This window comes from Miniopterus natalensis, chromosome 13 (genome assembly GCF_054644295.1).
Source record: "Miniopterus natalensis isolate mMinNat1 chromosome 13, mMinNat1.hap1, whole genome shotgun sequence".
NCBI classification, from domain to species: Eukaryota; Metazoa; Chordata; class Mammalia; order Chiroptera; family Miniopteridae; genus Miniopterus; species Miniopterus natalensis.
The window spans coordinates 34,857,849-35,002,027 of record NC_142093.1 but is presented as its reverse complement, the minus strand read 5'-3'; the positions used below and the strand labels follow the sequence as shown (position 1 = coordinate 35,002,027).

At 41.3% G+C, this 144,179-nt stretch overlaps 1 protein-coding gene across 2 annotated transcripts; it reads left to right on the top strand.

The window, feature by feature from the left end:
- Positions 1 to 30,771: 30,771 nt before the first annotated feature.
- On the top strand, positions 30,772 to 139,381 carry SERTAD2 (SERTA domain containing 2). Of its 2 annotated transcripts, none has more exons than XM_087823599.1 (2): positions 30,772 to 31,508; positions 138,042 to 139,381. In XM_087823599.1, exon 2 carries the CDS (start codon positions 138,046 to 138,048, stop codon positions 138,988 to 138,990), a length of 945 nt encoding a protein of 314 aa, XP_087679725.1. In that variant the 5' UTR covers positions 30,772 to 31,508; positions 138,042 to 138,045; the 3' UTR covers positions 138,991 to 139,381. The 2 variants fall into 2 exon arrangements, with proteins under 2 accessions (XP_087679725.1, XP_087679726.1); XM_087823600.1 differs by lacking the exon at positions 30,772 to 31,508 and adding an exon at positions 120,825 to 121,024.
- Positions 139,382 to 144,179: the final 4,798 nt, after the last annotated feature.

Below are 144,179 nucleotides of genomic sequence, written 5' to 3'. Positions count from 1 at the left end.
GAGAGAGACAGAGAAACATCGGTGTGAGAGCAAACATGAATTGGCTGCCTCTTGCATGCCCTGGACTGGGGATCAAGCCTGCAACCCAGGCATGTGCCCCGACCAGGAACTGAACCAGCAACCTTTTGGTGCATGGAATGATGCACAACCCATTGAGCCACACTGGCCAGGGCCAGTGCCAATCTTAAAACTGATAGAGAAACATGGTTGTAAAGTTAAAGTCAAGTCAAAACCTTTTGAAGTAAGTGACTAGGTTATTCAAGATCTGTGTGGAGATGAATTTAAAAAGAGATGCTTACAGTATAGATATGCAAAATGTCAAACTAATAAACTATACAGCACAACAGCAATTTAGTTTCTCAATCTATGATAGCAGCTAAAACAAACACCAGTACATCGCCAATGGTATCTTCTAAATTAAAGAACAGAAGAAATGATTTCATTAATTGATGCTTCAATGACTAGCTAAACATTTACGCACCCCACAAGCACTGTACTCAAAATTTACAGTAGCAAAGCAGCCTGCAGCAACCAAAATATTGATGGACTCATAAAAACTCAAGGTCATTAACCCAAATATCTTCTTGCTTTGTATAAAACTAATTGCTAGGCCAGGGAATGTAATTTCTGAGACAATTACCAGGAATTGGGGCTTTAATGACTTTGTCTTGATGTTTTGCATAAATAGATAGCATCTGCCTAATCCAGGACACAGAGTTAATCAAATGCATTTCTCACCATGAGCTCAGGTAATTCTTTACCTGATGTGAGATTGTGCATGTTCCAAATTTGAAATTTGTGTTCCTGAAGCAGTACGCATCCTTAGGCCAGCATCAGTATCGGATGATACATGATTAACTGTGAATTTGTGCGAAGGCGAACAAGTGTAAGCCATCAAACAATGAAATGTATCTCAATTACCAAAGCCTGACATAGACATTGGCTGGTTTGATACCGCAAGCAGAAACTCTAGTCAGCTTCTGGGTCAGCCCTGGCAAGGTGTTGGGGGAGATGTGGCACTTACGAGGTCTGTTTGGAGCCAGGCAACCCTTTCCCCACCTATCTCAGGACATATTAGGGGGGGCCTAGTGCAGACCAGGATGGACAAAGAGGAGTCAGGACCTAGAAGCAAATCTTCCCCCTGGACTGGACAGACTCCAGGCAGACACAGTCAGTTGAAAGGGCAGTGAACAAAGAGCCTGGAAGGTGTGGAGGCAGGCAGACTTTGGTAGTGCCAGCAGGGAGTCCGCATTAGGCAGCTCCACCCAGTTTGATCCTTCCTGACTTTTCTTTATGTGCCACTACCTGGATCTCAGTACAGTGGCACCTCGTTTTCGAACCTCTCTGTTGACAAACATTTTGGTTTACGAACGCCATAAACCTGGAAGTAAGTGCTTCGGTTTTCGAACATGCCTCGGAAGTCGAACATGCCACACGGCTTCTGCTGAGGGCAAGACCCTGTGGCCTAGCTGTCGGCTGTGGATCCCTCCGTTTTCCAACGTTTCAGAACTTGAATGGTCTTCCGGAACGAATTACATTAGAAAACCAAGGTACCACTGTATTTATTAGCATCTTTCACTATTACCTTTCTACCATAGACACCCTTGTACGTCTGGGCATGAAGCTCTTCTGCTGGGAGCCTCGTCAGTGGTTGTACCAGATAAGCTTAGCTTTTGCATCACCACCCCCTTGGACTTCTCTGGAAACTGAAGCGGTCTCCCTGGTTACTGGGCTGCGGGCTGTCTTGTAGAGCACATGGCCCCAGCTGCCCTGCTTGGCTGGTGCTGGGAGAGCCTCAATGCCATCCCAGCGGTTGCATCTGCCCTGGCCCCAACCTCTTGGCTAACTTCTCTGCCTCCGAATCCTTTCTCTTAAGCCGTAGTGGGGTTGGCCCAGCATCTGCCACCTCTGCTCAGATAAGCTGGCCTTGCCTGGCATCTTTTACCTGAAAATCTAGTCATAAATGGTGGTTTGTAACTCTTCCCTGGGATTCTGAGTGGGCACTGCTTCCCTCTGCTGCTATAGCATAAAGTCTTTGTAACTGTCAGGGTCAACGTCAGCCTTTCCTCCTGGGTCTCCCCGTAGGCCTGGGACAGGCAGGACAGACCTCTGCTCCCCTTTTGAGTGATCACCATGGAGAGAGAGGCCCCAGAGGGGCCACCGCTCCTGTCTGTTCCCATTCCCCAAATGCTCTTCTTCTAGGGGGCTCTGCTCCTCTCACTTTCCCTTTCGCCTCCCTTCCTATTAAAACCGTCTCTCGTGCCTGTGAGAGTGAAAACGGCGGATATTGTGGCCCTGAACCCATAGTCTTCAGTCTCCTTTATGGAGAACAGGACTTCAATGAGAGGGCGAGTGGGCCCCACTGATCCACCCAGACACAGATACTGATGGTTCCTAGAGGGGTAGAGGGACATTCCCTTCAGAGCACTCAAGGATGGTGGGTTCATTCCCTGACCTTTGAAAGCTAGAAGGTCTGCTCAGGGCAGAATGAATCACTCTGAGGTGCCAGGACAAAAGGCCCCATCTGCCTCTTCTCTCCCTTGGTCAGCCACCCTGGCGTGGTCACATCCTCACTGAAGCCAGCCTCCCTGGTGGGTTAGGTTGCAGCCTCCATTCCTCCACTTAGTTGCCTCAGGCCCCACCAACTAGAGGCAAGATAAAGCAAAGAAATCAAAGGGGCTCAGTGTCCAGTTTCATGCCTCTTGTGCTGAAGTCGGATTTCTCGTGGCCACAGCCTTCTAGAACTCAGACAGAGCTCCAGTGGGGGCCTGGGGCCAGGTCACGAAGGGTCTCGGAAGCCACTTCTAGAAGTCGGTATTTATCCTAATAATGATGGAGGAGCCATGAAAGGTTTTTAGGTATAGGAGTGACAGGCTCAGATTTGAACATGGGAGGCAGCTCTGGCCTCCTTGAAAAGAATAGACTGGAGTGGAGTCGTAAAGAGTGAATGCTCAGGAACCAGATGGGGATACAGGTGACAAAGAATGGAAGCTTGACTTGGGGCATTGGCTGTGGCAATGGATAGAAGTAGGCAGATTCCTGAGATCTTGAATATGGGGGGAAGAAGGAAAGAGAAGAATACATTTACATGGCACTTACTAATGTGCTAGGCACAGGTCTAGGCACTTGATATTTAAAGCATACAGCATCAACCTTATGAGGCCTGTACTATTATAACCTTTTTCAAATAAGAAAACTGAGGCACTGAGAAACTAAGTAACATGCCCAAATAGTTTCTGACTGGATGAAGGTAGGAGAGCGAGGGAGGGGAGAGAGGGTAAAGGATGCTACTGGTTTCTGACATGAGTACTGGGTGGATATTGGTGCCATTTCTTGAGATGGGGAACATGGGAGGAGAAGCAGGTTTTGGGGGGAGGGAGAGAATGAGTTCCCCCTTGGACCTGGGTATGAGAGATGGAGCTCTCTAGCTATAGCTTCTTAATGTTCCCTTTTGCCCTAGCTGGTTTGGCTCAGTGGGTAGAGCATCGGCCTTCAGACTGAAGGGTCCCGGGTTCAATTCCAGCCAGGGGCACAGACCTCGGTTGCAGGCTCGATCCCTGGCCCTGGTCGGTGCTCGAAGGGGAGGCAACCAATCGATGTGTCTCTCTTACATTGGGGTTTCTCTCTCTTCCCCTTCCACTCTCTCTGAAAAGCAATGGAAAAATATCCTCGGGTAAGGATTAAAAAAATAAAATAAAATAAGCCACTCTGATGCAATTTAAGCATTTCTATCAGAAAGAGTTATGATGAAAGAATATTCATGTTTGAAAATTTTTTTCAGGTGTGAGGAGCCGTGAGTTTCGATGATGCAGAATTACTGGTGTGGGTTAATTTTAGGGCTGTCGGGGTCAGTCTACCCTTTGGGATTATTTTCCCTGAATCATGAAAGCTAACTCTTTTGTCTTTTCACTAGTAGCCACCACCTCGGAGCTTTTACTTCTCCTGTTTTGCATGTAAAGGCACTTCTTTGAAAAAGGATTCTTCACTCTAGAGACCAGAATGAATCAAGTAAATATGTCTTTAGACAGTTTCTAAAATTCTGTAGTTTAACCCAAGAGACCAGAATGGTTCCTGTCTCCTAGGTAAACAGCAATTAAATGGTGTATTAAAATATATATTATGTACCCGATTGGTCCACGGGGTAATTATGTATTTCAGGAATATTTTTAAACATGTGTTCTGCCTCCCTCAGCACTGTTTCCATCCATCAAGTAACTGTATACTTAGAACATGTGTTCCGCATAGTGAGAGTCGTTGTAGAAAGCTCTTGTTAAAGGGAACCGAACTAACAGGCATCAGCTGCAGCCCATTTTTCAGGAGTGTTTATGCCAACCAAACGCAGACAAAGGAAAACAAAGCTTCGGAGGCATGTCGTCCACCACGGACCCTCCCTCGCTGGCTGCAGCAACTCGAGGGTGATTCTGGACCGTAAAGAGCAGATGTTGGGGCTCATTCCTACACCTTCTGGACTTAGGCTAGAAGATGTCAAAAAAGAAAGCAGGAGAAGGGTTATAGCACAGGTTATCGCCCCAAGGGAAAAATTCACACTTCCCCTGAACAGAATGAAAAGCAGGTGTTCTCTTGGCTGGTTGGTAATTGAGAAGCAGTAGGCCAAGGTCCAGCTCTGTCGGGTATGTGCTCACCAAGGGGTTGGAGTGGATGCCAGGTGTGGGCACTTGGGGGAGGTGGGGGTGGGGACACACAACAGGAGAAGGAGTGGCAGAGCCCCCTATCAAGCCAGGGGAGGGGACCACCGGGTCATCCGCACCAGCCAAGGCTTCGGGGCTCTCCTGGCCTCACCACTGTTCCCAGGCAACAGCACCAGCTTTCTTTTCCCAGGCCTTTCAGTGTCTCCTTAGTATTTGTAAAGTGCTATTTGCCTGGTGAATCTTCCAGCCTCAGAGTCTCTAAGCCCTTAGACATTAAATAGAAGGAAACAAGTCTTCAAACTTAACAGACTTGGTGGAAAAGAGAAGTAAGCAACTTTCTGAGCTAAGGTGCCATCAATGGTATCTCAAAGGCCAAATTAGCTATTACACAGGAGGGGAAAGGAGCTTAGGAATGTTCCCTCCGGGAAGGACTGTGGGTGGGGCAGGTGACAAAGCAACTCACTGGAGCAAAGAAGAGAGAGAAAAGAAAAGAAAAGAATAAGCTAGTCAGAGAAAGACACGTACCATATGCTTTCACTCATATGTGGAGTCTAATGAACAAACTGAACCAACAAGCGAAATAGAGACAGACTCATAGAGAGCAGGCTGGCAGCTCTGGCTGGGGCCTGGGGGAGTGGAGGGATTGAAAAAAAGACAAAAAGAGAGAAAGAACTCATGCACTCGGACAACAGTGTGGCTACTGTGGGGGGAGGGAATGGGGGGAATGAAGGGTGAGGGAAGAGCAGAACACAGTAGGCAAACAGGAAGGTGAAACAATAGAGAGGAGCCAAACAGAAGTACAGTAATAACTGGAGGGGAAATTGGAAACGCAAAAGGGAGGAAAGGAAAAGTAAAACCTCCAGAGGAAAAGTCAGGTCGTGTCAGAATCTGGGCTGTCGTGGGGCTGATCAATGACTTGGTTCACCGGTGGGAGAGACCACTTTTCTCCACGTGTGAAGAGAAATCACTCTGCCAGAAAGGATGGCAGCCCCTTCTTGCTTTACCGGCGGCACTGTAACAGCTCACAGCCCGGCTGTTATCTGGGAACTGGGGAATTCTTTTAACGTTATTTTTGGACCTGTTCCTAATCAGTTTTAGAGTATGACACAGACGCATTCCTCTCATGTTTAATGTCTGAAGTCATTGATGCTGCTGGATGAGGAAGGAAACGAGCTACGTGAAATGCCTGAGTGGGTCTGGCAAGGTCTTGCGGCCCTAAGAAATAACTGTGTCCTCAGAACCCGCAGCAGGTAAGGTGGCCACGTGACCTCGGGCTTTAAAATGAGTCACAAGGCCATTACTATCAACCTGTCGCTACCCTGGATGGGGTGGGGGCAGTGCTGACCCCCCTTCCTCATCTAAACTTCCTCATGTATTGGGCACCTACTAAGCCCAGGCATCACCATGAATGGGCCCCATCCATCATGCCTCATTCTTACGGTGACTTTGCAAGGGAGGCTTTATCTGCTTTATTATACAAAAGGGGAGATCTAGCATGATCCTGGCCCCATAGGCGACTTTATTCTTCAGTCCTATCTGCATAGCTACCTGGCAGTGGTGTCCTTACTGAACTGAGTTTTAGGTGCTCTTTCTTTATAGGACACCAGCTTGTCATCCATCCAGACTATATTCCTGTTAGGATGTAAGCAGGTCAGCAAGTTGTGGGCAAATAAGAGATAAAAGGAGCCATGGAGCAGACAGAGGGTGTCAGCTTCAGGATACTGGAAACATAGCCCACTCCCCAGGGTCCGCTTGGTCATCTGCCACATGTCCAGCACCTGCTAGGTGCTGCATGGGACATTAGGGGATCCTTATGTCCAAGGAGCTTATGACCTCTTCAGGAGATGAGTCATAAACAGATAGTTGATAACCACTGTTTATTGAGCATTTGTTCCACTAGGTGCTGGATAAGGCCTGTTCTAGGCCCTGGGATAGAACAGCAAACAAAACAGAAATGCCTGCCCTCATGGAGCTTATAGTCTAATAGAAAGACAGAAAAATGATTAAAATATCTAGCATGTTAGACAGCAAGAGGGAAGAGAGTAGTTTAAAGAAGGGGAGGAGGAGAGGAATTGACAGAGGTTTTTTGCACTTTTAAATAGGGTGGCCCGGAAAGGCCTCCATGAAAAGGTGGCAACTGAGTAAGGACCTGAAAGAAGTGAGGACACTAGCTAGGGAAAGAGATTCCAGGTTGAGGGAGTGGCAAGTGCAAAGGGTCTGGGGCAGGAGTGTGCCATGTGCAGCTGCAGCAGAGGAAGCCAAGGAGGCAGGGGTTGGGACCAGAGCAAGGGGGGCGCCTTACACATCATTGTAAGAACTATGGCTTTACCAGGAAAGAAATGAGAAGCCATTGGAAGTTTCAGAGTGGAAGAGGAAATGATTCTAATAATTTAATCGTCTCACTGGCTGCTGAGTTGAGAACGGTTTGTATATGGTTATATATAGCTGACTCTTGAACAATACTAGGGTTAGGAACCCTGCCCCTCTGCATAGTCAAAAATCTGCAGATAACTTTTGACTCCTCCAAAACTTAACTACTAATAGCCTACTGTTGACTGGAAACCTTACCAATTAGCAGCCAACTAACACATTTTGTATGCCATATCTATTGCATACTATATTCTTACAATAAAGTAAGCTAGAGAAAAGAAAACGTTATTCTGAAAATCATAGGGAAGAAAAAATACACTTATAGTACTTTATTTATTGATAAAAATCCACACATATGGACCTGCGTAGTACAAGCCCATGTTGTTCAAGAGTCAACTGTATTTCTTAGGAGAGCAAGAACTGATGCCAAAAGAACTGTATTTCTTAGGAGAGCAAGAACTGATGCTCTGAAGTTTCCAGAGTTTCAGTCCTCCTTCCCCCCTTCCCCACCATCTAATGCATCACTCAGTTGTAATGATTCTACCTACATTCCCTCCTTGCCATTATTTCTGCTACTGACTTCTTGTAGAACCTCATCGTCTCCCAGTGGGAGCATTGCCAAGCTCCTTGGAAGTCCCCTTGTCCCTCCTCTCTCACTCCCAGGCCTTCCTCCACATCACTGCTGGTGTAATTGGTTTAAAACAGATATTGTCACTTCTCTAGACAGCATTGATATGCCAGATGCTAGGGAGATCAAAACATGATAAAGAGATGATCCCTTCCCTCGAGGAACTCACAATCCAGTGAGAGACACACAGAAGTGATGACCTGCGACACCAGGTGATGTGTGCTACACCAGACTGGGGACCCAACCTCTGCTAATTGAGAGTGGAGCGTAGAACAAGCCCTTTAGGGAGGCCAAGGAATAAAACAGGAAGATGTTACCTGATGCCTGGGCCTTAATAGATTAGAAACAATTCCTAATCCATTGGAAAAGAAGAGCATTTGAAGCAGGGAGAACAACCTGGGTCCATTCATTTCAATTCAGGAAGACGGGCTGACTCTCCTGTAACTCTAGAAGGGGCTCCGTCTCTCAGCAGTAGCCTCACATTAGCACAACTCATAATGACTGATGTAAAGATTTCAATTTGAATTTTTTAAAAAAGACTATTTTTTAGAGCATTTTTAAATTCATAGTAAAATTAAACAGAGGGTCCAGAGTTCCCACATACCCTGTCCACCCCTGCCCCGCACCCCCCTGCTCCCAGCCGCACACACACAACCTCCCCACTATCAAAATCATTGGTATCGGGTCTCCAACAGTGCCTGGCACACAGTCGATGCGCAGGAAATACCTGCTGGATTTTATCCCGTGTTCCCTGCAAGGGGTTCTACTTTGTGATGACCTTTGACATCCCACCTTTTCCTCTTTGAACTGCCCACTCTGGGCTCTCTTAAATAATAGACTTTCCTTTTCTCATCTCTGAGAGACTTCGAGCTCTGCTCATTAAGTTACTCCATACTTCAGTGGCAATTCCATCCCATTCTTCATTCGTTTGAAATTATAAAGAGCTTACTTCATACAGAGCAATGCAGAGCTTCTCTCCCTGAAGTCTCCAAGTAACTGCTCAGAGCTGATGAGGGAAATAAAAATTAGAGAGTCTTGTTGTCCTCAGAGCGGCCTTCCCAGATCACTCTGTAAAGAGAGCCCTCCCAGACACACCATGCTCTATTTCAGCCCCTCGGTGGCTTTCTTCATAACACCTTGGAACTTGTCATTGTTTTCCCTATTTACTTCATTTTGTCTTTCTTTCTGATTAGAATAAAAACTCAGTGAGGGCAGAGACAGTGTATTTATATCTCTATCTTCCAGGACACATTACATGGCATGTCCTAGGTGCCCAGTAAGCATTAACTGATTGAATTTTTTAAATGAATGCATGAGTAATTTCTCAGACATAGTCCTCACTTTCATGATAGGTTAGGGAGCCTTCCCTGGTGGGCCTGGGACTTTCGTCTGCATGTCTGTTCTCATTGCATTAAATAGATATGCTGTGATGTCCACCTAACACCAGTCACAGTTTCCACTTTCCCTGCTCCCCTTCATCAACCTTAATGCCATTTCTCTTGGCTTTACATGTTCTTAGTTCACACCATATGATCAATCACAGTCGTTCCAATAATTCACTGTCTTTGTACTCGAAACACATCTTCAAATTCCTGATAATTTTGGCTGTGCTGTTGAAGAGATTAAAATATTTAAAGCAGGACTAAAGAAGTGAACAGTGATTACAAAGCAATGTCTCCCAGTAACTATAAAATTATCTACAGTTCCCAGGGTGGTATCATCAGTTTACTTACCTGACCTCCCACCCATCCATGTTGTAGCGTTAGATGTAACTTCTTTAGTATTTGACATATTTCCAGCAAGTTGTTCAGAGATCTATACCACATTGTAATATGCACTCATTGACTCAGGTTGTAATGATTGTATATTCATTGTAGCAAAAATACAATTTGTACACTATTCTGAATTTATCCACCTGTGCAGGGTTTGCAGCTCATCACTTGCACATCTCTGTGTTAGTCTATTGATGCTTAGCCTTCTGATGCTTGGCTTGAACCAAATGCAGTAAAGCCACTATTGATACATATTCCGCTATTAAATGTGTATCTATAAAGCGAAGGTACATAACTCTGTAGATGTGTACAGTGGTTTAGTGTCTTTATTAAGTATATCTTTGTCAGGTAGAGCTGGGTATTTCTCTCCGGCTGTGTGAAAAGAAAAGGGTGGATAAAGGGAACTGAGAGTAAGCCAAATTGGCCTTGGCCAAAGCAGGAACTGTACCAAGAACAGGCATGACTGATCCGCACCGGTGGCCATACACAATAATCAGAGTGAAAGGAGATTAAAAGCCAAGATCAGCCTTGTGTCCAGAAGAGCTCCCTGCACAGACTCCACCCACCCTCTGTCTCCTAGGAAACCGACTGTCAATAGCCCTCTAATTATAATGAGGTGGTACCAAAGCATCAGCAAAGAAATAGTCAACTGAGGCAGGAGATTCTGTAGTCAAGACCTGGTGGGTAGGAGGGCAGAGCAAGAAGGTGTCTGAGCAGGAGTGAAAAGTGGGAAAGGGCAAGGGACAAAGAAGGGTATGACAGGGTTGTAGTGTATATGGTTTAGACCACACACTGCATCACTGAATCCAGTGGGCTGTGGGTTCACAGTTCCCCAACAGGAGAGGTTATCAAGTGAAAGTGATTCCAGATACATAGCTCAGGCCTTTCACTAGGGGTGATGTTGATAGCTGGGTTCCTGCTGGGCTCCAGTTGGTGATCTCGGGAGTCAGGGCCAGTAATTAAGCCCCATGATATTCTGGGTCTATAACCAGTGTTTTGTTATGCAGATGTATTAATATCAGCAGTGGTTTATACAAGCTCCAGCCTCCACTATCTCTTCTCACTTCTTGCTTACCTATGATTTTACATCCTGTAAGGTCTTCAACTTTAAAAAAAAAAATGGGCCAAGGGAGTCTGTAAAACTCAAAATAGTTTTACTACTATACATATGAGCTCTGGTTTAAGATTTTTTTTCCGGGGAGGAGATTAAAATGACAATATTAGCAAAAAATAAGATATCATAATTTTCTATGGATTTCAATGAACACCAGAAAGCACCATCTCTTATATCATTAATTATCAAGAATTAACTATAGTAGAATGAGAAGACTAAAACAGTTACAGATATAAATATAGACATATGCATACTTTTCATATTTAATATTGAGAAGAGATCATTATAAATAGAAAGATTTATTGTTACCAGACACTGCTGAGTTATTTTACCATAAGCAAAATTATAAACTTTTATATATTGAAATATTAATGCTCAAGAAACCAAAAAAAAAAATTTATTTATTGAAAGCTAAAATGTAAGTTATTTTTAATAATATACAGACAGATGGATGGGTTAGAGTAGAAATCAGAAGTGGGAGAGACTTAGACAGCTATTTACATGATCTGTTTAAACCAAATGAAAGAAAATATTTCACTCACTCCATGCTAACTACCTAGTGTAGACAAACTAGGAAATTAGGCTAAAGTAGCCACACTGTGACCAAGTCTTTCCAAATTCTTGGTCTTCATCAAGCCAAAGTTAACTAATCTCCCTCTTGTGTTATACTGGGCCTAGGGAAATAATGGATTCCATTTCAAAACCAGGTCACCAAGTCAACAGTTTTGAAATCAATTTTTTATAATTTAATGGCTGATTTCCTCACAGTTCACCAGAATACCAGCTCTTGACCTATTTATTTCTTTCATTTAGATATAATAAAAGGTTATAAAGAATCTTGAACCTATTCTACACTTTTAAGTGTGTTAAATGAGAGTTCTCTTTTTTTTTTTAAGCTTTGATTATTCCACACAGCTATCTGAGTTTCAGGGACATAGACTTACTTGAACACCATTCATTTATTTCTTGTATAAAAGCATAGTCACTTAGAGTTAAAGGGGGGAATTTTATAAATAAACTAATCTCTATCCATCAGGGATTTGAAGTTGCAAGCGACTCAAGAAAACAAACTTGAACCAGCATAGGCAAAAAGAGAACCAGTTGGAATAAATCTGAGTGTCTCATTTAACTGCAGGAAAGACAGGGGTACACATGGGTTTCAAAGACACCTGATCCAAATGCCACCCAAATGATTGGTTTCTTATCTCTGCTTTTCATTGCATGTAAGCTTCCTAGCCTTCACCTGGTGGAAGCAGGACTGTCAAGTGGTCCTGAGCCCCACTCCATTTATTCTACCCATTGTTGCTGACTATCTTTTCCCAGTTCCAGTTCAACAACAAAAGTAAAAATCTCAAGGAAGCACTCTGATTGACCCAGTTTGAATCATATATCAATTCCCAGACCAGTCAACTATGACCAGGATGGTGGAATCATGTAAAAAATGAAGGCCGCAGTAGTTGGCTATGGGAGAGTCCCAGAAGAAAGGGGGACATGATGGGAAGACTGCCCCCAACACACACACACACACACACACACACGCACGCACGCGCGCGCACACACACAAAATCCACTCCCACTCATTTTACAGATGTGGAATTTTAGGCTCAGAGAAATTAAGTGACTTACTCAAGGTTACAACTGATACTTAAACACAACTCATCTAGCACCTAGTCAAATGCTTGGCTCACTCCCCCACAATGTTGCTTATTCTGTGGAATCATTTCAAGCTCTTTCAGTAGGAAGGCAGGGGGTGGGGGTGGAGTGGGGTGGAAGTAAGGGTCTTATTTAGACTTCTTTCCAGTCTTTTGCTGGAGATCTAACTCCACCAGTCTTTCTGTTGTCTGGTTTTGCTTCATTTTCTTATTGGGGGACTGTGCAACTATGTGGGAATCCCCCTGTTGCCTTCTACCCATCAGTCCCAGGGGGCTCACCCTGTGTCAGGTTGAATGTTTATCATAACAGCGTATACTGAGAAAAGCCTTACAATGTGCCAGAGACTGTTCTAAGTGCTTTGTATACATTCTCTCATTTAACCCTTAAAATAGCCCTTTGGGAGAAGCATTAGTACTATTATCATCCCCATTTTTCAGAAAAGAAAACAGAGGTACAGAAAAGTTAATTGACTTGTTTAAAGTCATAGTGTTGGGAAAGGATGGAGGCAGCATTTGAACCCAGGAAGTCTGGCTCCAGAGCCTTTGCTCTTAAAAGACCCTCACTCACTCCCTCCTAGGCAAACATCTCCAGCTTGCGGCTGCCTGCGCTAAGCCCTGCTAGTGGCTGGGACTCTTCCATGCCAGCTGACCTGGAGTCGGCCCATCTCTGTTGCCATCCTGTCTCTAATCAAGGCCCCTCTCACTGCAGCCCTACTGCCCTGACCCTTCCGTCTGTCCTGCTCTGCCCAGGGCCTGCCTCGTCACTGCTGATAGATGCTGCTACTGTGGCTGTTTCTGGCAATGGGTCTGCCCTCTTGCTGCTGTAAAGAGCCAATTCTTCTGTCCTCAGTCGATGGAGGTTTGTCCCCCAACCTTGATGGCAAAGGTTTAGGGTGGGGTATTTTGTCTTAAGGAAGCCTTGCACTTTCAGGTTGACAGGTTTTCCTTAGAAGAACCAGATCTATTTCCTAAGGGACAAAGGTGACTGTCATAGTGACTCTGTGCAGATGCCTATAAACTCAGACCTGGGTCCCTATGTGGCACCCAGGGAAAGACACTCCAAGTCTTCCCCCACCTCAGGATGAGTTCTCAGGTCCTCAAAGCTGAGGACAGCCTTTATCTCCTCCCCTTGTTGAGAAGGGATTATCAGCTATGCTTTGAAGCTAGGCTAGGGCTTGAGTCCTCTCTACAACTCACTAGCCTGTGACCTTGGGCAAAGAAAGCTCTTAGTCACTGCTCTGTGTCTCGGTTTTCTTATGTGTAAAATGAGGGTAGTAATATCTGCCTCAAAGTCTTGTTGTGAAGATTAAGTGAGATACAACGTTAAAGGTCATACAGAGTGCCTAGTGTAAAATAAATTTCAGTTAATGGTGATATTATTTTCGAGTCTTAACCATGGTGGCTGGACCAGACCTTGGGGGCCCAAAATCCTTAATAGGTTTTTGAAGGCTGTGAGGGTGGCTTATGCAAATAGCATTGCTCATGACCCATATCTTGCTCTCCATCTTCCTTCGATCTGAGCCCTGGCTTCAAGAAAGTGGGTTTGGTAACTCAGACAGGCAAGCAGAAGCGGGGGCAGGATGGAGGAGAGGCCCCCCAATCCACAGCTGCTGCTGAAAAAGGCAAACCTGCCGGTTACTCTCCACTCCCCTCTCCTCAGTCAGGTGACTCTTCCTCTCCTCTGGATGTTGGTTGTTTTTTCTCTGTCATGGCTGCACCAAGTTTATTTCTGATGTCACCTGCGTAGAAATGTGATTTGTGCTATGTTCAGGCCCCACCCAACCTGAGGGTCAGCCCTGGCAAAGCAAAGGCCTCCCGGAAATGTGTCATGATTGCACCCCCCCCACTCCTACCTCACCTACAGCCACTCACATTCATTCTCATCTCCAAATATTTTAGCCACAAAAAGTGTGCTTTTTGATAAAATTTTAACCACTCTTGCCTGGTTCTTTTCTTTCTTTTTTTTCTTTGGCCTGGCTTTTCTTCAAGGTCCCAAGTCTAAGAGTTATTTCTGATGTGTGTGGTTGATAAAGGGTTGTACTTTGTACTCCAGACCAGACTCAGAGGAAAGAACCAAGTGTTCAGATATTCATTCCACAGATGGGAACAAGTGCAAAGAGATGACCAAGGAGATGGCACTTCATGGGTGAATGAAAGATGCCAGTGTCCTGATTCTCAAATACTGTATGATGAAAATTTTGCTTTAAAATAAATGTGTGTTCATAAAATGCATATTCAGAGACCTAACTTGAAACTACTGCCCCCCTCCCGGCTTTTTCTGCATGCCTTTTTATCATAAGCAAGCAGCCAAGCACCCAAGACATTACAGAGCTTTGTGACTTCTTCAGCTAGGATGGCCTGACCTATGTAGAAGTATAAAACTTCCGGCTAGCCCAGACTTTCTGGATGTGGAACTGCATGACAGTTCCCCCAGATAAAATGCAATGCAATCCTCTTGTCTTTCTCCCAGAAACCCTTGAGTCTTTAAGGTGACAGAAATTTGGGCAATGGGAAGAAAACACACACAAAAAAACCCCCACACAAATATTGTTGCCTGTGAAAGAAAAACAAAGGAAAGAAGGAATTGGAGGGAGTAAATTGTGAGATAAATTGAAATGAAATCAACACATAGGAAAGGGCAGGGGAACCCAACGCAGGGGCCAATCAGAAGGGAGAAAACTGCAGCACATGCACACGCGCGCCCACACACATTAGAGAAAGTGTGCAAAGAAAACCAAATTGTGTGTGTGGAAGAGAGGGAGAGAGGGAAGAAGGGAAAGGGGGGGGAGTAGGAGGGAGATCTCCATCTAGACGAGGCAGGGTCGAGCTGGAAGAACTGGCAGAGTAAGACTGGAGCCTGGGTGGGGAATCCCAGAACAATCTGTTTACAAAAAGACAGGCCTGTGGAAATTCCACAAGTGACTTTAGAGATTCAAATCCGAAATAGAAAAGAACCCAAGTGCACGCGCCGTCTGTGCACCCTAACCAGCTGCTGATGTTCCATCTGCACCCGAGGACATTCTCCCGGGCCCTTGAACAGGCGCTTAGAGACTTTACGCTCCAACAGACCCAGAGCATCTCCCACGTGGCTTCCTCTGGCGCGGGGCGCGGGCCCGGGGCCGCCCCCTCGGAACTTCCCTCGCATTGTCCGCCCGCCCGGCGCGCTCGGGTTATTGTTCTCGGGTCGTGGGCGGGGCGGCGGGCGGCGGGCGGCGGGCGGCCTGCGGTGGGGGAAGCGGCCGGGGCGGGACGGCGGCGGCGCCCGGCTGCCACCCGAGCGGGGGCGCCTGAGTGCAGGGTGCCCCGCCTCTCCGGCGGCGGCCGCGCGCCAGGGGCTGGGTCGGATCCAGCCTGGGGCCGGGGCGCTGTGGGGGCCGCCGCCCGTCCCGCTCCCTGCCTTTCCAGCGGGCCTCCAGCTCCCGGGGAACGCGTGGCGCGGGCCGGGCCGGGCCGGGCCCGGGGACTCGCTGCGCTGCGGCTGCGGCTGCGGCGGGCGCCCGGGCGCGCGGCCCCGGGGAGGGGCGCGGTGACGCACCCTCGGGCATTAGAACGCTTCACCTTCTATTTATAGAGCGCCCGCGGCCGCAGACGGAGCGCGCCCTGGCTCGCCGCCCTCCCCGAAGGAGGGCCCGGAGGAGCCCACCTCGGCCCGAGCCCCTGAGCGCGCGCCCGGGGGAGCCCTGGTCCCTGCTTTCCTTTCTAGTTCCATCTGCTGCATTAATTGCAGGTCTGGCGGCTGTCTCTGGCACAGGGAATCCCCCAGTTTTCTAAAGCCTAAAAACCTACACTTTATTTTACATCTCCTAACCACGTCAAGTAAATTCTTAGTCTCTTGTGAGTTCATGAAATATTCGCCAAGATTTTGCTCAAACTGGGTACGATGCAAAGCCACGGAATTCAGGGAAAGGATGTTTCTAGCCGGCTTTCTGTATTTGCTAAAAACCAGCAGTTCTCGCCCTACAGTTTATTCGGGAGAGGGAGCCTACAAAGGGAAGATATGGCACATTTCAAACAAAAGCAAAGTTTGTCTTGGGGTTTTTATTTTTATTTTTTTATTGTGGCTTTTGGATACTGACTGTGCTTTTAGATGTACACTATCCATGTAATTATGGGTGATTAAAAATAATTCTTACCTAGTCACAGTAACATTTGCAGTAATTAAAACAGGGAATTTTTTTAAGCTGTAATTTATTTCTCATAATTTGGTTGCTTGTGCGGCAGTCAACGCTAAAGAGGAAGCCTTGATGGCTATCTTTCATCTTGGTTTCTATTCAGTTTCACTTTCTGAACTCCAGAGTCAATCAAAGAAGTGCTGCCCTTTATATTTATTAAGAAAAGGGATATGCATATGTAGATAGAGGCCACTTTAAAAAGACTTTAATTTTTTTAGAGTAATTTTAAGTTTATAACAAAATTGAGAGGGGTGTACAGAGATTTTCCGTATACCCTCTTCCCCACACATGCATAACCTCCCCCATTAGAAACATCATTCACCAAAATGGTACTTTAAAAAGTAAATTAAAAAACAAGCATGAGCCTCCATTGACACATCATAATCACTCAAAGTCTGTGGTTTACCTAAGGGTTCACTCTTGGTCGTGTACAGTCTGTAGATTTGGACAAATGTTTAATAATATATGTTCATCTTTATAATAACATCCAAAGTATTTTCACTGCCCTAAAAATCCTCTGAGCTTTGTATAGGCCTGTTTTGAAAGCCTAGATAAACCACAGATTGTTCACCATGCAGGTAATTCGAAGACCACAAAAGGCAGGCAGAGCAATAACCACTGGCCTATTCTTGCTAACACCTAGCCTATAAAGTGGGGGTGTCTGTGATAATAGTATTATGACATGAGTTTGCTGTGGAGAGTGCTATGCCCTAGTACTGTATAAAGACTTAGTAGAGTTAAAGAACAACCACAATAGCAATTGTTATAGTGCATTATAAAATACCCGTTTGATGCTAGGACCCCCATGGTAGACAATTTGCCAATAGTCACACATTTTTATTGATTTTTTTTTTTTCTTTGAGAGAGAGAGAGAAACATCAATTGGTTGCCTCCCTCATGTGCCCCGACTAGGGATGGAACCCACAACCTAGGCATGTGCCCTGACGGGGAATCAAACCCTCCTCTGGTGAATGAAACAATGCTCCAACCAACTGAACCACACTGGCCAGGGCACCATCACATTTTTAAATGAGGCCCTTGGACTCAGCAATTTCTCTCTTGGGAGTTTATCAGATGCAATATACACATGAAGTCATTGGTTGTCACAGTGTTTGTACTAACAAAAGGTTAGAAATAATATAAATGTCCTGCAGTTATGGTACGTCAATATGGACTATTACATAGTCTTGAAGAAGATTAAACAACCCCTCTTTGTACTGGTAGGAAAGTATCTATAAGATATAGATGTCTCTGCCCTGGCTGGTGTGGCTCAGTTGGAGAGGTTTCCGGTTCAATTCCTTCCCGGCTTGGTCCCTGGTGGGGGGCTTGCAAGAGGCAGCCAATTGATGTTTTTCTCTCGTCAATGTTTCTCTCTCTCTCCCTCTCCCTTCTTCTCTTTCTAAATAATCAATAAAAGCATACTTTGATAAAATAATATTGTTTTTAAAAAAGACATAGATACTTCTTTTCTCAGTGAAAAAAGAGAGATGCATAAACAATATAAAACATTATAGTTTATATTATAAAAATAAGTATATTAACTTTTACATATATTAAATATATATGGAAATGTTTATGAAACAGGTAACAATGTTTGCCTCCTGGGAGGTAACTGGGAGGCTAGGATGGGAAAAGAATTTATTTTCTATTATCTATTTTTTTGTATCTTTGAATTTTGTTCCACAAGCATTCATCATCTATTTAAAAATTTTAATTAAAAATACTTTTAAATTTCTTTCTAAATTTACTCACATATGATCGATCTCTCTTTAATTTGTGGAAGTTCTATATTTGGGATTATTGCCATTTTAGAGAATTTTACTGTGATGAAACAAAACTAAGCTAAGCTTTTATCCTCAGCATTCTTTTAACCTTGCTCTACCTGATCTATGAATCCTCATAGAAGTGTGTTGCCCAGAGGTTGCTAGAACTTCATTACCAGCATTTTAGAAGGCATTCTGTTGTGGATTTTTTTCTCTGTGCTTGTGACATGTTATGAATGAAAGTAGTGGCAGAGTTAAAGATCTATTGGGGCCCGGCCGGGCGTGGCTCAGTGGTTGAGCGTGGACCTAGGAGCCAGGCGATCGGGGTTCGATTCCGGGTCAGGGCACATGCCTGGGTTGCGGGCTCAATCAATGACTCATCATTGATGTTTCTATCTCTCTCTCTCCCTCTCCTTTCCTCTCTCTGAAATCAATAAAGATATATTAAAAAAAAAAATCTATTGAGTACATATTGTAAAATAATTATGCAAAAAAACTTATAACTCATCCATTTTATTTTTGCACTATTCTATCACTAAGTCTTGTTTAGCAGAGTTCATATTGCCTACAATGACTTTCTACATGAGAAATCAAGTGGATAGATTTCAAAATATTGCCGTGTGCACAAGTACTTATGCCTCCATTACAAAGTGAAAACAACAGAGGCATTGGGGTAAACAAGGGGTGTGCACTACGGGGGCAATACCAGAAGTGAGCCAAATTATTTGTATTTTCATTTCCGTTGCAGGTATTTTTTTTCTTTTCAGCTTTACTGAGATGTAATTGACATATAACATCGTGTAAGTTTAAGGCAAACAGCATGTTGATTTGATACACTTACATATTGCAAAATGATGTTGTAGGTATTTCTTACATCAGCTCATGTAAGTTTATGTTGTTACTCTTCAGTATAACAACAGGAATGAGTGCCCGATTGATGTCACCAGGGTGGTTTCCTTTGAGGACCCAGCAACCAATGCCTTGTGATGAACAAGCAAAAATGCCACGAGTTGACATGTATATGGGCTAATTTATGGAGTGCACTTTGCCAGAATCTGACAGATAAAAAGGGCTCAAAATAGAATTACTGTTGGAATGGGAGGTTTGCAATAATCGCTGGGATCACAAGTTGTGTTTGGGGTAATAGGATAGGGCTGCCCACAGCCTGTATGCCATTTTCTTAAGAACCATAAAGGCCTTGTGCCATCACTTTCATAAACCATTTTCATGAAAAGTGAACCACTTTTCATAATAGTACAGCACCAGTTATACTATTATTCATAGAGAGTTTTTAAAAAACACTAATTTAAGCTAACTTTGCTCTCTACTTTAGCTTAGCTTTGCTCTAAACAATAATCATGGCTTTTAGGTGTCAGTGATATATATATATTATATGCATTATATAATATTATATGCACTATCTATATAATATGCATATAATATATAATATTAGAATTAAAATGCATATAATATTAGAATAAAAAATGTTTGTGAACCTGCTGAAAGTATCTTATGTAGCATGTTTACTAGTTGGGATTCAGGAAAGGAGAGATCACCATGTAATTGCTTGACCTTGATGATCTTGCCACAACATGAAGAGGAGCCCGTGAGACACTTGCCAGCTACTTCTCCCCTTCAACATCTTAGATTTGGTTTGGGGGGGCTGCCCTGGAAGCTGGAAAAGCATGATATGCACCTGCTGGTCATGCTGCAAGGTGGACACGTTCAGAGCAGAAAGCTTTTCCAGCTGAGGCCACGCTCGCCCATGCATGATTAGACTTTCATGTATTCATGTGTCTGCGTGCTCATATTCTGGTGTATGCTTGCGTTGCTGCTGGTCTCAGCTCAGAAATGACACTTTCAGATAAATATACTCCAGCCAACTATTTAAGAACAAGATTAAATTACGTGCATAGTGAAGAAGCCAGGGAGGGTGGGGATGTGTGCAGGGAAGAGCCCCAGTTGGTATAACCTGTCTGGCAAAGCCTCAGGATACAGAAGCGTGAGGCTGGGGAAAACCTTATCTTTTGGCATTAGCCTAAGATATACTAGCCTATATTATATCATACAAAAGGATACATAAAGTGAAAGTGTACCATGCTAAAAAATAATAAATTGAGCTCATGTATGTCTACAACCAGCCTTAAGAAAGAGAACATCACCAGTCCCTTAGAAGCCCCTGTGTGCCATTTCTAAACACCTTCGCCTCCCTGGCCTCTCCTCAGGTACTACCTTTCTGGATTGTGTTTTACTTTACAGTTGTAATGGTTATGCACGTATTCATGAATAACACAGTGTTTCGTTTTCTCTGCCTTTTGAACTATAAATAGATGGAATCTTTGATGACTTGCTTTTTTCACTCAACATTCTATTTTGAGCTCCCTCCAGTCCCCTCCTCTCTCTCCGCAGCGCAGACCTCCAGCCCAGATCCCCTCTTGAATTCTTGCATTTACTTCCTGACCAGGCTCTCTGCTGACAGATTCTTCTCTCCAGAATTCATTGCTCAAAATACCACCAAATATTCACCTTAAAATGTGAAGTTACATTTAAAACTATTTTATAGAAGCATATTAGGTGGCATGAGAAATATTTATCATATATTGTTATACGTTTGTGAATTTTGTACACATATAGACCAAAATTTTAATAGTGGCTCTCTCTGGACAGTAAGGTTATAGATAGTTTAATTTTTTTCTTTGTGATTTTCTACATTTTCCAAGTTCTCAGCAGATGACATGAAACCTTGGAAGCGAGGTTCAGGTCTTCCCTGGTTTTATTTGCCCACCTCCCAGTGTTTTTTGGGGTGTTACCTGGTGAGGGGTGGAAGAGTGGGCAGAAGAGCAGGACACAGCCCCCTTTCTCAGAGGCACATTCATATTTAGAGTTCTGGCTCTCTCTCCTACCCCAGTTTAGAGCATCATTAACTCGTCCGTGGCAGGGCATCCTGGCCCATCATTCATCTTTTGAACAGGGTCACCCGTCCAGTTGCACAGTACCTGCAATCAGAGGGACACTCTGCTGCTGTGCTGTCTCAAGTCTTGATTTTATTTTCGACTCTATTTTTATATGTGAAATCCAATGGGACAAAGAAGCATGAGTGGAGAGAGATGCGTGTGATGTAGTTCCACTGTTCTAGCTGCCCCAGGAGCGCAGAATTCTGGTTGTCCCACGGTCTTGGGAGTTCAGCAAGATGTAAGCGTGTTTCATCTTTGATTAAGTGGGGGTGCTGACAGCCCTGAGGGGTCATGTTTTCCTTCAAACCAGGACTTGTTTGAACACAAAAAATGGGCAATGGCATTCTAGAAACATGAACAGCCCAGGAATCTTATCATATCCTTTCTTTCTTTGGGTACTTCCCTGTATTAGCCAACCATATGCTGAAATGAAGACATAGAAGGGAAGGGAAATATAGGGCACCCCACAGTTCCTTTCCCTTTTAGTCCTTTCTTACTCATCAGTAAGGTGAAAGCAGAGTATTGGTAGAATGCACATATCAAGAAGTGAAAAAGGAAAACAATTGATTTAGTTTTGTGTAACATTTCCACTGTTCCCCTGGGGTAAGAATAAAACATAATGCACGTCCAAGCTATAAAATATGAGTTGGATAATTTCAGTGATTCTGCTTAGAAGTTATATGCTGTTATATTTACATTTAAAACTAGTATTGCATGATATAAAAATGAACAATAAAATTCAGGCTAATAATTTCTATTTTTGTTTACTTAAAATGACATTAAATAACAGATTTAAAAAACCCAACACATGTTGAGAGAAAGACCGTAGAAGAAAGGGAAAACATCTATATTCTAGTATCTTTAACAGCACTTTTTTTCTGGGCCCCACAAGTTATGCTTCCAAATCTATGGTTTAATGTTGCCTTGTAGCTTGTGAAAACTCAGGCTTTTACTCTAGAGCTAGTGTCTCTGCTGTGAGTTCTTCAAGTCCATTTTGAGACCTGAAAGTCAAGAGTTGACCCTTCTTTCTTTCTAAATCTCTGCTGTGCATATATATACACCCTGAGGGAATGGACTGGGGTATAGGAAATGCAGGGAAACTACATTGGCTAGTATCTCAAAATACTACCCCCTAGATTGAAAACACACAGAACACCTAGAAACTATAATTCTCTGAAGCAAGGACTCTATTTCCCCTGTGTTTACCATAGAGGCTTTCCTATATAATAAGACTTAATAGCTATTTGTTTTTCCCCCCAATAAGTTTTTGCTCAATTAAATTTAAAACACTCTTTTCATCATGCTATTCCAGTTTTTCAAATACCTTCAAAGGCTCCCTATTGCCTTATCCTATAAATTGAAACTCTTAACCAGGCATTTAAGGTTCTATAATCTGGGCTCAATATACTTTTCCAATTACATCTCCCAAGACTGCCTAGAACTCAGTAATTGTTTAACAAATATGGAATGATGGGGTCACACAGCTCCTAGGAGTTACAGAAACTACAGATGGATAAATCTTTAGACCTTTTAGGGTTCGGGTTATGTAATAGATGCAAGCTAACATTAATGTTCCAATTCAGGGAGCTAGTGATGAGCTTTACAGACTCTAAATAAGAATCATAAGACAGGCGATGTTGAGAACAGCCATCTCTGCAGATTCCCTTTCTGGCTTCTGCAGAAATCAGGGGCCCAAAGCTATTTGGAAAGAAGTCTGCAGCTGTTGCTCAGTCTCCACGAAGGGGTGTGGGCAGCTGGTCCTCATTTGCTACCCTGCAGAGCTCCCTACCTGGGCGCAGGCAAGCTCCTGCATATGGGAGTTTGAGAGCCATGAAATGATAGCCATTACTAAGGGTCAGAATTTCATATGCTAGTAATGAGCCATTAAGAAGTGCTTTGGGTAGAGACAGGCTTTTAAGGCAGTATAATCCAGGCAGGGGCTATTCTCAGTGCACCTTTGTGGGAAACAATTGTGTGGAGATTCATAACCTGACAGGGCTGGGAGTATTTCAAGAGCCATTGCATTCATTCCCATCTTTAGGTTAGAAAACCCCTAATTCCTCTATCTATCCCAAAACCTTCTGGTAACTCCTTTACTCGTTTATCAACCCTGATTTCAGGGATCTATTTCTGATATCTAACCTAAACTTCTGCAGTTAATTATGCTTTTTTATCTGATCCCTCTCGGTCAACTTTAAAAGGCCTCAGTGTCTACTGCTTATTGACACAAAGCTAATATTACAATTACTGTTATTTCATCCTTTTGGTTATTATTAGCACTGACAACACCCGAGAAGGTATATAAAAATACATAAGCAAACGCATTTTTTAGGTCAGTCTTGAAATAAAGCTTTGTAAAATCTAGAGATGTTTGGGTGTTTCTCACTTGGAAATGGGAATGTAGGCAGATGTGAGTAGCGCAGCGGCAAGGTTGTATTTTACATTTCTGACTATGACCCACCCCTCAAGAGCCATCGCTCATGTCCCACCCAGCCTGGGAAGGAAACTTATAACCAGATAAATGTATATTCAACATATATGGGGGAGCAGGGAGGTGAGAGGGGATGCTGTGGTGGTAGAAACTGTGGGGCCTGTAGGAGTCAACATGGGATGTGGGGGAAGGGACTGCATGAAAACCCGCCACAACTTCATGTGAAATCTAGGAGGCAATATTTGAGTCAGAAGTGAGTCGTAACAGCGCCTTCCCTGTACTTCCCTCTAAGTGCCCCAGCTAAGAGCAGAAATGAAAAACACACTGATGAACCCTATAATGAAAGACATCCCGAGGCCTTGGCTTACTTGAGCTTGTTCTGTTTTTTACTTTTTTCACTTACAAAATCTTTTAAAGATTCATCCATATTGCAAGATGTACATTTAGTGTGTTACTTTCAACAGCTGTATGTTACTCCAGAGCATTCACTGTTTTATTTATCATTTTACAGGTGATGTGTACTAAGTGTGCCTACAATATGCTGCTCCCTCAAACGCTGCTATGATGAATATCCTTAATTATGTTCTCGTATGGACTTGTGCAAGAGTTTCTTAGTGGTGTAAATTCCCAGGAATGAAACTGCTGTGCCATCAGGAAAACACATGCTACATTTCATTAAGTATTCCAAGATAACTCCAAAATGACTGTACCCGGACTTAAGTTTTAAGCCAGCCAACACTGGGTGTTACCCACCTTTCACATTTTTGTCTATTTAATGAATGTAAAAAAGTGTCTTATTGTTTTAATATGCATTTATCTGATTATAAGTGAGGTTATTATATATCTCTTCATCTACTTGTTAGTTTCTCAAGTTTCCCTTCTGTAAATTTGCCTGTTCATATCCTCTGGCTATTTTTCTATTATGTTTCCTGTTTTTTTTTCTCAACAATTTGCAGAAATTCCTAGAATGTTCTAGATATTAATCTCTTGTTGGTTTTAACCTTTGGAAATATTTCTCAATCTATCAATTTTCTCTTAACTTGTCTATGATGTTCTCTGTTGAACAGAAAACTTTAATTTTAATGTAGTCAAGTTTATCATTCTTTTGGTTTTATAGTTTATGCTTTCAGAGTCTTATTTAAGAAGTCTTTTCCTATTCTAAGATTTCAAAGCTATTCTTCTGCTTTTAATTTCGATTGACCTTATAGTTTTCCCTTTGACTTTTAGGTTTTTAAAATTCACTGTGAGCTCACCTTTGCATATGGTATGAGATATAGATGCAACTTTATTTTTCTGCACAATGAACCAATTTTCCCAACATTATCCATGAAACAAAACTTCTGTGTTAGATTGGATTATGATTCCCAATCCTTCATGTCCTTCCTGCTATAGAATTACATACCCAGGCCCTTTGCTATGTGATTTTGCAGCACCTTTCACTATTAAGGTTGGACTTGGCCATGTGACTTATTTGGTCAATGGAATGTAAAAAGATGTGGTGGGAACAGGGGCTTTAAATGTGTTTGAGTGATATGGCTTCACCTCTTCAGCTTCTGTAATTGCCAGAACAAGACATGTGATGAAGACCTGAACTTAACCTGTGTCCTGGAGCCAAGCCCAGCTGAATTTGGCTGAGCCCAACCAAGTATTTTTTTTTTTTTTTAATATATCTTTATTGATTTCAGAGAGAGGAAGGGGAAGGGAGAGGGAGAGAGAGACACATTAATGATGAGAGAGTCATCATTGATTGATCGGCTGCCTCCTGCATGCCCCCGACTGGGGATCAGCCGGCAACCCAGGCATGTGCCCTGACTGGGAATCGAACCCCGATCGCCTGGATCCTAGGTCGATGCTCAACGGCTGAGCCGCGTCCAGCCGAGCATGGGATTATTTGTTATGTAGTGTTATTATTGCAGCAATAGTTAACTATCTCAGGATGATTTTATCATAGATTTGTGTGTGATGTTGCCATTGGCCCATATCAAGTTCTCATAGGTAAATGGGTTGTTTCTGAGTTCTCTGTCCTGTTCCATATGCCTGTTACTATAACTTATAATATGTCTTACTATCTGGGAGGATAAATTTCCCCTCCCTCTGATTTTCTGTTTTAAAAATGGCCAGATTATAATGGACTTAGTCTTCTGTATGCATTTCAGAATGTTTCAATTCCTCAAATCCTGCTACATGTTTGAAAGGTTTACATTGCATTTATGAATAAATTTAGAGAGCATTGAGAGTTTAATAATTTTATATCACCCTATCCACAAATATTATATACACCTATACTTAGGTCTTCTTTAAAGTGTTTAATAAAATTAACATTTTCTTCCATAAAGGTCTGTGTATTCAATCTTAGGTTAATTCTTAATTTTACAGCTTCATTGTATTTTCTAATTTGTTAGTACTGGTGTGTAGGAATAGTTTGGGTTTTCACGAATTGATTTCCTATTTAGATTTCTTACTATAGCAGTTAAGACTAGGTTTGACTATATGTAAAAACAAAGACACACAAACAGAGACACAAACTCAAACAGCAGCACAAATGAGATAGAAGTTTATTCAAGAAGTTCAAGAAAATTGGAGGTAATTTAGGGTTGGGGCTGGTACAAAAGGTGCCTTCTGACTTGTTCTACCATGTGTGACTTCCATCCTCAAGGTCAGCTCATGACCTAAGATGACTGCTGAACCTCCAGCCATATGTCTTCATTTCAGGTGGCAAGAAAGAGGAGGCGGCACACTTATTTCTTTAAAGATGTATGCACCAATTCTGCTTTTAACCTGTTGCCTGGAACATGGCAACACTTAGCTGCAAGGGAGGCTGGCAAATGTTGTCTTTATTCTGGTTGGCCATGTGTCCTGTTTAAAAAAAAAAAATCCTGGTGCTGTACTATGGAAGAAGGGGAGAACACTATCATGTCACCTTGCTGAATTCTTATTATTTCTAATAGCTTATTGTTTTTACTGAGTGTATTATATGGTTGATCATATTAGGCCAACAATCCCACTTTTATCTCTTTCCTTCTGATTCTTCTGTTTTATTTCTTCTTCCTTTTACATATTTTGTTCTGTTAGCCAGGACTTTCAGTATCATGTTAAACCATAGTGGCAACCTTTAAATAATATTTAAAGTCAATCCATTAAATAATATTCTTGCTGGATATTTGGTCCTTTATAAAGTTAATTTCTTCCTATTTCTAATTTTCTAAAAGGTTTTATTACTAACAAGTGATCTACTTTCTCAAACGCTTTTACTCTCCTACTCTTTTTGAGATGAATTACATTGATAGGTTTTCTGATGTTAAATCATATTTGAATTTCTGGAATAAACCCTACTTATCATGTTTATATGATAGATGGCTAGATAGGTAGCTAGATAGATGTATTCTAAACTAAAGATAAACACATGAACCCCCAAATTTCTCCTACTTCATTGGAGGGAGTAAGCATGTTGGATTCAGTTAGCTAATATTTTATTTAGAATTTTCATATTTATGTTCATAAGTGAAATGGGCCTATTCATTTCTTAAACTGTCTTTTTCAGATTTAGCACCTAATTCTGCTGTTTTTCTATCTTTGCTTCTTCTTGCACATGATGGCTTTTTCTTCATTTGTTTTGTAATTTGGATTGTGAATTCATGTTTGTCTAGGATCTATCTGTGAGAATTCTAGTGAGGCCTGGCTTCAAGCCTCTATCTCAACAAAGGATTTGCTCTTGCTTCCTGGTCCATGTGTGTAGTATATATTCAAGTTTGTTTATAAAGTCTTATACTCTGATTGAGAAGATTAGCTAAAACCATAAAAATAAAGAATAGTAAAAGGAAAATATTTTATTATCACATATTGCTTTTACATTTTTTTAGATTTTTAAAAAGTTATACATGTAACTCATAGTCATAACAGATTAGAAAGTACAGATAAGTAAAGGGGAAACTGATAAATAATGAACAAAATCCTGCTTATCTCTGACAAACACACTTACAGTCTTCCTAGAATTTCCCTCAGGTTCTTATTTACATATTTCGTGTGTGTACTTTTGAGCCTCTCAACTAGACTGTAAGTTCTTTGAGACAACAAAAATCTCACGCAGTACTTTTTTGGTAATCATAATAGTTCTTAGGACATCATCAGTCTCACTACACTGTTTGGAATAAAAACAATAGTAACAATTTAAATGTATTATTTGCATTTTGAAGTATTGCTCCCACATATGAAAAATTCTATCTCGGTGTACTTTGACATCATAAACTAGAAAGTTTTCTACATATTGTAGATTCATGTATCACATCAACTACAATGCTGTTTTTAAGCTCATAAAATTAATTGATTTTTTCATACTTGTAAGTATTATAGTTATAAGGTATGCTGATGGTATTTATGAAAGACAATTTTCCAGCTTCATCTTCTTTTTTAGGGATCACACTGCCAGTGTGTAACACAGGCTGTGTACAAGAAAGGTAGAAAGGGAAGTGATCACAAAAATGAGAAACAGAAAATATTTAGGAGGAAGAAAATACATGGGGCAGAAACAGATATGAGGAAAGGAAAAGAAGAACAAGAAAGGAAGGAATAAATTGGGTTCCTCAAATCCAACATTTATTTTAATATTTATTCAAGTCACCTTGGGTATTTGTTTAAAAAGCAGATATCTAGCCCTAGCTGGTTTGGCTCATTGGTTAGAGTGTCGGACTGAGGACTGAACGGTCCCGGTTCGATTCTGGCCAAGGGCACGTACCTCGGTTGCAGGTTTGGTCCCCCGGGGAAGCAACCAATCCATGTGTACCTCTCATATCCATGTTTCTCTCTGTCTCTCTGTCTCTCCTTTCCACTCTCTCTGAAAAGCAATGGGAAAAGTGTCCTAGAGTGAGGATTTAAAAAAAAAAAAAAAAAGCAGATGTCTAGCTCCAGCCTACTGAGACAATGATTCTAAGAGCAGACCCAGGAATCTGAGTGGGCCTTGGACAGCCATTAAAAAAATACTGGAATAGGGAGAATACGGAATTAGAAAAGGACACATGGTTGGGACTGGAGGTGTGCCAATAACAAATGACAAAGGGGCAACATCTGCCACAGAATGCTAACCCTGAGTATTCAGAGATCCTCTGAAAGATATCAGTCTAGACTCAAAATCTTCTGTGTTATAAGTATGTAAGATAACACTCTCACCAGCTATATTCACCTGAGCCACAACATGACCTCACAGTGGAAGAAATAAGAAAAGGGCTTTCTCTAAAATGCACCATTAGCACATTCTTAAATGCAGTACAATAGCTCATATTAGAAATGGAGGTGATTCTTCCCACATGAGGGATTTAGTTTGTCTAGATTATCACAGGGTGACCTGGCAAAGGGAGCACTCTCTACCTTCGGTGGATCACTATGCCCTGGGGTGAGAACACTGGCCTCCTGCACTGCTGACTTCCAAAGGAGTTTCAACACACAGAGGAGCAACATACACACAGCTAGGTACTATAAAAAGTTTGCAGCACAGCTCATTTTCTTAGGTGGGTTCAGGATTACAGGCTGAAATCATGGAGTAGGGCTAAAATAAGAAAGGGAAGAAGTAAAAGGTGTCAGGCTGTGTTACAATTACAGCTCAGGGGAAGAATCATACCCTAAAATGGCAACAATCAAGGAAAACTTCAATATGACCAGAGTAAGCCTTCATGTTCTCCTCTGAATTCCAGACCAATGTAGATTTTAATCTTATAATTATGAGAAGAAAAACCAAAAACCCAGAACAACAACAAACCATTATCTTGTTCACTTCAAGACCCTAAATCGACTCTAGGTCTCTCCAGTCGACCTGCCTATGGCAAATGGGCAGCGGGTATTCTAAGAAGTTTTGAAAATCATTTCTTGTAGGGATGCAAAATGATTTTTCTTTCCTTGGATAGGAAGCAGCTGTCGTCAATTTCAAGGTGCAGAAATGCAGCTTGTGGGAAAGAAGGATTTTTGCCAGTGTAACTGCTTTTGTGGGCATATCTATTCAGGTTTATTGGTAAATACAGTTACTTCCAAGTACAGGTGCGCACGCAGAAAGGGTTAAGGTCTGAAAAATGATTACTGGACAGTAGGCAAGACACTGATAAAAGCCATAGTTCCTGGGAATGAGCAGCGAGAAGATCTCATAGCGAGTGCTCCCCAGCATTGCCCCCAGGCAGTAGGTGAGCGAGGTGGGCAGAGAATGGGAGAGTGGGGCGGCGGGGGGGCTGGAGGAAGCCAAGGCACACATGTGCATTTAAAAAGCAAAGCCCATACAGCTTCGCTCTTGCCAGGTCAAGAAGTGCCTTTTCCCAGAAACTCAATTAAAAGAATGGTACGCATTCAGGAGCTGTTTCAACCTGTCCACACCCTCCCCTGACTTCCCCAGAAAACAGGCAAGCAAGGACGCAAATGCCATTGCCAAGCCTCGGTCCCTGGCTTCCAGCTTCCCCAGATCCTAGAGCACAGCCCCACAGGACGTCACGCGCAGCTGTCTCCCAGAGTAGGCGCTGCATGGACGTGGGCAAAGTTTTGATCTGATTCACTCCAAATGTGGTGGCCCCTCGGTGTGCGGGTTGGCCGCAGGGGCTCCGGCAGCGCGAGGCGGAGGCTGAGGAGCAGCGGCGGCAGCGGCGGCGGCGGCGGCGGCGGCGGCGGCGGCGGGAGCAGCCGCCTGCAGGCTGAGTAAGGAGCCAGCCTCCGCCGCCGCCTCCTCCTGCCGGCGCGGTGTGGGCAACACAGCCAGTCCCTATCGCTGTCACGCCGCCAGCAGCGCCCCCCCCGCGTGCGGCCCCAGCCCTCACACTGTTATTTGCGTGACTGACCCGAGCCGGGCGGGAGGGAGGATCTGCACACGGGAGGGAGGGGAGGGCGTCGGCCCGCCTACTTCTTCCCCTCGGTCTCGCTGCGGGCATCTTCTTCTCCTCATTGGTCATACACTTGCGTCCATCACCCCCACGCGGCCCTGGGATTGGCGGAAGGCGCGCTTCTGAAGCTAGGCGAGCGGAGTGACTCCGCGGGTCTCCGGTGCCTCATCTTTCCCTCCACCCCCACTTCAACGTCCACCCACCTCTCCCCACCCCCCACTCCACTTCCCCCGCCCCGTTCGCGGCAGTGTCCTTAGTAGACTCATAGGGCTAGGGGCGAAGCCAGCCGCCTATCGAGCCGCGCTGTCATTGGCCGGTGCTCACGCCCGTCGGAGCGGCGGGCTTCGCCATTGGGTGGGTTCGGTCCCCTCCCCGCCCCCCAACGCCTCGCCCTCTCTCAGTCGCCTCCTCCCCTCCCGGCTCCGATTCGGCCCCCTTTCCCCGCCTGTCCCCGCCGCATCTCCCCTGGCCAGCTGGGCGGGGACTGCTGTACGACTCTGTAAAGTCTGTGAGTCACTGCACAACCCATCAATCCAATTAAATGTCTTGAGCGAGCTGAGCAGGCGGTGCTGCCGCCACCGCCGCTCGCCCCGCCGCGGCCACCCCTGCTCGCAGCGCCCCTCTGATCCATGGCTGTCTGTCTGTACTTGTTACGGTGTAACCTCCTCCTCCTCCTTCTCCTCCTCCTCCTCCTCCTTCTCAGGAGCCGCTGCAACTTCCCCTCAGCCAGCCTCCTCCTCTGCTTGGGGACTGCAAAGGCATGGGATAGACCCAGAGCCACTTCTCTCTGTCTCCCCTCCAGCCCTCGCTCAGTTTCCCCCCTTTAAATTAAAGTCTGTTCCTCGCTCCTCGTCGTATTAGAGATTTATTTATCAGTCTGTTATTTCCCTGATTTTATTTTCCCTCCTGGGGCAGGGGGTCGCAGGAGCCGGGGAGTTTATTTCAGGGAGGGGGCTCTCCACCTCCCCCCGTTTCTCCTCCTCTTTCGGCCGTGACTTGGTTTCCCTGCTCCTCTGGGCTCCCACCCCTCGAACTCACCGTCCTACCCGCGAGTGACGCACCGACACCCCCCGCCCACAGCCCAGACGTCCCCTCCCTCGCTGCCACCCCGACCCGTCTCGGAGCTGGACTCGGTGGCGACTTCTTGGCGGAAGGGTGAGTACCTTGTGGGATCTTGGGGAGACAGGGGACAGTATTGTAGCCGTCCACTTTGGGGAGGGCAGGGATCACATTGTGGGAAGAAGGCTCCAGGTCCGGCGTGGATTCGAGGTGGAGACCGCCTCCCTCCTGGCTCTCTCCTCCCCCGCCCCTCGACTCCTTATTCACCAGCCCTTGCTGTATTTCTAGGTATTGCCAGACTTCCACCATCGGGGCATTATAACGCTGATAAAATGAGCGGTAATGGCATGCTTTCTGTCTCTAGGATGCTTAGTGAACTGTAATAGTCAGCAGTGTTATCTGATAGACTCTGTGACCTGCAAAAAATGGAAAATGGCTAATGGGTACATTTTCCTCCAAATCAAAGTTAAACTTTTATTTAATAAAGGCAAGACAAAAGGTATTTCTAATTTGAATGTATGGTGATAGAGCAAGGAAAGACAGGTTGCCTGGTGGTACGGCTTACTATTTTTATTTTAAAATAGTTTTATAGGTCCCCTTTTGGAAAAAAAAAATGAATTCACTATTAAGGTAAAGGTTATGAAGTCTTTGAACCTGTTGGAGGAAAGCAAGGTAAGGTGAAAACCCAGCTTCACACTTCATCTTTAGTTCACCTCTTTCCGAGCAAAAAATTACAACACAGAATTTTTTATTTCTCAGTCATTGGGCACAGTGGGGTGTGTTAAGGATAAAAATAGATATTTTTTTCATTTGCTATTCCTCTTTTGTGTTATTGATTCCTCTTAAACAATGTCATGCTACAGAATTTTGTAAAATTTTAATTTGGTTTCTTGATCGTTGATTGCTCAGAAGTACACATACTTGCCCATATATGCTTTATGAGAATCTTGCCTTATGCATCTTTAGTATTTAATAGGAGATAAAAGTGAAAATTATGAGCAGTAGTTACTCTGAATGGGCTTCAGAGGTCACTTTTGAAAATTCAGCCTATTTAAAATGCTGTTACTTTTTGCATCAAGTTCTGGTCTAGTTGTCCACAAGATTCAAATTAGGCCAAACCAAACATGTTTTGAAATATTAAAGTGCTGTACAGGAAAGGCCTCTGAGTAGTTCATTCTCTCCTTCTCTTTCAGACTAATCAGAGTTAAGTTGTTACTAAATTTAATTTTAAAGAATAGACTGTTCCTGTACTAAAATCTGCCAATTTTTATAGAAAGATTTCTTTTGAAAGAGCAGAAATGTGCCTATGATCAACCCAAAGTAGTAAAGTTGACTCAAATGTAAATGCTATCATAAAGAAATGCTTGTCATAAGCCCCCAAATCTTGCAGTGTGTTTCAGGAAGACATACAAAGCTATTTTGAATTGTTTAATAAATTTTATCCTGTGGCCTTCTTCATGAGTGTTAGACTGAATCATTGAGAGGCCTCATAGCAGAGGAGCCAGGCTGCCTGAGTTTGAATCTTGCTGCCATCCTTAGATGGCTGCTTGACCTTGGGCAAGTTTCAAACCTGGCTTTGCTGGTTTTCTCCTGTTAATTGGAAGGATTTTTCCTTAAAGGGCTGCTGTAAGGGTAAATAAGAATGCACATCACAGAGCACTTGGTGTTAGCCGTTCCATCATCATCACCACCCTTAGAGAGGATGTCTAATGTAGTGGTTAAGAGTGGGGCCTCTAGAATTAGATTCTGTAGGTTCAAGTCCCAGCATTTTCTCTTGCTGTCTATACCATAGTCAAGTTAATCTCAGATTACCTATCTGTAAAATGGGGATAATAGAAGCATTTACTTCATAGGGTTATTGTGAAGTCAGAATGGGTTAATATATGCAAAGATCTTTTAAAAAAATATTTTTATTGATTGATTTCTTTTAGAGAGAGAGGAAAGGAGAAAGATTTTGTTGTTCCACTTATTTATGCACTCATTGGTTGATTCTTTTTTTTTTAAATATGTTTTTATTGATTTTTTTTTTTTTAGAGAGAGGGAAAGGGAGAGGAATAGATAGAAACATCTATGAGAGAGAAACATCGATTGGCTGCCCCTGCACACTTTCTACAGGGATCAAGCGCACAACCCAGGCATGTACCCTGACAAGGAATCGAACTGGTGATCTCTTGGTTCATGGGTCCATGCTCAACTGCCGAGCCAATCCTGCTGGGCAGTTGATTCTTTTTTTAAAAAATGTTTTATTAAATTTATTGAGGTGACATTGGTTAATAGGATCATAGAGGTTTCAAGTGTGTATTTTTATGATACAAGATCTATACATTTACACTGTGTGCTCACCACCCAAAGTCAAACCATCTTCTGTCGCCATATATTAGGCCTCCTCCGCTTGTATGTGCCCTGAGCCAGGATGGAACCTGCAACCTTGGTGTATATGGATGATGCTCTAACCAACCAAAACTACCCGACCAGGGCCATGCAGAGATCTTGACTAATGTTTGGTATATCTTTGCTAAAATCTTGACTAGCATTTGATTCATCTTTTCAAGTTTGAGTTCCTATTATGCGCCTTGTATGTCTTGAAGCATGAGTACATTTTTTGTAAAGATAAAGAATTATTGCTGTCAAAAGAAGCAGAATCCTTATCAATATGCATGATGTTCTCTGAGATTTCTACTTTTAAACTAGTGTTTATATAAGTCTTTAGGAAATTTAGTTATTTGATGAGCTGAGTGGATCGCTCTTTCATTTGAACTTGCTTCAGAGGATATGCATTCCTCTGTGATAATGATACCTATCACACATTTGCTGTTACCTGTGACTTTTCTCCTCTACTAAGCAGAAAGCTCTTTGAGGGTAAGAGTAGTGTTTCATTCATAATTTAATCTCCAGTAGCTAACAGAGTGCCTGGTACATAAAGAAACTTAATGAATGCTGTGGAATGAATTAAATAATGTTATTCTGAAGTTGTTTATGAATAGGTGAATGACATTATAAGTGATATTGTGGATAATGCTTTTTTTTTTTTTGTATCGTTGAGTTGAATTTTTATGCTCTCAATTATTTTTGTAAATAGAGGACAAATGAGGGGAATTACAGTATAACTTATATTTTATTAAGAAACTATTTTTCATTTTGAAGATTAAACTTAAAATAGTCTGAAAAGTACATATCAGATATCTCCCTTTGACATCTGACATGTCCATTTTTTGTTGTAAGATTTTCTGACTCCCCAACTTTCCGTCTCTAAGTTGGATGTTATAATTAATACGAATTATACAAATTAAATTTTTGAATGTCCCAAATGATGCTGTGATGTTATTACCGGCTCAAAATTAATAATAATAAAGAGAATATATCAAACTAGCACCATGAAAATAAAATAGCATTAAGAACCAAAGCTTTATTTCTCTTTTCTTTTAAGAATGCAACTCTTTCTCTTGAGTAATCTTAATAAATAATTAACTTTGGAAATAGCTGTAGTAAATAGTGTAATAGGAATAATAAAGGAGGTATATATAATTAGTAAATAAAACCCTTTAAACTTCACCATACATTTATAGGCATTACACAATTAGGGAATACATATATTTAAATAAATCAAATTGATGAGGCCTACTACCTGCTTCATTTATAGAATCACTGTTTTTACTTGTCGATAAAATCCAGTTTAATTATCATGCCCCCTGAAATTATAAAATGCAAGAATATCTTTTATGAAAGAGATATCCTCAGTAACTAAATCTGAATACTAATAGACTCAGAAGCATTATAGTGTTCCATAACATCGATATTTCTCTCTCTCTGTCTTTCTCTCCCTTTTCCACTCTCTCTGAAAAGCAATGGAAAAAATATCCTCGGGCGAGGATTAGAAAAAAAATTTTTTTTATTGATTTCAGAGAGAGGAAAGGAGAAGGAGAGAGAGAGAAACATCAATGATGAGAGAGAATCATCCATTGGCTGCCTCCTGCATGCCCCCTATTGGGGTTGGAGCCCGCAACGAACCTGGGCAAGTGCCCCAACCGGGAATTCAACTGCGACCTCCTGGTTCATGGGTTGAGGCTCAACTACTGGGCAACACCAGCTGGGCTCTTCATATACTTTTTAAAAAATATATCTTTATTGATTTCAGAGAGAGGAAAGGAAAGGGATAGAGACAGAGAAACATCAATGATGAGAGAGTCATTGATCGGCTGCCTACCCCGCAGCCCGAGCATGTGCCCTGACTGGGAATCGAACCCCGATCGCCCGGATCCTAGGTCGATGCTCAACCGCTGAGCCACGCCCGGCCGGGCTCTTCATATACTTTTAAAGCAGCCAATTTAAAAATGAAATTTTAAAAAATTAATTTATAGGCACTTAGAAACTGCACGTAAGTGTCTGGTTTGCAATATGGAAGGTCACTTATTTTTCATTGACACATTTTAGTATAATATTGTTTCTGTAGCTCATCTCTCTTATCTCTTCATTTAACATTTTTGTGAAGACATTTCAGTACTGGTATTTTACAGTCATACATAATGTCTCCAGCTTTTAAAAAAGCAGTGTTTCTGATGAAGAATTGTTTGGGCAAAAGAGAAGAGCAAGGTAAATAAAAACTTTAGGGCTTGTGATTTTTGTCCCACCTTCTAACATTAGGAAAATGAATAGCTGTATACTAAGATTTCACTTAATGTCATCGATAGGTTCTGTGACTTTAAGTGAAACACCTAAACTGAAACCAGTTTCACCACAGGCTAGTTGATATAAACAATAGTTAATTTCCTACGTTAATGGTGAACCGACAATCAATGAAACTACCTTGTTTGAGGACCTGCAATACTCCGTCAGCAATCAAAAATAGTGGAAAATAATATATGCATTATCTATTGACATACACTTAGAATTAAGGCCCGTGGAGTTCTAGACTGAGCAGTGTTATTCATGGGCACGTGACCTTGAGCTTTACACTTAACCTCCACGGCTCTCAGTTCTTACCCTTTCGGTGGGAAGAGGGAAGGCGGTTACCCTGCCCTCATTCCCAGAGGAGAGTTGGAGGGGTAATTTGTATGTACTTTTTGAAAGCATTGCAGGACAAAACGCAAGCAAATACGAAGTAAACACTAGCATTTAGAAATGGATATTTGTTTATTATTATCTAAAAATTGTGACCTTTTAGATCTTTTGTCCGAAGGGCATTTTTTTCTTTTAACTTTATATTTGAAGAGACTTTTTTATCAATATGTTCACAAGAATGTATAAGGTACCTTTTGAAGAGGCAAGGAACTTTGGTTTAACTGAATGGGATTTTAAACGTTAACACTTGAGTTTTCGTACATCTTGGGTTGTAGCAGAGGTTGGTGTTGTAAGAACAAAGTTTATGTATCCAAGAGATAGTACATGTTTTTAAGTTAAAGCTTGTAAAGCTTGCTTGCCCATTGCGGGGGATGGTGGTGGTGGTGGAAATGTTAGATATATCAGACTCCATTAGAAGTATATTCAAAGAAAAAATTTATTATTTATTTACTTTTAAATTTCAAAATGATTATTTAGCTATAGGACCTCTCCTTATACTCACTTTTTTGTACCTTGAATGCAGTGAAATGTGCACATTTCAGAATATAGTGGCTTGGAGGATTTCATTTATTCCAGCTAAATTTTTATTTGAGAAGGCGAATGAAGACACGTCTGGAAAGGCTGTGTATTAAGAAACTAGTCTTTCTTCTCTTGTCCCTAAAAGTGAGTGAGCAGTCTTCAAAAATCAAAAGCCCAGAGTTAGCACATTATGTAAGCTTTTTTAAATTCAGCTTTACCTCTTTCTGGTTATTGGCAGAAGAGTTGTCACGACCTCATTGACGTTACTCACTTTTTTTAAGTGGAAGTGCAGTTCTCGTGTACTTAGCGTCAGACCTATCCTGACAAGTGGACATACAAAGAAATATTTATTTCAACTAAATATTGAGTCTAAAGAACACTTATCCTTTAATATGAAGTTGATAAGCAAAAAGCAACTTTAAAAAATATAGTGTCCTTTTTCCTTATTGTTCAATATCCGTCAGTTGGATGTTGAACATTAGAACATTAGAATGTTGAGCTTAGAATGATAGACTTTTCCTCCACTTCTGACTTTAAAGTCCACATTGATGTGTATGTTTTGTGCGGTGGTGTGTATTACTCTTTAGTATATTGAATGTTTACTTTTACCATAGTAAATAAAATGACCCAAGCAGCTCACTTTTAATTTTTTCCTGTTTTTTCACAGCCCTCTTTCCTTTGTTCTACCATTGTTTTTCAGTTTTCTTAGTATTTCCACATGAGTTTGTGATTTTGTTTTTTAAGCAGCATCTTTCTCATTTTGCTCTATCTTCTCTTCGCATTGGTGGTCTTTTTCCTTGATCACAGCAGGCTTTTTTCTTTAGCTGTCCTTTGCCTCTGCCTCCGTGTAAGCTATGAAGTGAGTAGTTTTCACTTATTTCAGTCCGCTTTTATGAGACTGAGGCCAGGCCCTTCTGTATAGGAAAGTTGCTCTACTTATCTCAAAAGATGAGCTCTCACCACCTAATCTACGCTGAACTTAAGAGGGGCCATTTTGTAACCCTAAAACCAAGTTTTAGCTTAAGTGAGTTGGGGAAAGGGAAAATGTGACATGTTTATTATTTACCGCTTTTCTATGAACCTCTTTTATGGGGGGATAACCGCCGATGGTTTTTGTCCATGTTGCCCTGAACCGTCTCCACCGTCCCAGCTTTGTTTTGGTCCACACGCGGGGCCCTGCTGTTTCAGCAGTGACCTCGCCACCTGACCGCGGGGGCGGCGGCCTGAGCACCTCGCCTTGGACATGAAGAGCTGCTCCTTTGTTTTGTTTAGAGCTCCCTCCAGCCAGACTGAACATCAGCCCAAGTCCACTGTGAGGTTTTCCAGGGTTCACCATTGTTCGGTGATTAATGGTTCCTGGTGAAGTAACCATCAGCTTTATTGTCTTCCGTGGCTGCAGCTCCAATGAAATGTATCCGTTTGAGTTAACTTTTGTTTTGATTTTAAGCGGTCTTTTCACCCAGGAAATCAAAGGGTATGAAAATGAATATGTATTAGTAAACAAAAAAGGTTTACATAAAAATCCTTTGAGTAAAAAGTTTTCCAAAGTCCATTGATTTGGAGAGAATGTTTTATAGTTTCTCAAAATACCTGACATTATTCAGACATCAGTAGTAGAAAACTTTTCAATTTGATTAAACAAAATGAATCTTCCTTTTGACTTAGAAAACAGTCCATTGTTACTTTTTTATTTAAACAATTCAAGTATAGGATTAGATAAACTGCATTTTGTAATTGATTAAACAAGAGATTTTCCAAAAATTGTACTTTATAAAATCTGTGCCTCATGGAAGAAGCTTGCTTTTTTGGGTTTTTTTTTTTGCATACATATGTCCCATTCTTGACTTCCATTTATTTATTCATTCTTTCAGTTCGTTCAACAGATATTTATTGAGCACTTACTATGTGCCAGTTACTCTTACTAGGTACATACATTACAGCAGTGAAGAAAAGAGACAACTATTCCTTTCCTTGTAGAAATTACATTCAAACAATTTGGTGTGTACAGAGCTTATTTTATCTATTATTTGGATAAGTCATAACTAAACATTGTATAATAATAATCTGGAAAACCATAGGATTTCTTTGTGTGGATTTTATGCCCTTTGACTTGGTATAAAAGAATCTTGAATCTTGAAACAAAACTCCATTTGAATGGACGATTTTCACTTGAGTTTGAGTTGAAATGTTAAAAACTGATCATGTGACTGGTTGTTTCCAACAGAAATCTGAAATCATCCTCATTTGTGAACCCTGGGAAACCTAACAGTGGGCATGGTCTGAAATTTTTCCTAGGTTGTCTTTATACTTTTAAGTTGTTTTCTCCCTTTGCTTTGTTTTCTCTGTAATAGAGCCTGAAAAAAAAAGTGTAACACTGAAAATTGCACAATGGAAATGTAGTCATCTCGGCTATATTGCACAATTAACAAGAAAATCTTAAATTTGTTTTGTCTACTGTACAGGAAGAATTAATCTTTTGTTTCTGTGATTGTAAAACTATGTAATTTCCTAAACAAACAAATAAAACTCCTGGTGTACATTTCTACCTAAAATATTAAAGTGGGTAAATCTAAGTATTTTTGTAGTAAAATAGCATTAATATGATAAAATAAAATATAATGATTTTCATTTTATTTTTATTCATAAAAATTTATTTAATACATGTCCCAAGTGCTTAGGGTGTCACAGACTAATAAGACATGGCACCTGTCCATAATGGTGTTCACAGTCCATTTGGGGAGACAAAAATATCTCCATGTGAAAATGAAATGTCTTGTATTAAGCAATATGGGATTTAGTGTGATGGGAAGTGTGGTGTAGGCCATTATAGTAAACTTAGTCCTGGATCAAATGGGCTTGCCTTCTGGAGACCCTGAGTGGCCTTCCTGTGAATCCAGCCTGCCTTTTAAGTTAGGGCAGAGATGGTTCGCAGGTATTTCTTATTTCTCAGGTACCGCAGGGAAGCTACTAGACTGCTCAGCAAGGAAGGGATGGGGAAGGGAATGGAGCACACATCCTAGCCATTTATTACATTCCCTGGCTAGCTGCCTGGTGGGAAGCAGAGAGTTTGCACCTGAGAGTACAACATACAGACATACCATGGACTGGGGCAGCTTCTGAGGACAAAAGTTACTCCATAGCTTTGGGGAGCCTGGTGCATCGGTGAGGGCCCTGTAGACAAAGGGAGTTCACTGAAAAATGGAAGAAGCGCTGAAAGGGGAGGAAAGAAGTGGAGATGGAGGCTTTGACAGTCACTAAAGACACTCTTTTTCTTCAGTTTTGCCTAGAGGAGCCCTGCCTGCCTGTGAAATGGGAGTGCCAAAGGCTTAATATTCCAGATTTAGGAAGTCTGTATATATCGTTGTAATATATAGGTATAATCTTTCTAAATTGTTTTGCTTTGGAATAGCCAAGCTCCTGATGTGAGTGTTTAAAAGTTCTCAAACATTAGGTTGTGTGACTATGGCTTTTGTTTTTATTTGCCTGGATGTTTGAAAATACTAAGAATCCCTTTGTTTTTAAAGTACCTTTGTTTGTTTATTTGGACCTAAATCTAAGATAAAATAACACGACATATGCTTGGCTCTTAAATTTCAATTAGGGGAAAAAAATCCAAAGCCTCAATGTTTGTTTTATCTGTTGATGAAAGTATTTGGACACTTCTGTGGAGAATTTTTTGGTTTTTTCTTTTTTTTTTTTTTAAGTAACAATTTCTATTAATTTTTTTCCCCTTGAAAACTATATCTATGCTATGACACATCAGTTTGATTCAAAAGGCGACCCAGAAACCCTGCTGGCTGGGTGGCTCAGTTGGCTGGAGCATTGTTCCATGCACCAAAAAGTTGCTGGTTTGATTCCTAGTCAGGGCACATACCTAGGTTGTGGGTTCAGTCACTGGTCGGGGTGCTTATGGGAGGCAACCGTTGAATGTTTCTCTCTCACATCGATGTTTCTCTCTCTCTCATTCCCCCTTCCTCTCTCTCTCTAGTCAATAAACATATCCTTGGGTGAGGATTTAAAAAAAAAAAGCCACTTAGGATAGTTATATTCATTACCTTGATTGCTGTGATGGTTTCAAAGGTGTATACCTATGTCAAAACTTAACAAATTATGCATTTATTGTATATCAATAAAACTTTTTTTTAAAGCCACATAGGTTGTAGGTATATTTTTAAGACAAAATCTCTCTTATAAGAATTATATTTTTAAAGTTTACCATTTATTCTTTATTTCTCTATTTCATTTCATCTACCATGTATTCACCTCTATCCCATACCCCAGACACACATATTTTAAGAAATACAAATAGAACCGAGGAGGCCCATGTGCAAGCTGAAATTTAGATATAGGACCTTAGAGAGCTTTTTTCCATATGTACGACTCACTGGAGTATCTTTAAGTAATTTGCACGAATTTGAATTTGGAGAATTGGAGTTGTGTGTTTTTCAAGGAATCCTCCTTTCCTTATAGTTTAACAGATTGTGACTCATCTTTGGCATGGAGTAAAAAGCATGATTTAGTAAGACTTTTGTTTCTAAAAAAGAGGTTAAATGGCTTAATGCTCCTTAAATACCCCCCCCCCCTTTTTTGGGGGGCATTTTTGTAATTTATATTTTGGCATGTTGGACCATGGACTCTATGAATAGATTTGTTCAGGGAGAAACAGTCTGCTTCATTCTTCTTGCCCTCATGGTCTTGAGCACAGCACAGGAAAAACTTAATATAGGTTTGTTAAAGCGATGGTTAATATTAATTGAATATTCCCTATGTCACCCAATGTATGTTTCAGGAAAGTTTCTTTATTGTTGGAATTAGTCCTTATGTTAAGTTTAAAACACTGGCAATTTTTCATGAATAAAAAATAGTCTATGGAAATTTTCAGCTTTGTCTTTATGGAGCTGGGACTATCAGAGTATTATTAATGAGTTGTGACTTTAAAATCTGAGTTCTTCTACCCTACCAGTGAGATACAGTAGAATTACCCATGCCCAGGCCACAACCCGGGGTGAGGCCCTGGCTTTAATATTTTTCAAAATGCTCAGGTCATCCTAATGAATAGCCACACTGTATTCCCCCACACCCAAATTTTCTATTGTAAAACTTCTCAAACATGTAGGAAACTTGAAAGACTAATTCAACAAACACCCATATGCCCTATACTTAGATTCTGTAGTTGTTAACCTTTGCTGTATTTAAATACTTCACTGTGCATCTCCTGAGAATGAGGACATTCTCCTCCACAACCACAATACCAGTATCCCACCTAAGAAAATTAACAATAACTTGGAATGCTTTTCAAGAGCTCAATTCCATTTATTAAATACATGTGAATTCATATTCTACTAAAAAATAAATGCATATGAAGTGAGAAGTTCTGCAGAATGTAAAATTCTGGGAATTTTTGCTAAAGTTACGTTTCTTCTCTGTGTTTGCAAGTAAGGCCACTACTTCATTTTTATGAGGTAAATGCATTTTGTCATTATGGTGAGGCAAGATCCTTTCTAGCTCTAACATTGCATGGTGGTAACACGAGAAAAGCGTTCATCAAAGTGCCTGCCACAGTGTGGTTTAGCGGAAAAAGCTCAGTTTCAAGCCAGAATGATGTTGGTTCGTGTGTTTGCTCTGCCGCTTACTGCAGGTGACCTTGGAGAAGTTACATTCCTGTATCAGTTAGGGTATTTTCAGAAACCACCGTCAAGCTTACTGGAATCATCGGGAAATTTATTATTTCACAAGTGCAGAGATAGCGCAGGCTTCAGGGTTGATCACACCTGTAGCTCAGGTTCTTAGCATCTGTCTGCTGTGCCAGACTCCTTGTTGGCTTCCAACTTCTGTTTTGGCTCCTTCCTCAAGCTGGTTCACATTCATATATTATGATATTCAGAGGAAGTCAGAAGTCTCTCCTCGGGGTGGACTGTCAGGCTTTCTGCCTGATTCAGCAGCTCAGCCCTGTCTGGGAATGGGCTTCTCTCAGAGAGTGGAAGGTGGGAATGGACATTACCACTAACAGTGTTCATTATTCCTCTCCAAGCCTCAGTTTTCTTCGCTGTAAAATGGGAACAGTGATATCTACCTCTGTGATTATTATCTGATAGACAATAGGTAAAGCGACAAACACAATGCTGATATTTAATAAATGCTCATTTTGATTTTTTTCTTTTCTCCTTTCCATCTTATAGAGAATTCTGTCTCCCTTTGACACTGCCACACTCGGTACTAGTAAGCATATATGTAAGTGACTCTTCCTTCGCTGTTCTTTTACCTGTCCTCTCACCTCAGTATCTAGGGCATAGCATTTTTTGTATACTTTTCAATTGGTCAGATACCCTCCATTAACCTATCTTGGCCTATCTTATTTTTTATTATGTATTTCAGCTTCACTTTATATTATTCCAAAGCCACCAAAAGAAAACTGTCAACACTGTGCACATAGCTATCACTCTCTAGATCAAATGTGAACGAAACTCTTTAACTATCTTTAAAAACAAGAGATGAAATAAATTTTCTTCTTTTATTAAAATAAATTTGCACCATGACCTGTGAAAAAGTCTGCAAAATAAAATGGTGTATTTGAAATATAGTATCTTAGTGGTCTCAGGATGCACCCGGTTTTTGATACTTTGGGAAAATCGGGGCTTATCATGGTAGTTTATCTGCTCTGGTTTCTCCAGAACTTACTTTCTGAAAAGAATTGTGTCTAATTTACCAGTGAGTCTTTTTTCTTTCTTTCTCCCGGATTGTTTGGTCTTGAACCCTCTCTCACCCGCCATGAGAAAGTCATCCTCCAAAGACATGTTTTTCAGTACATGTGAACACTCCAGGGTCTTTGTTCAGGCATGCCCTTTTCAAAATACGTAGAGGATTGTCATTTTCCCCCCTGTGGGATTTCTAAGGCACTCCTGAAACACCTGCAAAATTGTCACAATCACATGGGGAGATCTTCACATTAAAAAAAATTTTTTTTTTTTTTCACTGAAACAACAGTATCACTCTTGAAGAAGAGCAGTCGATCCTTCTTGACCCTGTAAACAGAATATTTAATTCCTGCTAACCTCTATTGCAAGAGAAAAGAAGGGTGAAAAGTCTGGTGACTCTGTTGACTTGGAAGATGCTGAACCTCGGCTTGTCCCTTTTCAGTTACAGTTCTTTTACTTTGTCTCTAATTTTTGTATTTAGTGTTGACAAGGTACCTATTGATTTATTAAGCTCCATGAATATTGAAAATACATAGATTTTGAATGGTTCCATCCATAATTCATGCTTCTGCTGCATGAATCATTTCAGCCAGAGGGATACTTTTTAAAAGAACTATTTAACTGCGTGTTAATGTGTCTTATACGTCTCAAATGAAGGTTCTTCAAACGTTAAATTATAAAGGAGCACAATGAAAGCAGAACTCTGAAATAAATAGTAATTTTATTAAAGAAGCCAGAGGAGGGACACTGGGGCTATAATTTCTGTTAAAAATGCTAGAGTTTTGGAAAAAAAAAAAAGTTTGCAATTTGTGTTGTGTTTCCCTGAAGTGCTATTGGTTACTTTAAAAAAAATGGCAACATATGATTTGGGCAAATTTTTAATTTTAGAATCTTTCAGAAAAGTTTTGTGGACAAACTTCCCTTTGCTCTGTAACAAATGCTTTTACTGTTTAGCTAAGGTTTGCTACCAGTGGCTCAGAGGCTGCAATGAAAAGTGAAATGGCTGTTGTTTCCCATCTAATACCAGATTTTATTTTTATTTCCACTACCCAATGTTAAAAAAAGAAATGAAAAGAAAACAAAGATCAAGACCCAAAAGCTGAAACTAAAATTTAATTTCCTAACTAGAATAAGGCTGGCTTTGCCATGATGTGAAAAGTCATGCATAGGAAACATTTGTTCATGGCTATACAGTTGGTCATACTGATTGCTGGGATTAGCAGTTGAATCGGAAATGCATTTCTGTCCTCAGACACTCAATCAGGCAGGTAAAAAACCCATCAAGGCTAAGCAGTTGGGACTGACTCAAATTCTTTTTTACCTTTCTACCAAGAAATGTTTCGTCTGTGCTCCTTGCCCCTACTTTTTAGTCTCCTTGAGAGCAATGGAACAAAAGTCCAAGTGAATAGCTTGGAGAGCAGTGCATTATCTGCCTCTCATTACCCAGGACTTAATACTATAATGATAGAGTAATTGCCAGAGCTTTGTCTTCTTCCTTGATTCTATCATTTCTGTGTTCTATCTTGGAGCTGCTAGTGGGCAGGAACTAAAGTTGTGTGGAGTGGATCCTAAGGGCAAACTGGTTTTGTCCCACATCACTTACTGTCTTCATTTTTCATAAGGAGTTCTTATTTTGACTGAAAATTGCAGTGCAACCAATGAACAGTAATATGTTCACAGTAGCTTTTAAAGAATTATTTGGAAAAGTGATTTTACTTGGAGAATGATTTTGGTTGTTTCTGAAAGACCCAAATACCATGGGGAAGTTTTAGAGCCAAGAGCCCCATTTTGCCATATTAAGCATTATGCCACTCAATTTGTACATCTTTAATGCTATATGACTGAGTCAAAGCATTTGGGGACACTTACTAGTGAACTTGAGTTCTGAGAAATAATTTTTAAAAATTGCAGTTGGACAAAAACAAAGCTTCTTTTGAGGGTATTATTAGAATTGCATTATGGTGGAAAATTTTGATTGTCAGAAAAATTTGTCTATAATTAGCCATAAATTTAGTTTGCTTGTGGACCAAATCATGGACTCTGCTAGTGATGACGTTCGTTTTTTCCTGACTTAGCAACACAACCTTGTGGTACAGGGACGCTCGTCTTCTCAGCACTATTGTCAAGTTCCATTGCCACTCATGTCGCATGTTATCACTAACATAGTGACTGTTAAGTGGTAAGTGCACTAGGTTGACGGGTCATGAATTTTTGGCTTTGTTTTTTGTAGTAGTTATGCATTGTAAGAACAATGTGATGAAAATGGAAACATTTTCTATTTGGGCTAATTTAGGATCACTGAATAGAGACACAAAGGCATTTGACTAGTATTTATTTATTTTGCTTTTCCATGATGACTGGACAGGGAGATGGGTAAAGAATCTACGTTGGGAGGGGGGAGAAAGAACAGGTGCTTATTGCCACCACTTCTTGTTCATTTGTGTAATCTACCAAGCACTTCACATGTTCTCTGGTGTGAGTGTGTGGTGACTTAGGTCTTACTTCTTTTGGAGAAACTGACTCTTATTTTTGAATAATTATATGAATAAGAAAGTTTTTTTACATAAAATTTTAATTTCCTAAAATAAAGTGGAGGCCTTTTTTTGGGTTCTTATTTCATCGTATATTAGCCATTTGTATGCTTAAAGGCATTGCTGGTATGAGAATTACTCTTTTGAAAGCTATTAAGTTGTTTTTCGGTCCAAGTTGTTAACATTCCAGCTAATGGTGTCCCTACTTCTTACCTTAGAAATACAAAGTGAGATGCACTTTGGAATGTGTATCTTTTAACTTTTGAATACTGGATGCAGGTATTAGTGCAAACGCAACACACCATTACGTGATGAGAAGACAAAGAAAGACATGTTTATGAGTAGGAAAAAGTTCTTTGCAAAAAGAAGTTTTGTCCTGTTAGTCAGTTACGGAACTGAGTTTTCTTTTATTAAGTATGTCTTTGAAGTTGAGATGATTCAGTATTCACCTATGAGCATTAGTGTCGTGAGTCCTTGGAGCCCTTTGTGCTCCCAGGGAGGCCGTGTGTGAAGTAAACGCAGGGCATACCACAGAGCAGATGATGTTTCGGTATGTTGGAGTGCGGCAGTTAAGCCATGATGTGTTAAGTGGAAATTCAGGCACTTGGTCAATCCAGTTATGAATTTCTGTTCTTCACTCGCCCTCATTTTCATGGTGTGCATTTGTAGTTGCTTTACAGTGATCCTGTCAGTTTGACAGCCAGGAAAGTAACAAAAATAAAGTCCAAGTAGTTGATTTTAGAATTTTAAGTAAGTTTGTTAGGGGAGCATATTAAGTATAAGGGTGACCATCATTTGGTTTTTCTTACTATTTCTCTTACTGATTGCCATGATTGACAAGTTGACTGCTTTACTTTATGTAAATTTTCATTTCCTTTAAATTAAAAATAAAGTTTATGGACTTTGAATTTTATTTATTGATTGATTTTGAGAGAGAGAGAGAAACATCAGTTCGTTGTCGTACTTACTTGTGCACTCACTGGTTGATTCGTGTATGTGCCCTGACTGAGGACCAAATCCTCAGCCTTGGCGTATTGGGACAACGTTCTAACCCACTGAGCTACCAGGGCCAAGTTCATGAGCTTTGTACTGACTCAGGATATGTGGGATTTTGCTCTAATCATTGCTGTCTTTAGTCAGTTAAATTCCTGCACTTTTAACACATCCCTGACTATGAGATTATGAGCGTTAGCATTATTTTGCATCATCAGTGACTTCTGTGTGCAGGTGTCCTTCGCTACATGAAGGGATGAAGCTGGCAACAGCCATTTTCAAGTATAATCTAGAATTACTTCCTTATTTTTCTACAAGGTTTTCTGGTGTCCATTTTTAGTATTCATGTGAAGGAGGAGCCCAGGTATGGCCCTTCCGGTTTCTTGATGTGTTTAAGAAGATGTGGCCTGTCCTGGCCCATGTGGTTCAGCGGTTAGAGCATCAGCCCATGGACCAAAGGGTTTGGTTCCTCGTCAAGGGCACCTGGGTTGCAGGTTGGCTCCCCCAACCAGCCCGGACATATACAGGAGGCAACCAATTGATGTGTTTCTCTCACGTCAAAGTTTTTGTCTCTCTCTCTCTCCCTCTCCCCCCTCCCCCGCTCCCTCTACCTCCATCCCCTTTCCTCCTTCCAGTCTCTCTGAAAATCAATGGAAAACATATCCTCGGGTGGGGATTAACAACAACAAATAATAATAATAAAATCCTAAGAAGATATGGCCAATGTTACTTGCTGGAACTGGCCCTGGAAAAGTTGAACTGGTGCCATATTTTTCATGCTACTTTTATGTCTCACTATAAAATGAAGGAAGTGTTAATAACACTTCCTACTTATTTAGCACATTTTCCTCCCCAGCTCTCAAAGAGTTGGCCAATATCGGGCTGGATTCCTAGCCCATATTTCTATTATTTTCTAATGCCTGTAGTGTAATGTAATGTTGCATAAAGATTCTTCACTAATTATCTTTTTTTCTTATGTTCTCCTAAAAATGGAAAAATAATATTTGCTATCAACACCCCCATTTCTCAGATACTAAGCATAAGGCACATCTTGACTAAGCATTTGACCTAGGATTGTGCTGTAATCAGCCACAGAGCCAAACACAGAACACGGGATTCTTCCTCAACTTCATTTTATTACTGAGCCATAGTTTCTCCCTTTTCAGATATACTTATGACAGGACCAAAGAAAATACATTTCCAGGTACCAAAAATATTTCCCATGTCTCTTCTTCAGTGTTCCAGTGCTAGGATTTACACTAGATTTATTGTCTGAAGTAAAGTTTCAGTGCCAGTTATAAACATGATCTGTTCCCATATTATTCCTGATTTGACTTGTCTCCCAGAAGGTGATGGATAGTTTGAAGAAAAAGTATAATGAATGCAGCCCCTATTTTCTTTTTGCCCTTCTAAATTTGATTTAATATAAGATTGCTTTCTGCCAGGAAATTTCATGAATGGGCAAATGTTAATAAACCAGGCTTTTTTTTCCTTTTTCTTTATAGTCATAAACTTAGCAAAATATCTCCCCAAAGTGGACTCAGTTAGAGTATGTTAATACTTGAGTGAGTACTTCCTGAACTTATAGGAGGAAGCAACTCCAACCACCCCGAAAATGAAGCCGTTCCTGTGAAACTCGGCTACTGCAGCCTGAATCTATTTTCTGCTTTGAAACACATCTTCCCTAATTCTTTTTGTTAGTGAATGTTTGTAAAACTTACGGAAGAGTCTGTAAAAACTAGAAGAACTGACCGTTCTGCTTTAGAAATGCTTTCAGAAGCTCAAACTGAGGGTGAAGTTTCTGAGCGGCAGTTTTTTTACTTTTTCCGTCAGAGTGACAAAAGTGAAAGTTGCATTTTGATCAATTTTCATTAGTCGTCTTCATGCAAACGTAAGCCCGGGAGCGTGGGCTGGTGCGTGTGCACGGAGCAGTTTCGTTGTCCAGGTGCCCCTGCGCGTGAACAGTTGCGTGTCCGCACACGCCGCACAGAAAGAGCCCGTTCTTGCTCGCACGCAGCCCCAGGAGGCTGGCCACTGCCGTCTTCTGCTCGGTGGAAGCTGGCAGCCTTTCTTCTGTAAACAACAGCCTGACGTCACCACGCGGCAGATAGCAGACCCACTTTAGAGATTCTTGCCGAGCTGCTGAAGGCCTGTCATTGGCTTTAATCATGGTCAGTCGCACTCGAGTAAATGCAGCGCAGAGAAATCCGTTCATGTCAGGAATACTGGGGCGGCCCTTTTAAGATGTGTGTGAAGTACCTATCCTTGAATTTTCACACATAATCCTGGCAAGAATGGTAGCTCTTCCTAATAGAAATGAGTATTAGAAAGTTACCAAGTGGAGGAATGACTGAAATTCAGGCCTTCTAAACCCTGTTTTGTCCCTCTTTTCATTATATTAAATAACTTTTTCAGTCATTGTTAATTGACCCATTCTGTTACTTCCTCTGCCACCTAAATTGTGTGGGACGATGATTTATGAATTTCTTTTCCAGTCAAGACGTCTGTACGTTAAAATCAGATCCAGTCTTGCCGCGTTCGGGAACTCCTAGACAATAAGGTCACCCACTCCCTTGTCTCAGAGAGAACCTTTTGAAAAATCTAGCCTAAGTCTACACTCACAAGCTCAATGGGAAAGATTTATTAACAAGGTGATCCTGTTCTTCATTTAGCCTCTGAAAGCTACATAAAACTGAGAGGCTGAATGATCGTAATTCTTTTGTGTTGTTAAATGGAAGAGAAAAAACCAACGTGAAAGAAAGGATGTTCTATTAGTTAGAAATTGGAATTTTACTGGGAATTGAGGGGGAGTTGAGCCACTGGTTAAAATATAACTTGTTATATAAAATAGTTGTCTTTTGTCACTTGCCTACTTCTAGCTTATTTTCAGGCAGTTATAAACAGTGGAAAAGCAAAATCACTTTCCATCACTTACAGTTGCATATATGTGTGACCATCCACAGTAAGTTACTCACACCTTAACTTTCTGTTCGCCGCCCTGCTTGAGCTAGCCCCCCTGATTTTGAGGTGTATGTTTAGGGAATGCAAATTAATGCTGATGTTAGCTTATCCCTGATGGAAAATGTATTAAAACCCTAAATATTAAAAAGGGCAAATATAATAAACTGCTTCCTTAAACTGCACTTTGGCACATAGTGGGCATTAAAAAATAAATGAAGCTGTGATCATCAGAAGTTAGCTATATTAGCAGCCTCGACAAGTGAGCGTCACACAGTAGTTGACTAAATTATACCCAAGGAAAATAGTCATTCGGGGTGAAAGAAATGGATTCTACTGTGTAACTTCAAATGAACCAAAAGAGCTAGCTGTTTCTTTTGTATTTTATTTCATTAATTGGAATAAAATGCCTTTGCCTTTAAAAGACGATACTTCTGGTTTTTAAAATTACAACAGGAATAGAGGTGAAGTACATGAAATCTGCTTTAACAAAGGAAACGAGCCCCGACCTTCCGACCGCCCCGCGCTTCTTCCCGTGAGTGACAGAGTAAGGAGCCGCTGGCTTTGTTGTGCAGGGAGGTCTCTAAGCCCCGACCTGCAGCCTTCGCAGTGAGTGAGTGGCCTGTGCAGGCGCTCGCCCGTGGGGGCTTCCCCGGCACTGCCCTCGGGGGAAGCCCGCACCCACATCTTACAGGAATGGCCACAGGGGTCTGCCCAACCCTACTTTAAGTTAAAAAACACCTGAGGCCTAAAGTGTCCCAGTTTGTCATTTAACAGCGGTGGGATTTCTCATCATTGCGAGAGGCTCTAATTCTCATTGTAAACAAACAGTAGTGAGGGCAGAGGACAGATGGTAGATGACTGAGGTCCGTTGTGGAGCAGTGGGAGAGCCAAGTGGGCTTAGAGTTCAACTGAAGCATCGTGCCGTCCCACAGTGGGTATATGAGTGGGAAACAACGTAGAATTTTCATTTTCGCCCTTCATTCAAGCATCCCATTTTAATTTTAATTCTGCAGTTTGTTGACCAACCCCATTTGGGCCGACGTGTTGCAGGCAGCCGTACCTCCTGGGCTTGTGTGGTTGGTGCATGTAGTGTACAGGCATTCTCATGACCATTATTTTAATGCTGCAGCTGCGGCCACCTGGGAGGCATTGCCCTTCCCCTTTATAAATGAGGAAACAGAACTCTGAGAGTTTATGACTTATGGAGGGGCACACGGCTAGTGAGCAGGAGAGCCGTGACTGGAATCCTTGTCTTTGGGCTTCTGCTCCACTTTTCCCTTCACTGAGCCAGGAGCAAGCTCTTTGGTAACATCCCGCTTTGCGATCTTCCGTGTCTCTCACTTTCACATCTGCACAGAAAACCACAGCCAGCGAAGCCAGCTTAGTGACCGGTCATGTTGCTCATAGAAAGAACATACATATCATCAAAAGGCAACTTCTTGATTGACTTTGACGTTAATAAACCAATAAGAAGTAGGAGCCTTGTTATTTCTTACTTTGATTCAGAATGGCAGTGCACAATGAACCTTAAGGATCATTCCGCTTTAATATGCAGTGGTGTGTTGTTGTTTTTTAAATCTAGAGTAAAGCCCTTCATAAGGAAAGTGAAACTCTAGTCAGTGAAGAGACTAAGGCCCATTTCCCCAGACCCAGACCAGTGTGCTCTTTCTTTTAAAAAGGACACCTCCTTAAACAGAGGTTATGGTTCTCGTCCTAGGAGCCTTTCCTGAGCATCTACTGTTTGCAAAGCCCTGTGCTGGAACCGGCCCTGCAGGAGTTTAGGATCTAGTAGGGGAGACTTAATCCAGGGTAAAATGTACCCAGTGCTAAGTGATCAGCCATTTAAAAGACTCAGAATGTCACAGATAGATTCATGGATAGCCCAGATTTGGTCTCAGTCTTCTGGAAGCATTTATGAAGAAGCTCTTTTTCATATGACCTATTTGTATGAAAAATGACAACTGTGGTCACTTTGGAACCTTCCAGAATGATGCTGCTTGTCCCTGAGAAGCTGAAGTATAAAGATCAAAAGCAAATCCAATTGTGATTGTTAGCACCAGATTTCTCTTTAGGCATTGTCCCTAGTGTTTTTTGTTGTGTTGTGTGGGTTTTTATGTTAATCCTCACCCGAGGATATTTTTTCCATTGATTTTTAGAGAGTGGAAGGGGGAGAGAAAGAAAGTAAGAAAGAGACAGAGACAGAGAGAGACATCGATGTGAGAGAGAGAGACATTTACTGACTGCCGCCTGCACGCTCCCCAACCAGGGCTGGGGATTGAACCTGCACCCAGAGACGTGTCCTTGACTGGGAATCAAACCCACAACCCTTTGGTGCGAGGGCTGATGTTCTAACCACTGAGCAACACCAGCCAGGGCTACCCCTAGACGTTTTGATTGAGAAAAATCTTATGTTACTTATGCCTTGTTATAAAAGCTCTGCTAATAACGTTTAACTCTTTGACATATATTTTCGGAGAGCTGATGGTGAGCAAGTCACAGCTGAGAACCTGGGGAGCCTTTTTGAAACCCCTGATAAATAAGTTGGGTAGTCTCCATGTCCAGCTGAATTGATAGGGAATGCAGAATTGATCAGAATAATTATAAGTTCCATTCTATAAAAGAGATGACTTTACCAGAAACAAACAAACAACAGAAAAAAACCAACACATACAAAAAACCACTCATGCATGGAATGCCTTTATAGACCTAACTTGAACCAGAATTAAATTTGTCTTTCTCGGTAGTTACTTCCAAAGCTGAGCAGGCTACATTGTGTAAGTGGGTCAGTTTCTGCAGTGCTCTGTATGAAACGTCCAGGTGTACACAAGGGCAGTTGGATTATAAATTTCAAGGGCAAACTAGCCTCCAGTCAAGCAGATATAGGAAGAGCTATATTTATATTCTTAGAAGAGGAGGAGTTACTCTTAAACTTAAAAGCTGCGTTCAAGCTTCCCTACTGTCTTAGTGTGGATTGTACTCCCCTTTATCAGCTCCAGGTTTTGCTCTCAGCCAACCTCTCTTCATTCTCTCAATTTCTGTGTTTAAGCCCTTGAGTCATACTTAGCATATAGTTGTTTATATACTCAGGTGATCTTGCTCCCACTCCATTCTCCAGGGCTTAAGAACGTGATGGAATGATTTTGGGTTAGCTTTAAAAAGTAAATAGGTACCCTATTGACTAGTGTATGCAGTACCTTCTGCCATAATGTGTCTCACTGGTTACATTTCAGGCCAACGACAGAGACGAAATATTATAAATACGTGACCTTTGCTGAAGAGGCTTGAGGGTCCTACCTCCACTTACCATGTTTACCTCAAAGTGTCCTTCATTTCATTTCATTTTGGTGAAGACAGAAGTTGAATTTCAATAACAGTCTTTTTATATTTGTAGCTTTTTATGAGTTGTACCAATTTTCTCTCTTAAATGATAAATGGTGGAAAGGGAGTTTAGGGCAAAAACCCGATTCATTATTCATTGGGATTTAAATTTTCAGTTCATCACTTTAGCCCCCAAGACTTTAGGAGAAATGCAGGCATTGCATGTCTATCTATATGACTGAAAGTATCAGAAACCTATCAAACTAACTTAGCAAACAGAGACTTACTGACTTACAGAATCTAAGAAAGGCTTGGGCCACCAAACTATGGGAAGGGCATTATCGCAATTGGCCTGAACATGGCCAGAACTTTCTCCATCTTTCATCTCCACCTTTCTGTATGTTTGCTTCATCCCTTCTGTGGCAGACCATGGCTGGAAACATGACCACCAACAGTTTATGTTGTAGCTTCTGCCGGTGAAAAGTTCTCTGGATGTCAAATTTTTAAAAATTGCAGGCAAGGAACTCATCAGATCAATACTGATCATGTGTCACTGAGTAGGGGTCATGGAGGTGAGGGTCATGTAGATACATGGTGACACTTGTGTGTTTACCCATACGACTATCAGTGGGTGGGTATTTCCCAGGATAAGAGATGGTTGTTGGGAAGAAAATTCCTCAGCATGTATGCTCACTACAACGTATCATATCTTTTAAATGTATTGACAGAAGCCCGTAGTAAAAAATACATTTTACATTGAGACACACATATACACACACATTTAATTGGAAAAAAATTTCATAGAACAATACTCATCCTCACTATGTACAGGCATTCTGATATTTTCTGTTACATTCTGTTGTAGTTCATTTTAAAAAACCCTGATTATAATTCACCTAATCGATTTCATGACTCATTAATGGTACTGATCTATAGCTGGAAAAATCTGTGCTAGACATTAAAAGTAGCAGGTTGGAGCTAAGATCTGGAAACAGCCCAAGTGCTCAAGTAGATGAGTAGATAAAAAAGCTGTGGTACATCTACACTATGGAATACTATGCAGCTGTAAAGAAGGAGGATCTCATACTGTTTGGGACAGTATGGATGGACCTGGAGAGTATTATGCTTGTCAGAGAAAAACAAGTACCACATGATCTCATTCATATGTGGAATATAGTGAACAAAATAAACTGATGAACAAAATAGATCCAGGGACATAGAAGCATGGAACAGACTGAGGATCTCAGAGGGAAGGCAGGGGTGGGGGAGTGGGTGGGGAGAGGTTAATCAAAGAACTTTTTTATATGCTTATATGCATAACCTATGGACAGACATTGGCATGGGGAAGGAAGTCCTGGGGGTGGGATGGATGTGGGATAGAGGGGATCAGTGGGGAAAAAAGGGACATCTGTAATACTTTCAACAATAAAGATTATTTTTAAAATATATATATATAGATTTCAGAGAGGAAAGGAGAGGGAGGGGGAGAGAGAGAGAGAGAGAGAGAGAAACATCAATGACGAGAGAGTCAGTGATCGAGCCCGCAACTGGGGCATGTGCCCTGACTGGGAATCGAACCCTGATCGCCTGGATCCTAGGTCGATGCTCAACCACTGAGCCATGCCCAGCCGGGCAGATTAATTTTTTAAAAAGTAGCAGGTAGGTTAAAAAAAAAGTTCATGGATAAACAGAGATTTGGGCATGGAAATATTCACTTGCTTAGTCTTGTTGAAGAAATAACTTGCATTCTAGAAAGATGCTGGGGTCTCAGAGGGTGACAGATATGTGAAAGGAGTGCCCTTCCCAGTTCCCACGGTGGATAGGACATTGCTTTTCCTACTGAGGAATATTCTGGGGCTACTCCCCAGCCCTTTGCTAAGTAAGGAAGACAGATGCATCCAGCTGCACTCCACTCTGTTTGGACTTACCTTTTGCTGAGAAATACTGAAATCTTGTAGACCTAGAAAATTCCCCAGGGTGCTTTCAGTTCTGTCTTAAAACAAAACATCAACACAAAAACTTTGTTGTGGCGGCATGAAGCGCAGCTGCCCTGTTCATCGTAACGTTATAAAGGGATAGGTGATAGCTGTACTTACCCAAGAGTCAGTTGAAAAACTAAAGCCTCTTATTTTTGATCTTCTATTGAAACATTTGAGTCCCCACCTTCTATCTCTTAAGCTGAATCGAGAGATTCGGATGGAAACTCAACGGCAGTACAGGATGACTCCTGAAGGAGACATATAAAGACACACAGAAGAGTTGAGTTTCTGGTTGAGTTTCCTACTGCAAACAGAAGCCCACAGAGACCCTAAGTAACTGATAAGCCTGCAGTGCCATGGATCTCACTGTCAAAAAGCAAAGCGATAAAACGTTGGGAAGAATTGGAGAATATAGAGTTAGGAATATGGAGAGATTTCACGAATGAGACATAAAGTACTGACTATGATGGAAAAGACTGATAAATTTGGCTACTCTTGATGAACTTCTATTCATTAAAAAGATTGGAAAAAATAGACTGGGAAAGGTATTTAGGACACATATAACAGACAAAGGACTTATAGTCAGAATATATAAAGAACTATTGGTGGGAGTATAAATTGGTATAACCATTGCAGGAAAAAGTTGGGCAGTATCCGGTGAAGCTGAAGACAAGATACTCTGTGATCCGGTAGTTTCACTCCTAGATTTATACCTTAGGGTAGCAGTTCCTCACATCTTTGGATCTCACTGAGCGCTTTTAGAAACTATTGAGCACCTCAAAGAATTTTTATTTATATGGACCATATCTATTGATAGCTAACATATTAAAAATAGAGACATTTAAAAATGTTTATTCATGAAAAATGCATTACGTGTTAACTTATTTTTTATGAAAAGTAACTTAAAAAATTAGTGGGAGGAGCGGCATTGTTTTACAGTTTTGCAAGTCTCTTTGCCTTTATGGAAGACAGGTGGAGTCTCCTATCTACTTTTTCATTCATCTGTTGTGGTATGTTGTTTTGGTTGAAGCATACAAAGAAATGTGACCTCACACAGATATGTAGTTGGAAAAAGGAGGAGTATTTTAATAACCTTCTCAAACACTTAGAGATACTCTTCTTTGATACTCAACTAAAACTACAAATGGTAGTTTCTTAAAGGTAGGTGGCAATGTGAAATCTGAAACCATATCAATAAACTTCTAATTATTTTATTACATTAAAATCTTTTAGTTTATCTTGCACATTGAATAGATTTTTACTCATGTGTGATTTTTGTAATATCATACATTGATAATTTGCAAAATACTAGTTTACTCAGTTGTGCAGGTCTTTACATTGACATATTTCATTATATAATATTAAAATGTTACGTTCTTTAACTTCACTACTGACCTCATCAGAAAAGTGTTTAAGTAATGGGAAGCAATCAGGCACACAGTGGCAGATACAAGTTTTCTAAAATTATAATTTTCACTTGAAAGCCCAAATTTTTTCACTGGCACCAAAACTGTCAGTAGTTTTTCTCAAAGTGATAGGCTGACTTGCCTGAAAGATACTCAAGTCTGAATAACCATGGTTTGTCTGACTGTCACTGCTTCAGAAAAAAGCTGCTGTGGTCACCCAGCTCAAAGGCAAACAATTGCCCAAGTATCTTTCTCCAGGCAACCTTTGTACCTGGTGTGTGACAGAAGTGCTTTAAGTGTACTCGCCCATATTGTCACACAGAATATTAAAAAGATGTGTATTCAAGGGAAGAGATTAAAATTTTTTTTAATTTTTCAATTACAGTTTACATATATTAGTTTTAGGTGTACAACATAGTGATTATACATATGTGTAACTTACAAAGTGATCACCCCAGTAATTCTAGTACCTACCTGACACCATACATAGTTATTACAATATTATTGACTATATTGTCCATGCTGTATCTTACATCCCCATGACTGTTTTTATAACTGGCAATTTGTACATCCTAAAGAAGAAGAGATTTAATAGAATTAATACTTTTACTGCTTCACCAAGAACATTTTAACTTGAAGCTGGTATATTTTCTTTAGAGTGTGGAGGTGAGGAATACAGTGACTTCTGGTACAATTTGATGCTATTGCCTTTGTCATGTCGTCTTGAACCCACCCAAAGTTTTCACTTTTTTTCAACAGTGAAATAGGCAAATAATATCTTAGAGCTATTATGAAAATAGTTTTGACTCTGTGGACTTTCTGAAGGGATCTAGAGATTCCCAGGGGTCCTGGACCCTTCCTACCTCCAAGAGTTCAACCACACTTGAGAACTGCTGCCCTAGAGAATGCACAGCTCTTGCGCCCCAGGATACATCAAGGACAATACATGGGGGGGGGGGGCATATGATCGAGGAGGACCTGGTGGGGAGGGTGCTTCTGGAATGCTGACAATGTTCAATTTCTTGACCTGAGTGGGGACATCTGTTCTATAATATGTGAATCTGTCCATTTACATTTATGTACTTTTCTCTATCTGTTTTTTAAAAGTGTGATTCTCTTATTTTTATTAGCATTGTTAGTTTCTGGTTTAGAGATATAAAGGGTGTTGAGAAGCTTCTCTCTTTGTAGTGTATGTGGGATGTAATTTGTCCAAGCTTTTTTTTGAGCCGTGGTTCCTTTGGTTATATTATAGTTGGGGAAATTCACGTGCTTTTAGTGCATTTTCCCCTCATAGTCAGTGACATGACTAAGGCAGTGAAAATTATTAGGAGGAAACTTTTTAATTTAAAACTTTATGTAGTGCTTAGTTATTTGAGACTTAGAAACCTTACCATAGAAGCTGTTTCCCATATCCTAATTTTCTGGAAGGGGAACAAAATGAAAAGTGACTTGAGTAAGAATACAAGTGGAAAATAAAACCATTTGTAACTTCTTTTGCTTTTATTAAATCACAAAAGCATGGTGACTATAAATGAAATAATAAGATTTTGGCATTACTGGATTATCTTCTGGTCATGTTCTTAGAATACTTATCAGTTTAGCTGTCTAATTTTTATCTCCATAACATTGAATTGAGACAGCAGATACTAATACTTCCATTTCATAGGTAAGAAAACTGAGGAACAGAAAAGATCAGTAATTAATTCAGTAGCAAAGCCAGGACTCATAGAACTTGCTTTTCCTACCAAGCTAGTTTAATTGTAAGGAATTCAAGATAGTCATCAAAGTCCAGACATTTTTGTCTGCCTCGTGGTCCTCTTGCTGCAAGCTGAGCTCTCCCACTTTCGGTCAGAAACACCAATCACTGGTCCGTGTGGACATCAGCACCATCTGCTGTGCTTCCTGATGCTCTGAGACTTGGAATGAGAATGTTTAGAAAACCACCAAGACTCAATTCCATTTCAGTTTTGTCTGTTAGAAACGGAATCCATTGAGGTGTGCATTCAATGCTACTAATCATACCCTTCAACTTGAACCCACGTGCCATAAGCTAGAGGAGTGTTTATACTCCACTTATTAGCTGTCAGGATGACTGGAAAGTGGTGGAACTGGACTGCAGGTAAAACTGATTAACTTTCAGATGTACCTGATCTCCCAGCAGGACTATCCTCTTGTTCCTTGGCAGAGGTTCAGACACTCGGGATTTGTGTGTGCACAAGAGACTAAGAGAAAAGAATTATCCCAGCTTGGTTGCGACACATCAGGCAAAGATCGCCTGGCCTCTGGAGGATGTGTGGAATGGCATGCCCACAGAATGAGCTCGGATTTAAATGGACACGCGAAGGCTTCATGAGAATGGCTGAGAATCTGGCAACAGAGTGACATAATTAGAAATAAATTAAGGCTCTTTTTATAGTTTGTCCAGGCTAATCTTCTTCTTTTTTTCTAAAGTAATATTTACCTTTATTAAATGTTTGTGTCCCTGAATAAATAAAAACATTTTTGGATATTATAAGCCTTGTATTTCACGACCAGGATCCAATTCAGTAAATATTTTTCTCATTAGTTCCTACCAGGATATCATTTCTAAGATTTGGGTCTCAATCCAAGTCTTTTCACAAGCGAAATGTAACAGAGATCTAAGAAATTAGTCTACTAATTACACTTCTCCTGATGCATTTCAAATAGGGCAGTCTAATTATAAGCAACCCCTACACACAACTGGCTGCTACTCTTGCCCCAGTTTTCCCCTCCTAACCAGGCCCAGATGCTGCTGCCAGGGAAGGCGCTGTCAGTGCTCACAGAGAATCTGAGGGTCAGAGTGGGGGAAGGACCAGGGAAGTGGACCCCAGCAAGAGGGCCCATCTGGTCACACTGGTGGTTTCCTGTCCTCTCGCCCACTGCCGGAGCTCTTTTTCTTATTTATCCATTTCAAGGGCCATTGAACAGAGTAACAAGTGCAGGAGAGCAAGAGTCTTCTTTAACATATAGCAAGGAGGCTAAGAACACGATTTTGGAGTCAGACACTTAAGACTTGATGTTGGGTGTTGCCACCTCCTAGCTGTGTAACCTTGGGGCAGGTTGCTTTACCTCGCCTGTCAAGTCTATTTGGTCTTTTGTGAAAGAGGATAATTGTACCTACCTCCCAGGGTTACTCGGGATTAAATTAAGACCTGTATTCATACAGCGTACATGACCGCGTGCCTAGGACATAGTAAGTTCTCAGTAGACGGTAGCTCTTACCGCATATGCAGGCAACTAAAAGGTTCACTCATGAATTATTTTTATGACAGTGCTTGGTATCCCAAATATCTAATTGAACTACTCTCTAGAGAAGGTAATGTTTTGAGAGGGTTAGGACAGTAGGGAACTTTTAGCAGGGAGATGCTAGGGGAAAGGGCAGGTCAAGGTGAGAAACTCAGGAGTATTAGAGCATCATAAGGTCCCGAGGAAATGAGGAGAGGAAGACTAAAAAGTAGGACTGGGTATATTCTTTCCCCTGAAAAGGGGGAGAAATCTTCCCCTTCCTCTTTCCTGTTGAACTATGTGCACATTGTCGCTATGACCCCAAACTCAGGCCGGCGTTGTTAATGCTGTATCTGCCCTCTGGCTGCACATTCAATCACCTGCAGAACTTCAAAAAAAGTACCCATGCTTGCGCCCTGCCCCGGCCTCTCAAATCTGAATCTCTTAGGGGGTGAGTCCCAACTGCATGTAGGCTAAGTGTACTTGGGAAGGCTCGCCTGGAAACCTGCCCATTCCGACTTCTAAACAAGTGGGGACTTTTTATATGAATGCACCTGCACACACACATGTGCGTGTGCAGCCTTAAGTTCACCAAAACTTGGCCCTTCCTTGACTCAGTAGTCATGAGGGGTGTAGCATAGATGTCACTGTCAGTGCTTTTAAGGCGGAGAAGTAAGCTTTATTCACAAATAACTACAAAATTCCCAAGACATCAGGAATGTCATCACAGAGGCATGAATTGGGCTGGTGGTTCAGAGGAAGGACAAAGCTGCTCATTCGTGCCAGCAGGGGAGGCTTTCGGGAGGAAGTGCAATTTGGACTGAATCGTCAAGGGTGGCTAATGAGGGTGAAGAGGGAGGGAAAGGCGTTTCAGAGAGGGAATGCTGCGAGCAAAGACTTGGAGATGGAACGCCCAAGGTGTATCTAGGAACAATAGGTGGCCCAACTCGAGAGAGTTGGAGTCCATGCTAGGGACGGTGGCAAGTCAGCGCAGGCTTTGTAGAGGAGGGCGGCGTGGACAGGGCTGTCTTTTAGGAAGCCGAGCCTGATGGTGCGCTGAGGAGAGAGGACTGGAGGCGGACGTGTTTTCATAGGTGTCCTCTGAAGAAAGGCGGCTGTGTGAAGGCGCGAGGGGATGGTGCGCGCTGACAATGAGAGTGGCGGTGCGGGGCACGGAGAGAATGGGCAATGGCAGGGGAAGGGCCCACCAGGGGAGGGGAGGCTCGTTCTTAACTGGGCCCGCTGTCGCCCAGGGTCTGCCTGTTGTTCTACAAGATCTGTGGCGGCCCATTTCAAACCACTTTTTTGCCTGAGATTTTTTTCCCCCCAGAAATTGAGTACAGAATACTGGAAAAATTAAGATAAGGTATTTCTGTTGCAACCTATTTATAACTGCTGATTCCTCCCAAATTATTTCCAAAAACCTGGCAGTAGAAAGACTTCTCTGGAAAACCATCTGCAGTTCTTACTTCCATGAATCTCTGTCTCTTTTTGTCAGGCGCTCTTTATCTAATGGCCCAGGTAAAATGAACTTTTTGGGAGGTTCTGAGTGCATTTTCACTTATGAGCACAGAGGAATATTTTATTTAGAAGTAGGAAGGGTTTTGTCATAAGTCAATCAATGTAGCTACAGGAACTCTTCTATCCAAAAGTTAAGGAAGGAGTGTGGGTGTGTGAACAGCTCTCTTGAATTTGCCTGGGTTAGCCCTGGCCTCAGAATCTTGAGAACGGATAGTGATTTATGTTATTTTTTAGTTAATATAAATATTAAGAATGAAAAATATTATGCAGTTATGCCTTAAGAATGAGACTAATTAGACAAAATCATACCCGGGAGAAGTTGTATGTAATCAGTGAGATTAGGGATGAGAGGTGGCTTTCCCTTAGGAAGTTTCCTCTACTTTAAAGAAATTGAAAAATTGATATGGAGAGGAAGATGATAAAAAGACAATATTTAAAGTCTTTATTTTAAGAAAGATACCTAATTACAACCCTCTAACTACTGTTTTGACTATTGACAGTCTCTTATTCCATATATGTGTGTTTTTACATAGGTATAAATAATATCCACACAATGATGTATTCTGGAATATGGACTTAAAATATAACAAACATTTTCTTGTATTTCTATATATATAATTTTTATAATTGAAATGTATTTAGTATTATAAATATTCTCTTATCTTTATAAATCATTATTATCAAGCAATTCTCTAATTCTGGATAATTAGATTGTTTCTTTAGTCCTCACGCAAGGATATATTTTATTGATTTTAGAGACAGAGGAAGGAGGAGAGAGAGAGAGAAACATCAATGTGAGAGAAGCATCGATCGGTTGCCTACCATACATACATGCCCAACTGGGCATCAACCCGAAACCTAGGTATGTGCCCTGACCCGGAATCGAACCCCAAACCTTTTGGTGAATAGGACAACATTCCAATCCACGGAGCCACCTGGCCAGGGCAGATTGTGTCTTGATTTTAGGTACTAAAGACACTCTGTATTGTGTACCTCTACAGATGCCTTTTTCTTTTTATTCAGTTATTTCCCTAGAATAGTTTCCTAGGAATAGATTTATTTAGCTGAAGGGCATAGTATCTTTGTGGGTCTTGTCTTACTTCCTTTCAGAAAAAACCGACTTTCTGTATTTGCTCAATACTCTAATGATAATAAACCTAGAAACTATAAAGCTTTCCTATTTTACCACAATTTTGATTTTAATTTTTTAAAAAATTTATCTTTATTGTTGAAAGTATTACAGGTGTCCCATTTTTCCCCCCCAATTGACCCCCTCCACCTTGCTCCCCTCCCCTCCCCAGGTCTTCACCCCATTATTGACTGTGTCCATGGGTTATGCATATATGCATGTAACTTCTTTGGTTAATCTTTTTCCACCCTCCACCCCCCTTCCCTCTTTCCTCTGAAATATGATCGTCTTTGCATGCGTCAATGTTTCTGGATCTATTTAGTTCGTCAGATTGTTTTGTTCATTAGCTTCTTCTTAAAGAAGACCCTTCAACATTTCCTGTAGTGCTGGTCTGTTGGTGATGAACTCCTTTAGCTTTTTCTTACCTGTGAAGCTCTTTATTTGACCTTCAGTTCTAAATGATAGCTTTGCTGGGTAGAGCAATCTTGGTTGTAGTTCCATGTTTTTCATCACTTTGAATATTTCTTGCCACTTCCTTCAGGCCTGCAAAGTTTCTGTTGAGAAATCGGCTGACAGTGGTATGAGTACTCCCTTGTAGGTAACTAACTGCTTTTCTCTTGCTGCTTTTAAGATTCTCTCTTTGTGTTTAACCTTTGGCATTTTCATTATGATGTGTCTTGCTGTGGACCTCTTTGGGTTCCTCTTGTTTGGGACCCTCTGTGCTTCCTGGACTTGTAAGTATATTCCTTTCTCCAGGTAGGGGAAGTTTTCTGTAATTATTTTTTCAAATAGGTTTTCAATTTCTTGCTCTCTTTCTTCCCCTTCTGATACCCCAATAATACGAATGTTGGGCCTCTTGAAGTCCCAGAGGCTCCTTATACTATCTTATTTCTGGATTCTTTTTTCTTTTTGCTCTTCCGGTTGGGTGTTTTTTGTTTCCTCATGTTTCAAATTGTTGATTTGATTCTCAGCATCCTCTACTGTTGATTCTCTGTAAATTATTCTTCATTTCAGTTCCTGTAGCCTTCATTTCAAATTGGTACTTTATTATGTCATCGATTTTCTCAGTTATTTTTGTAATTCTTACTAATATGGTTGAGCATCCTTATAAACAAAATTCTGAATTCTGTGTCTGTTAGCTTGCTTGGATCTATTTCATTTAGTTCCTCTTCTAGAGATTTCTTCTGTTCTTTTCTTTGTGACATGTTTCTTTGCCTCCGCATTTTGGCTGCTTCCTGGTGTTTGTTTCTATGTATTAGGTAGAGCTGCCATGTCTCCTGGAATTTGTAGAGTGCTTTGTGTAGTAAGTGTCCTGTAGGATCCAGTGGCTCAGCCTCCCCAGTCACCTGAGCTGGGCCTTCTAGGTGCTCCCCTGTGTGGGCCGTGTGCACTGTCCTATTGTAGTTGAGCCTTGGTTGCTGTAGGTGTCACCGGGAGGAATTGACCCCCAGACCAATCAGCTGTGAGGATCAGCTACAACTACAGCCAAAGAGCTGCTGTGCTGGAGACACCCCTATGGAAAAGGATTTACTTCAGTGGAGCTTTGGTGTTCACCAGGTGCGCCCCTTGAGTGTGTCACTTGTGGATGTGGTAGGGTTGTAATCCAGCATGGTCCAGTCTGACCACCAGGTGCACTGTCTCTGGGGCCTCCCGGGAGGTGCAAAGTCAGCCTCTGCCTGTGCCTTGCCCAGGGCCACCCAGCATGAGCTACTCAGCAAACCATAGTTGGCTGCTACTTGTGCTGGGCTTGGAGGTGTCCAGGAGAGGCCAAGCTATGAACCAATGCAGGCTGCTGCTAGTGCCAGGCCTGGGGCTGCTTATCAAGATGTATGGGGCCTGCTGCTGCTTGTTTGAGAGATTTTAGGAAAGTCCTAAGCATGAGGCTCGAGAGGCCACTTGCACAGGAAAGCCCCTGGAAAGGGCCTGGATGAGCTGCAGGTGGGGAGGGGCGGGGCCTCCGGGAATCACTGGCGGAGCCAAAGGTGTGAGTCAGGTGCTGGCGATTCAAACATGGCGCCTGCCTGCCAGCTCTGTGGGCGGAGGGTTTGCCAAAGGAGCAATGGCCTCTGCCAGCTCTTCTGCCTGGGAGAAAGTTGCCCCTCCACCTCTCGCCCGGATTTCAGGCAGGTTAGTTCCCCCCGAGTGTCCCGGGTCCTTTCCGGCTGCTGCCCGGCGCTGGGCTCAGAGGGAGCTCGTCCGAGTGAGTCCGTGCCGGGCCCTTTAGGAGGAGCTGCTGGGGCTCCCTCAGGCTCTGCGACCCTCAGCCACAGTCCCCGCTGGTTTCACAGCCCGGAGTTGTGGGGACGTCTCTTCCAGGCCCTGGAGCCCTGGGCTGGGGGCCTGCTGTGGGGCTGGGACCCCTCCCGCCTCCGGGAAACCTCTGCCGCTGAGATGCCCTCCTGGGTTTAACCCGCGGCACCGGGGGTGGGCCCGCGGCCGTGTCTGTGAAATTCAGCCCCTATCCGCCCGCGTCTCTGCCCCTCCTGCCGCTCTCGGTGCTTCCTCAGCTCCCTGGCTGTGGGGCTTCTGTTCAGCCCGATCTCAGGAGGCTCTGAGTGACGGTGGTTCTGTATTTTAGTTGTAATTTTGATGTGGTTGAGGGAGGCGGCAGGTATAGCTGCTACCTACGCTGCCGTCTTGTTTCCTCAAGTGATTTTAGTTTTTTAATCTCGAATTGACAAAAACTATTATTCCCTTAAATTTAGCATCTTGTATGCACATTTACATCTGTCATATAAATTGAAAATAAATTCCATATCTGAATTTATAAATATCTAAATAAGGTATACCCTTTATTATGTAAAATAAACCCCACAGAGTATCTTCTTTTTCCTTTACTATTTCCAGAAAGTTTATATCACTAGTTTTTTAAAACTGTAAATCCCTATAAAAATCCTAATTTTTCTTTTCTTCATATATGCCAGGTTAATTTGATCATATTTACATATCTAGTGTGTCTCATAGTTTACTTAAAAAAATGATGTTTGTGCATATTTCTTTTGTTAATTTAAGAAAGGAAAAACCCAACTTTTATTCGAGCTGTTATATATAGATCTGGAATATTAAAATGCAGTTTTCTGCAGGCTGCAAGTCATTTTGTGCTCAGGTGGGTCTTTTTCCAAGGACTTATTTTCTGTGTCTGACATATAGCTATGTTAAAACTAAAATAAGCTTTGTGGCTTAGAATAGTCTCCTTGCCAGTCGGTCTCTGCCACACTTTTCTTTCCCCTCCAGCCCATCCTATTCATTATTCCCAGATTAATTTTCCTAAAACACCGCTTACTGAAAAACCTCACTGAAAACTTAACTGACTCCCATTTCTAGATGAACTGAGTATAAACTTTTCACCTTGGCATTTAAGACCTATGACAAAACCTGCCTTTGCAGGCTCATGAGAACCACCGGTGAGGATGTTGGCATGCTACCATGCTTCCCTACCTCAGATTTCAGCAGAACCCCCTAGGGGTAGGACCCTCGGAAAACTCTCGCTCTCTCCTTGAAGCTCCCCAGTTGAAGCACCACTGGGTAGGGTGACGCACTCTGGCCTGGAAAAGGGCAGACACAGTCTGACACCGTGATGTTGCCACTTACCAGCTCAGTGACTTCCAGCGCGGTGCAGGCCTCTCTGCACTGAGGTGTTCTTCCTTCTGTAAAATGGGGTCAAATAGTATCTTGTGAGAATAATTGCAATTATGCATGCAATAATTGGCACAGGGTAAGTGGCTGCCGGTGTTATATAGTAATAGCAGTAAGAATAAATGTCGTAAGCTTTGCATTCAGGCAGATGTGGGCTCGGCTCACAACTCTGTTCCTCCTCTCTCTGGTTCTTATCCAGAGTACCCAATTCTCTGACCTCAGTTTCTTCATCTACAGACAGGGCTAATGATGCCTCCCCTTATTTAATATAAGATCTAAAATATTAGCACGTTGCTACATAGAAGACACAAAATTAGAGCGAATGTCTTGTTATGTGCCAGGTACTGTTCTAAACTGCGTTATAGCCACTCTTCCCATGAATGCTCTGAGGTGAGACCACCATTCTCCTTATTTTACAGATGAATAAACTAAGACATAAAGAAGTTAAGTGACTTGCCCAAGGTCACACAGCTGGGGAGCCAGGGGTTCGGATTCAGTCCTCTGACTTCAGAACCCACTCTCGGCCACCAAGCAGATTCCCTTCTCATTATTGTATTGCATAATTCTTCACTCACCTTGTTTATCTATCACCACCTCTGCCAACACTAGCTCCCTTAGGGAAGTGAGTAATTTTCCTTTATATCCCCTATAGCACCTCGCAGGTACCTCATCTGTAGAAGATACTTCACAAGTGTGTGTTTGATTGAGCATAATAAACATACCCGTATCTCACGAGTTTCCTCTGGTCATGAGGAAACTACTCTTGGCTATAGGCAGCTGTCTTCTGGCAGACCGGCTTCCAGCCTCAAATCAGAAGACTTTAATTTGTCCACTTAGCTGCTTTCCCAGCCTCTTCCCTCTGAGCTTTAAGAGTCTGGGTCCTGAGGCTGGGAGGGTGGGGGGACAGGTGATAGGATTTGGTAGGGGCTCTTGGGAAGGACCAGGCACCTGGATGGTGGCCTGATCTGGGGTGCTGGGAGGTTCGAGGCCAGTCCAGGAAACAGCTGTCTCAGGGAAGGCAGGTTTAGCCGCCAGCCACCGCGTTGCCCTTTTCCCGTGACTGCACCAGGAAGAGCTCCCTCCCGTAGTTAACCCTGTACTCCTCATGTGTTGCAGAGATGTTGCATTCATTTCCCAAAAGCATGATTCTGTTCGACTCGCTGTTCTAAAGGGGTCATTTCTGAGGTGATTGTCTGCTCTAACCTCTTTCCCATTCTACCAGCATAATGTGAGGATCAGTTACATTCCCTATCATGCTGCTACACTTCTGTGGATTTCCCACTTATTCCTTAAAAGACTCTTTTATTTTAACTTTCTCCAAAGGAGAAATTTAGGTATATATTCTCCTTTATTTGTTACTTATATTCTAAAATTTGGAGATTTAATCAGAATTCCTGTTTCCCTGAGCGATCTGAAATTCTGTATTACAGTTGTGATTGTTTTTCTTTGATATTAAAATTTTATCCAGACCTTTGATTTCTGTTATTTATAACACCTACTGTTTTATTTTTTCCTATTATAAAATCAATATATATTCATTGTAGAAAACCGTAAAAACACAGAAAATAATCAGAAGCTAAGCTACATTCTGGTATTTAGTGATACTGACTTTTAACAATTTGACAATAATAGACACAAATAATGTGAACATACATATATAATGTATACACACAAATACCTTTCTTTTATAAAGTTAGGAATTGGATGTACATACTACATCTTAATTTTATTGTATGATTTACAGGTATCATTTTTTGACTTGTTTAAAAAATAATGGAAATGAATGAAAAGGGGACTTCGTGTATATTCCTGACAGTCAACATTAGGCATTAATTACTAACACATTTCTTAGGACCTAGGTGGCGTTTTCTCTGAGCTCCATTTAGAAGTCTGTCTCAGCAGTAAGAGTTGCTAAAAGAAAGTGAGCTTGACAGGGACTTTTGAGTCGGTTGCCTCTGCGGATCACAGACACTGGCTTCCACCCTGCCATTTGAGTCCCGTAACTGAAAACAAAGCTGGCTTTGGACTGCTCACTACTGTACGTGGTACTTGATTCTGTATGCCTTGGTTTTCCACATGCCTTGCCAAATTGGTTTCCTGACTATGACCTTGTAGTTCAGCATTTCCCCTTCCCTCCACCCGTTTCCTGCCTTTACTTTTGATCATCGGGACTTTTTTTCACATGAATCCCACGGTAGTAATGTAGTAGTCAGACCTACAGTTAGGAGACCCCACCCTTAGTCTCCTGAAATTCTTCTGGAAAAGTACATTGTACAAGTCAATACTCAATAGTTATAATATGAAACCACCACACAGTTAAAACAGTGTCTTTTTAAATTGTATTTTTAATAGCAAATTTTGGAATAGACAAACATTTTTTCATCATTCCTGGTACTGACATTGCCATTAAGGACTGTTTTCAACTCTTCCCTGGATGCGCATGACTCCGTTTTGTTCAGCCCTCCCCTCTCCCCTCTGCTCCAGTTCTGTATTTCTGTATATTTTTAGGACATCTCCAGGTAAGTATAACATTGTCACTTTCAACTTAAGCTGCCTTATGTGGACCTCATTATCTTGCATACAACCTGCTTCAACTCCCTGTCTTTTTTCTTTCCTGTGGAACCTAATACTCTTGCTGCCCCGGAGAACTATTAGAACTGGTGGCTGGATGCAAAGTAATTATGCAGAATTTAGTAACTTTCCTACACATCATCAGTGATCACTTTCAAAATATAATGAAATAAAGCCCCAATCACCATAGCAATTAAAACGATACAGTACCTAGAAAATTTTCTATAATAATTCTGTAAGACATAGATTATAAAAAAATTCTTTTTGCTGATGGACTAAAGATGTAGAGAAACATATTCCTAGATGAAAAGGTGGCAGTTCTGCCCAAAGTGATCTATAAATTGAATGCAATTACAACCAAAAGTCCTAATGGGTTTTTTAATAGAATTTGATAAACTGGTTCCAGTGTTTCTTAAAATTTGAATAAAGAAGAATGAAAAGAATAATCCTCACAGGTACACACTTCTGCCTACAATCTAAGATATTTAAAATATCATGTCATTGGCACAGGAGAAGACTAACAAATCAATGCAACAGAATCGAATCCGGGGGGGGGGGGGGGAGAGACATAGAGCGAAATTTAATATATGAAAAATAGAGCGTGGTGCCTCTCCCGGGGCAAGCACTTCCCGTGACTGGAGAGGAGCAGTAGGGGCCCCAGAGAGAGCCGGTCTTAAGGAATTTAAGCAGGGCCCTCTAAATGGCCTTCGGAGGCCTTTGGACCTTTTATAAAAGTGCCTTATTCATCCCCAGATTAGTAACAAAATATATTGTCTTCTGTGTTCTTTTATGGTTTCTTTTGTTATATCTAAATCTTTAATTTATCTGGAATTTATACCCATTCATTATATGAGATAAGGATACATCTTTCATTTTTTCCTAACTAAATAGCCAATTATCCCAACTTCATTAATCGAATCCTCTTCCACTGGTTTTAAATGCTGCTTTAAATGTTATCATGTAAGAAATTACTTTTCTCAGTTTGTTTCTGAACTCTGTTGCATCCCCTAAATCTATCTGACTATTCCTGTGCCTTTATAAAATGCACCATCTTGAATAGTCTTAAGCAGCGGATTTGCATTTGTAGAGAGGTCACACTCACCAGTTAGGATTCTGCTGCAGGGAAATTCAAGCAAGAGAGAGTCTCAGCCTGAACTGAACTGAAGCAGTTGGGGTGGAAAGGGCAGAACTTGGTGCTTGCTGGAATGTGCTGGGTTCAGAAAGAGGAAATGAGGATGATTCCCAGGTTTCTGGCATGGGAAACTGAATGGATGATGGCGATGCCTTTCACTGAGAGACAGGGAGAGCAGCAGGTTTGAGGAGAGGCATGAAAAGGGAATGAGTATAGTACTGGACATGTCGAATTTAAAATATCCATAAAACTTCTCGGAGGAAAAGTAGAGTTAGGCATTTGAATTTGTAACTCAATCTCATTGAAGATCTGGGTGGACACATACTTCTGTGGCAGCAGCATTACGCACAGTTGATGTGGGACAGATGAGCGTGTGCAGGGAGAGAGGTGAGGGAGCAGGTGAGGACAGCATCGTCAGGAATGCCCTGAAGGAGAACCTCTGAGAGCCACTGAGACTGAGTGGCCCCGAGAAGCAGGGGGGACTCGACAGTGAAGTGTTTGGGAAGCTGGGGGAGGAAGAGAGCATTACAAAGGATAGTATGGTTGGTAGTGTACAGTGCTGCAAAGAGTTCAGGAAAGCTAAGTTCTGAAAGGTTTCCACTGAGTAACAAGGAAGCCCTTGCTGACTATGACAAGAACCAGTTGGTTGGAGTGGTGGCATGGACACTTGTAGTGAGTTGAGCAGTGAATGGGCAGGTCAACAAGTGAATGCAGACAACTTGTTAAGAATTTTGACAGCAAAGGAAGAGGGGTGGTGGTATCTAAGAGACTTTGTACAGTTGATCAGTTTTCTGAGTTTCTCTTTTGAAAATGGGAAGGATTTCAATATACTTAGATGCTGATGGGAAGAATCCAGAAAGGGCAAGGAAATAATGGATAGGTCCTAGTCTCCAGGGTGGCTGAAAGCAAGAGCCCCAGCGGGGTTGGGGTGCAGAGAAAGAGTGCATGTGTAGGTGACTTTGTCAGGTTGGGTCAAGATTGAGTGTAAAGGCTTGTGTTTTCTCTGTGAAATAAGAGCAAGATTTTCTGCTATGAACAAGAAGCGATGTGGTAGAATGAAGGGTTTGAGACAAATGCAGGAAGTTTGAAATAGCTGCTATGTAGAAAGGATTGAGAGGCAGCTAGCGCAGTGTGATGATTTTGGACATGTGGGGTTTGAATTCAGAAGGGCGTCATCCCTGTGAGGGGAGGGTCTAGAGCTGAGGCATGAGTTCAAGATTAGATATGGAGATTTGGGATTGTTAGAAACTTTAAATTTAGGGTTGAGAGGAAAATGAACAATTGGCAGAGCAAATAGAATCAGAGAAGGAGACTCCAGACAAGGATATTGAAGAGGAACAATAGGAGAAATAGAAATAGTAAGTATGATACCATGGTGACCAAGAGTTTCAAGTGGAAGAGCTGAGCTAGTGAGTAGAGTCAGTGTTATAGAGCTGTGGTGCTTGACCCTGGCTGGACATTAGGATCACCTGAGGAGCTTTAAGCTAGTAGCCAGCCCTCTGCCAACCCAAAACCAATTAAATTGGCCCCAGGGTGGGGCCCTGGCATCAGTATTTTCTTTGTACTTCTAAGTTGTAGCTAGGCTTGAGAATCACTGCTATAGAGAGAGAGTGATGAAGACTAGGATGTGATTGGACTTGGCAACCAAGTCATCAGTGGCTTTTGAGAGAGAAGTTTTGGTAAAGTGGTGAGACTAGATTTCAGTTTGTAGCAGGAGGACTGGATGATATCTTTTTGTGGTGAAAGTAGACTAACTGGAGAGAATTGATGCTGAATGGTCCCCATCTTCTTATAAAGTAGATGTTGTTGTCAGCTACTAACTAAGTGGATGTGGACCTATCTGAGACTTTGTGGAGAGTGGGGGGAAAACTGAACAGATGCTGTGAGGAATGTAAGAGACTGCAAAGCCACAGTAGTGGCCTATATGAGCATGAGTCGCATTCTGGAATTATCTGGCCTCTGTTGTTCACTTGTTACTGAAGTAATGCATCAGCCATAATGGATATAGTGGAGTTGCATGTAAGGCAGGAGGTAAGTCTCGAAGTTGCAAAGGTTGTATTTGGTCAGAATTGCTCTTGTTATCCCTTAGGATGGTGCACAGTGGAGACTGACTTTCCATCTCCCCAGAGCACCTGGATTTTCCAGCAGCAGTGGAACAATCACTGTTTCTTCCATTGAGTACCAGATGAAATAGTTGACTTGCGTATAACTAATGTTACATGAAAAATGTCTCTTTACACTAAAACCACATTCAACTTAATTAAATACCCTCATTAAGGAGAAGTACTTGGGTCATTAAGAATGGGTACTTAAATACCGAAATGAACTAAGAATACAAAAGAATTCGTTTCCCGTCTCTGGCCTTCTGGGTATACAATGAGTAAAACGGGCAATTGTCTATATTACCTAAACTGTTCTCTTTCTAGTTGAGCACATATAGTTGAATTTGAGTAAATTAAATGCATGGTGATGCAGTCACACCACAGTATTTTTATTTCTTGCTTGCCCAAAATTATCTTTGGGAGAATATAGCACAGTGGTTAAGAGCATGGGCCCTGGCCCAGGCCACCTGGGTTCAAATTATGTCACCATCACTCAATATGTGTGACTTTGGTCATGTTACTTCATCTCTCTTTTCCTCATATTTTCCATCTATAAAGCCAGCATGAAAGTAATATCTACCTCGTAGGTTTATTGTGAGGACTAAGTAAGTTGATACATGGAAAACACTCAATACTGTTAGAAATTATTATTGTTAGTTGTAGTCACAATGGCGTGTGCTGTGATTCATAAGTGTGATTTCACTACAACTTACATCACAAGGTCAGATTTTTACTAGAGTTTAAGCTGTGACCCAATAGACCATCTTTGCCTTTCAAATCGAGGACCAGGTGAAAGAGCTGCTGGCAAAGTTCAGATGTTTTATGACCAGAAAGGGTGCTGTATTTATGACCTTTAAATAATCAAAACTGCCCCAGCCAGTGTGGCTTAGTGGTTGAGCATCAGCCCAGGAACCAGGAGGCCACCAGTTCAATTCCCGGTCAGGCACATGCCGGTGGTGTGGGCTCAGTGCAGGAGGCAGCCGATTGATGTTTCTCTCTCATCGATGTTTCTCTCTATCCCTCTCCCTCTCTCTCTCTCAAGTCAATAAAAACATTTTAAAAATAAATAAAGAATCAAAACTTTCACAAAGGAGTTTCTCTCAAACCTCAGAACAAAACAGATACACCAATCCAGACACAAAATCGTGGTCTTTGCACTACTAAGATCAATGGTAAACACATCAGGATGTAGTAGTTTCTAGTAATATAAGTTACAGGTTATCTCTACCAAAACCAGCGCTGCTGTGTGTTAAAGGCAGACTCTTTGAGGTGAAATGATCTGATGAGTTGCCAGTATTTAGGTCTTAAGATTTTTACAAAAATGGAGAGACATTTATTTTAACAGAGCATTCCTATTGAGAAGGGACAATGAAATGAAGTCTAATGATGTGTTAATGAAATTAAGGGATGGTTAAAAAAGTGGAGCGATAAAGAAGTAAGAAGAAAGAAGCTTCATTTTGTTAGAATGGAGGGAAAGTTCATCTAGGATTAGAGCATTTTTTAGTGCTAGGCTTTTCATATAGTTGGATTTTGCAATGGTTCCTTTCACATTTATAGTAATTACTGGCATAAACTTCTCATTACCATTTCTTTGAAGTGTATGTGTCATGTTTGGAAAGTTTTTTTGTTCTTCGGAATAAAACCTGTAACCAATAAACATATTCACATTTAGAAATTGTCTATTTGGAAAAAAAATTATCACAGTTTGGATCAGAAAATAAACAATTAGGTTAACCCTCTGGGCTCTTTGAAACAATTGTACTATATAATCTTGTGAATAACATTTAGTTAATGCAGAGTTTTAAAGCACCTCAAAGAATTAAAATAGGTTATTCACTACCTATTAAAAAGTCAGAACCATAATGAATTGAATTACAAAATGCCTTACAACTTAAATTTAGTTTGGTTAGTTCCATGGCTATCCCACAGCATTAGAACCCTAGAATCATTTTTATCCCCCACAATCATGACAGCTAATATTTGGGGTCGGGCATTCTACCAGGAACTATTGTAAGTGCTCTGTATGTATTAACTCAGTTAATTGTTACAGCTCTGAAGCGGGTCTTATTTTGCCCAGGATTTCCTAGCTCGTATGTGGCAGAATTAAGACTTGTACTCAGACCATTTGCCTCAGAGCCGCAACCACTATGCTGGACTTCCCATACTTGAATATGTAAATTCTGGGATGGAGTTTAACATGCTTGAACTCCCCATGTATTTTAATTTTAAAGAAGTGGAGAGCATTCACAATATTAACTTGGGTTGGTTCCACAAGTTCCGGTACCCTGCCGAGAGGTTTCTGTTTCAAGGGTATGATTCTGGAGAATTTAAGTGCTTCAGAATATTACAGGCCTTGGAAACAAGACTTTTCAGATGCACTGGTTGTACTATTTACTGTACAAGGCTGACAGCTTGTATTACATTACCTCTTCCTGGTATCAATCTTGCCTTTCATATTACATGCCAAGCATTTTACTTACTACTTTTAAAATTGATTATATGTCTCAGAACTTTGGGATAAGTAGTGGGTGAGTCTGTTTGAGTTTGCAGTAAAATAAGTGACATTCTGGTAGGGCTGGACAAAAGAATTCCATTGCATTTTGGATGTTGTGAAATGTAGTTTTCTGACTGGTCAGAGGTGATGCAATGCGTATCTGAGCAACTGGTGGCTTTGGTTGGTTCCCTTTTAGTTCCTCAGATTGTTTGCTTTTTGTGTTAATTCAGAAGAGTATCATTTATAAGATTTGAATAAGTTCTTTTCTCGGGATGCTTTACCTGGGTAGCTGCTCTAGCTCCATCTTTCCCTTGGGTGTTATACCTCTGGAATGAAAAGGGGGAAATAATTCCCTATTAGGCCAGTTTGGTAAATTTTTAGGCCTACATTGCCATAATGAGAGATTAATATTCTCTCATGTCTTATCTGAGTATATATTATATGTAGTGCCTTTTGAAATTGCACTAATTTTGTGTATGTGCATGTATGTGTCATTTTAATTATTATTTGGTACATTTATAAAGATAAAATGTTCAAAAGATTCAAACCATAAAAGTATAACCTCCTAGCCCTGTACTCAGAATCCACTGGCATCATTTCAATGAATAAGCTTCTCGACCCTCCCCCAGGGGATATATAAGAAATAACTTTATTAAATAAAGTCATACTATAGATGCTGTTTTGCTTTTTGTTCTTTTCAGCCATGGAACTCTTTCCATGTCAATATAGATTATCTTTTTAAATAGCAGCATAGTATTCCAGTGTGAATGGATGCAAAATAATTTATTCAATAAACCATTATTGCCAGACAATTGTATTGTTTTTCATTTGTCCTCTTGGAAGCAATCTACTGCTGGAAATATCACTTATACTTACTTCTTGCACACTTTTTCATTTTTCTCAGTAAGATAAATTTGTAGGTATGGGCTTGCTGAGTCTAGCAGAATGTACATTAAAACATTTTACAATATTGCCGACTTGCTCTCCTATGTCTGTACCAGTGTGTGCTCCTACTAACGGAACATGAGAAGGTCTGTTATATTGCTTCTTTCCTGAACTGATTTATTCATTTACTTAATAAATATCTGAGTGTGTATTATGTGCCAGGGTATGTTGGGGTTTCAATAATAAACAACACGGAAATGGTTTTTGCCTTCCCAGGATTTGTTGTTTTGGGAGACTAGTTTTTTTTGTTTTAATCTTCATTTATTTTCTTCTCATTAATTTGAATATTTTTAATGTATGTGTTGACCAGTATTCTTCTTTTGTGAATTGCATATTCACATACTTATTTTTCTGTAATTTATTTTTTCTTATTTTATTACAATTCTTAGATTGTTATGTAGTCAGCTCTGTCTCTCTAGGCAGGCATTTTCCACCCTAAGATCATAAAATTGTTTGCCCACTGTGCTAGCAGGGTTCTTGGTTGCAAACACAGAAACTGACTCTGTTCTATTTAAGCCAAAAATGGTATCAGGTGTCCACAGAATTGCCAGGAAGACTGGAAACAGGGAGTCAAGAGGAGCTGGGTGGCCTGCAGCAGAGTGAGACCACAGGACAGGGATCGGCCGGTAAGATCAATCTTCCTATCCCGAACCTGCTACTGCTCACATAATAGTATCAGGAATATGTAGTCTTACTTTTCGTCATTGTTTCCCCTGTGGTGTCTTCATTCTTAGATATATTGTTCCTATGTGGTAGTAAAGACAACCAGAAGCAACAGTCTCTTTAGCTTCCTTAGCAGGAAGAGAGCACTTCTTTCTCAGTAGTTTGTAGAAAGTCTTGGCACTGAATCTCATTGGCCTGTCTTGGGACATGTATGCATCTGTGAGCGAATCACTGTGGCAAGGGGGATGAAATGCTTCGATCAGCCAGGCCAAGGTCATGTGTCCATCCCTGGTAAAGAGAGTAGAATCAGCTGGAGGATTGAGAAAAAAGAGGGGGGAGGGTTCTTAAAGGTGGGGTGCTATTATGGGAGAAGAGAAATGGATATAACAGATGTCCTCTGTAATCTTGGTATTTGACATTTTTAATAATACTGGATTCTGCATTCTTTCAGTAGGGCAAAATGCCACTTTGCAATTTATTGTTTCAGAAAATTAAAATCTCTTTTTATTAAGTTAGTCCTTTCTCACTCTACATCAGTCACTAGATAGAGGAAATATTAAAATCCTAATGAGGAAAGTAAGTTTCATCCTTCATTTTTGAATCAATTATACTGAATGAAAGGTAGCTGTATAAAAGAGTAAGAATTGCTGCTTTTTCATTGTATACATGGAACGTGGGTTCTTAAAGGTGCAAGATTTATACGTGGTGGAGGTGTTCATTTTACTAAAAGCCCATGTACTACTGAAATCTGATATAGTGTTATAAACATGCTTAGAGGCCCAGATAGTAGCATATACCAGGAATGCCAAAAATAAAAAACTGAAAAGAGGAAAAATATATATATGCCTTTAATCACGTGGCATGAAAAGTCACTGCAGTGTTTTACAACACATTTCTGCGGTCATTCAAAACTGTTTCCCCATTTGAGTCAGCACTTGCTCAGTGTATTTTCTCCCATAAGTGTGGGTGGCAGACAGAAAACTATCAAGAAACAGTGAAGTGTAGTGAAACAAACATAGGTTTTGGACTCAGCCAGTCTTGGGTTTTAGTCTGACCTTGACAGTGTCACCTTGAGCATGCATCCCCATCTGAAAAGGGATGTGACACTATCTCATCAGGTAAAGGATTAAACCATGTTGTTTATATAACAACGGTAACTACTGGTGTTACAACTTGGAATTATTATTTGGAGGAAACGTAACATTCTTTTGGAAAATCATTTGTGCCGATTCAGAGACAGTTGTGTATGTGAAGGAAATAGAATGCATTTCCAAATGTGTCCCGGGATTTTCTTTTGATTTCTGCAGTTTGGTTATAGCTGTGGTAAGCCTTTGGGGTGAAAAGGCTGATTTACCAAAGATAGGCTGTGATGTGCTGACTTGAATTATTGTGGCGTTTGGGGATCTGTGAGAAACTTCCTGTACATTTTCAGGTGCAGGAAAGAACAGCAGCGGCCCACAGTGCCTGGTCCCCATGCACTGGTCCAGCTCCCGAGGAACTGAAAGGATTGTCTGTGGAGCCAGCCCAGTCTGGCTCAGCAGCATTTGTCACCTGGGCCACACTTTTAATTTGATTAACACTTTCACTTATTGATGGTCTTGTTGCCTTGGCACTTTATCCTTTGGGCAGAGTGAGTATTTGTTGTCTAACTACAGAGTTTAGCATCAGATGCTTTTATGACAGACCACATTTGGCATGCCTCGTTATTCAGGGAATTTTCAAAGAACTGTAGTGGGACTTTTTAGTCACACATCCTCTCTGTTCTTAGTCACCCGTTCCTTTTATGGCAGTCATTAGCAAATATCTCTCAGCCTCTTCTATAATGGTTAACCGTGTAAGCTCTCCTCCGTCGCGTTGGCTGTTTTGAGCTCTGTGTACTTAATTATGAGACAGTCAGTATATACTTGTGAAAACATAAACTAAGTGTTGCTGTGTTCTCCTCATGGTTTCTTTTTACGGAACTACAGTTGTTAATACACACATTAAACTCCTCCAAAATCACTAATTAAAAGATGTTTCTCATATATACTTTTTGGGGGTATTTTCTCTCCTCCAGTTGTACCACTTATCTAAGTGTGATTGATTACTTCCAGAATTCAGGAAAAAAAGAACGGAAAGTCAGGGTGATTGGAAGTTTTGTTTTAATGCATAGGAAAATAGACACTGTTGCATTCCAGGCAATCAGAAGCACCTCCTACACTGAACTACTTGACCCTAATGGCCTGGTCAAATTCCAGTGTTGCACAATTGCATTCTACCTTCCCTAATACCTAGCAAATCTAATTGTTTGGCTACCGCCTGTTCCTGTAAGTTTTAAAAACTGTTTGTAGGGTGTACTAGAAGCTGTACTTGTCACCTTTCCTAAAAATTGGATAATTTTTCCGCCAGCTCCTTCCAGCCCTTCTGTTTCCTCCCCAAACTCATAGACATATTTCTTCAAACATGTTCAATAGTGTTCTTTTTCATACATCCAAAAGACATTGGACATGTGGTCTGAAAACATCAGGGTAATAATTAATTAAGGTAAGAAAAGGAGATAATGGGTAGGAACTTCCTCCTGATCTCCAGGAAGATATTACAAAGGGTTTTTCTAAATGTCTTGCAGGCCCCTGACTCAGCATATTCTGAGTTAAAGTTTCTCTCCCCGGCCTCCAGCTTACCTTCCTAAATGCTCTATCTCCTGTTATGGCATCTGTCTCCACCCTTTTGTCACCTCAACTGGAACCCCAGCTCTCTTCCTCACAACCCGTATCTAATCCCCTCAGCTCTTGGTGGGGGATAGGGGCGGCCCTGGGCAGCCCAGTAGAATCTTCTAGCAGGTATGTGCAATCCCTGTAGCATGATGTACAAATGCCATTTTCTTTGTCTTGGTGTGAAAAAGTTTGGGAAGTCTTGCTCTACAGAATAAAATATACACTCCCATAAAGACTGCCGAAAATGACCCCAACAGGCTTCGGCTCCTCCCATCCTCTGCCCCCCAGCCACGTGCATTTGATGTTCAATCTCATCAAGTGAGTCTCAGTACCTAAATACACTTTCCTATTTCATTCCCCTGTCTAGTTAGCTAATTTTGTGGTTGCCTTTCCCTGTTTCTGCCAGGTGAAATTTTATTTATCCTTTAAGCACAACCCAAATGTTGTCTCCTCCCTGGCCCCGCTAAGCAGAATTAGTGGTCTTTTCTTTTGTGACTGCAGACCTTATGCTTTTAACCTCCATGCTATGGTGAGCCAATAAGTCTCTTTTGTTCTGGAGTTAGGCTACCAGGTTCAAATCCCAGCTGTATAGCAGCTTTATAATCTTGTGTAATGATGTAAACCTTTACATACTTAGTTTCCTTCTTTCTAAAATAGACATAATAATGTAGTCTCTACCTCATGGGGCTGCTATGAGGATTAAGTGACTGATAGAGCTATTTAGTGCTCAGTAAGTGTTATAACTCCTGAAATGCTACTGCATTACTTCTTATTGTGTGCCCTTTCCTGAGTTGTAAACTTACTCTTTGGAGGAAAGGGTCTATGTCTTACTCACCTTTGTTCAACATCTATGATAATACTTCACACTGTTATTGGTATTATTATTATTGTTAGTAGTAGTAGTAGTAGTAAATGCTCCATGGATCTTCCTGTGTACCAGGTACTGTTCTAAGAACTTTATTAATAGTATCTTCTCATAGGGTTGTTGAGAGGATCATATGCCCTCAAAACAACACTTTGAAGGAGATACTGTTGTATCTGTTTAACTTATGGGGAAACTGAGGCTCATAAAGGTTAAGTGCCTTGTTCAAAGCTACAGAGCTAGTAAGAGGAGGAGCCAGAACTTGAACCCAGGCTGCCTGGTTACAAACTCCATGCTCTAGGCTCCCTTATAGTAGGTGCTTAATATCTATTGGAACAAATAAATGCATAAGATTCAGATAAATAGGCATGTGGGACAGAGTGCTAGGAGATGGTCTTAGTCAATGAAATGTGGGTAAGAAACAAAAATATCTTCAAGTGATAGACTAAATGACTGAAGGAAACATTGGTAACTAGTGGTAACATAGGAGAATTTTCAGTGTTAGTTACTAAGGTGGCTAGTCCTTTGCAGATGTGTAATTGTTCAACGGACAGTGTAGGACTGTGATCTCAGAGAGAGGGAAATGGGGTAAGCCCTGAGATCATCACAGGTATTGGCCTGTAGGCACTGTTTGTACATGTAGCTGAGCTGAGGAGAGAGAGAAATTGGAGTTCAGTGAGGCTGAAGGGACTGGAATTTGTGAGTCTGTGTACCAGAGAGGGGGCAGCTATACAGGCATCTGCACAGGGGTCCCTTGAGTCTGTTGCTGAATGCTGAGCTATGGATGTCTGTGGTTAAACTCCATGAGGCTAGGTGTGTTGGTAGTCCCCAGATATGTGATTAAACTCCACAAGGCTGGGTATGTTGGTGGTCCCCAAGTCATCATCAGTTTGAAGATCCACAAGGAGGACTTACAGGAATTGGCATATAGTCATACTCCTGTGAAAGGATACAGAGCAAAAGTCAGCAAAGGGAAAAGGTGCATGGCGTGAAGCCACTTCATGAAAAGTGTAAAAAGGTTCATATGGTGAGGAACTGAGGCCTCCAATCAAGCGCTATGTGAGAAATCAACTTGAGAGCAGATCCTCCAGCCCCAGTCAAGCCCTCAGATGACTGCAGCCCCAGCCAACATCTTATCTGCCACCGCTTGAAAGACCCTGAGTCAGAACCACCAAGCTAAGCTGCCCCTGGATTTCTGAGTTTTAGAATCTGTATGAGATAATGTTTATTGTTTTAAGCTGCTAAATTTGAGGGTAATTTGCTACACAATAATATATCTAATAGAATGATAAAAAGGGTCGATTTATCAAGAAGACATTCAAATCTGTATGCTCTCAGTAACAGAGCTTTGAAATACGTGATATAAAACCTGACAGAGCTAAAAGCAGAAATAGATAAATCCACAATTACGTTGGAGATTTCAACACTCCCCACTCAATAATTGATAGAATAAATAGACAAAAAATTAGAAAAGAATTGGAAGACTTGAAAAACACCATTAACCAACCTAACTTGATTTTTATAGAATACTCCACTTAGTAGCAGAATACACATTCTTTTCAAGTGCATATAGAACATTCACCAAGATAGACCATATTCTTCGTTATAGAAAAAGTCTCAGTAAATTTTAAAAGATTGAAATTATGGAGAATATGATCCATGACAACAGTGGAGTCAAACTAGAAATCAGTAACAGAAATATATCTGGAAACATTTCCAAATATTTGGAAATTAAGCATCTTCACATTTTTAAAATAATATAATTTAAAGAAGAAATCACAAGGGAAAATAGAAAATATTTTGAACTGAATGAAAATGAAATCTCAACATATCAAAATTTGTGAGATGCAGTTAAAGCAGTGCTTGAGGGAAATTTATTCCTTATACTAGCGGGGAAAAGGTCCAAAATCAATGACGTAAGCTTCTACCTGGATACACCAGGAAAAAAAAGAACAAATGAAGCCCAAAGTGAGTAGAAGGAAGGAAATAATAGAGAAATCAATAAAATAGAAAAAGGCCAAAGAACAGTTTTTAAAAACCTGTGAAATAAAAATTGGCTCTTTGCAAAGAACAATAAATTGATTAACTATTGTGAGTCTGATTCATTTTTGCATGCTTAAAACACAATATAGTACACTGTTAAAATGAAATTTTGAAAACTAAAAAGGGAATTTCTTAATTGTCCTTCATTTGAGATAACTGGCCGTATTTTGAGATCTAGGTATTGAGCTGCAACAAAACTTATTTAAATATGTGTCAGTTACAAGTTTAGTCATGATCAATTGTATTTATTTCAGAAAGATTTCTTTGAAAGATAATTAGTTATACTTTTATACTTCAGGAGAAATAGTATTTGGAAGAAGAAAAAAAACTCCACAGTTTCTCTGTTAAAATCTGTGTTTTGTTTTCAGTTTTGAACAAAAAAGATATATTACACTGGCAATGGAAAATTTGAGATCAAGAGCAATAATATAAAGTTCCAGGAAAATTCAGTTAGAGATGTTGAAAAACACACATTGGGCATTTGTAGAATTCATTTGTAAGAAACAAGTTTTCATAGTACATAATTACTGTGAAGTGTTATTCAGTACCAGAGGTTTTAAACAAATACCTGCCACAGTAAATAAAACTGTACAGAGACCAAACCACCAACCTAGCAAATAATGGTGTACAATTTTAATAGTTATCAAGCCCATTGATAAATAATTTGTGCTACTATTTATAGTGTTATTTAATGGAAATTTGATGGAAATGATGAAGAAAGGTAAAAGTGTATAAGGAATAATTTTGTCCTAAATATTTGATTTTATCTGAATTATAAGATAATAAACTACTTAATTGTACTTTTCACCTAGTACTGAATACCTTGGAGATACTGTGGGTTTGGTTCCAGGCCACTGCAATAAAGCAAGTATCACAATAAAGCAAGTTGCACAATTTTTTTGATTTCTCAGTGCGTATAAAACTTACATTTACAGTATACTGTAGTCTATTACGTGTGTAATAGCATTATGTTTTTAAAAACAATGTATATACCTTAAAAAATATTTTATTGCTAAAAATTCTAACTAACCATCATCTGAGCCTAGAGTGAGTCGTAATCTTTTTGCCGATGGAGGGTGTTGCCTCAGTGTTGCCACTGGCTAATCAGGGTGGTGATTGCTGAAGGTTGGGGGTGGTTATGGCAATTTCTTAAAACAAGTAAACAGTGAAGTTTGTCACATTAATTGATCTTTCTTTCACAAAAGAGTTCTCTGTGGCATGCGATACTGTTTGATAGCATTTTACCCACAGTAGACATTCTTTCAAAATTGAAGTCATTCCTCTTAATTCTGCTGCTGCTTTATCAACTAAGTTTATGTAATATTCTAAACCATTTGTTATCATTTCCATAATCTTCACAGCATCTTTAACAAGAGTAGATTCCATCTCAAGAAACAATTTTCTCATCTATAAGAAACAACTTCTCATCCGTTCAAATTTTATCATGAGATGCAGTAATTCAGTCACATCTCCAGGGTGACTTCTAAGTCTAGTTCTCTAGCCGTTTCCTCCACATCTGCAGTTCCTTCCTCCACTGAAGTCTTGAACCTCTCAAGGTCATTCCTGAGGGCTAGAATCAACTTCTTCAAACTCCTGTTAATGCTGATATTTTTACCTCTTCCCATGAATGACAGCTGTTCTTAATGGCATCTGGAATGGTGAATTACTATCTATGACAGCTATAGCCTTTTGAAATGTATTTCTTAAATAATAAGACCCAAAAGTCAAAATTACTCCTTGAGCCATGGGCTGAAGAATGGAAGTTGTGTTATCGGGCATGGAAGTTGTGTTATCATCTCATTGCAAATCTTCATCAATAAAACAAGGCGTGCCTGTCCTTAGATGCCTTTTCCCCACCCTGGAAGGGGCTGTCTTTTCATTTGTTGCCTCGGCACCCGGCAGAATGATGGAACATGGTTGGTGTCAAGATATGTTTGTTCACTGATTCAGTCAAGCTAGAACAATGCTTCACAACCTTTTTTGTGCTATGACACAGAAAATACTGAACAGGGTGAGGCCTGTAGAGGCTCTGGCTTAAGAGGTTCCGTTGCTGTGGGCCCTCTGTGGCTGCCCCGCACACTGAGGGATCAGCATCTCAGTTCAGGGATCTGCACTTTGCACACTGTGCGGAAACGGCACTACCGAGCACCACGTGCTGTTGGAGATCCCTGGATCTGGAGGTTACAACTAGAGGGAGGGGGAAAGAGCAGCGTCCAAGAGCAAGCATAGGACTGTAGGCACGGAGGGCAGAGCCGTTTAAGAATGAAGACTGAAACGGAATCTGGAATTTTAGCCAGTTGTTTGCAGGAGAATAAGCTTTGAAGAAATTCCTGCAGGTTAGCTTTGGAAGATGGGACTTGGGCCTTTGAAAAGGTGGCGGTTTCCATGAAAGCCCCTTTCTTTCACTGTGATTCGGAAGTGATGTATTTATGGAACGAGGTTGTATATTGAACTGGCTTTTTTATTGAAAAAATAAAAGGTTCAATTTGTGTTGATAAGGATTGTATTTATATTTAATGATACTTGCGTTACCTCTGGCCACACCATTTTGAGAATTAACCAGAGTACCTCTACTCTTAACGAACCCTGTAGTTTATCACAGGTTTTTAAACTATTTAAAACACACCTATGCAGTTCTAAGGAGAAAGATAAATGAGATGTGACTTAAGAGTAGTATTGAGAAAATGTTCATATTTAACATAAAAGGGTTTAGAATAGCCTGTGCAACCTCTCTGGTTAAGTATGGATAAATGTCTTAAGCCTAAATTTGACTAGCTAACTGTCATTCTCTAAATAAAACTACATTCTTAGAGTGAAAAGAGCAAAATAGAACAATTGCAAATGGTAATCCTAAAAATAATATTGTGGCATCTCTTGAAAATATCAGTGATACTTAAAGATGTAATAGATAAAGACTGGGAACAGTACCCTGGAACTGTTATCATATCACTTTCTGTCTTATTGCTCCAGTATCCCTGGAGCATTGCTTTTGTCCAGGATAGCTCAACACCCAGTAGAGCAGCCACTGCAAAGGGGAATCAAAGTGGGGGGTTGAGGGGTGGGAGGGTAGATGGTCGCCACCCGGCAGTTGTAGCTGTCATTTTAGCTCATATCCCACATGCTAGAACTTACTCATATGGCCACACTCAGCTACTCAAGAGGCTAGGAAACTTAGTTTTTGGTTGGGTACCCATGGGATCAACTAAAAATTATTACTGAAAAAAAAGGGGGATATATATTTGGGGAAAGCTAGAAGCCTCTTCCCAAAGCTTTCGGCAGCATTAAAATCACTATCACATGGCCACACACTAATGCATTTTACTCAGAGGTGAGTCGAATCATGTCCTCCCTTAGAACCTATTACTCTTAAGTTAGACAGAATTCTTACTGACTTAGATGTAGGGCTTCCCAACCTACTGCAGATTAGGAGGAAGCGTGAGAAGCAGGCATCTTGACAGTTGCAAAAATTAAGAACAGAATGTCCAGTGACAAACATGGACACATAAAAGGCCGAGGCAAAAACTAAGCTGGCATTTCAGAGGAATTTGATATAGGGGGCAACCAGTCCTGTGAACTTCAGTAGCCCTGAGGCATCGCTCATTTAACAACATTGCCACATAGTAAAATACTTAGATTTAGTAACAACGACCCAGAGTTTTCCCTTGTGGTTAAAAGAGAAAACATGATGGCAGTCTGAAAGAGGTAACCTTCATCAGTTATCTGGGAAATTGGTTTAAGTAGAACAGCCTATAAAAATGATCATGTCCAATAAAGGAGAGGCCCCTCTGCTGACAATACTCTTCACCTTTACCTGATCACCGCCACATTACTTGTGTAGGAAAATTCTTTCTGAGTTCCATTTCTGGTACCTAGAATTATATATTGTCTCAGAGTGGTTGGCATTAGGAAGTTCTTTGTTTTTAAAAAAAGTGTCTGGGCGGTGGGGGATATTTGTAATACTTTCAACAATAAAGATCAATTAAAATATTTTTTTTAAATGTAAAAAGAAAAAGTGTCTGGGCCCTGGCTGAGTAACTCAGTTAGTTAGAGCATTGTCCCCATATACCAAAGTTGCTGGTTGAATCCCTGTGAGGGCACATACAAGAATCAACCAATGAATGCATAAATAAATGGAACAACAAATCTCTGTCTCCCTCTCTGCCCCTTCCTCTCTCTGTCTTTAAAAATCAGTTTTGAAAAAAGTCTCTGTATTAGCCAATCCCCAAATGCTTGAAATTGTAAACATAGAGCAATTACTCCCCATCCTCACCATACTGTAAAGAGTACAGAACCTTCTGATTAGAGACACTAGAGTTTTGCTGAAGTATAGGATTGTCAAAAGGGTTCTCCAGTTCTCATATTTTTAAGCCAGCTGGTGTCATAGTTAGCTAGTGTTGTCATTCTGATTCATTATCCTTGAATGTTCTTTCCCATTTCCCAATCTGGCAAACTCTTACTCATTTAAGACTCAGGTCTGTTACAAAATAAATTGTATTGCACATGTAAAAAGCATGGTGCATAAAAGGAAGAGTTGACAAATTAGACCATCAAAGTTAAGTTTGTTCTTTGAAAGATTATGTTGAAAAGATGAAAAGACAAGCTACAGATCTGGAGAAAATATTTGCAAGCCACATATTGACAAAGGGCTAGTACCTAGAACAGCAATTTTTAGCTGGTGTACCGCAAGATTTTTTAAAACATGTAATACCTGCCCCGGCTGGGTGGCTCAGTTGGTTGGAGCATCATCCCATACACCAAAAGGTTGAGGGTTTGATTCCTGGTTAGGGCACATACCTAGGTTTTGGGTTCGATCCCCGGTCGAGGCATGTACGGGAGGCAACCCATCAATGTTTCTCTCTTTCCCTTTCTCTCTTTCCCTTCCTCTCTAAAAAATCAGTATCCTTGGGTGAAGGTTAAAAAACACAACAAAAAGTATGCAATACCTATTTAGTGAGGGGCACTGACCTCTTTCCCCTTAGATTGTACGATTAAAAAAAAATGACAACAGCCAACACAACAATAGCTGTCCAGTGTGAGTGAATCAAAATTACACCTCTTTTTGGTCAGATCAGCAAAAAAATATAATACATTTTTTGGTGTGCCACAGAATTAGTAATTAGTTTATGTGTGCCATGAAATGAAGAAGGTTGAAAATCAATGATCTAGAATATATAAAGAACTCTCAAAAGTAAACAGTAAAAAAAGTCCAATTAAAAAACGAGCAAAAGACATAAAGAGACATTTCACCAAAGAGATACAGACGGCAAAAAGATGTTCAACATCATTAGATTAGGGAAATGCAAATGAAAGGCACAGTGAGAAACACACACCTATCAGTGCGGCTAAATAAAAAATAGTGACGACACCAAATGCTGACAAGGGTGCTGAGAAACTGGGTCACAGATACGTTGCTGGTAGGAATGTAAAACTTTGCAGACACTTTGCAAAACAGCTTGGCAGATTCTTTAGTAATTGCATATCTGAGCATTTACCCCAGAAAAATGAAAGCTTAAGCTCATACAAAGACCTGTAGATGAATGTTTATAGAGCTTGATTCATAACAGCCCCAAACTGGGAACAACTCAGATCCTTCAACGAGTGAATGGTAAAACTAACTACGGGATGTTCAGCACTAGTCAGCAATGAAAAGGAACTAACTAGTGGTACATGCCACAACCTGGATGAATTATGCTGAGTGGAAAACAACAGTCCCAAAAGGTTGCGTACTGTATGATTCCAAGCATATAACATTCTTGAAGCGACAAAATTATAGCAATTGAGAAGAAATGAATGGTTTCCAGGGGTTCAGGAAGGGGAAGGCACTGGGAGGGAAGTGGGCATGAGGATAAAAAGGCAACACAGGGATCTGTGTGGTGATGGGAAAGTTCTGTACCTTGACTATGTCAATGTCAATAACCTGTGCCATAGTTTTGTAAAACGTCACCCTTGGGGGAGGTTGAGTAAAGGGTACATGGTATCTCTCAATATTGTTTTTGACAACTGCATGTGAAAAATACAATGATCTGAAAATGAAAAGTTTAAAAAATTGTGAACTCCTTAGAACTCTATTGTACTGTGAACTTCCTGAGGGAAGGGATATCTGTATTTCACTTGCAGCTAGTACAGTGCCCGACTCATAGAAAGTGCTTTAAAAATGTTTATGAGTGGCCATAAGTGAGAGAGGCTGCACATTTGAATGTAACCCTGTTAAGCACCGGTAACTGATATCCCAAAATGAAGGGTATTTTTCTGCTGAGCAATTCATTTAAAAACCATCTATTGAGCATCTACCTTAAGGTAGGCATTCTTCTAAGTGCTGGAAATACAACAGTGAACAAAATCAGGAGGGGGAGGTAATTCCCTGCTTCTCATGGAGCTTAACAGTATAACTGGCGCAGAAGACAATAAACATAATGCATAAATTATAGAATTAATGTTAAGTCCTACGGAAAAAATGTTAAAGCAGTGCTTAGGGTGTGAGGATATGGAAAAGGCTGCAGGAGTGGGTGGGTTGTAATTTGCAATTTTAAACACGGTTTAAAAACAAAGAGACAGTGTTATTTGAGCAAAGTCTTGAAGGAAGCAGGAGAAAACCTATGTAGGTATATGGAGGAAGAGAGCTCCAGGCCGAAGGAGCAGCCAGTGTAAAGGCTTTGCGGCTGAACGGTGTCTAGCATGTTCAAGGACCAGCAAGGAAGTGAAGCTAGTTTGGGGGGAGAGCAGTTTGGTGATGAAGTTAAAAAAGACGAGAATCCAGAACTTGTAGAGCCTTTTAGGGTGTTTGGGTCCTGCTTTGAGTGAAATGGGGAGGCATTGGAGGATTTTAAGTGGAGGAGGGACATGACCTGACTTATTTTAAAAAGAGTCACTCTGGCTGCTGTGTTAAGAGTAGACGATAGAAGCACGGAGTAAAAGCAAGGAGGAGTACTTTAGAAGCCATTTCAGTATTCCAGGCAAGAAGTGATGGCAATTTGGATTGGGGTAGTAGCAGTCATGAGAAATGATCGATTTGTATTTAGATTTTAAAAACAGCCAACAGGATTTGCTGCCAGATTGGATGTTGGGTATGAAGGAAAGAGGAATCAATGATGACTCCAAGGCTTTGGAGTTGAGGACTTGAATAAATGGTGTTGTCATTTAACTGAGCTGGAAAAAAACTGCAAGGGGAAGTTGAGGAGTGCAAGTTGAATTTGAGACATCTGAGTGGAGATGTTGAATAGGCAGCTGGATGTTCCAGTCTGGAGGTCAGAGGAGAGGTAAACAGACTGGAGATATAAATTTGCAAGTTGTCAACATTTATATGATATTTAAAGCCATGAAACTAGATGAGATGACCACGGGAGGAGTACATATACTGAAGAAGTCCAGATACTGAGCCCCAGAGACTTTTTAGAGGTCAGGGAGGAACCAGCTGAGAGAGGCTGGGAAGGTGTGGCCAGTGGGAGAGGAAGAAAACCAGGAATGTAGCGTCCTGGATGCAAAGTGAACAGTGTTTCTTGGAGGAAGAGGGAGTGACCCAGCTGGTCAACTTTGTAGGTCAGGTAAGAGAAGGACTGAGGTTGACCATTGAATTTAGCAATATGGAGGGAGCTGATGATCCCCATACATCAGAGAGGAACTTTAGTCATTAAACTAACCTGTGTCTCATTACAAGGGCAAAATTAAGCTTTAGAAGATTTGTTTTAAAAAGCTACTCCTCAGTTCCTCAAAAGTTCTAGAATTACCATATGATCCAGGAATTCCACTTCTAGGTATATACCCAAAATAATTGAAAGCAGCAACTCAAATAGGTATCTGTATGCCAATGTTCACAGCAACACCATTCGCAGTAGCTAAAAGGCAACCCAAATGTCCATCAGCATGCAAATGGATAAAGAAAATGTGGTGTATACATACAATAGGGTATTATTCATTATTAAAAAGATACGTAATTTTAATACATGCTACAGCATAGGTAAACCTGGAAAATATACTCAGTGAAATAATCCAGAGACAACAGAACAAATATTGTATGACTCTACCTATATAAAGCACCTAAAAAGTCTAATTCATAAATACAGAATGTAGAGGTTATCATACGCTGGGGGCAGGAAGGAATGGAGAGTCATTGTTTAATGGGTGCAGAAGTTCCTGTTTGGGGTGATGAAAAAGTCCTGGACATTGATAGTGGTGGTGATTATACCACAATATGAATGTACTTAATGCCACTGAATTTTACACTCTAAAAAGGCTGGAATAGTAAATGTAAATTCCACAATAAAAAGAAAGTATAAGATGCAGGTAAAACACTGTCTAAAGTGAAATTAAGTATATATATCTAAATAAAATAAATTAATGAGCTGCACCCCCCCACACACTTATTTCTGATCTAAGAACAAAGTTTGCTTTAGGCATCATCTGTGGCTTGACTTTCGTTGTGGATTCTTTAGTACTTATTTGTTATACTCCTTAATGGCTCAAGCCTTAGCCATTACAGTGAAAAATATATATATATCCCTCTTCCAAAGGTCATTATCATCAGAAGGGCAGGAGAAGAGTATCAGTTGTTACAGAGTAACCCAACTAATTGTAATTTTTGGAAAAAGTTCATCTTTTAAAAAAATCTATCATCTATTCTCCCCCCCCCCCTTCAGAAAAACCTTCCTCATATAATGGCTCTTCAAAATAATGTTCCTTGAATGCACATGTAAATAATTTTCCTGCTACAGCCAGCATTTTTGATAATTTAGCAGAGCTGATCTGGAGAAAACTGTGAGTGCTGGAAGGTTTTGTGGCACAGCATATTTAATAACCGTGACAACTTAAGAATTTTAAGCAGACTCGCCTCCTTGTCTAGGATCCTTCGGCACCAGTGTGTCTCTCCTGGCAAGCCCTTAAATGTACTATTTCAGCCAGAACTGTGCTAATGATGGTCTACCAAATTTTAACAGGATATTTTTAAGACTTGATAGTCTCATGATTAAAAAAACAACAACTTTTCCCCATTCCTTTCAAAAGCTGCCACTTTAAAATATGTGGCAAATTAAAAAAAAAAAAAAAAGTCTAAAATTGCTTTATAGCCCTGATGAAACAAAGACTGGTGTGTTGGTGTGGCTGCGGGGAGCTCTGCGCTGCTTTTGTATGATTTCAGAGGTGAATTTAGATGGCTGCAAGATAGATGGCTGCCAGATGCAGTTTGACATAGATTCAGGCAGCTGCTCCTGGGCTAGGTTTCATTAGCTGGTAAGTGCGCCAGCAGAAGCAGCAGAGCGAGGCCCCAAATGCCAAAATGACAGTGAGAACAGTGGAACAATACAATATTCACTAAGTGATTTTAATCTCAGAGATTAAATGTCACCCAATCAGTTTGCAGGTTTTAAAAACCAACTCGTATGAAGCCATTAGACGGCCTAACTCTTTGTCCATTGGCGGGGGGAGTTTTACTTCAAAAAATTTTTTTAATTAGTTTAAAAACAAACAAAAAGTGTTATGAACCCATTTTGGTAATATACAACTAAAAATCATGTCAACCTCCTCAATATACACACCACAGTAAAACAAATATATTCATTATTGCAACCAGACAGAAACTCCTCAGTAATATTGTTGGCTTGTTTATTTATCTGTCTTAAAATGCAAGGCTTCTGTGAGCTTCCTTGCATTAAAGGAGGGGCCCACCTTTAAGGCCCTCACCACCACTACCGGAGCCATTCTTCTGCATGGAAAGACCCAGGTCTCAAAACAAAAATTTGCTTTTGGGACCTTACGATCTGCATAGCTATTAGTGAATATGTACCCAACCACATAATTGTGAATTTTTAAAAAAAATTTTAATAAAGAATTTTTGCTCTAACTACTTGTGGGGTCATAAGTAATTACGAAACTGACTGTAGAACTCCTCATACTTGATTTCAACTCACGTGTTTTCTCGGCTGAGAAAGGGAACCTTTATTTAGTATATTATTTAAACTTACTAAACTTAACTTTGCTTTTCTGAAAGAGTGTTATGATCTAATCCATCAGTGATGCAATTTCCTATGGGGTAATTTTTTAAATTAAAATTAACACAAAATAAATAATTGATTGGACATGTACATATTTGAAAACTGTAAATCTAACAATCTCTGCTTTTCTTATTTAGCCTTAGGAAGCTAATGTACCACTTATAATAGTTCTGAGGCATTACAGTGTATTTCTCTTTTTTCTCCAAATGAGTGTGTGCTAAGCTTTCTTAAGGACAATGGGAGTTGTATACATGTGCTCAGAGAAGAATAGCTTTCATTGTGTCCTAGTATTTTTAGTATTTTGCTTAGTACTAATGTTGTAATACTACTTTGTTTTTTAGTCTACTGAATGGTTAAAGATTTAGAAGAAAGCTCTAATCGAGTTACAAACTCTGTGTGTTCAGGACCAAATTATAATGTTAATTAATGGCTATATGATACCCTACTGAATTTGAATATATTCTGGGCTTGAACATGTTGCATACATGTTCTCTGAAAGTCTAATTTCCTTGGGACAAAGCTACCCATCTGTGAACTTATACTTGAATTAGAGGGAATGATCTTAGGTGACATGGTTTTAGTTCATCTAAATGTTTGGGAGTTGTTTCACAGGGATCAAAGCTCTGCCTCTCATCCCCTTCCCTCTTTTTTGCCTCCCTTCCTCTTTTGGTCTGACTCTAACAACTTGACCTAAACACTGAGACCTTTTTTGTTTCATTGTGCATACTACTCACAAGGGCTACTCTTGCTAACCTGTTTGATAAGGGGTGAGTATTGGATTAATGAAGAGTCTGTTTGGTAAAGCACACTCAGTTTTGCTGAACCTAACTAGGCTCAGATTGCATTTCTCATGGACAGCCTTTAAAAGCCTACCTAACCTTTCCGAATCCCTCATAGGGTCTCTGGGAGGAGAAAATGAGGGAGCATATATTAACACAAGGGGTTATTCTATAGTTTTATATTCTGTATTTCTTTCCCTTACCTTATGCAAATATTCTCTGGGAAATTTCTCATTTAACTTTGTGAAAAAAGTTAACAGGTGTAGAAAACTGATGGAAATCTGTTGGAAAACTGATAGAAAAAAGTGCTATATGACTAAGTCCAAGATGCCATTATGGTTATTATTATTAATTACCAATCTATATAAAACTATTTCAATTGTTAATAATCATTTGACTTTTTAATTCATTTTCTCCCACAATGAATCATAAATTTTGACTGCAGCCTCTTATCACTCATGTCAAATTCCATTAATATAGCCATATATTTAGGCTATATCTATTTCTCCTATTCCCTCATTCTGGTTATTGTTTGTTTGTTTTTGTGTTATTTTGGTGGTAAGATACATATAACATACCATTTAATATCTCAACCATTTTTAAGTGCATAGTTAAGTGGTGTTAAATACATTCATATTGTTGTGCAACTATCACTACCATCCAGCCTCATAATTCTTTTCATCTTGTAAAACTGAAACTCTGCTATTAAGCAACAACTCCCTGTTCTCCCCTGCCCCAGCCCCTGGAGGCCACCATTCTACTTTCTTTCTTTATGATTTTGACTAAGTACTTCTATAATTGGAAGCATACAGTGTTTGTCTCTTTGTGATTGCCTTACTTAGCATAATGTCTCCATCCGTGGAGGAGGTTCATGCGTTGTAGCATACTGCAGAATTTCCTCCCTTTTTAAGGATGAGTAATATTCCATTGTATGTATATGTATGTGCTTATTCAGTCATCTGTTGACGGGCACTTGGGTTGCTTCCACATGTTAGCTGTTGTGAATAGCGCCACTATGAGCAGGCGTGTACAAATATCTCTTTGAGAACCTGCTTTCATTTTGAGGGGTGGGATATATACCCAGAAGTGAAATTGTTGGCTCGTATGGTATTTCTATTTTTAATTTTTAATTTATTTCTATTTTTAATGTTTTCTTCAGTGGCTGCACCATTTTGCATTCCCACCAGTAGAGCACAAGGGTTCCGATATCTCCACACACTTTTCTCTTGTTGTTTGTTTGCTTTAATATGTTTTTATTGATTTTAGAGAGAGGGGGAGGGAGAGGGAAAGAGAGACAGAAACATCTATGAGAGAGAAACATTGTCGATCAGCTCCCTCCTGCACGCCCCCCACTGGAGATTGAGCCTGCAACCCGGGCATGTGCCCTGCCCCGGGGTCAAGTTGGCGACCTCTCGGTTCACGGGCTGGTGCTCACCCAGCTAAGCCGCCCCTGCCAGGCGTTTACTGCTGTTTTGATAGGAGCCATCCTAATGGGTGTAAGATGGTATCTCCTTGTAGTTTTGCCTTGGATTACCCTAATGATTAGTGATGTTGAGCATCGTTTTATGTGCTTATTGGTTATTCCTATAGCTTTTTTGGAGTAATGTCTGTTCAAATCCTTTGTCCATTTTTTGAATCAGGTTGTTTTTGTTGTTGAGTTTTAGGAGTTCTCCATATATTCTGGTTATCAATCCTTTATCACATATATGATTTGCAAATATTTCTTCCATTCTATGGGTTGCCTTTTCAGTCTGTTGGTGGTATCTTTAGATGCACAAAATTTTAAACTTTTCATAAAGTCCAATTTGCCTATTTTTTTTCTTTTGTTACCTCTGCCTTTGGTGTCATATTTAAGAAATCAATGCCAAATTCAATGTTGTGAAGCTTTTGTCCTATGTTTTTATCTAAGAGTTTTATTGTTTTAGGTCTTACATTTAGGTCCTTGACCATGTTGAGTTAATTCTTGTATATGGTGTTTGGTTAGTGTTCAGCTTCATTTTTTTTGCACGTGGACATCCAGTTTTCCTGGCACCATTTGTTGAGTAGACTTCTTTCGCCATTGAAAGATTTTGGCACTCTTGTCAAAGATCGTTTGACCATATATGCAAAGGTTTATTTCTGGGCTCTCTATTCTGTCCATTGGTCTATGTGTCTGTCTTTATGCCAGTAGTACACTATATTGATCACTGTAGCTTTGTAGTAAGTTCTTAAATTAGGAAGTATAAGTCTTTCAGTTTTGTTCTTTTTCAAGATTACTTTGGCTATTCAGAGTCCCTTGAGATTCCATGTGAATTTTAGGATGGTTTTTCTCTTTCTGCAAGAAGCATTATTGTGATTTTGATAGGAATTGTGTTGATTCTGTAGATCACTTTGAGTAATACTGACATTTTAACAATATTAAGTCTTCCTATCCCTGAATATGAGAAGTATTTCCATTTATTTATGTCCTCTCTGATTTCTACCGGCAATGTTTTATAGTTTCCATTGTGCAAGTATTTTACCTCCTTGATTAAATTAATTCCTAAGTTTTTTATTCTTTTTGATGCTATTGTAAATGGAATTGTTTTTGTAATGTTTTCAGATTATGCATTGTTCATGTATAGAAATGCAACTGATTTAAAGTAATTACTGATAAAAAGGGACTTACTTCTGCCATTGTAATATTTGTTTTCTAAATATCACTTACAGAGATTTTTGTCCCTCATTACCTGTATTACTGTCTTTCTTTGTGTTGAATTGATTTTTCATAGTGAAATGTTTAGATTCCCTTCTCATTTCTTTTTGTGTATATTCTATAGCTGTTTTCTTTGTCGTTACCATAGGGATTTACATTTAACCTCCTAAAGTTATAACACTCTAATTTGAATGTATACCAGCCTAATTTCAATAACATACAAAAATTCTGCTCCTTTATACCTCCATCCCAGCTCCTTTTAGTTGCTGATGTTACAAAATTACATATTTATACACTGTGTGTTCCAAAACATAAACTAATAATCTTTTTAAATGCATTAGTCTCTTAAATTGTAAGAAAACAAGATTTGGAGTTACAAACCAAAATTACAATAATTCCAGCTTTTACACCAATAATTGTTTTTTTCCTTTAAATCTATGTCTCTTAAATCATGTAGAAAACAAAAAGTGCAGTTAAAAACATTTTTATAATAGTATTTGCTTTTATAATTGTCTATGTGTTTACCTTTATTGAAATCTTGATTTCTCCATATGGCTTTAAGTTTCTTTTTAGTGTCTTTCTATTTCACCTTGTGGGACTCTCTTGAGCATTTCTTGCAGGACAGGCCAAGTGGTCATGAACTTCTTCAGCTTTTGTTTATTTGGGAATTATAATTTCTCCTCATTTTCGAAGGACAATTTTGCCAGATATAGAATTCTTGGTTGACAGTTTCTTTCTTGTAGTACTTTGAATATATCAGCCTACTGTCTTCTGTCCTCCAAAGTTTCTGATGAGAAATCTACTGATAATTTTATTGAGGATTTCTTGTTCTTGACAATTTACTTCTCTCTTGCTGCCTTCAAGATTTTCTCTTGTTTCTGTCTTTGAGTTCATCATACATGGAATTTGTTGAGCTTCTAGGATGTTCATGCTTTCATCAAATTTGGAGAGCTTTCAACCATTATTTCTCCAAATATTCTCACAGATCCCTTTCCCTTCTTCTGAGACTCCCCTGAAGGGCGTCTTGGTTCACTTGTCCCACAGGTCCCTTGGACTTTGTTTGCTTTTCTTCAATCCTTCCCCTTTCTGTTCCTTAGACTTAGTAATATCCATTGCCCTGTCTGCAAGTTTGCCAATTCTTTCTTCTGTTCAAATATGCCATTGAATCTAACGAAATTTTCATTTTAGTTATTATACTTTTCAGCTCCAGAACTTCTTTTTGGTTTCTTTTTAGGTTTTTTCTCTCTTTATTGATATTTCCATTTTGTTCACACCTTAAGTCTCTCCGTCTGTTATATTTTCATTAGGTCTTTTTCAAGGACCGTTTCTATTGATTTATTTTTTTTCCTTTGAATGGGCTGTGCTTAACTGTTTCTTTGTATGTCTTGTGATTTGTTGTTGTTAAACACTGGACATTTGAATCTTAATAATGTGGTAGCTCTGGAAATCAGATTCTCCCCCTTCCTGTTTTTTGTATTATTTTTGGTTTTTTGATTGTTGTAGCCTGTGTCTCAGCTTGAGGTGTAAGCTTAAAGCCTTCTCAGGTCTTTTCTGAGCCTTTCTCTGAGTGTGCATGGTCACTTTCTTATTTTCTCTGTCTATTGCAGTTAGTTTTTAATGTTCTAGTCTTTGATGTCTGGCTCCCAAAGGAGGGGTGAGTGAAAAATGAAAGGGGAAGGAGGGTGCTGGCTGTTACTTCAGGTGGAAGAGAAGGGTCTTGCTCCAGGAGCAAGGGTGCAGCTGGGAATGAGGGATGAGTAGCTGCTATTGTACTAAGAGCTAAAATTTACTGCAGTATACCATACAACTCCCCCACCCCAAGTTGCAAGCCTTCAAAAGACTCCATAGTTCCAAAACAGTTATATTAGACATATTCTGCTGGTGTAATTGTTGTTTAGGTGGAAAGACAGATTCCTGGTACTTTGTACTGTCACCTACCCAGAATCCTCTCTCATTCAGTTTTAAGGGAACCCTCATCTTACTTGGGCAGCTCTGCACTAAGCTAAAATACTTGATGTTCTGACACCCTTATAGATGAGGTGGCTATATTCCAACTGTGTTCTGGCCTGTGAGATGTCCCTGGGGAGGATATTTCTTCTTGAATAAAAGGGGAAAGCCTCATGAAGACAAGGCTTTTGACTTAACTCTTACGTGGAATGTGGATGAAATCGCTGGTAGGTAGGAACCTTCTTATGACCATGAGGACCACGAGGATGGTGGAACAGGTACCTTTCAAACATCTTTCCAGTCCTGGGTGACCTAATCTCAAACATCTAATTTGTGAGAAAAAAAAACCTCATAGTCACTCAGCCACAATTAGTATCTCTTTACTCACAACCAAATATAAATCCTGTTATACAATTCAAGCCCATAATCCATCAAGCTGGGTAGAAGCATGGGCAAATGGAGGTATTTGTGTTTGTGATGACCACCAGTATTTTTCAGAGCTTTCTGCCTTTTTGTGTACGGTCTCCATTTCTTTGGGTTCACTTGCCAAGCATTGCTAACATTTTTTTTAGGTGGAAAAAGAATGTATTGTAGCCCAGTTATAGTAGTGAAAGTAGGAAGATGCGTGCTGGTTGCTCCTGTTACTTATATTTTAAAGCCATTGAAGAAAGTAGCTGATCATTCCTGGTCTTTATTATATTTTTGTTATGCACATATTCCCATCAGAATGTAATTCGAGCAAAGAGACAAGAAGGAGGGGATCACAAATAATTAAGAATCCAGAGTTCTGACACTCTCAGTTATTTGGGAGAGAATTCTTTCTTAAGCTTAGACTAGGGCACACTAGACAGTTAGTAGATGTTTGTTGGGCAAAGAAAAAAAGGAGGGGGGTTGGCTTTATATTGAATTGTAGAGCCAGAGGTACCTTTTGAATACTAATCAGATGGTGAAATTTATTCACTAAAAACACCTTTTTCCTGTACTCCAGCCTGACCTAATAAAAGCTTTAAGTGAGCTCCATCTAATCTCTAGCGGGCTGTAATGTACATCCCAAACCATACGTAAGATTCATCATAATTGGCAGCAATGACCAGGCCTGCTCAGGCCTGCTGGGGATGAGCACGGGGGCTCTCCTTCCAACACCAGTGACCACCAGCACAGTATTGAACTTCATGAGTATGATACAATTAAGTAATTATTAATAACAAAAGTGGTTACCCTGGTCTATCATTTTCAGAGACTGTGCTAACTCCTTTACATACATAATATCATTTCGCCTTCACAATGGCACCATGCCTCAGGTCCTGGTTCTGTCCCCTTTTTACAGTTGAGGAAACTGAAGTTTAAGCAAGTTGTCTAAGGTCGGATAGCCAACACACGGTCAAGCTGGCACTTGAAACCCTGTTTGTCCCAGGAATATTTGACTCCAAAGTTAGTGTTCTTAGGCATGTCAGAAAATGTTGACTGTAGTTTGCTTAATTACATGTTAAATAATCTCAAAATACCCTGTATTTTGTACTTTGGTTTCTCTGCCAAGGGCCAAAAAGGTAATGGTATAAAAATGGCCTAACTCATAGTGAAGACTTTTTCACTGTTAATGTAGAAAAGGTGATTTCTGACTAAGGGTGCCTTTTTATCTAATCCTTTTTTATTTACCTCAGCTTCACGGCACGTGCTCTTCCTCAGGCGGGAGGGTGGGTGGGAGGTGCATGGATATGCTTTGCTGGAGTCACGCACCGTGAGCGGCGGGGTCAGAGGAGTGAGCGTGTGCGTTAGGCAGAGTGAGCTTCCCCCGTGATGGGTGCATCACTGAGCAGCCCGACTGGCAGCCTTGGTGAATCATGGCATTTTCAGCTCCGTATGTGTCATCAATATATGTGGGTTGAAACTGCACAGAAACATAGTAGTCCACTAGAAGTGTAAATACAAGTAAAATATACCAACCGGATAGCTGTACCATTTCATAGAGCAACCCAGTACTTGTGAAATCTGTACATTCTGAGCTTTCTGTTTTTAGAGCTAATGATTTTGTTTACTAGCTTTTATCTAAGCCTTTTCTATTTACTTAATGTTTAAGATTCAGTCATAAAATTTCACTCTGAGCTCTTTATAGAAACTTAGCCTGTGTTTGGGCAAATTAAAAAGAAAAATATAAGATATATTTTTAAAAGATAGGTTAAAATTTTTCCTATTTATGCTGTTGGATAGGCAGGCAGATAGATAAGTAGGTAGGCAGATATAGATAGATGATGATGATGATGATGAAGATAGATAGATAGATAGATAGATAGATAGATAGATAGATAGATAGATGATAGATATAGATCACCACACTGAACAATCCCATCTGAGTTTGTTTTCAGAAATTTATTTTGGCAAAGAGTCTTGATTAGATGGTTAAGTGAAGTGTGATATTTATAATACTGTAAATTTGACAGTGGAAACTGGATCTTGAAACTGGGCTTTACTGCTTGGTTATTGAGGCATCTTGAAAAAGTTTTCTCTGAACCTCAGTTCCTCAAGTGTGAAACAGAATAGTGGTAGCTGGTTCTTGAGGCACAGGGAGTGGGGAGCAAATAAGATGATGATGTCAACCTGCTTTATGATGTGTAAATAAGTAATGATACAGACTTAAAGGTGTGATATTATTGTTATAGTCCACAGCCAGCATATGGACCGATCTAACACCATCCTTCATCCATACAGGTGACAACGTCAATTTCTGTCTCTCAAACAACACAGATTTATTGAGCTCTTATGATGTGCGAGGACTTCCTTCCCAGCAGCAGAACTCAAGCATAGATTTACAACAGCTATCGTTTACACAGTGATATATTATTTATATATTATACAGGCATGATGTACATGTGCATCTTAAACATATGTGAAGTTTCTCTTTAAGCACTCAAATTTATTTTATGTAAGCTTGTTCCATAAAAATCTTTTCCTATTTAATTATTGTTGTTGTTGGTATTACATTTTCCCCACAGAGAGCATTGAGCATAATGCTACCTTTTCTTCATGATTCAGGACCATTTAAGTTGCTAAGGTATTCTGTTGGAACACAGAGTCTTAGGACATGGTGACTGAGGGGCATGGTGCTATTTGCTCCTACTTTAAATGATCTCACATCACTAAAGTTTTTGGTTTCTCATACCAACATTTTTTAATCTCTCCCCCTTTTCTAGCTGTTAGCTTATTTTTCTAGCATCATGTGCTTGCCTTTTTAATCCATTCTCCCCTCTAATTTCCACTTACAACTTATGTTTTGGGTCAAAAGAAATTAAAATCATCTTTAAGATAAACACTCAGGGAATATATGATAATGCCTGAAGTTTGGTGCATGGGCTTTGTAATTTCTTCTTTTTTCTCAAGGACTTATTTTTGTTTACTTTTTCAGTTCTGAGTAACTGGATGACTTATTTTACCCAACACCACCATTTACTGTCTGCATCAATTTCCTCTAATAATCACTAGTGGTAATTAAATAGCTTGTTACCAATTATAAAATGCTTCCACATACATTGCCTCCCTTGATCCTCACATAATCATAAGAGATAGGCTGGACATACATTATTTTTATACTTTACAGATAAGAAAACTAATGCATAGTTTGAGGTTAATCAGTGAATTTTAGCCAGGGGTTGCGGCTGAATCTCCTGGGGAGATTTGTTCACGCATAAATGCCTGGTGCCTATACCTGGATATCCCAATTCCATAGGTCTTGGGCAGGACCCAGGTATATATATTTTGGAAAAAGATCCCCCCAAATACTAATGTGCATAGCTTTTCCGCATTCTGCACCCCCTCCCCCAACCCCCGTTCCTACTGTGAATCACTGGCTTAAGTGTTTATGACCAGTAAGTGACTTATTAAGATGCTTTCACTTGCAGGTTGCAGAAAAACCAACAGTAGTTTAAACCCTTTTTTATTACTGGTCCCATAATCAACTGATGTAGTGCTGGTGGTCAGAATAGTGCCCTCCCTCTAGCCATGTTACTTTACATGGTAAAAGAGACTTTGCAAACATGATTAAGGATCCTAAGATGGGGAGGTTATCCTAAATTATTATTGTGGGCTCCATGTAAATCATAAGGATCCTTACAAGAGGGAGGTAAGAAGGTCAAAGGCTGGAGGAAATGGAACGACAGAAGCAGAGGTTGGAATGAGATGCTTTGAAGATAAAAGAAGGGGCCGCAAGCCAAGGAGTGCAGATGTCCTCTAGAAGCTTGAAAAGACAAGGAAACAGATTCTCCCCCGGAAGCCTCAGAGGAATGCAGCCCTGTCAACACTGCGATTTTAGACTCCTGACCTCTAGAACTGTAAAAGAATAAATTGGTGTTATTCTCAGCCACCGAATATTTGGGGATTAGTTACAGCAGCCATAGGAAACCAGTTACATCAGAGAAATATAAAATGCAGATTTTTAAAATATATATATATTTTTTTATTGATTTCAGAGAGAGGAAAGGAGAGGGAGAGAGAGAGATAGAAACATCAATGATGAGAGTCATTGATCGGCTGCCTCCTGCACGCCCCTGACCGGAGATCGAGCCCGCAGCCCGGGCATGTGCCCTGCCCAGGAATCGAACCCCGATCACCTGGATCCTAGGTCGACACTCAACCGCTGAGCCATGCCCTGCCGGGCTAAAATGCAGATTTCTAAGACCGTCCCACAGAGATAATGTTTTAGCAGAGCTGGATGGGGTCCAGGAATGTGAGGTTAAACCAGTCCCTTGGTGATTCAGTCGCCTGTGGTCCTTGGGCCTCACCTATAGTTACAAACATACTCATAGGCCATTTACTTTTTTCTCCTGGAAGTCCATAGAGGAGGGTAGTCCTAGTATCAGTTGTTCTCATCAGCCCATCAGTTCGGTGATGTCATTGAGGACCCAGGCTTCACCTCATTCTGTTCCCCACCACCCTCAGCATGTTAGACCTCTGTCCTTAGCCTTCTTACGTCATGCACAAAAGATGGCTCCCACAGCTCACGCCTCCACATACTCAGCCTCACGGAGCCGGGGAGGAGAGAGCTCCCCTGCATGTCTGTGTGTCCCTCACTTTTTAATCAGGCAGGAAAATTTCTTTTCCAGGCTTCCAGCAGGCTTCCCACACCCAGTTAGCCAGAACTGCATTGCCTAGCTACCCTACAGCAACATAGGAGGCTAGACAGCAACAAACCTCATGTTAATGTCTCAAAACATTATCCTGCTCTCCTCCTACTTCCAGGAAACTTTTGCGTCCCCTCAAACAGCACGGACCCCTCATCTAGCTATTGCCTCCCTCCTCCAAGATGATCCTTTAGCGCTGGGTCCTTGTACCTTTTAAAATCGCCTCAAGTACCACCAGTGGCACCCTTCACTTTGAAGGAAAAAAAGCATTATCTTATTTAATCCATATGACACCATGAGATGGGTAGTATTTCCTCCTTTCTACAGTTAAGAATCAGGGATTGAAAGGCATTCCCAAAGTTTATAAGTGGAAAGCTACAAGTGGCAGATCTGCCTTAACTGCGAAGCTCAACCTCTTACCCGTTACACCCACCCAGGGGAGCTCAGATGTTTAGCATTAGGAGCACATTTTCAAATAGTCTTAGAATTTTTGACACACTTGAAGAGATTAAAAGCTCAAAGCAACACTAAACAAATCAATCATTACAACCCAGTTGCCGTCTTTGTAGGGTTTTGAGAGAGGGGTGACATGATCTTACTTTTGTTTAAAAAGGATCACTGGCCGCTGTCTTGAGAATATACACTCAAGTCAAGAATATTGTAATAATCACTCCCCATCTGACTCAGTGTAAAAGCCAAAATCATGGCATCAGCTTATAAAGCCCGGCACAGCCTGCCCGGCCCTCCTGGTACTCCCTCTCCTTCCACTCTCCCTCACCCACTGCTCCCCTCGCAGACACTTTGAGCCCTCAGGCATGCTCCCTACTCAGGGCCTCCTTGCATTTTCTGTTTCCTCTGCCATGAAAACTCTTATGCTTGGCCTGAGTCCTGATGAACGTCAGGTCTTTTCTCAAATGTCATCTTCTCAGTAAGGCTTTTCCTACCACCCCTTCAAAATTGCACCCCACCCCACACAACACACTGAAGCACACATTCCCCATCTTTCTTCCCTCTTTTAATTTCCCAAAAGCACTTAATTGCTAATATATCATATAATTTACTAATCCTATTTCCTCCCTTTCCCCTTACCTAGGACATAACGGACATGGCGACAGGGATTTTTGTATGTTTTGTGTGCTGCCACATTCCCAGCTCCTAGAACCTAGGACACAATAGGCATTCAGTTAACATTTGTTGAATGATTTTTTTAAAAAAAATCATAGCTCTGATTCGTCCTACAGGGTAAATTCCTAGAAATGAAATGACCACATTGCAGGCTATGGACATTTTAAAAGGTTTTTGATACATGTGCCCAGACCCTGCCTTCCCAAGTTTGAATCCATTTACAGTTGACCCATGAATCATGCAGGGGTTAGGGGTGCCATCCCCTACCGCACACACAGCTGAAAACTGCATATAACTTTTGACTCCCCTTATCTGTGGTGCAAATTTTTCCTAGTTTGTCATTTTTGCTTATGTTGTTTCTTGAGATTTTCCCTTTGAAATAGTAAACTATTGCACATACCTTCTTTTTGCACTAACAAGAATGCCATCTTAAGAATATACTAAATTTTTATACTATATAAAAATTTATATACTGTTTCAAATTTTCCAGTGCAGATACATTTATATTTTTCTTTTGTCGGAATCCAACTCTTAATTATCACAGCTTTTTAATACCTTCTTTTAAATTTATTTTATTTTTTTCTTCATTTGTCGTTTAGTCTAAATAAATTTTAGGATCACTCTGTCAGGTTATGTCCCTAAAATAAAAATCACATCATGTCACTCCTCCATGGAAAATGGCTTAGTGTACCTCTTTACCACCTTCAGAATATGAAGCCCAGACCCCTTAACGTGGAGTCCAAGGCCTTCTTGGATGTGCCCAGCCAAACTCCCCAGTCTTGTGTACTGCTCCTCCTTGCCTGAATTTACACCCTAGATCTGCACCCATATCCTCTACTTCTCACCTCCCCATCTCTGCTGCTCCACCTGCTTTTGATGACCTTGGCTAACTCCCGTTTACCCTGAGATCCATCACTGCCTCCCGACGACTTTTACACTGGCCAGGCTATGTGTGCACCCGTTGTCCCTCTGTGGATGCCTCTGTCACTGGTAACCTGTTGCATCAGTGATGCAGTGGTGAGTTAGCCTTTCCTGTGTGTGTCTAGTAGTTAGAGTGCTACTTGTCATGCGGTAGGTCGGGTCGATGGATTAGAGAATATCCACGACTAGAGAGGTAGGGAGATGGAATGTTGTAATAAAGTAAGAGATGTTTAGGGTCCTAAGACTGTGATGGAAAAAGTGGAGAAGAGGGGACATATCTGAAAAACACTTAAGAGAGAAAATTGACAGGACTTTGGTTAAATGTGAGGGAAATGGGGAAAGAAGATACTTTGAATCTTAGATTTCCACCTTAGACACCAGGGGTACCTTGTGGTGCCTTAACCATATTTAGGCATACAGAAGGTGGGGCAGATTTAAGGAGGACATGATTAGGACCATTTTAGATGTGCTGCAACTTGGAGATGCCCTTACGATACCCAGTGGAGATGTCTAATAGGCAATGGGATAGAAATAGGCTAATTATATACTTTTATTGTTCAAATCCCTTTTGAGATTGAAACAGGGTGCTATTATTAATAATGCCAGGACAAGCATAAACTGGGAATGACCCTGACCAACTGGAATATATGGTCTCTGTCTATTTTCTGTAAATGTCAAATATGAAGCTTGAAGAGAAAGGTTCGGAATGTGGTTAATGGTTTGTGAATCATGAGCATGTAGACGCCCTGAGAGTGGGCGAGGTTGCCTGGGGAGAGTTCACAGAGTAAGAAGAGAGGGGGGAGCAAGCACGAAGCCATACGCAATACAGACATTCAGATAGTAATTATCAGTTGGCAATTTTTTTTTTTTTTTTTTAAAACAGTTGTGTCTCCAGATTTTCCTGAAGATTGTGGTACCAACCACCCCTACCCCCTACTCACCTCCATAACCCTCCCTGGTCCCAAGTTGCAGCCCAAGGTGATTTTTCAAAAGTTGAGAACTATAGGTTTAAGGATGGGCAGAGGTGGAGGAGCCAGCAAAATGAAACAAAACAAAAACAAACCAACAAAGAACTGTAAGTGTCCAGAGAGAGGAACCAGGAGACTACAGTTCAACCAGAGTTACTGAAAGAAATGGTCGGAGGTGGTCAGTGATGTCAAACGTCAGATGCTGCAGACAGGCTCAGTAACGTAAGGAACAGAGACGTGTCGCTTGGCCTTGGCATTCAGGGGCACTGGTACTCTTTTCTGGGCGTGGTCATTATAGTTGTCCCGCAGAAGCCAGGGGAAGTAGGAGGGACGAAAGCTGTTGAGACAGGAGTCGCGACCGGCATTCCTGCAGCCTTGACGCAGGGGAGGATTGTTCAGTGTTTCAAAAGTGAAGACCGAGAGCATTGAACCCGTAATTTATTGACTGCAGGAAGGAGCCAGGAGAGAGGGCGAGGCTGAATGCACAGGAGAGGGAAGAAATACCAGGCTGCAGTCATATGTAGGCTATTTTTCTCAGGCCCATTTTCTTGTCAAGAGTACGTGTGCTGTACTATAGTTGAATGCCACCAATTCGTTTCAGTTGGAGTCACTTTGACTTTGAAAACCATCATTCAGATGTCTTTCTATTTGGTTAGCTTGGGGTCTAGAATTTTCTCCCTCTTTCTCACTACAGACCCAAGGTGGGGAGCCTTTGAGTAGAATGTGAATTTACCTTCTGGTAAATTTGCTGCAGTGTTACTGGTAAAGTGTTGATAACCTTCCGTCTAGATTTATGGGTTGCTACGATGTGTCCTTGTTGATAGGTTTAGAAACATGTACTGCAGATGAATATATTCCCTTAGGACATACATGTGTGCGTTTACGTGGTACTGGAGGTATTAGAAGGAAAGGTGAGTTTTAAGCCGAGAATTGATTTTTTTTTTCTTGAGGCACTCCATTAAGGAAAAAAAAAAGTTAAGTTTTGGTAGAGAAACTGTTCCGTTTTCTAATCTGCTACTTCATAGTGAGAAATCAGTGGTAAGGTTAACTTCCTCGGAGAGAGGGAGGCAAGGACACCCTCAGAAGGAAAAGAGAGGTTTAATTGCTCTGCTAAGGCCCAAACATGCTCTGAAAAGTAAAGATTTCAGGCTTAATGTGCAGGGAACAAAAGGCCGTTGTGAACTGTGTACAAGAGTTGGTGAGAGTTTGTATTCTGCCCCTTTTTTCTGTGGGAGTTATTTCCTGTTGTTGACTGGCGTTCTTTATTTAGAACCACCTAGCTTCAGAATGCCTGCTAGCGCAGAAAAGCGTGTGTTTAAAACATGGGCTTATTTCAAGACTATCTCTGAAGAAAAGCCACACTCCCCATGCACGGAGACGACATCGCTTCCCAAAGGGCAAGAGAGTAAAGATAGCTGTGGGCTTTATTCCTGTGATCCCCATGTCAAAAGACATAAAACAGGAAAGAATCAAAATGCGGCGGGCATAGCAGCCAGGGGTCACCTGAACACCAAGTAAAAGACATTTCAGGGGGAAAGTGTGTTTCTGCTGTTGCTTTTTAATCAACAACGGGATTTCACTTTTCAGTCCTAAGTGCGTTATTTGGCATATTAAGAAGTAACAAGAAGCCTTTCATATTTTGTGAGGGTGCTTTTCTCCTCTCTAGTAAGATAGAAGTTAGCCTGGTGGGTGAGGAATATACCCCAGACAAAGGCTTTAAAGCAAGTATTCTCTCATACTTGCCCGTCAGCTGGGCGTCCTACTAAGAACTTGACTCCAGCATTATCATTGAATTTCACAGTCTATTATTAAGAGAGAGAGAACAATATATCAGAATGAGTGAAAGAAATAAGTTATTGCTGAAATAATGTGAAATAAATAAATGCGCGAAATACAAATATTATCCAATGCTTTATTAGTAGATATTAGAAATGGTAGGGAAAACCTTATGAAGTTCTACTTCATAGGAACTATAAGGAAGAAAGAAAAAAATTTTTTTGACCTGATGAAATCTAAAATAATAAATTCAGATTGTTTATTACAACATATTTATTTGCTTTTCATGTTTTGTTTCCCCCCCCATTTGATATAGTTTATTAAATACCTACTTCATTAGGTTCTAGGCTGGGCATAGACATGCATATTACATACAGTGTTTATGGAATATGAGCAGACTTGGGTTCAAACCTCAGGTTCCTTAGATCCTATAGATTTGATCTTGGGCAGATTGGCAACTTTTTTTTTCTTTTTCTTTTTTGACGTTATGGGGTCACATTGGTTAATAAAATTACGTAAGTTTCAGGTATACAGTTCTAAAATACATCATGTGTATATTTTACTGTGTCTGTTCACCACCCCAAGTCAAATCTCCTTCCCTTGCCATTTATCCCCCCTTTACCCTGTTCTACTTCCCCCTACCCCCTTTTCCTCTGGTAATCACCAGACTGTTGCCTGTGTCTATGAAGTTTTTGGTGTTTGTGTGTTTTTTTGTCTTAATCCCTTCACCTTTTTCACCCAGCCCTGCATCCCTGCTCCCCTTTGATAGCTGTCAGTCTGTTCTCTATCTATGAATATGTTTCTATTTTGTCTGTTAGTTTATTTTGTTCATTAGATTCTGCTTATGAGTGAAATCATATGGTACTTGTCTTTCTCTGACTGGCTTATTTCACTTAGCATCATTCTCTCAGGTTCGTCCATGCTGTCCCAAAGGTAAGATTTCCTTCTTTTTTTATGGCCGAGTAGTATTCCATGGTGTAAATGTACCACAGCTTTTTCATCCACTCATCTACTGATGGGCACTTGGGCTGCTTCCAAATCTTGGCTATTGTTAATAATGCTGCAGTGAACATAGGGGTGCATATAGTCTTTTGAATTAGTGTTTCAGGTTTTTTCGGATAAATTCCTAGAAGTGGAATTGCTGGGTCATAAGGCAGTTCCATTTTTAATTTTTTGAGGTAGCTCCATACTGCTTTCCACAGTGGCTGCCCCAGTCTGCATTCCCACCAGCAGTGCACGAGGGCTCCCTTTTCCCCACATCCTCGCCAACACTTGCTGTTTGTTGAGTTACTGATGACAGCCATTCTGACAGGTGTGAGGTGATATCTCATTTGCATTTCACCACTCTTATTCAACATAGTAATGTGGTATTAATTTGCATTTCTCTTATGTGTAGTGATGCTGAGCATCTTTTCATGTGTCTATTGGTCATCTGTATGTCCTCTTTGGAGAAGTGTCTATTCAGGTCCGTTGCCCATTTTTAAATTGGATTGCTTGGTTTTTTTGGTATTGAGATTTATAAGTTCTTCATAAATTTTGGATATTAACTCCTTATTAGATGTAATATTGGTGAATATGTTCTCCCATTCAGTGGTCGTCTTTTCATTTTGTTGATGGTTTTCTTTGCTGTGTAAAAACTTTTTAGTTTGATGTAGTCCCATTTGTGTGTTTTTTCTTTTGTTTCCTTTGTCCAAGGTGATATATCAGAAAAAAATATTGCTACAAGAGAAGGCTGAGATTTTACTGCCAATGTTTTCTTCTAGGATTTTTATGGTTTTGAGTCTAACATTTAAGCCCTTAATCCATTTTGGGTTTACTCTTGTGTATGATGTAAGAAGGTGGTCTAGCTTCATTTTTTTTGCACTTATCTGTCCAGTTTTCCCAACACCATTTATTGAATAGACTACCTTTACCCCATAGTGTGTCTTTGCCTCCTTTGTCAATTATTAATTGACTATAAAGGCGTGAGTTTATTTCTGGGCTCTTTATTCTGTTCCATTGATGTATATGTCTTTTTAATGCCAATACCTTGCCATTTTGATTACTATGGCCCTGTAGTATAGTTGGATATCAGGTAGCATGATCTCTCCAACTTTGTTCTTCTTTCTCAGGGTTGCTGTGGCTACTCTGGGTCTTTTGTGGTTCCATATAAATTTTTGGAATATTTGTTCTAGTTCTGTGAAATGCACCATTGGTATCTTGATAGGAATTGCATTGAATAGATTGCTTTGGGTAGCATGGACATTTTAATTATGTTAATTCTTCCTATCCATGAACACGGTACATATTTTCACTTATTTGTATCTTCTACAGTTACTTTCTTCAGTGACTTATAATTATCAGAGTACAGGTCTTTTAAATCCTTGGTTAAACTTATCCGTAGGTTTTGGGGTTTTTTTGAAGCAATTGTGAATGGGATTTTCTTAGTTTCCATTTCTGATACTTCATCATTGGTGTATAAAATGAAACTGATTTCTGGAAATTTATTTTGTATCCTGCTACTTTACTGAATTCATGTAGCAGTTCCAGTAGTTTTTTGGTAGAATTTAAGGGTTCTCTATGTACAGTATCATGTCACCTGCAAATAATAACAGTTTTACTTCTTCCTTTCCCATTTGGATGCCTTTTACTTCTTGTCTCATTGTTGTGGCCAGGACTTCCAGTACTATGTTGAATAAGAGTGGTGAAAGCAGACATCCCTGTCTTGTTCCCAATCTTAAGGGAAATGCTTTTAGTTTTTGTCCATTGAATATAATGTTGGCTGTGGATTTGTCATATATGGCCTTTATTACCCTCAGTTATGTTCTCTCTAATTACCACTTTGCTGAGAGTTTTTTATCATAAATGGGTGCTGGATTTTATCAAATGCTTTTTCTGCATCTGTTGGTATAATCATGTGGTTTTTATACTTCATTTTGTTTATGTGGAATATCATGTTTATTAATTTGCAGATATTGTACCAACCTTGCATCCCTGGGATAAATCCCACTTGATAGTGGTGTATGATCTTTTTAATGTATTGCTGGATCTGGTTTGCTAATATTTTGTTGAGGGTTTTAACGTCTATGTTTATCAGAGACATTGGCTTATAATTTTCTTTCTTTGAGGTGTTCTTATCTGGTTTTGGAATTAGGATAATGCTGACCTCATAAAATGAGCTTGGGGTTCCTCCCTCCTCCTGACCTTTTTGGAATAGTTTGAGAAGGATAGGTGGAAGTTCTTTGAATGTTTGGTAAAATTCACCTGTGAAGCCATCCAGTTCAGAACTTTATGTTCGTTGGGAATTTTTTTTATTACTGCTTCAATTTCACTAGTTGTAATCTGTCTATTCAAATTCTCTGATCTTCCTGATTCAGTTTTGGAATGTTGTATGTTTCTAGAAATTTATCCAGTTTTTCCAGATTGTTTAATTTGTTGACAATATTTTTTTATAATCCCTTGTATTTCTGTGGAGTCAGTTGTTACTTCTCCTCTTTCATTTCTTGTTTTTTCGTGTTTTTAAAAAAAAGAAATTAAACAAACATTATAGATAAAGTAAATGCCACCTGTGTGCCTCTCCATGATTCCATTATCCTACTCTGTTTACTAGAAGTAACCACTTTCCTGAATATTTTTCCTCTAATGTTTTATTCTATAATTACATACGTGTGTATTTGTAAACAGTATATAGCTTTGTTTTGCATGTTATAAAATATTTTATATAATGATATTATATAGCACACGTTTTATAGCTTCCTTTATTTTATTCGAAATTATGTTTTTGAGATTTAACCATATTGATACTATATTGTACCTTTAGAACCTCTAACCACAATGGTTTTCAAGTGTACGAATTTATTCTCATTTTGACGGCCATTAAGGTTGTTTCTAATTTTTAGCTATTGCAGACAGAGCTGCCACAAACATTCTTCTAGGTCTCCATAGAGGATAAAAGGAAGATTTTTTGATAATTGTCTAACCTCTGTGCTGTACACCTGCAACAAATATAAAATAATATTGAATGTCAGCTGTAATTGAAATATAAAATTTTAAAAAGCAACAAGAGTTTCTCTAGAGTCTAGACTTAACCCTTCTCATCCAGAATTCCTCCAGAGAATTCATCTCCACTACCCTAAAACTTCCATTGTGTGTAATAAATTAACCTATGTGAGATGACTTATACTTGCTCCTAAGAGCAGTTGTCTGAATCTCTTTGTAATTCTTGAGTTCAGTTGGGAAGCTTAAAATCAGCTTGGGTGGGAGAATGTACACCACAGAAATCAGCAAAGGGCTACAGATAAGGGCTTCCTTCCCCATCCCCCCAGACGGTTGTTAAACATTTACCAGCACACCGCTGTTTTTTAACTTTAGCCCATCCTTGGGAGGATTGAGGAAATAGTCACTCGAATCATTGTCCGTAGGGCTTATTTTCTCATGGGATCCTGGTGGAGAAAGACGGCAGTATGTGGGCAGGGTATGTGCATCTCCAACTTTACTAGATAATTCCAAATTATCTCCAAAATGGTCACTCTGATAGCTGTGAACTATCTCTTTATAATTTGCATTTTTTCTTATCACTGATGAGGTTGAATATCTTTTCACATGTTTATTGGACATTTGAGTTTCCTCTTTTACCCAGTTTTCTGTTGGGTTTATATGGCTTTTTAAAAATTAATTTAGAGGAGTTCTTTATTAACTTTGAATACTACTAATCTTTTGTTGATTACATGGATCACATATATCATTTGACCGTCTTTATTGCCGTATCCTGTTTATATTATGTTTAATTTTTAATGAATTAAAGTGATTATTATTATTTTTAATCTTTTTAGTTTGTGGATTGGGTGTCTTGTTTCTTAATAGTCAAAGTGTGGGCAGGAAACAGAATTCCACTAAATGATTCAACTAAAGAGACTTTCATGAAGGGACTTTTTACAGAGATGTGACAAAAGTTGAGGCTTGGAAATCCAGCAACAGTAGGAAACTGTTATTATCCTTAGACTACAGGGGGAAAGAGAGAAATGGTGTTGCTAGAATCAGTGAGAGCTGGCGCCTGGAAGAGGGGCCACCTGCAGAAGCTGTGGTTGCGGGCGGGTGGCTCCGGCTATAACAAGGCCCAAAGCAGGAAGGAGCACCGGAGAAACACCCCAGCTTCTCTCCCTGCTGACCCACTGCTCTCTTTCTGGTGCATTCCTTTTGCTGAATGCAGTTGGAAGCTAATTGGCAAAAGAGGGGGCAACATTTCAAGGCACATACAGGGCAAAGGAGAGGCAAGTAGAGAATGAATCTTAGGATATTAATAATAATCATGTACAACTTATCCTGAGGCCAGAAACATAGTTTCCTATATTCTCTTCTAAAAGTTTTAAAGTTTTGTTTTACATATTTAGATTTCAGTCCACCTGAAATGTGCTTTTTGGAAAAGTATTAAATACCTAATTTTATTTTATTTTTCATACAGGTGACCAGGGGACCCTTAGCCATTTGTTGAATAATCAGTCTGTTCTTTCCCACTGATCTGTAATCTCACCTCTGTTGTATTTCACGCTTCCATTTATGTGCAGGTCTATTTCTACACTCTCAAATTCTGTTTTATTGATCTATTTATTTATCCCTATGACAACACCACTCTGTTTTAATTACTAGAGCTGCATAATAAACCTTGATATCTGATAGGACACATCCCCTGTCATGTTCTTTAAGCTTATTACAGTTATCTTTTGCCCTTTGCTATTCCAGATGAATTTCTAGATTTGCTTTACCAGGTTCCATGAAAAAAAAAATTGAGATTTAAATTAGAAGTGCATTTAATTTATTGATGAATTTTGGGGAAAACTGGTACCTATATAGTATTAAGTATTCTTGTCTATAATTGGTATGGATCCCCATTCTTTCCTATCTTTTCGTCTCGTGAACTTTTAGAAGGAAAGGTTACTATTTTTTCACTTTTCATTTTTGACTGTAACATGAAAGTAGTAATTCTGGAGTCTTTATTTTTATAGCTGTTAATTTTTATCACTAAAATTAAAAGCCTGGGATCTAACAGTTCTAAAATGGTAATAAATCAAAGTGGATTGAAAATGAATATGTGATTCGTTAAAAAATGTTTCTGTCTTTTTATAATTTGGGTTTTAATTTCTTAAAGAAAGTTAAGGAAATATAAATGATGTTGAGAGTGTCAGTATTATTCCCACAAAAGCTGTTATCTGCAGTCCCAGTATAGACGGCACTGCACGCTATGTAACGACGCCAATTGAATCACAGTAGTCAAAGAAGGGAATCTGGCACTTTTTAAGTGAGAGTTTTTTATTTGATGTGACTCTTTCACATGTGTGTTTTCTTTTAAAAGAATCATCTTTAGGGATGATTAAATACACTCATTGTTTGAGCAAACACAAGACCGTAGAGTGTATATTTATTTGTAACAGAACAGAATGACAGTGGGCGTCTGTACTATAGATGATATTCTCGTGGTATTTGCTGCCATCCACTCTTCTTTCTAAATTTGGTGTTACAGATTCAACTTCTGTTTTTAAAAAGGGAAGTTACATATAGCTCATTCACACTATTATTTTCTCCTTAAAAGCTTCTCTGATAATTGCCCATTTAAGGAGTTTCATATAACTCAAACAAGACTTCTCTAAGAAAACAGTTTTGAAACAAATATTACTTAGCAAGATTAAATCTTTTGTTCAATATTTAAAGCATGTTTGGAAAAACAACTGACTGGTTACACAAGTGTATCTAATTGGTGTTGGTGTTTATCTGAGATACTTGCTTCAGTTTCTTCCTCCTTGATGTCACTCTGTGCATTTCTGAAATTTTAAATATAAAAATTTTAAATTAAAGATTTTTAGATTTAAAACAAGGGAACAGTATTATTGGACAGTTGGATAGTTTGAAAAGTCGTGTTTATTCTGGCAACAGGTCTTTAAAAAACAGTTCTACTCTGGTGACTAAAAGAAAAGATAAAGTCTACACCATCTTACCTAAGTGTTACCTCTCCCTCATAAAACCAATAAAAATTCAAAGTGGCAAAGAGCTGATTCATTTTTAATTGTATGCTGTGTCTACATTTAAACTGTGTTCTCTGTCTGTGTGTTTATTTTCTAATGATACCTCATAGCCTGAACTTAGAGGCATTTTCTGGGCATCTATACACATTAAAGCTTTGAATTAATTCTCAAAAGTAGAATTTTTATAGCTAGGACCAAAAAATGATTTAAATATATACTTTGCATTCCCCAAATCACCATAATTCTCTTAAATGACCTTTTTACTCATATAGGTGATTTAAAAGTATATAATCCTAGATAGTATAGACATGAGAATGTGTGTAGCTGAGAATAGAATTTAGTCTACCTGCTCATATAAATTTGCTTGATTTTGAAACATAAAACCAGCTGGCATTAGAATAATACTTTTGGAAAAAATTATTTTTCCTGTCAGCATTTTGCCAAGTTTTCCTGGAAATTAATATTGGTTGATGATATTCAGAACATGTTTGATTTTGGCATACTTTTGTATTTCATGACCAAGAGGGCATGAAAGTGATAAAGGTAATAAATGGCCATTTGAACCAGTCATGGCATCACTTGAGAATTTGGATAGGCAAACCTTTTTTTTTTTTAACCTATAATTATCAAATGCTGCTGCGTATTTAAATATGATTTAACTGAGGCTTTTATTTCTTAAAATAAGTAGGAAGAGAAAACTTTCCTAAAGAAGTAGGGAATGGTGGAATTAAGGCAATGATGTGTTTATCTGCAAGGTCGTTCCCCCAATAGTGAGGCTGTATAGATTAACTCTTAACAGTAAGTACTTTGTGAGTGCCCATTAGTCCTTTTAACTACGTTAACCCCAAATGGCATGTTTTAGAAATGCTGAAAAGCAGTTATAAGTACAATATTATATCACTCAGTGACCCCTCTAATTAGTGTTTCCTAAGTACTGCTTAAACAGTGTATGTGAATAGTTAGTTATATGTATATACACACATGCAGAGCTTAGTGAAAATGTAATGAGAGGGAAATTTTAGCAGAAAAGATGAGCCCCCTTGAGTTTATGAAATTTTTATGAACTTTGTTAGCATTACTTAATGTATTCATATTTTCATACGAATAAATATAATTCCATATAGCTACTATTCTAGAGGCCAGAGAGAGTGATGACAGTAATGACAGTTTTATGAACCATATTGGAAATGAGTAAGAGGCTAGAGGGTGTGATGAGTTTTATTTTTTTCGTTGTTGTAGTGGTTGTGGGTTATTAATTCTGTGGGTTAAAATGTGATGCTAACAAAGCCAACGACAGGCAGGGTTGGAGTTCTCTGTGCAAGAAATGGAATTGTTATTTCATGGCTCCAGCGCAGGGCTGAAGCACAGTGGTATCCAGATCCCGGCACAGGGCCACCCTCCTGGTGGCCTCTGCGTGTCTGTCAGCTCTGCACTTCCTGCCTGTAACCATCCTCCCCTTCCTGAGGAGCTCATACTCTTCTCAAGACACCCAGCTTGAGTCTTTCCAGGCTACTACAAAAAAATGTAATGAAGGTTAGAAATCTCACAGCCTCCAGATCTTCTTTGTCCCTGGGAGTCACCTTGAGGAAGGAAGAGTTCCATCGGCAGGTCTTCCCTGTGCCTCCGTCGACTCGTCTGTAAGATGTGGGAAGTGGTGCCTGTCCTGCCTGTGGCACAGGGAAGATGTGATAAATGGCCCTTTGAACCAGTCATGGCATCACTTGAGAATTTGGATAGGCAAACCTTTTTTTTTTTTTTAACCTGTAATTATCAAATGCTGCTGCGTATTTAAATATGACTTAACTGAGGCTTTTATTTCTTAAAATAAGTAGGAAGAGAAAACTTTCCTAAAGAAGTAGGGAATGGTGGAATTAAGGCGAATAGAGCAAACAGGCGAATCCGTAGGAAAATGTCCTGTAAGCCCTGCTGCCTCTATGCAGACGTTGGGGTTGGGGTCCTGTAGATTTCCCAGCTAGGTGACTTCACCCATAATGGGTAACAAAGCCAGGAGAACATGGGTCGGACCGCTCAAATCTGCCTTCTAAATATGGCAAACAGTTCAAAGAACACTTCCTACTGAAGAGAGCATATGATCGCTATTTGTACTTCTACTCCTTTCTCTTAGAAACGTGTGCATGTGAAGTTGTTTTTATATTCTTCCAGTGAGCAGATTATCTCATTTGAGCCCTAAAACTCCTCCGTGAAGGTGGTCCCCACTATAGTCACTTTTACAGACTCCTTGCTCGGAGAAGGGGCTACAGAAATCTTTAGGCCCGAACTACTCCTTTTGTGGGGTGGGGAGGCAGACCCATGACGTCCAGGGTCTGATTCGGCCTCACTGCTGGCTAGAGCCGAGGAACTACACCCAAAACCTCCTGACCGAAACCTGCGCCCTTTTCAGTGGAACCTATGCTGATCCTAAATCTCTGAGACATGGCAGATTAAGAAACTAAAATATCAACAGCTAATCACAGTCGAGTGGTTTATTTGTACAGGATCTTCAGGCTCCTGCTCCAGGCCTCTCCGTCTCGCCCAGCTGGTTCCAGGGACAAGGAAGGTCTGGAGGCTGCGTGATTTCTAACACCCACTGACATTATCTGTGGAAGCCAGGAGTGCTGAGTACCCCGAGAAGAGTATGAACTCGAGAAAGAAGTCTGCTTTGTAGACAGGAAATACGGAGTCAACATGCAGAGGCCACCAGGAGGGTAGTGCTGTGCGGGGAACTGAGTACAGGGAGAGATGTTTCTGAGAAGCAACCGCCAGCCTTAGTGGAAGGGTGTCTGGCAGGAAAGGAGCACAGGAGTCATCTCCAGGAAAGGCCTTCACTTTTCAGCCGAGGAGAAGATGAAAGCAAAGGCTCAGGTCTTTCAGGGAAATTGGACCTCACAGTTTATCAGAGGATTTTAAGGGCAAACAGTGGCAAATGGAATGGGAAGGAAGCCGATGCCCATGGAAGCCATCTTCTCTAGTGAAGGTTAGAAGGGATTAATAAAAAAAAAATACTAGAAAAAAATGAGTTTAAAAATATTTTCTTTAAATATTATCATTAAGCTCTGGTTCCAAATTAGAATTTAAATATTGTCAGGTTTTTAAAAGAGAAAAGGTGTGTCTCTAACAGAACAACTCTCTCTCTTGGAACGTAAGGAGTGTCGTTGCAAAGCAGTCAGGTAACAATAAAGGAAACTGCAAAAGCAGCCCTTCAGTGGAGCTGAAGTTCTGTGTGAAACGTGACTTCAGGGAGAAGCAGGGGAAAAACTGACAAAAGCAGGCGGAAGAGAGGTGAAGAAGAGTTTGCAGAAGTAAATGAGTTTACTTGCTAGTGGGTGAAAAGTACCAAACCTGTCTGTGCTATCTTTGTGAGAGTATTTAGTTTTCCAAGTCATCGTATCCTGTATCAACTCCTTGATAATCAGGTGATGTGACTTCCAGGACTTTATTTTGAAGATTCCTTGACAGTTTTCAGTTATCGGTGAAAGAGAAGTCCACCTTCAGTTAGGATCTCTGTATTTCCCATGAAAAGGCTTTGTAGCACAACCAGCTGTATACAATGTGTTTAATAACTGAAATGTTTACCCTCCCCCCTTTTTTTTGGCCATAAGACCACTATTTCCAAGGAATGTATGTGGGTGATTATTACCAGTGTTTCATGTGGAACCAGAAAGATAAAATATTATAAAGGCAAAAGAAAAATTAAAGTTTGAAAACTGTTTTCAGGTCTTTGTTTCTCAGTTTATATAACCCGCTTGTCCTTGTGTCATTTCTTTCGTGCATGCTAATTAAGTGCTAAAAGTGGCCTTCAGTTAGTGCAGTAGTCAAGTAGTTTGCAAGATGTGAAGGCACAGAAACTTTCAAGAGGAGCAGTGAAGTGCAAACTAGTACCCAGAACTACAAAGCAATGTTGAGAAGTACCTCTGAAATTAAACTCATGAAGTATTTTTAAAAATTATCATCACAATTCTATACTTAGAAAAGCAATGTTTCTTTCTCCCTAAACAGGTATGTTCCTGGTAGTTAAATGTGGATGACTGGCCTAATTTCTTATAGGTGCAAGTGAGAGGGAGAAACTCAAAACTCTAAATCCTGACAGCAGGATTATTTTAAATGGGCTTTTAAATGTCCCAAAAAGTGAAAGAGTGAAAATGACACTTTCATGTTCACTGAACATTTCTTGTTCATTCGCTAGGAATAAGCAATTTTTAAAAATCATGCCATTGTATACTGAAGAGAGTTGACTTCAAAAGTTCTGGGAGGGCTTTTCCTTGCTCTCTTGGATTTGGATTCCTAGGGCCAGCCTGTGGGGACTGAGCCTGGGGCAGGAGTTGGTTAACCACCTGGTGTTGGACCCCATCAGCCGCTGTTGAAGCTGCCACTTCATGCTTTGACTTTTTGGTGAAAGATGCCAGATCTAAAAGGTGGGGGGAAGTGGGTCTCATTTATAACATATGCACTGATGGGATATTATTACAACCTTCAAAAATGTGGAAAGGTGAAAACCATTTCACCCCAAAACTCAGGTTGCTTCCTAAGAACTCAAACCTTTACTGAGCACGTACAGAACACAGGCTTTATCAGAATCACGTGTCCACTCTAGAGACACAGAAATTGTCACTTTGATCTTAGTTCTTTTGTACAGGAATACTGCATTTTGGAATCCATTTGCTAGCAAAAACCCATGTCACAAAAAATTCTGCAACTCTTAACTTGCTGCTAACTTCAATTCATGAGTAACAGTTTAAATTAGTTTTAAATTCAACAGAGCCTCTGGCCTCTGCTACAAAGATAACGCAGGAAGAGATTATTGAAGCTTCTATTTCAATGGCTTTTCCTTAAAGTGAGCACTGAAAGTATAAGTGAGTGGGTGGTTAGGAAACTGTTAGTAGTTAGTGTTGTCTCTAAAAGGCAGAACTCTGGAAATGAAAAATATCTTGGCTTCCCAGCAAAATGTTTGAATGCTGTGCCACCCAGGCACAAACTGAGCAGGACCTGCAGAGGGCCCTGAGCACTCCTTCCATGATGTGTAATTTGGAACACCATTATAATGAGACTTTCCAAAGATATCCACGAATAATTAGCTTTTTGGCATTGGTTATACTTAAAGAAAAATCTGTATAAGGTTTTAATTATACTGAGGGTCCAGTAAAAACCTTTCCCATTCCCCTTAAAGATGAAACAACAAACACTGTCTCCTCTACCAACATTTTAAGTCCAGGTTCAATTTCAATAAGACCATCAATTTGATTGATAACAAATCATTACAGAACAGTTCCAATAGATCTAAACTGGTCTTGATGTTAATGACTTATAATCACCTTTATGTTAGGTGCTAAAGCTTTATTATCCTTAAATATAACTGGCATAGTGGACCATTAAACGCGGAAGTGATCTGAGATATTGATTGGGGTGGCAGCCAAAATTTTAAGGTGCCCGAATTACTTTTTGTAACGTTTTTGCACTGAACGCTCATGTAATTTTTTTAAATAAATTTTTATTTTTATTTTCCATGGGAGCTGCCTCTCTTTCCCCAGCGCTTTTGTCATCCTTTAGGCATACACACCACCTCTCTCGACTAGTATAAATGTCCCTGCTAACTGTGAGGAGCTCAGAGCAGCAGCTTTGGTAAGGAGAGGAAGAGGCCAGCAGCATGACCCCTGTGGGCGGAGGACCGAGCCTCCGGTACCCCGCGTCTCCCAGCCTGGCATCCCGAGGCGCGGGTCCGCCCGCGGCGCAGCTGGCAGCGAGGCCGCAGCTCGGCGCCGCGCGTCCTGCTCGGAAAGTGCTGTGGACTCGGTGACCCACTTCCAACGCTGGGCCGAGGCCGCCACGCGCAAGGGCATTTTCTCTCCCCGGCTCCCGCTGGAGCCCCCATCCTGCCTTTGGGGTATCTTCGCGGGTCACTCGTGAGTCCTCAGGCGGGGGCGTCGGGGCGTGTGTCCCGGCGGCGGGCGCTGCCGCCCGTGCCCTCCCCGCACCGCCGTCTCGAACGCTCGTGGCAGCGTGGACGCCGCACCTCGGGGTCGGGTTTTTGCCCCCCCCCCCCCCCCGCGGGACCCTGCCCGCCCAGCTGACCGGCCCCAAGTTGCCGAATAGCTCAGATGCTTGTCATATTTGCGGTCGCCCGGCTCTGCGGGCTGTGCGCGCGCCGCGCTCGCGGCCGCCTTTGTCACTCCCGTTCCGGCATTTGAATGAGTGTTTTCTAGGGTGTGTGTGTGGGGGGGGGGTATTGGTGGTGAGTAGCGGCCCCCTGGCCGGGGTGTCTCTTTTCCTCTCCTCTCCTCTCCTCTTTAAGCCTTAAGAGAAAATAAAGGGCGCGCCGGCCGGAGGGGAGCCGCGGGCGGCGCTGCCACCCGGCGTCCCCCGAGCTCCGCCCGCGCCGCCTGCTCCTTCCTGCTCCTCTGGCGGCCGGGGCCCCGCTCGGCATTTATCGCGCCTCCCGGGACCGCCGGGGGAGGGGGCGGGGCCGGCCGGGGGGCGGGGCCGGCGCGGGGGCGGGGCCTGCCGAGCCCGGGGCCGGAGCTCGCGGGAGGCTCGCGGGCCGCACGTCACTCCTGCACGGCGAGTGCTGGAGCACGAGCTGCCGCTCGCTCGGTCGCGGCGCCCCCTCCGCCCGCCTCCCGCTTCCTCCTCCGCCGCCCGCCGCCGCCGCCTCCACCATTGTATAATGTTCCGGGCGCCCCGGCGGAGGACGGCGGAGCCTTAGCTTCAGTCTCGCCTGCTGCCCGCTCCCCGGCGCCACCCTCGGGCCCCCGGCGCTGGGCGCTCCGCATGGAGCGGGACTAGCTTGAGGAGTGGGCACAACCCCCTCCCGATGCGTTAGTTCCCAGGTGGAGCTGCATGTGGTAAGTTCTCCCGGCGCGGGGCCGGAGGGGAGCCTCCGATGCCCTGGGGTCCCAGTGGGTGGGGGGCGGCGTTGGGACCCGGCCGAGGGCCGGGAAAGCCTAGAGGGCGGCGGAGGGCCCCGGGCGGCCGCGAGGGTCGCGGAGCCGCCGCGAGGGGGACCTGGGCTGGAGCAGGTACCGGAGGAGAGCTGCCCCCCGCTGCTGGCCGGCCCCGCGCCCTTGGACGCCCGCGGCGGGCGCCGGGACCCCCAGCCTGCGAGGGCAGATCTGCTGGGGGAAGGGCAGGGGACGGGCAGCCGCGCACCGGGGTCAGGAGGGGGTCGGGAGCCACCGGAGCCCCGCGGCGAGGCCGAGCGAGCTGGGAGCTGTCGCTTTTGCAGCTGGGATGTGTGTGCGTGTGGTGGCGGTTGTGTTGTTGTGAACGTGCGAGACTTTTTTTTATTTTTTTAAGACTCGGATTGCTGCCGCGAAGGCTGCTTCACTTTTGAGTTCTTGTGCCCGGGTTTGCATCCAACTTGCTCTGGTGTGTTTCTGTGAGTTTTTCTGTGTTTTTAGCCTAAAAACATCCCTCTCCACCCTCCTTTCGCCCGTGCGCAAGTGAATTGATTTTGAACATACATGCATATTAAACTTAATGCCTCATTGGTTTTTAAGTTAGAAATCTACAAGTCATCTTGGTGGTGACCGCCTATGACTGAAAGGGAGGGGGTGGAGGGGAGCCAGCTGTCCCAAGCCCTGGACTTTGTACCATTAAGACAGAGGGTGCTGTAAGAGAGCCATTGCTTGGAAAGAAAACCATAAATTGTTCTTATGTTTTTCCTTGGTCATTAGTTATCTTACCTTTAGCAGAAGTAAGAGTAATAGATTGAGATGGGAATAGAGTTCTGAGTTTAGTCTTAAATTTCACGAAAAGATTAGGTACAGCTTCTCTTAGAATAAGCTTTTGCTTTAACACTGGGTAGTTTCCGGATGTTTCAGGAGGTGGAAAGTAAGTTTTTACAGGCACTGAATGGGGAAGGGCGATCAGCAGGGTGAGATATCAGACTCAGACTATAGCAGTTTTTATTTGAATCGAATTGAGCAGCCCCAGTTGGTCTTAAGGAAGATAGTACGTCAGTGTTTTCAAGCTTCGTTCATGAAACATGCTTTTTGATTTCCCAATATATGTTAAGAAATGTCTATAATGTGTGTAAAGAACCTAGAAGTTGTAGTAGCCAATAGGATCCCTGAGGCCTTAAGTGTTCAAAGTAGCCTTTTATAATTAGGGACTAGTCTCTAACAAGAGTGAAGTGGGCTCTTGGCTCCACTCAACCCCTGGAGGACAGTCCACCTGAGAGCCTCTGGGTTGTTTTGCTGGTGGGGGTGGGGGTGGGGGGGCAAGTTGCTCAGCTAACCAGAAGGCATGTCTCACCCCAAGAGCTCCTCCCATTCCTCCCCCTTTTTATAGCAGTCTATTCTGATTTGAGTGTGCTAGGGTGTGCTGTGAGGATGAAAATACCCATCCTGAGATCCCAGCTTCTGGCAGGAGCAAGAATAGCTTGTTCATGGATCTCTGCTTTCCTGTTCATTTTATCAATGTCTTTGTTGAATTTAAAAAAAAAAAAAAAAAAGGTGAGAGAAATGTTAGCAAGTTTTCCTTTTGCTTCATCGATTTACTTAGAGGTACTGTATGTTAAAGTTGTTTATGTTGTTCATCAAGTTTGGCACCCTTTAAAATAATTTTTACTTCTTTCCCCTGCTCCTAATTAAAATGTGTATAATCACGTTGCTCTCAGATGAGAAATCTTATGAAATGGATTTGACACCCTTTTTGTTTGTTTATTTGTTTGTTTTAAACACTCAGCTCTGTTCCTTGGTCTATTACAACAGGTAGGAAAGACAGGACTCCCATTTTATAATACCGATCAAATGTAGACAAGAGGTGTCCTAGGGAACAGTTTTATTGTCAGGCAAGTGTCACAGCTTCTTAGGTAACAGCTGCTCAAGCTTGTTCCCCTTTAAGAACTGACAGAAGGATATTAACTCAGATTCAGAAAATCTTTGGACTCCTGTTTGCTGAATTGCCCCCCTTGAAAGCTTTTTTATTTCATTCAGAAGCTAAAGTATAACTTTTACCCAGTTACCTTGCACTGATTATTAACAATGAGCAATAGTAAAATAGCATATATTATGATATTTAAAACTCACTCAAATTTGTGTAGCAACTGATAGCTTTTGGCATCCACTGTTTTAAACAGCGACCCAGTGGCAGAATAAGTTACAACACGGCTTTACAAACGTGTACCCATACACAAAACAGATCAAAAGGTGGAAAGGGAGGTTGAAGATACACATACAAACACGTAAAGATGTTTTTCTGTCAATAAACCAAGTAGCAGATAACAAATTATCAGTATCAACTTATGCTAAAAGTTTACCCTCAGCCAAAGCCTTTTTCACTTTAACAGCTAAGGAGGGTAAAAGCTACATAGAAGCTCTTAAAGGTGGTTGGTTTGGTTTTTGCTGTAGCTTCTTGTTCAAGGACACTAGTAAAAGCATGACGCTTCTTTACCTTCTATTTCATTAATATCAGAAAAATCAAGACTGCTGCTGTCAGTATTACATACGATTAAACTATGTATAGATAAATATGGTGTTTAAGAGTGCGAACTTTAATTACTTGTAGAATTTTTTAAAACTTCACTGCTACAGAAATTTTATATTTACTGTTATGGCATATCCTATAGGAAATAGCTATAGTTGGCAATGAAGAGAGAGACTGACTTTCTGTCCGATTACTGAGTCCCAAAGATCAGGTGTAGACTAAATGCACCACAGGGCAAGCTCCAGTTTTATGTAAAAATGGCCTCGCCATAAGGGGAAAAGCCACCACCCTAGGTCTATCCATTAATCACTGCTGACCAGCAGAACATGAAAATCTAAAAATGCAGCCACTGCGTATGCTCAAGTCCTGTATTTTCTACCCATTGTTAATAAACATTCCTTAAACAATTCACAGAAACCCACAAGCTGGGACTCCTGCTCAAGTGTGTGGATCTTTAATTTAGTTTTAATATTCTTGAAAGAACCGGCTACTAACCAAAGTTGGCATGTCTTTTTAAGAGAAAGTGTTGTCCCCAATGGCCGGTGCAGTTGGTATTGAAGGCAAACTCCTGCCCTCTGCGCAGATGCTGGGAAGCCCTGTGAACAGAACCGTCCCCTGGAGCGCCCATCACTCATTGTGCGGAGCGGTGTCTTTCTCCACGAGCACTGTGTGGCAGTTCATTCTTTGTATGAATCTGTGAATGGCATATGTCAGGCCAATAAGACAACATTGCTGTTCTGGGTAATAAATAGATGCCTTGTTTTTATTTTTCTTTCTTTTTTCTTGAAGATCATGAGACAGCCAAAGCATGCTTGGCTGCCTAAAAATTTTCTTTGAAATAAAAATTGAAAAATAAAAACGCAATATCTTTGAAAACATGATTTCTAACAAGCACCACATACAGGCGGTGCAAACTGCCTTTTGGAAATTCTGCTCTCCTTGTGGTCTGAGGGGCCCCTAAGGCTGGAAAGCCTCGTGTGTCTCCTGTGGAGATCCCCGTCCCTCTTCTGGACTTAATTGAAAGTACCTGCCAGGTGTCGCTGAAGTAAGCACCACAATTTGATCGATCTATTTTAAAAATTTGGTATCACATAAGCTGTGTTCTGCACCCATTGCAGCTTTCAGTTCCAAATGGAGCTGGCATCTGCCGCTCTCTTGTCTGGCCTCCTCTCACACTTGCACGCCGTGTGCCCAGTGCTGGGCCTGCCTCTGAGCAGGGACAGCGGACCGAGGGGTGAGCGTGCGGCCGGCCCGGCGCCGCCCCCGCCCCGAGTGGAGTGAGCTATGCGGATGCGTGGGGTGGGGGCTGGAGGGAGGAGAGTGCAGGACAGATCTGGAGCCGACTGTGCAACTGCTACAGCAGGTCTGACTAGTTTTAGGTGCCCAAAGGCAGCTTTGTTTCTCTAGTAACTTCGGGTAGCAGCAAACCTAAATCGTTAGAACAAATTCATGTCTGTATTACTATCTTTTTGCCTCTATGCAAAAAACCTGTAGCTTTGCAGAGTTACTGTTTAATTCTAAGCTTTTTTTTCTTTAAAAACTTTCATGGGGGGGCGTGTGTGTTTCTGAGGAGTTTCACATAGGGAATGGATTCTGGTTCTTAAGGATATTTTATATACACACACACACACATTTATAGTGGGCTATGTGAACATGTGGAAGAAAATTAAAAAGTTCTACTTGAATATGCTGTGGTGAAAATTTAAATACTGAAACGTCAGTCTCTGCAGATCAACCTTTAGCCCCTTGCTCTCCTCTCCTGGCTGGCGGCTTATCATTCCACACCAGCTCCTTAGGCTTCGGGCAGGCCTGCTGGAGTACCCCACCCTGGTGTTTAGAAGGGTTGCCCAAGTTAAACTCGGGGAATCTGAAAGTCCCAAGGTCATCTCTACTCCAGAACAGGTTTGCATAAAATTCTCACCACACTAACGAGATAGTGAGGTGGCAACTGTTTTAGACTGATCTACCCCCCCGGAGTGGTTATCCCATTTAATAATAATACATGATACAGATTTGCTCTTCAGATTTCTTCCCGTTTTTGAGGAGGGAACCTCCATGTATGTGTGTACTTCTGTGTCTTCCCTGCTGTCATAGAGAAGCGAGCTGGCAGTGGAATTTGAGCCCTGTAGTCCGCGGCTGAAGAAGTTTCTGCGCTGCCTCTCTGCTTGCCATGGACCGGGTGATCTTTTCTGAACAGTTTTTAAAACAGATTAATTTTTTTGAAAGTATTTTTACCGTCTCCAGAAATATAAAGTAGATTTCACCCCGTGATGATTGCTGTCTTAACAGTAATTGGTTTACAAATTCAAAATGCAGATTCCTAAGTAAGATAGGCCGGATGAATTGGAATGTTTAGGGGGCAAGTGGGGTAGGTTGGAGGCCACCCCTCCTGAAAGATCATTGAAGATCCTTGAAGTTGAAGTATTAAGAGGTAGCTTCCTAAGAAATTAACATCTATTACCTTCAGTGTAGTACTCTGATTTTATTTTTTATTGTATTTGACTAAATGACTTTGTATAAAGTTCTATGGGTCATTAATTATCAATATACTGCATTCCTCTGGAAGAAATACATTTGATCTCAGAATAGCCCCAAAGTAAATAAAAATGAATGGCTGCCACATTTACAAGATATCACTCACTGCCCTAGAGTTTAGTTTGTATCCTCATTTTCTTTTTCTGCTTTGTGAGTTGTTCAAGTATATGATACAAAGTTCCAGTTGTCAATGTAAAACCTTATCAGTAGCGTGCCTAATTCATAGAAGTAACTAAACATTCGGAATATGTATGTTGCTTACATGGGACAGATATTTACATAGTAGACTAGTTATGTCCTCCCCTTTACATGCCTGTTTTTATACTCATAGGTCATATTGTAGAAATTTGATAATTTTCTTTTAAGGAATTCAGGCTTAGACCATATAATACAATGCTTAGATTCATTTAGTAAGTAAAGAAAGAAATAACATTTCTCTGGTTTTCTTCTTTAGACTGCATGTGGAAGTTAAAAGAATGAAGTATTTTCTGTGTTTGTGAGGACTATTTTCCAGCATGTCCTCTTTTAAGTGATTTTTCACAGTAATACAGCATTCCAACTTTGAAAGCAAAGAAAATTAAACACTAATCATAACCTTTAAGAAGCACTTCCATGAAAATACTTCCTGATGTAGCATACTTCGTTTTTATTTGTTTTACTCATGGGCAGTAGTTTAACAAAATCTAAAAGGAAACTTTTTGTTTGAACTAATGTGCAATTTTACTTTTCACAGATTTATTCTAACAAATTACATTTACCTGTTTTAGTGTGACTGTGTTATATATCTGATAGTTCTCTTTTTTAAAAAAAACAAAAACAAAAAACAACATCAGAATTGTCACATACTTTTGGCAGAGCATTTATTTGGCTTCTGCCTTAAGCCTTTTTCCCCCTTGACATTGTTTATTAAAGGTCTCTAATGTGAGGGGAAAAACAAGGTATCTTTGGGGAAAAGATGCTACGAGAGGGATGAAACCAGAATCCCATCCAAGCAATTATAATATAAATACAGGAGAAAAAAAATATTTTCATTATGCATAGGAATGGGGGTGGGGTGAGGCTGGCTAAGCTTTACAGGCACATAATCTTAAGGGAAAGAAATTCAAATCTAAGAGTTCCTTTCCTTAATGTTAATGAGGCTTTAGATTCAGCTAAACATGTATTTCTGACATCAAGTTAGTATGAAGTAGTATTATAATTTAAATGATTATAATATATTATTTATAAAAATATAACTTCACATTTACCAAGTTTCAAATGGAAATATTGGTGATAATAGTTCAACTCTGATGAACATTATTACTGAACATACATCATAGAACCTAAGTTTGTAATTTGAATAGGAAGAATTCTGGCAAGTAGTTATATAATATCTTGCTCCATTCTCTCTCTAAGGTTAACTGTGTTGCATTTTTATAATTAAGTGACTCCTCCCCGATATCCTTTATGAAGTTTTCCCAAGTAACTGCCGTATCTGTTCAGCATGTAATTTCCTGATATTAAGAAGCGATGGGATTATTGAAAGCTTTTCTATAACTAGTAAAATTCTTAGTGCTTACCTTGAGACTCATTGTGGGGTTGGGACTCTACTTTTAGTACTCTCAGTGGAAATTCAGAACTGTCGGCTTCTGTAAGTTCACATCCTATCACATGGGTTTGTATGGTTGGTATTGTGTGCGTGTGTGTTCTCACTTCAGAAATCCTCCTGGAATTTTAACCATGGTTTTTGAAACATCAGTGTTTCTTATGTACAGGCACAGCCTTTCTACATACAGTATTTCCAGAATTTGAACCATAGCATAATATAATTTAGTTTGGCCTTGGCAAGACTCTTGGCTTGCTTAGCAGTGTCCTGCAGAGACTGGAATTTGGGAACAATCTTGGAAATGTGTGTACTCTGAGAGATCTGTAGGTAGAAATTGCTGCGGATAGGCAGACTTCAGGAGTGCCTTGTTGCTGTGCTGCGCCCCCCTGTGGCTGGACGTGGAGTGCTGTCTTTCGGGGCTGGAGGGAGCTCCGACTCCTACTGGGCATGCTTGTTTACTGCATAGAGCATTAATAGTTTTCTTCTGTGTAAGATAATCTACCAAGTTAAGAAAATAGTCCTTGGTGAGAGTCTACGTAATTTATTATGCCTACTTGGTTTTTTAATTTATAGAATATTAAAAATATGTATTGGTGGGTTGTACTTTTTAAACCTTTTATTACGGAAAATTCCAAACATACTCAAAAGTGAAGAGAAAAGCACAATGCATCTCCTTGTACTCATTACCCAGCATCAACAGTTAGCAACATTTTGTCAGTCTTGTGTCATCTGCACACTCAGGGTTTTTTTTTCCTAGAGTATTTTAAAGCAAATTCCAAGCACCGTCGTATCATATTGAGTATGTTTTTGTTCACCTTAAGTTCAGAAACTGTACAATTCTGCCCAGTCTTTTACTTTAAGTGTGTGGCGCTTTAAGCAGAATCCTTAGGTAAAATAAAAGAATTGTTAGCATTTCCGCTGCCTTTAGGAGAAGATGACTGGTGTCCCTGGCTTCATATGAGTTAGGTTTAAAACCTAAAATTCCCAGCTGTTGGAGGAACCAATAAGACAGGATATTAGAAACATTTTATACTACTTAACAGTTACACACTAAAACGCCCATTTTTCTTTCCAGATGTTTATTAACCAGGCTATAATTTGTTCCAAAGAGATATTTACTTGAAACATTACCTCCCAGAATTTGACTCTATTTTGCCTACTAAAATGCAGTTAGTTGTCAAGCTGTACTTTTTTTTTTTCTTTTTTCAAGAGAACAGATTATATTAAACAAACAAATAGTGTCAGACACTGTCCTCTGCCTAATACAAGTGCGTAAAAATCCTGAGCGGGGGAAGCTAGTGTCTTAAAACGTGCAGGTTAGAAGACTTCCCCAAATAAGTTAAGTTTCTTGTTTGTTTTTTAATTCACTTAAAGGTTGACTTCCTGGACGAATTTCGGTTTATCTCCAGGCTTTGAGATGCTGTCGGGAAAGCAAAGAGGATTGTTCCCGTCGGTCTTCGAAAGGCATTGTCTGGCGATTAATGAGCAGCAGCGGTGCGGTGCCCGCGGCCGAGCCCCCGGGCGAGGCGGGGGCGCTGCGCGCCGCGGTGTCGGGTTACAGCCGCGGATAGCGCCCGGCGCGCCCAACTGGCCGGGCTGGCGACTGGCTTCATAATGACATTGCCGATTTGTTAGGGAAGGCTTTGTCTTACTTACCAATTAGTATGGATGTTACTGCAGGGACCTCATCCTGGATGAGCTCCGGTTTAGGGGGGAAAAGGCTTCCCAATCCGGGCCGCTTTAGGAGTTTTGTTACTGACGTCCCTTGTCTTCTGGGAGCCCCTACCCCTGTCTGTAAGTAATGAGAGGCTTTCCCCACAGTGAAAATTTGCCCCTGTGTCTGCCATTCCCTTGGGCCGGAGGCAGTCACTTTGGAGTCTGAAGGCAGCCTTTGGGAGTGCTGGTCCCCATCCCCCCTTCCTCCTGGCGGCCCACCAAATTGCCACCCAGACACTTGGGGGGACTATCACTGCTCCTGAGCTTGCCACACACAGCATTACACACCCTTGGATGGCAAACCCTCGGAGGATTGGCCTGTCTCTCTCAGCTTCCTCTCTGATCTGCCAGCTCCACCCCTACCCTGTCCTTTTGGTGTGGCCTTCACGTTCTCCTGGTGTGTTTTGTTGTTACTTGGAGGGGGGGCGGGGGAGTGCTAAAAGCATAGACATTATCAGATTTCTGAGTCAGGTGTGTTTTTTAAAGTATAGTATTCTAATAGTGTAGGAAGTTGTGTAAGCAAACCTGTCGTGTCGCCCCCCCCCCCCCCCCCCCTTGAAGTAGGATCTGCGTTTCCTCCGGCCTGGGAGTTGCTGTGTGACAACCCAAGGTTAGAACCATTTCTCAGAGTTCCACGGTGGCTGGTGGGCGGTAGGTGTCTTTTGTCAGGAACAGAGGCTTGATATTTGGACCACCTCTAAAGCAGGATCGAAAACACACCTTAAGGCAACTGTGTGGGGTGAGGAGAGGAGAAATGAGAATATTCTGTTTTAGAAGTTGTCTCAAAACCATTTCTGGCCAGCCTCTCTCTTGGTCTTGGAAGTCTGTCACATACAAAATAATTTTGCCAGGGGCCCTCCTTTCTTCTGCCACTACCCCTGAAAGAAACGGAAAGAATGTGTTTCCACTTAAAGGACTTTGGGTTTTGGCGACACAGGATGTCAGAGTCAGGAAATAGCCTCTGCTGGCCTCTTTGAAGACACTCGTCACTTCTTAGCGTCTGTCTTCAAAGGAGGTAGATCCATGAGGACAAGCCATTGTTCCCAGTTGTTGGCACTGCTGTACGTGCCTCCTTTCTATGATTAGCAGGGTTGGCATTGGCCTTTCTGGACTCGTCAGCAACCCGTGGTCACACTTGTGGTCACATTGGACAGTGGAGTAGAAGAGATTAGGGATGTGGCTTCTTAAAGCTCCCTTTTGAATTAGGAACCTTTTTCTTGAGAGCTATTAACTAGCGTTTAAAAAGTTGTTTTGTTTTTAAGTATAGCATACAAATCCTAAGTGTACAGGCCAGTGACTTATCCCAAAGCAAACACCACTGTCTTCACCACCCAGGTGACGAAGTAGCTACGTGCCCAGAAGCCATGTGCCCCACTGGTTACTACCCTTCCCTGACTGCAGATACCACAGCTTAGTTCTGCCTTGTTAGCTGACTTTTATTTTTTAAATATATCTTTATTGATTTCAGAGAGAGGAAAGGAGAGGGAGAGAGAGAGAAACATCAGTGATGAGAGTCATTGATCAGCTGCCTCCTGCACGCCCCCGACTGGGGATCGAGCCCACAACCCGGGCATGTGCCCTGACCGGGAATCGAAGTTCTAGCCGCTGAGCCACGCCCGGCTGGGCTTGTTAGCTGACTTTTAAAACAACATGTCACTTAATAGTGAAGTCTGCTTCCCTCCTGAGAAGGGAAAACACTAGATTTCTAGTTGTTATTTACTAGCCCAAAAGGAGGTTGGAACAAGCTCTTGAAAATGCGCACAAGGTAGGAACCAGTTGAGCCTCGAGGTGCTTCCAAGTCATGGCTTCTGGGATCCCCCATTGCCCAGCCTGTGTCAACAAGCATCCCTCCATCTGGGTGGTGCTGAGCTGGGAGCCATTCTCATACCTTCCCCATGCACAGGGCCAGGTACCTCCCTTTTTGCTGCTTTTTTTTTTTTTTTTTTTTTTAATATATCTTTATTGATTTCAGAGAGAGGAAAGGAGAGGGAGAGATAGAAACATCAATGATGAGAGAGTCATTGATCAAGCCCGCAACCCGGGCATGTGCCCTGACCGGAAATCGAACCCCAATCGCCTGGATCCTAGGTGGATGCTCAACCGCTGAGCCACGCCCGGCTGGGCTTTGCTGCCTTTTTGACCATGTGGTCAGTCCCACCTTTGCCAATCATTTTCTCCCTTCAGAAATTGGGGCCAAGCTATCAATTATTTTAACCCCCTTTAAAGACCTTTTGTAGCATTAATTCCCAGATACTGAGTAGGATGAGATGGTGGGGGGGTTCCTTCTGTCTGGAGTAATGACTATTGTTTGGGATGAGTTAAGTTAAAGCATAATGCAATATTTTGGGGGACCAGCAGAGAGTCAAAGTCAGAAAGGCAGTCCTGGTGGTGGGCTGAGGCGGGCTCCCCAGTCAGGCCTCCCACAATCCTGAGCAGTGATGGTACCGTGCCCTGCAGCAGCCTGTCAGTCAGTGGCCAGCAGGCTCTGGGCCTCTAGGAAGCACTAGTGGCCACCAAGGGCTATGGTGAGCCTGCAGGTTAGAGCAATGGGTTTTGTTGTTGTTAGTAGGGCTGACAGAAGGGTGGTTTGCACAAGTAGATTTAACATTTTTAATTTTAAAATCATGACATTTGACAGTCCAAATAACATTAAAGGAGAGGGGTTTAAAAATTTTTTTTAAAGGCATAGCTTAAATACGTAGTTTTAAAACATTGAATTAGAGAACTTTTTTGATCGCTTTTTTTCATATTTGCTTTTTTTTTTTTCTTTAAAGCCTTAAAAATGTAAAAGCTGTGAAATGTTACCCTTTTAATACATAGTTACTATTTCAGTTCCTTTTTGGGCCTTGGGCATAAGGCCTCACTGCCGTTCATTCACTCAAAGTTCATCACAGAAACTCTGTTTGCTCTTTTTTTCCTTACCTGCTTAGACACGAATAGGGAAGACCTTCAGACTCGTTTAATTGAGTAAAGATATTCTCAGGCTTAAACATGAAATGGCCAGATGGGGGGAAAAGGAAGTCCTGGCTCGAAGTGAGATCCCCAGACCAGCATCACCTGGAAACTTGTTGGAAATGCAGATTCTTGGGCCCCACACCAGACCTGCCGAATGAGAATCTTGGGGTGGAGGGCAGCCTTCTGTGTTAACATGCCCTCCAGGTGAGTCTGATGCTCACCCAGATTCCAGAACTCAAGGGAGGCGTTCACAGGAGAGCCTTCTGAGCAAAGCCTCCCTGCCCACCCTCTGTGCCCCGGGTCCCAGGGAATTTCCTTAGCCAGGTCCACCTGTACAGCTGTCACCTCTGCCTTCTCACAGCCTCCCTCCCTTACCCAGTTCATAGTCAGGGCCAAAGACACACACATCTCTGTCTTTGTTTGCAGTTCCACTCTGACTGTCCCTCTTTTCTCACTTTCTATTTACCATCTATTCAGTGACTGCTTAGGGGGCATCTTTTGTGTGTCAGGGGCTGCCCTGTCCTGAGGATACAGAGGTAAACGAAACAAACAGGCTGTGCCCTCCTGGGCTTACTGGCTGGGGTGGGACACAGACATTAAGAGACAATCCCACCTTAAATAAAAGTCTCAAAAGTCTCCAGCAGTCTCTCCTAATCACCCCACTCCAAAATCATCTCTCAGATTCCTTACTATGGGAGTCACTCAAAATCTTGAAGTGCAACCCCCTCCCCCCCAGTTAGGTAATACCATCTCCTGTTTCCCCATCGTTTTTTCTTCTGAGGCATCTTCTAGTGACATTTACTAGTTTTGTGATCATCTGCCCAAGGGGATCATAGATTTTGAGGGCAGCTGGGTCCTCCTGACTGAAAGCTGCCCAATGGAAAGCCAGGTTTGGTATATGGAGTTTTATTCAGTATTAAACTTCATGGAAAACTTTGAAAGAGAAGTTTTCATTTATATTGCCTCCTGTGAGTTTTGTTCTGTATTTTCAAAACTTTGTTTGCTGTCCTTAATAGCTGCTAAAAATTACGTTAAGAAAAATTGAATACTAGGAGTTCGTTTTTAACAAATTTATTGGATAAGGGAAGGGTGTCTTATCTCAAACCTTTCATTTAAGAGCCACTGAATATTCAGTGGAAGAGTGCCTGTGGTTAGCTTTAGGCCCCTTCGCGTGGGCAGAAAAGGGAGGGAGCACTGGCCTCCCTCCTCCACTTGGGGGTCTCTAACCAGCCCTGAAGCTCAGGGTCCCTTTGGGTCTTTGAGAGACTGGGTAGAAAGCATGGGCTTGGGGCAGGAGACAATGTGGGGTGTCACGCCTCAGGGTGGCCTAGAAACCGGGCTTGTCACGAGCCCCTCCTCTCGGTGAACTCCAGGGCCCGGGGCCTTTCAGACAGGAACAGCACAACACCCCCTTCCTCGTGTTCCCTGGAAGCCCTTAATGAGCTCCTGCTACTGCTTCTCTTCTAGCTGCAGCCAGCGAGGCCTTTTAAAAGGTCACGTGCCTCTCCAATAGCCTGCTTAAAGGGCTATTGTTTCGGTGGAGAGCCTGGGGGAAGAGGCTCCGCGGAGCTGGCCACTCCGGCTTCCGCCGCCCAGCTCCGCCCGGAGGAGCCGCCTGGCTCCTTGCCCTCAGGTGCTTGAGAGGCTTGTCTTTTCCCGTTTGAATTGTGCCCGCGCCGAGGAGGTGGTCTTCATACAGCTCCAGCCGGAGCTCTCACTCGCCCTCCCGCTCCGAGCTGGAGGCCTCCTCCCAAACAGTCAGTGGGAGGACGTGATTTTGATTCTAAATAGTGTTAAGCAAACTTTGGGCAAACTGTAACTTTCTTAAAATTCATTTTAATTTTTAAGTAAAAATGTGGACTAGGTCTTATGATGTTGCATTTTATTCCTTTCTATAAAAATTGAGATAGAAATAGGATTACACATCATGAAGATAGAAATAGGATTACACATCATGATTGCGTGTATTTTGCAATCTTACTGGGTGTGTGAAGCCAGTTTTGCCTCATAAAAAGAAATAGAGAAATGAAGGCAAACCTGCTTGGAGACACATTCTGTCGTGGGTCCTTATTTACACATTTGAAAAGCATCCAAGATTCTATTTGTCTGTCTATCCCTGCTCACAGATTTTGCTTACAGGGGCTCTCCTCCTTCCCCATCCAGACTGCATTCCAAACGTCTGATGAGGCTTTTCCTAAATCATTGGGGTCACCACCCAGCTATGACCAGATGGACATTCTAATTGGAAATTAGGTGCTTCTCACGTTGAAATCTCCCTGAAAGCATCTCTTCAGCTATGGGAGTTCTGCTAAATGCCTGTAGTGCTGCATGCTTTGTAAATATCTGAGTTCCATAGATTCAGTGATTATTTCTAGAGAAATGTGAGTTATTGAGAAAATCCTGTTATTTATCCTGGCAACAAGTCGTTAAAAGGTAGTTCTATATCAATGACTAAAAGAAAAGGAAAAGTCTTACCTAAGTGTTACCTTCCTCAAGAAAGCCAGTAAAATTCAAAGTGGTGATGCACTTACTAGTTTGTTTTTACTTATGTATTTGGTTTACATTTTAGGACAGTGTTTCTAAAAGTTGCTGTGGTGAAGAACCATCTTGTTTGGTTTATTTCTCCCTCAAAGACTAATACTTTAGTAAAACACAGTGAAAATAATTGCTAGAGAAATGAAATATAAAGATGTAAAAATAGAATCCTCATTTTTTAAATTGGATTTACAGACATACAAGTACTCTTAAATTTACTATAAAAGTATCTAAATAATACAGTATCTCTACGTATCTCATCATGGACCAGGAACAGTTCACAGACTGGCACCATCTATGGACCACACTGTGAGAAACACTGTTTTAGAGTATATGTGTATGTTACGGGTCCAAAATCTGTATGCCTGGTGCTTCAAAAGGCCACATCTCAAAAGTCAGAGTTTGGAGTAAGGAAAGGTTTATTGATTGGGAAGTTGCCAACCAAGAAAGATGGGAGACCTATTGGTTCCTCAAATCCATCTTAAGAAAGTACAGAGCTCAGGCTTTTTTTATGTCAAGGGAAGGGAAGGTGGGAGGGGCAAGAGGTGATTGACCACGGAAGACATCTGGGTGCCAGCAAGGGTCTGAGGAAGATCGTGCTTAGTCTGTTGACCCTAGTTGATGTGAGTCCGGTCAGGAGGTTCCTGCAAATCTTCGATGAACCATTCCCTTATCTCCTTGGGAGAGGCACCTCCTGGTGAGGCACTGTTTTTGTAAAACTCAGGCCACAAGCAGGATTCCTCTAATGATTAGCATGTCCATATGCAAGACTAAGCAGATGCTATTAGCCTGAAGGCCATGGGAGCAAAACAGGCTTGAACAAGATGGGGTTAGAGAGGCCAGCCTTTCACTCTGGTGCATGCATGCATCTATATACTCTGTCACATGTTTAAATGTCTTGGGTCTGATCACATTATAATATATAACACAGATCATCTAACAGCTTTATATGAGAATTAAATGCACTTAGCTCTTTGGCAAAAGCGGGATTTCTCTGGAAATATTTAGATGCTTAAATTGTAAGCAAATACAAATAGTATAATTTTGAATCCAGTTATCTGTTTCAAAACACAATTGTCCGGTAACACTTCTAAAGGCATAAAGTGTTTTGTAATGTGAAACGAAATCACTTCCTCTCTGATTCACACTCAAGTTTGAATGGGCACAGATACTTTAGAGAGGAAATGTTCTATGCAAAGTATATATACAACTGTATAAACAGTAGGAAATGTTTCTGTCACGTGAGGTTTTAGATAAGCAAGTGGTTACTATCTTACCTTCCTGGCCTTGGGGAACAGTTCATTATCGGACTGGTCTTTGGTTCTAGTGACTGACAGCCATTTTCTTAATGTTTATAAAATGTAGGAAAGTGTTTCACATAAGTAGCTCCACACTTTTATGAGCATTAACAAATTCTTGAGCTGATTCTGACATTGAGTTGCAACTGTCTTCGTCTTTCTCTCCTGGAGACTGCGGCACAGGAAGGTAGTCACCCCAAGTGGGACTTGTGTGCCAGGCTCTGTGACCACCTGCCTATCTGCCCACCTCAAGGGGCAGCGTGGCCTTCTTTAACAAAGTGCTGGAAGGAGTTTCTGTGCAGTTTTATTATGGTTAGCCGTACTCCTCTAGGATGAGACTCATCATTCAAAATGATAATGAGGTATAGGAGAAATTATTCAGCTCCTTGAAGACCAGGCTTTATTCCTCTGAGGGACCCACTTCCTGGCAGAGTGCCCAAGACAGCACAGATGCAGAATAAGTTAATAAGGGCTTGAATGAGGTGCCATCCAAATCAGCTGAAACAATGCAGTAAAAGGAAAGCCACCTTTAGAAGAAAAACTGAATAGCTACAAAGCTCTTGCTTGTACATGAAGATATCAGAAAGAGTGAGTGGCATGAGGAGAGAGTTACCACGTGTCCATGGGTAAGTGTTGTAGGGAGGGTGAGAGAGCAAGCACGGGCTTGGTGTAATTAGAGCCACGTCTCCCCGTCTGGGTGACATAAGGATAACTTTCTTGATTAAGTAGTTAGAAAGTAAGGTTTATGAGGCAAAGGCCAATGGACTTGCTATTGTTCTGTTTAGATGAGAGAAAGGACCACTGTTCAGAAGGTGCGGCTGGCTGAAGGTGTCTTGACGGAGGCCAGGACAGGGGAGGCGGTGCCTCGGCCTACGCTGGGAGGGTCAGGCAAGGTGGGCAGAGGGCAGGAGCTAAAATCTAACCCATTCCCAAATGCTCATGGTCTGAGATAGGAGATTGGTTTTTCTTTGAAATACATATATATCTCTGGAGTCACAGTAAGTATTTTGTTAAGAAATGTCTCAAGTACCCAAACAGCAATGCTTATAATCAGAGCAAATTACTTTCCAATTAGTCCAGTTGCATTCAGACCTAACTGTGTGCAGTGAAATTGAGCCGTGGAAAAACTTGGGCTGGGAAACCCACATTCCTCCATTTGATTCTAGACTGAAAAGCGGTGGCAGCGCAATCACTGTGGTCATTTACCACAGGCCAAGTGCTTCACCACGTGTCACCAAACAGACAGAAAGGCTCTATGCATAATGAGGAAGGAAAAGGCGTTTGGAAAGCACACACAGTTCTACCCAAATTGTACACGGCCCTTCTTCTCCAAGTTGGTTCTTTTAATCGTTCAAGATGTGTTCAAGCTGTAACCCATGACACCTTTATCTGTCTAGGTCATAGCATCCTAAGTGTTTTCTTGGGCTTTAAAAATAAATCCATTTAGGGGAGGAAAACTGAACCTGCATGGCAATGTTAGGCAAGCGCAGGAGCTGAGAAAGTCAAAATCATGGTTTCCATGGTAACGTTGAACTTGTCTGGGTCATACACATTTCCCAAGAAATACATTCACCAGACTACAGAGTGATAAAAATTGCTCCATGGGCATACAAAAGTAGATCTCCCCCCCCCCCCCCAGTTCTCTTATTCTAAGAAATCTTCCCCCCAATTAACCCATCTGTTCTAACAAAGCCCGGGCAAGGAGCTAGCACAAGTCCACCTCCGTCAGACCTCAGAACCAGCGTCCTTTTTACGGTAGCAGTCAGCGTCCCTGTGATTAATTCCATGGCCTTCCTCTCCCCTTTGCAGATATATGTTGGGTAAAGGAGGAAAACGGAAGTTTGATGAGCATGAAGATGGGCTGGAAGGCAAAATCCTGTCTCCCTCCGACGGTCCATCCAAGGTGTCTTACACCTTACAGCGCCAGACTATCTTCAACATTTCCCTTATGAAGCTCTACAACCACCGGCCCCTCACAGAGCCCAGCTTGCAGAAGACCGTGTTGATCAACAACATGCTGCGGCGCATCCAGGAGGAGCTCAAGCAGGAAGGCAGCCTGCGGCCGGTGTTCGCCCCCGCCCCGCAGCCCGGCGACGCGCTGGGCGACAGCTACCGCGAGGCGCCGCCCGCCTTCAGCGCGCCCGCGCCCCCGCCCGCGCACCCCGGGGACCTGGCCAGCGCGACGCCCCTGGAGGCCTGCCTCACCCCCGCCTCGCTGCTCGAGGACGACGATGACACTTTTTGCACTTCCCCCGCCGTGCAGCCCGCGGCCCCCACCAAACTCTCCCCTCCAGCCCTCCCTCCGGAGAAGGACAGCTTCTCCTCGGCCTTGGACGAGATCGAGGAGCTCTGTCCCACATCTACCTCCACAGAGGCCGCGGTGGCAGCGACTGACAGCTCGAAAGGGGGCGCCAGCGAGTCGGGCGCCCCGAAACCCGAGGGGCTGCAAGAGGGTCGCCCCGACGACCCCAAACTGATGGACTCTCTGCCCGGGAATTTTGAAATCACCACGTCCACGGGGTTTCTGACGGACCTGACCCTGGACGACATCCTGTTTGCCGACATCGACACGTCGATGTATGATTTTGACCCCTGCACCTCCGCGTCCGGGACAGCCTCGAAGATGGCCCCGGTGTCAGCCGACGACCTCCTCAAGACCCTCGCCCCCTACAGCAGCCAGCCCGTCGCCCCGAGTCAGCCTTTCAAAATGGACCTCACCGAGCTGGACCACATCATGGAGGTGCTGGTGGGGTCCTAATCCCGGGGACCCCGCGACTGTGCCCGCCCAGACCCTGCGAGTGTCCCCGCGCCCCCCGACAGCTCTCCGCACTGTGCATGCACCCTTGCTTGCCTTTTTTTCAGAGAAAACGAACGTTTTACAAAAGGATCACACTAGTTTTTGCTTTGAGCAGAGTTGGAGTGCCTTCATCCAAGTATGACCACTTTTAATACGCTTTTTTGAGTGGTTCCTCAGAGACCTCCTACCCTGGAATAGGAAAGAGTACATTTGAAGACAATGTTGCTATATCGAATGGCAAAAATAAACAGTTCAAGTGAAGCACAAGGAATAAGTTGGGAAAGCTGTAAATTGCATGTGCATATTTGTCTATTTTTTCTATAAGTTTTATTGCAAGAGGTAAAGAAAAAGTATATATATATATACATATATATATATATTATTTAGATAATCTCAGTACCTTTTCTGGCATTTTCGCCCTGTATAGGTTGACTTGGCAATTCAGCCTTTTTAGAGGCATTAACTCCTCGTAAGTGTTGCATTTACATGGCTGTTTAGAAACTGCTGCCCAAATTTATTTTATATTTTTGTACAGATTCTGCAGTTTATGATATTGTTTTTCTAAAAACAAATGCTGTTTATACATATGAGATAGCTATTTTGATAGGATTTGCTCACATAGTTCCTGCAAACTTCAGATGTACAAGTTGCACTTGTACTTTTATAGCGTTGTAATGTTTTATATGTGTTTGGTGCAAAGAGAAAATTGGATCAAATCAATCCGCAGTTGACGTCCCCAGATGCAGACACACACACACACACACACAGCGCTTTAAGGAAGGGCCAGGCGATATCACACCCAAATTTCACAAGCACCGACCTCCTGGCATGAACACCCGCCAGCACTGTGACTTCCAAAGCCAGAGCCACGTCTGCTCATCAAACTTGCATTAAGCAGTTGGCGGGAGGTGGCCATGGAGCTTGGGGTTTAAGTGATGGTTCTCTTTAGCTCCCTCTCTTGAGGAGAAGACTACCGAGTATTCACTGTATTTATGCCAACTTTGCGCTTTGAATTGTTTTTATTTATTTATTTTTTAACGAAAACCCAGATCTTTCCCTTTTGGCATAATTTTTATGATGACCTGAAATTTTACATGTGAACAAAATTTTGTGAAAAGCAACCAACCTCTTCTTGGAACTAAATAAACCCTTTTGCAATGCTTAGGGCTCCTAAAGAAAAAAAGAATCTCCCCCAGAAGGCATCCATCATGTTGCCCATTTGTCTTTTCCAGCTTCCTTTCCCTAGAGCTTTCTTTCCCTCTGTTGCTAAGTGCTGAAAATGGTATCTTCATGATCACCACAGTGAGCTCGGCTCACCTCGGGCCAGCCTGGGATGCACTCTTGAAACAACCGTGGCTCTTGAACCTGGAGTTGGTCCCATTATGTCACAGCTTCCAATCTGGTTGCTTTCTTGAATCAACTGCATTAAGTACCCTTTACATGGCTGTTTTACCCAAATACACAGGCAGGACTTTCTATGCATGTTTCTCCTTCCCCCTTGCCGCCCTGCACCCCCAACCAGGACACTTGAGAAGTAGCTTTTTATTCCTAACGGTGTACATTTAATTTTAAAATGTTTGCAATGTATCATGCTTGTTGCCGAAATTGTTTATGGCCTTTTCCTTTAAGTTGTTTCTTTCTTCCAATGGTACTTTCGCTGGTTACATCCTATATTGTTGAAATGCAGATGGCTTCTTTAGGAATAACTTTTATATTTATTTAAGAATTTTTAAATTATGGGATTTGTGTTGTTGTTGTCTTTGTTGTTTAGTCATTTGTCAATATTCAGTCACCAATTCTGCTCACTTCTTGCCATGGATAAAATTGAGTCTTTCTGGCCAATTAAAAAAGACAGCTTTATAAAATGGCACTTTAAACAAGCCATAGATAGTTTTATTTTTGTAATGCACATGGCAAAACAAATACATTTGTGATGAAGGAACTGCTCATCTAATCAAAAGATTCATCGTGTATGGTCTGATTAAATCTTTCTACATTCTAATTTACTCCCCTGACACCCCCCTCCCCCCCTGCACCCCAACCTGAATGTGTTTTTAAAGGCTAATTATCAGCTCAGTAGAGCAGCGAGAGGCAGATCAAATTGCTCTTGTTCTCCTACAAGCAGCCTCCACCGGGACACCTTGTACTGCTACACATGTGTCATTTCCTTTGCTAGGACCAGGGACCATATATAGTTAGGGGGGTGGTAAATGCTTCCAGCGCCGCTGCGCCTGTCCGTTTTAAGAGCTTCCTTTCTCCGTGGAGAACAAGCCGGCCCGGCCGCCATGCCTTCGATAACCGGAGGAGCCGGGAGGCCCGCCGCTGCTGCACGCTGGTACAGATGTACACACGCACAGTAGTGTCGATGATTCCGAACAATAGCAGGGTGAGGCGGTTGATTTGCCATTGTTAAAAACTGATTTACAGTAACTTAGAACAACTGTACTTTGGTTGGATTAGCAAATCTTGTGTTTAAACAAATCCCATATGTTGGGCAACAGTTCAAATAAGCACAAGCGAAGTGTTGCCCAAACGTGGTTCTCTGACTCTTTCGTATTTGTAAGGCTGGGCTTCAAAATCAAAACAAAACAAAAACCCAACAGCAGGCAAATACGTGCTTGTTAGCTCTGGACACCCTTGCCGCACATTCCTGATACCCAAGGTCTTCTGAGGAAGGCACGGGACGGGAGCGGCCCATTTTAAAAAGAACAAAACCATCAAGTGTTCGGGTTATCTTTGTGTCTTACTTTTCCAAAGTGATGTCCCAACAGGGAAGAACGGGAGCCTGCGTGGGGTCACGTCCCAGTCTGAGTGCGGGACGTGCTTCCAGGTGCCGCCCGGCCGCAGTGCCTTCCCCTGGGTCAAGGACATGGCGTGGCATTCAGAGTCCGGCAGGCAGTTTGAGGTGCCTTTACGAGAAAGACATGCTGGGTGGGGCTGGGAGAGGACAACTATTGACAGTGATGTGCAATGAAGTGACAAGATGAGAGCAGAATACTAAGAGCTTTGAATTTGAAGTGATTTTTTTTCATAAGTTATTTATTCCTTTTTTCTGTGTAAATATATTTATTTTACTGTGGAGCTCTAACAACATCTGGATCGTAACATGTGCAGAATGTATGGTAGGAATGTATTCTCTTGTAGGAATGTCAATCTGTATTAAAAGGGGGTCCGAGCCTGGCCCCTGGGTCTTCTCATCGTATGCACAGTCCACATTCACTTTTACTCTCTTCTCTAATATGGGTCTATTTGAAATATGCAAAAGGTATGGATGAGGAATGTTTAAATACCTCCAAATTTTTAAGAAAATCAAGCATCAAAAGGTTGATGTTTTTAAATGTTTTTTAGTAGCACTTTCTCTTTCTGACAGAAGGGGCAACCACACGGACACCCTTGCTCCCACCAAAAGGTGAGAACTAGCCAGAGCCTCCGCTACACCTCGAGTGTCTTTATCAATTGAGCTTTTTATTGCCATAGCCCCTTGGAGTGTCCCAACTGCCCTGAGGTCAATCAAGGAAAATTTCTTACATAAATAAGCTCCAAGAGCCAAAGTATCAACTTACCGATCATTTTTAAAACTTAAATTTATTAACCACCTTTGCGGTAAACAATTATGAATACCACAGGGCAGCCTTCTTAAATGACAGGTGTTTAAAAAAAAAAAAACTGACTCTACTTTGTGCAGCGATTGATATTCTCTATATGAATTGTCTTAATTTAAAAACCTTGCTGTTACAAATTGGGCCTTTATACGTTTTATGAAAATATCGACCAGAACGTATTTAACCTGTTCCGGCTGTAAATGGTTAACTTCCTGTAATTGCTGACGACAGCGAGGTGTATGTGTCCTGCTTGTGTACAGTTGTTTTCAGTGCTTCTAAGAATGAATCTAAATGTTTCTTGAAAATTAGCCAGGAACTAATGCTATTGCAGACAAAGCCAATAAAATTTTTGGACATCTTTTGGGGATAACAAGTTTGGAAGAGAAGTGCAGTCCATACAAGCAAACAACTAAGATTTTTGGAAAAAGATGTACATAGTGACATGTTTGGTGCATGGTTTTTGAGGAAGGATTTTGTCTAAAAAGGAGGCGTAACCTTTCCCCCACAGACCTGAGAGCTGTGCCTTTTCTATGCAATATTACAGACGTTACATCGGAACCCAGATGGCTGTATTCACATGTAGGTTTGGGCTGTAATCTAAACAATTGGACAGATTAAATGTACATGGAAATGAGCAGTCTTACTTTTGTAGTTTTATATTATACAATAAACAGTTAAAAGATGAGAGAGGCGTGTCTGCAGTTTCCTTCTGACCGGAGCATAACCAGCTCATGTCACAATTTGCTCGTGTAAAGGGACAGTTGGTGCCGTTGACCTCCTCTCACCACCTTGGTCTCAGGAGCACCTTTCTCGCCTGCTTCTCCCCCCGCCTCTTGGGCCCTTCTCGGCCTCATTCTCAATTCTCTCCCTCAACTCCCTCTACACAGTTTTTCTCCAGGGTTTGGTTGATGACCAGGCTTCTGCAGAGCCTCCACTCCTACTGCTGGCTTTCCTAAGGAAGTCTAATCCACTCAGGTCTCTGAAAGCTTGTTTTAAGGTCCTGCCTCTCTCCTGAGCTCTGGACTTAAGAATCTACCGAGCTTTGTACATCTAAAACAGCCTCACTTCCCCGTGGGACCTGTTCTTCCCCTCTGGGCCTCTCTTTGGCCTCACCACCCTTCTCCCAGGCCCGACTCCCCCCACACAACCTGTTCTCCAGTCCAATCCACTCTGTTCCCATCTGTTCCCAAATGTTTGCCGCTCCCCACCACCCTCTTTCCATCTCTACCACAGCTTCCCGACTCAGGCCCTTTCCTTTCTGTGCCTCTGGCTATTGCACCTGCTTCCCAAATACGCCGACTACATCTCGAAGCACCAGTGATTCAGGCGTTTGTTGCACCTCTTCCAGCAGCCCCCCTGGTTTATACAACCTGGCCCTCCCCCACCATCTTCCAGAGGTCAATGGAGGAGATCCTGTGCAACCTTCTTGGCAGCCGGGCCATCTGGGATGGACTCATGGCATCCAGCCTCACCTGGTCCAGGCAATTCTGGGCCGCCATACCAGCTGGTGAAGGAATGAAGGAATGGCCTGGAGACGAGGGACCTGGG

Coding starts and splice junctions, on each gene's coding strand:
- SERTAD2 (XM_087823599.1), top strand. CDS start 138,046: ATGTTGGGTAAAGGAGGAAAACGGAAGTTTGATGAGCATGAAGATGGG.